Source organism: Pempheris klunzingeri, chromosome 11, assembly GCF_042242105.1.
Source record: "Pempheris klunzingeri isolate RE-2024b chromosome 11, fPemKlu1.hap1, whole genome shotgun sequence".
NCBI lineage: Eukaryota > Metazoa > Chordata > Actinopteri > Acropomatiformes > Pempheridae > Pempheris > Pempheris klunzingeri.
The window spans coordinates 10,618,726-10,762,185 of record NC_092022.1 but is presented as its reverse complement, the minus strand read 5'-3'; the positions used below and the strand labels follow the sequence as shown (position 1 = coordinate 10,762,185).

Here is a 143,460-nt window from a genome sequence, read left to right as displayed (position 1 = left end):
TAACAGGAAAGTGTTGTCCCTTTGGCCGAGACGGCCCTGCACCTCATCTTACAGGGCAGCTCTGTTGGCGAGGCCTGTCAGATGGTATGACCCTGCCGACATTGTCAGTGCCTCGAATGGCTGGCAGCTGGCAGCCTGTAGAGGAGGCACATGCAGGTTCTGGCAGAGTAAAGGGCATCAGCTTTCATTAGCATTCGAGAGCAGGATGTCGACTCTGCGTACGATTATGAATGCAGCGGGGATTCTGTGGAGCGTCCAATAGGATTTGGTTAAGCTATGTGCAGAGGTGGGAAGCTCATATAATTTATTTAAGTACAATTAGGAGCTAGTTGTACTTTGTGTTTTTTGCTCTATTTTGTACTTTCTACTCCACTACACGTATCTGTTAATTACAGGTGCGTGTTACTTTGCTGACTGAAGATATCCTGTGGAGTTCTTGACTAGTAAAGCTACAGAGAGATGCAAAGACACATATGCACATTCACCTAGGTGACATGATACACGTTTCTGCAAAGGCAGAGAAAACCACAAGCTAGCAAACACAAATGTAAACACGTGTTCAAAAAATGGGCTTTGCAAATGTTCTATTAGGAAGTAAATGTACACACCACTGAATGTAAACACTGTCGACAGAAAAACTCCAGCGGGTACCTGTTAAGTTTGTACAATCAAAACATACACTTGATAGATGTTTCAGTTATATAAATTCTTAAATGCATGTATCTGACACCCCTAAAACCAAATAATCATTGATTTTGTATACATGCAGACTCCTCTGTGGCAGCTCTGTTGAGGCCATTTGTCTGTCTTTCCCTCGTTGCTGTTGTAGTTGTGGAGCCAGAGTGTGAGAAGAGCTCGGCCACCACTTACTTCTGGTACCGCCAGACTCTCAACATCACCAGCAGCATCGACGACACCGGCGGCCTGAACTGGAGGATGACTTTATCCCTGCTGGTGGCCTGGATCCTGGTCTGCCTGGCTGTCATCAAGGGCATCCAGTCCTCTGGGAAGGTACGGTGTCTCCATGGCTTCACAGCAGGTACCGACCCTGCAAACTATGGAGATTATCACACTATAGACTCTGTATAAAGATGAACACAATAAAAAAGTATTGACTAGAGCTTTGATATTCTATTTTCAATCAATGACTCATCCATATCAGTGAGTGTTTTATTCACTTTGTTAATGCTTTTCAGTCAAAGGTAAGATGCTAAAGCCTGTCATCAGCATTAGTCTATTTTTGGATCTCATCTATATTATGGAAGAGAGACACATGCAACATTAATAAGGTAAAACCAAACCAAGCACAAAATGGTTCAGGATGCAGATGGAAAATGCTCAGTTCCAACAACTGCAACAACATCCTGTAATCTCAATCCAGGGAGTGAGTCATGTACCGCAGCACAACATGCAGCCCACATTTTCAATAGGAAAATGCACTGATCGCCATGGTCTGACATGGTTTTTTAAACACTAAACGCAGTAATCCAATTATGATAGTCAACACTGCAATGAATCCACTAAATGCTGTAGGAGGGATTTTTGACTCAAGAAGTCCTCTCCACATTTGGTAAGATTTCACAGATTCAGTGCCAAGCAAACACAAAGCAGTTTTGGAGTTGATTCATTGTGTGTGAATGTCTGCGGGTGTGTACGGTTGCAGTTCATCCTCCTCTATGTGTGAGGCCTCAGAAAAGCGTGTCCATGGCAACACTGTGTAATGTACGTTCTCTCTCTCTCTCTCTCTCTTTAAGGTGATGTACTTCAGCTCTCTCTTCCCTTATGTGGTGCTTTTCTGCTTCCTGGTGCGAGGTTTGATGCTGAGGGGAGCAGTGGATGGTATCGCTCACATGTTCACCCCAAAGGTGAGAGGAAAACAAGGGTGATTTTGACCAAAAAAGCAGCAACTCTAAAAAAAAAAAAAAAAAAGGGTCGCCTCAGCGGGAATGGGCGAAATTATCCCAATACAAATAATACAATATTTAGTAGATCGCTGTGGTTTTCCGAAAAAGTAAACATGGAGGAGGGTTACATGTAGTCTAAAGCTTGCAGCTGTCTTGGTCCTGATCTTTCATTCACAGACTATTAGCTAGATAGATATTTAACATATGTGACACTTTGTGTATGCACACTGTTCAGCCATGAGTGGTTGATGGGTTTAGCTGCCTTACCACCAAGGCCATTCAGATCCACTCAAGCAAAAATGTCATTATGTCCTCAACATGTCATGTGTTGGGTTTAAGTCTCCCTCTAGTGGTGAATACGTATAATTACGTATAAAAATAGACACTGTACAGCACTATAATCTACTGGGAAAACTGCTATTAATTTGTTATCTGTGTTATATGATCATGGAATGTGAATTATTTTGTAGTCTCAAATATCAAAAGAGTGCTAAACAACAGAGAGAGACGGCTCCAACACTGAGATTCACCTTTGGCCTCAGATCATTGCAACAGAAGTACACATGGATTTCTCTGCATTATGAATTATTAAAAGTAAAAACGTAGCTTCAATTACAGATAAGACCATATATATTATATAATATATTGTTTGTAGAAGTTGCACTTTCTACTGAATATTCCTTTTTTCCATTCTCAGTTCCCACAGACTCAAATTTAGGTCCGTTATTACAAACATGTCTTAATTATTGTAAAACCAGTGAGTGTTTTTTTTAAATTATATTCCCAATTGCAATGTTTCCATAAATACCAAATGTGCTGAATTACAGGGGGGTAGCGCACAGTATAAGATACAGTACAAAACATGGTGTCATCACATATATATATAGAATATATATGAAATATTGTTATGAAGCACATCAATGTTCAAGCAGTTTTTAAGAGGACAAATGATAAATAAATATAACCTAATCTTTGACATTGTTTCCATTTCTTCTCTCTAGTTGGAAAAGATGTTGGAGCCGCAGGTGTGGAGAGAAGCAGCCACGCAGGTCTTCTTTGCTCTCGGTCTGGGCTTTGGAGGCGTCATCGCTTTTTCAAGCTACAACAAACGAGATAACAACTGCCACTTTGATGCAGCTCTGGTCTCAGTCATCAACTTTGTTACCTCCATCCTGGCCACTTTGGTGGTGTTTGCTGTCCTGGGGTTCAAGGCGAACGTCATGAATGAGAAATGCGTTGTCGAGTGAGTATTTCATAACAAACGCTCCCTTCCCACTCGCTCTGTTTTTACCATAGCCTTCACTCACTAACATATTTCTCTCCACATCTCCAATTTTTCGAGCACAGCAATGCAGAGAAGATCTTGGGCTTCTTAAACACAGGTGTGCTGAGCAGAGAGCTCATCCCTCCCCACATCAACTTCTCCCACCTGACCGCCCAGGATTACGCAGAGATGTATGGCGTCATTAAGACGGTGAAGGAGGACAGCTTCGGCCAGCTAGGCCTGGACGCCTGCGTGCTGGAGGATGAACTCAACAAGGTCAGAGGGGGAGAGGGCATGAGCTGAAATGAGACTGTTATCGTTTGGTATTTCTGAATTTATATAAATGTGTTTAGCTATCAAGAGGTAGTTTATGATCAAGTAATGTTACATGACAAGTTGTCTTAATAAACAAAAAATGAGCAGAGAAAATATCATAATGCTAAGAAGTGTTTCCTCTAGAGCTGCAATTAATCGATTTGATAGAAATCGTTTTTTCATTTTTCAAGCATAAATGGCAAAAAAGTTCAAGTTTGTGAAATTTTAGACTTGTTATGTATGATAATAAATTAAATGTGCTTCAGTATTGAAGTGTCAGAAAAAAACAAGCAACAATCACTTTGGACTCTGGGAAGCATTACAATATTTGACTATGTTTTGAGTATGGCAGAAACTACAAAACTTTGAACTACAAAGATCGATATTCTCCCTTTTCCAAACGCAGTGTTTGTCGTCATGTTTTAAATCATTCCCTGTAGCCCACCTATAGTATCCAGGGTCAGTCAGTCATCAATGGATGTTTTTCAAACTAATCTTAGACTTAGAAGTGATATTGCGAGATTTTGTCTTGTGGCCGTAATTTATGCCGCTTTTCCCCAGCTCCAACCTCGCCTCAAATAATCCCAGTTTTGGGTCTTCTCCATTCCCCAATCTTCATCTCCAATTTATGTTTGTTCTTAATCACATCATGAAATAAAAACAAAACTTTCCCATTTCTCTTCAGCCCTCAGTGTTGTTAATGTTTTTCAGAGATCTTCTCTCTACAGTATTAACCCACTCACCTTACATGGATGCACTTTCTTCTCTGTGGCCTCCAGTCGGTTCAGGGCACTGGCCTGGCCTTCATCGCCTTCACAGAGGCCATGACGCATTTCCCTGCCAGTCCCTTCTGGTCTGTCATGTTCTTCTTCATGCTGATCAACTTGGGTCTGGGAAGCATGATCGGCACCATGACCGGCATCACCACACCCATACTGGATGCTTTCAAGATACGCAAAGAGATCCTGTGTGGTGAGTATGCGTCTTAATTCTGGTTATCAAGTGAAAATCTCAAAATATTTGGTATTTGTGATTCTCACTGGATCTGTCTTATTGTCCCTCTCAGTGGCGTGCTGTGTCGTAGCCTTCTTCTTAGGCTTGCTGTTTGTGCAGCGTTCAGGGAACTACTTTGTCACCATGTTTGACGACTACTCCGCTGGTTTGCCTCTCACTGTGGTGGTGATCCTGGAGAACATCTCTGTAGCCTGGATCTATGGCACTAAGAGGTAATTCAACTGGATATGGAGACTGAAGCCATATTTGAAAATATATAATTTTCAGGCAATTTTCAGGTTTGGTGCCGGCAGACGTTTGCAGCCACTTGTCAATTTGTGCAATTTGTTTTAAAAATAGCCATGTACTTATCCTCTCCCTAGTTCCAAAGGGAAAGTTCACCAAAAACAGAAATAATTTCACCCACACAAGTGGCGTCAGTCAGTCCACCACTGTGGTCCAGACTGCGTTATCTCTACAGTGGATGGATTGCTATGACATTATGTAAAGACATTAATGGTTCCCAGAGGATGACTTGTGGTTTTAAGTGAAATGTCTCAAAAACTAGTAGACGAGTGAGCTGGAGTGAAATATCATTCAGACATTTTTGTTTCCCACAGGATGAATTGTGATAACGTTGGTGATCCAGTCACTTTGATCAGCAGTTGTGATTTTAATTTGTACTTTATACTTTATGACCAGCACAGTGCTTGTATTACATTTTATAGATGTAAAAATGACACTGTGAGTGATGATCCAAAATGATGATGATTCATAAAAGTCCAAAAATCTCAATATACTACTCACTGCTGAGTGTCTATTATGTAGGAAGTAGTGAGTGAGTGAACAAGGAAGTAATTTCAGACAAACAACACAGAAAACAGCAAACAATAGAGCTTGTGTCCCAGTTCCAAAACTCTGGTATTTTGCATGTTGGCCAACTAGGACACTTAAATAGAATTTCACTTCTTTCTTTCTTTCACTTCCTCGCAGGTTCATGCAGGACCTGGAGGACATGCTCGGTTTCAGGCCGTACTCCTTCTATTTCTACATGTGGAGGTACGTGTCGCCAGCTGTGCTGGTGGTGCTCATTGTCGCCACTGTCATTGAGATGGCCATCAGTCCTGCAGGATATAACGCCTGGGTGGAGGCTGAGGTCAGTGTTCGCTTTTTCTTATTAATGTGTGAAATACAGACAGCTGGAAAGAAAAGTGAAGGCAATGCCAGACTTGTATGTTTACACCATAAATTACACCCCCCACCTTACTGTCATTGTGTTCATCGCCTTCCTTCTGCACTCTTTCTTTGCCAGGGTGCAGAGAGTTTCCAAAGCTACCCTCCCTGGGCTTTAGCCATGGCCTACGCCCTCATTGTGGTGGCCATGCTGCCTTTACCCATCGTCTTCCTCGTCCGCCACTTCAACCTGATCTCAGATGGTTCCAACAAGCTGTCCGTCTCCTACCGTAAAGGCATGATGAAGGACATCTCCAACCTCGAAGAGCAGGATGAGCAGCGCTTCATCCTCAGCAAGAACCCCAGCGAGGCTCCTTCCCCGATGCCCGCCCACCGCGCTTACCTGGGCCCCGGCGGCACCCAGGAGATGACCAACACCAACTATGGCACCAGCACCAAGACGGGCTACCAGAACATCGGTTCGCCCGAGTCTGAGCTATGATCCACTGAGCTCATAGATCCTCCCATCCACTAAAGCCCTGGCCCTGCTTGGAAAGAGAGAAAGTAAGAAAGAGAGGAACAGAGGAAGTCAAACGGGGAGAGAAAATCCACTGCTGGTTGTTGCAGCGTTCATCACACCTTAACCCCCAGAGCTGAACCTCTCTATCCCCCCTTTTCTGCTCCATTGCTCCTTGCCTGTGATTCTTCCCTCATCCCATGTCGTAGGATCCGTGCTGCTAATTGCCTGTCAATCCCAGCTGTAGAGATGGGATCATGGGAATGTGAGTCCCATCAGATAGGACGACCTTTTCCACTTGTCAATGTAATACAGGGGCAGAGACAGAGGGGCAGAGACAGGATGAGGCTTAGAAAGGTCCACTGAGGGCTCAGACACAGGCTTTGTTTGGTAATAAGCTCTGGCCGAGGTTAAGGTGTGTGTAACGGCAAAATGCTTTACATTGTTCAGAACTGTAATCCCATGTGTTCCTCAGTTTGAAGAAGGTTATTTTTGAGACAGGCAGACGTTCCTAGATGTTGGAGATCGTTGTTTTATTGTGGTTAAGTTGTAGAGGATTGTTATTTATGGGGATAGGATGGAAGGAGACTTAGAAAAATAGACCATCTTGTCCTGATTTGGATCACCAACTGAATGAGAACATTTCATCATCTAGAAAACAAAAGGATTAAAAATGCATCCATAACAGTATGTAGTAAGTGATTCTGATAGTGTAAACAGTGTTACAAGCACATTACATCTTTAGGTTTATTGTGCCTATCATGCATCAGCAATAATAACCAATCAAAGTTGGGTCCTCATAAAACTGTGGATCTCCTTCTATCCCCATTTTCCCCACTAATGTAGAATACTGTACATACGTGTTGTGCAATCGTCTGAGATGTCCCCGTAAATTGTGTTTATACACCGCAGTAGTGCAAAACGAGGGGAAACATTTTGCCTCTTCATTTCTTCTCCGTGAACACCGAAGCACAGACGGCCGTTATCATTAGAACATCTCTGAGCCTTAACACAGAGTAGCACTTTTCTTTTAAACAACCTTCCTCCTTGACATACAAGGCTGTGGAGCCGTTGCCAACAGCACTGCACACGTCGTCTCTGCGCTGCTCCAGTCACAGCTGGCCTAGGCAATGCTTTCCAAAACAAAAAGCTTTTTAATCAGTCATTTCAATCAAGCGTTTCCATTTTAATCAATGCCTTAGAAGGTGGCAGAGCACGAGCAGAGATAAGCAGAGCAGGCTTGTGTTTTATGAGCTTCACGCTTGTCTGTCTGTGTGTTAGGGTGGCAAGCCGAGACGGAATCTGAGTTTTGTCTATGTGTACACGCATGTACAACTGTGCGTGCATCAGTGTGTTGTCTGCTGCTGAATGAGAGCTCCCGGTGACCCTGCCTCTTTAAAAATAGAGCTGCGTTACCCAGGGGAAGCCGTGGCAACGCACCATAGATACAGGTCCTCTTGTGATGTGGAGGAGAAAGAGGAGAGCAGACGCCTTGCTTTGTCTGCTCCACCTGCACGGCTGTTTGTTCAGCAATACAGAGATGAGACCTTTTACTGTCCTACGAGAATATATCGCTAATGTGGTGCAATGAGAAAGAGGTTCACTGCCATGTAGGTTTATCACACTTCATCCCTGAGAGGATGACGTTTGGGTTTTATTGTTGTACATTCCTCAAATTGTGACCACTATGGACATCATTTCATAAGCACTGCAATCTACACTTTAGTGTCTTTTTGTGAACTGAGGTGTGAAAATGAAACCCTTCTTTTTTACTTTTAATGTATAATCTTATATTACGATGTATGTTTAGGGGTATAATGTGGAAAATGTACTGTAATATAATTGTCTGGAATAAGTGGTACTACACAGATTGCACCACTGGGTGTCTCTGCTGGTCAATGGAGGAGCCAATAACAGGCTCTCTCCATCCCATGGCCCCTCCCTGAGACAACACCAATACTTGAGACTGAACAGATGTAGTGTGAAGCACAGTCAGTCACATTGTTTGGTGCCTGAACAGCATCTCCGTCGTCTGTTTGCCTTATGCTTTCGTCATTTTGTTTTCTCGGTTATGTGGTGCGTTTGTGCAGAGTTTGGACCAATGTCTTGTCTCATTCACTTAAGCACTTTAATTAAGTAGAGATCCTGGAGTTGTTTGTTCAGCACAAATATGATAAATGGTTTGTAGAGTAACATTTGCATTAATCACAAGATCATGATTAATGAAACACTAATCGCAAGAATGCTGTCACAGAATATGTATTGGTTAGCAATATTTATATTATATATAGAGAGATAGAGGTCTGAATGTCCGTGGAAGGCATCTGGTTCCTTGTGTGTTACTGCACTAAATCTTTATGCCTTTACACTCTAAATTTGGGCATTTGAACAAGCTATAATGTGACATCTTAGGACATTAAAAGCATGTTGATGTGTTGAGATTTGCCCTGTTATGTCAGTGTTGATCGATGCTTCCTTGCCATTGGCTGGGACTGTGAGGTCCTCCCTGTTCTGCTGTCAAGTGTGGTCATGTGGCCTCTAACATGGCTCTGCTCAGGTTTCAAGATACAGTACCTACTACTTAGTAGTGCCTACAGTACTGTGATATACTGTGTCGTATATAATGAACTGATGACTGATATCATTCGCTACTGATCTACAACAATACTCCATCATATCATCTATTTTGCCTTGTCTTTCATTGATTTGAATGTTCTTTAGCATCCCATTGTCAACTATTTTGTAATAATGCTAATAATAAGAAGGTTAAAGTAAAGAAGGTCTGCATTACAGGGAGCGATAGGTAGTAAAAGAGTGCTATGAATATGTGAATCACTGAATCACAGGGAAAGTGGTTTCTCTCCATCTTTAATGTGTTAAGATGTTACAAATGCTTTTAATGTCTTAAATGCTCAAATTTAGCACTCCAAAACGTGCAGAACTACTTGGACAACATGTATAAGAAAACATATATTTTCAGCTGATTGGCCTCTGACACAAATGGCACATAACCTCAGGTGAAGGCACTCACCTGTACTCACCTGCTGCTTTGGCTTGGAGTTAAAGCACATTTAGAGAAGCACAGGAAAGCGAGCACAAACAAGTTTAATGTCTTAGTGAGCAATGAATTTCACCGTTCAAAGAGTTAAAAGCACTTGGTCTGATTCCTGCATCCTCCAAGGGGTCACTGAAAAATGCACTGCCATCTTCACAAGAAGCTAACCCACACCTGCACTGTAGCTACAGACTGATCTGCACAATTAATACATGAGAAATGTCAAAGGTGACAAGCCTGCGCTAACGTTAATGTGGAGCATCCTGCACACAGAGAGCACAATCTAAATGAAATCAGCTTCAATACATGATGCACAGTTTGGCCAAGGAGCACTCACGTCTCCACTCCAGACACAGCAGGTGTTGCCTCTCCAACATTTAAAAACACTTTGTCTTTTCATTCATAAGTCACTGGCAGTTAGGAGCGATATTTGATATTGATGGTTGAAAACAAAGACTCCAACTCCAGGGTCTCTTTGTCTTGTCCATGTGTCGGCTGTGTTGTGTTATGTACTGCAAAGCAACTTCTAGAGAGTAATTCAGCTAAATTACTGAGATTAACTCAACAAAAGTAGAGTAATAGTGTATTTATTTAACTGTGCAGATAGTCTCCATGTGACCAAACCCATAGTTATATTTATAGTATGTAAGACAATGTATTTAATCTGTACATATTGATGTACATTCTGATAAATTCACACTGAGTATCTATAGTAAGAGTGACAGAGTGTATACTTGAGCTGTAAATAATAATTGTATATTTTGAGATATTTTTTGATTTTTGTACTGTAGGTAATGTTACTTTGGTGTCTGTTGGTTTCTGGTGTTAGTGTGTGGTTGTTCTCCATCAAAACAGCTGAGCGACTGACTGCGTGTGAGTGTGTGTGAGTGTGTGTGTGTGTGTGTATGGATGTGTGTGTAAAGTAAAAGTATATGTAGGTTTTTGGTGTTTAAATGTGTGTTTTCTTTCTCCTCTCTCAGTGTTGTGTGCTGCTGATCTAATCCAGTAGATTAAATCCCGTTGTTACCGTGAACTGGGACCACTAATGTAAACGATCTCTTCTCTGTGTTTCTCACTGGAACTGCAAGTGACTTCCAGCACAAAACTGGCAACACAATCAAAAGCAAATGTTTGACTATAACTATGAACTTAAGTTTGTTTTTGGTTGAAGAGAGCGATGAACTGTATAAACACAGTGGAGCGAACTGGAAATTAAAGTAACCACTTTTATTAAACTGACCATGGAGTGTAGCTCATTTATTCTGATTTAATTGAAAGTTTAAATGCAAAATTGTGTTTTTTCAGGACAAAGTTTGTTTAAACTGATATGACTCTACTAATACATTAAGTTTGTGATCAATAGATTTCAGTCACAGGAACTTTACACTTAAACTGCATTTTTGCATGTGTGAAGGACAAAGAACGAGCGGGATCCTAACATTGTGATGCTGTTTGATGTGGCAACGGGACGAGGCAGAGACAGGAGGTAATTTAATCTTTCTGAACACATAATCTTCATAGATGGGATATTGAATTTTGACTAAATTATAATGTGGATTAATATTACATTCAGTTCTGAGGCTGGACTGAAATGCAGACGGAGGAGAGTTGTAAACATGGTCTTATTGTGAGAGAGAGAGTGGGTATGGCTGACGAGGAGGATTCTAGCAGTGGGAGAAAGGTTGAGGCTGGAGATCTGGGAGTCCTGACAGCGAGCAGAGGGAACAGAAGACAATGACCCAGGGAGAGGTGTGTGTGGCTGGTGGAGACGGGAGACCTGGAGCACAGGAGAGTAAAGTAAGTATCTCTGGATGATAACAAAGAAACACAAGGAAACGAGGCTTTGGCCGTAGCATCTATACCACTGAAGGACAACTGACATACTTGCGATGAGTGGTGTGCCGGACTGGGGTTAAATACTGTGTGAGTAGGTTGATTGGATGAGTGTCAAGTGTGCAGCTTAATGGTTTGCAGGTGAGTGATCTTCTGGAGGGGAACTGGCAGCTCCACCCATAAACACACACACACACACACACACACACACTGAGGCACAACTAGACAAAACAATAATAAATATAACAAATGCTATTTGATATAATCATATAATTTGTTGTAGTGCGTCCAACATTTGTAATTGTCCCAAAATGTGTTGTAGAGGGACAAAATCCCTTAATTTGTGACAGTGGGAAAGAGGAAGAATGATGTCTGTGACACATTTTTTGAAGCATTTGTGTGTAAAGTGTTGTTGCTTGTGATAAACAGTGAGGGGAGAATTGCATTTTTACTTACAAGAAATGAACAATACCACAATTTAAAACACTATTACAAGTTCCGCATTCATTTGTACTCGTATTACAGTGTAAAAGGATTAGCAGTAAAACACGTATCAATTCTTATTTTGTCAGAATGTTATGAAATTAAAAATGTCATGGTTTTAGATCAAGTAAAAATCCTCCTCTACATTATGAGTAAATTCTTCTTTAGAAAATGCTGAAACTCTGTCATCAAGCTACAGCCTAACAGAGCTCATTTAGATTAAATTACAAGATGACAGGACTGACAACAGTGACTTTATCATCTCGTGCTGAATGTAAAAACCAGATCTGCACAGGAATTAGTAACAGTACAGTTACAGTTAGTACAGTCATGAGATGATGTAGTTCTTATTTGTTTATTGGCCCACTCTGTAGCGATGCTCGGTTGCTCTATTGGCATTCAGTGACTAAAGAAGAAATTTTGTTGAGTGCACTTTCAGCCCCCGAGGCTCCTCTTGACTCTGGAGTACTTCACTCATGCGGCTTCTCTTTAACATCTTCCCACAACTAGATCGACTTCATTGCTCATTTCATGTCTCGCTGAGACAGACAGTTGGTCGGAAATGGACGCAGCAATTTGGTCTGGTAGCCCACATTGGTTTGCACCATGTGCAGTTTAGCCTACCAAACCACCAAGAGCTAGACTGCAGCGTGTGCAGAGCTGTGCAGCACAAATCCAGGCTCAGCCAGGTCTAATATCACACCACTGACATAAATTAGGCCGTCTGCCAGAGAGAAGCCTGCACATGTTCATAAACATACAACGCAGACTTACTATGGACTTAGACAGTCCATAATAAGTCTGCGGCACAGAGGCACATCATCTGCCTTTTGAGCTGCGAGGTCCATCACCTGCTGGCTCTTTACAGCTGCTCACATGTGGCTGCAGTCAGATGGTACAGATTTACATTACAGTCACACAAGAGACACATTTGCAGAGCATCAGTGGTCACCGTGGTGTGAAAATATCCTTGTTGCTGTTTCATAACATGCAGCTCCTGTTGTTCTCATGTACCTGAGCTTGAAAAAGCTCGAGAGGAGTATTCTAGTCCGATTGTAGCTTCACTTCTGCTGAGTTGTGGACTTAATAAAACTGTTGCTCCACTCCCACGGGCCATCTTGGAGGCTACAGAGTGATGTCACATTAATTGATATTGGACTGCATGTGCTCAGAGTTCCAATAAAATAGGGACTGATGCTGCTCCTGCTGTGTTGGTCTTGGCCACACAGATTGTGTGCGTAAATGTCAAGCTATTTCTCTCCCAAGCTGCGTCACACTTCCTCTCGGCTGTCCGGTGCACTTTGAAGAACATCTCACTATTCTGTATCCTGTAAACAAATCATTTCCCACCACAGTGTAAGACATGGGATACACAAATGTGGGTGAGGTGACCTGATAATACACACACAGAGTGTATATGCACACGCATTAATGGGAATCCCACCTGCAGGTCCCCTTACAGATGTTTATCTTAAAACAGCACACGCAGCCAAGAGACCGCTTCCCATTTTCCCACTGCCCCGCCACCTGATCCAAGAAAAGACTGTGTCGGTGGACATTTTTCACACTCTGAGCGGCATTTTCCTGGCAGCTTGGGAATGCATGGGCAGAGATCCATCAGTCATATTCTCACATGGCTCTTTCAGCTGCTGTCAGCTCCCACAGCAGAGGCCAGATGGTCCTCTGTGAGGCCTGCACAGACGACTGACCTGATAGCCACGACAGCTCATTACTGTTTGACCAGCTAGTCTCACTGCAAACGCTGAGCTTTTGCAGTATTTTCAGCGAAGGGGGCCACATGTTGCTCATTAGAGAGAAAGGCTGTGATTTCATGCTTGGGAGATGGATGTTTTTTTTTATCACTTTCTTTTAATCTGACCCATTTTAAAGACCTTAACACGGATCTCAGCTAAACATGCTATCACGTTTTGTAGGCATTCAGGTCCCCCTCAGGATGAATTGTAATAACTTTGGTGAGTTTTCCTCTGGTGCCTTCATCTCAAAAAATTTATTTGTCCATTACAGCAGTTTATGACCAAATACCTGCAAAACTGATGATATTCCCATCAGCCTCAGGTGCACTTGAGGCTGAAACAATAGGTGTATTACTCCATTAGGTGACTGAGAAAGTTGGCGACTATTTAAAAAAAATAAAAAGTGCAACTGTGGAGTGTTTACTGTTGTACAGCAGGGTTTAACATACTGAGCCAAAAATAAATTCCTCTGGCCTATGTTGTGTTGCTGATAAACAATCGATCCATCTGTCTATCAAACATTCTCTGGTTCAGGCATCTCATATGTAAAGACTTGCTGATTTTTTTCGTAGAATTTTGAACTGAATTTATTTTGATTTTAGACTCTTTTTTGGACAAATCCAGGCATTTGAAAATGTCGCCTTGGGCTCACAGATCTTGTGAGCATCAATTTTCTATAAATCAAACAATCGATTAATCAAAAAATCATAAACAAATATTATGAATAAACAAATGATAGTTGAAACCCTTGTGCCAATTAGAAAATGTCAACATGCATGCAGCCTTTTTGATCACAGGCCAGGAGGCCTTTATTTTCTGGCTAAACTAATATTGTAAAAGTTATAAACATTATGCATGCTTCGCATCAGCATGTTAGCAGTGGTATCCTTAGCATGTGCGCCCAGCCTACTGACGGAGCTTTTAGCTCAAAGCAGGCTGTGCCAAAGTACAGCCTCACAGAGCTGCGAGCATGGCTGTAGAGTTTGTTTAGTAATATGATATCCTGTTACTGAGGAGAAGTCACATTTTACCACTCTTAATGTTTTGTGACCCTGTCTCTGAGTTGTTTTCAGCTGCTTGGTTTTCATTCTCCCACCTGGAAAATGATTTGTTCACATTGAATCTTTGTCTGTCTATTTAAACTTGTAAATAATGCAATTCCTTTATATTTACCACAGCAGAGGCACAGTGAGTTTTGGGTCAAGGACACACTGAACATTCAGAAATTTCTATCACCAGGAATGAAACTGTTTATTACTATGGAACACAGACAGGGATGTTGTGTACACTCCTGCAGCGTCAGAAAACCCATGTCAGAAACAGGACTGATACAAGTTAGAGAACAAGTTACTGCCACTGATATTTATAAAGCTATTTTCCAATATTATCATCACTGAGTGGGTGAAGTGTTGAGGGATATAGATAGCAGTCATAATCAGCTGGGAGACTATTTGGACACAGAGAAACAGGTAGAGCAGGTCAGGAGAGGCAGCTGTTTCCGCTCCATTTGTTTTTTCCTGTTGGATGAGCAACAAGTTGTGTGCGAGGCTTCATGCACTCCTGTGAGAGCTGGAGAGGTCAATTATCTGACGCAGAGTGAAAGGAAGCAGGAAGCAATGAGGCAATTTTAAGAAACACCCAAATTTATATTGGAGCATTTGTTTTTCTTTAGATATGATCAGACGCACGTAAGGATAAGAACACACGGCAATGTTAAATATAAAGAATAATCCTTCACTGCAGACCATCAGCAATTATCTCCACATTGAAGCCCTTCTGGACCACAATGCACCTTGTCTTCCTGGATCCCAATTAGACGGTCGAAGTGACTGCAGCCCCAGACACCCACTGACAACCAGCTACCTTTAATAACTTGCAGCATTGCCATGAACTGTGAAGAGGAGAACCTTTCATGTTTCACTTGTGCTGCATTAAAGAGCCAGAAATATCTCTGGACGGACAATGAAGACAAAGGACTGTGTTTTCAGCAAGCACAGAGAAAAAAATAAAAGCAGCTGGATTCCAAAACCTTGTTATGCTACAGTATGTGAACACAGGACATTAAAACTAAACACACAACAAAACACTACTACAGAGAAAATGCAGAGGTTCTTTTTACACAGATATGAAGTATATGAATTCACAGAAAAGCTATGTGTATCTGTAAGGTTGAAGGGTCACAGGTAAACAGGAAAACATTTAAATTGTACCAGGAAGAGAGAGGGCGGAGTGCAGAGGTCACAGGATCCATCAGAGGTGATACAGTATAAACAAACAAGCCCAGAGACAAACACGGTCACAAACACATCTGACAATATCAATCATTCCTCGATGTTATGGAAGCCTGTCTGCTAAACATGTGCTGTAAAAATGAGGCAATAAGACAGTTTAACTGTGTTAAATACAGAAACACTACAAACCATCATGCGATAGGATCAAACCAGCCGCAATGGCAAATCAGATCCGTGTGTATGGTGTGTAACTGTGTGTATGGTGCAGTGTGAATGATGACATGACTGAGGAGAGTTTGGTGAAACAGCTGAACTGTTGCAGATTTATTCAATGTGCCAAAAAATGTTTTAGGTGAAATATTTTTTAAAAACATGGTCCCAAATAAAGGTTAATGTTTCTCTCCCGGATGTAATGGTCATTGTTGACAGATGCACGTACATTTATATGTGCAGACTATGTAAGATTTGTCATGTAAGTTGTTGTTGTTAGCTGTTTTTCTGAAGGTTAATCAGGACTATGGTGGATTTTTGGCTCAATATAGAGCCATTTTAGAGGGTTCTTTATAAGACTGGCAGTGGTAGATGAGCAATATTCCTCAGGAGCTTGAGACCTCCACTACAATCTAAAATAATGTTTCAGCATTGTTTGGCTGCACGGCACAAATTTGTGGCATGTAACTGAAAACTAACTTCTTTTACAGCAAAACATTAAATTTATTATCTTACTATCATTGAGCTGTTGCTAGTGAAATCACAAAAAATCCACATGAAGGTTTGTAAAAAATAAAAATAAAAAAAGATCCACCAAAAACAAAATACTACTCATCAAAAGCAAAGGCCAGACACATGAACAGATGGAAATATTGACAAGGCTTCCTGGGATGAGCGTAGGGAGAGATCCGGCAGCATGATCTCTGGGAATATTTGGAATCAGTTCATTCTTTCAGATTTTTCTCCAGCAGCGCTTGGCAGGAATCTTGTAAGTCAATATCGTGATATTGATTTCATTTAATCAGGCATCTTAACTAAAAATACACACTGTGATCTTTAGGTCTAATTTTTCTGGGGAGAAGCAGTTTGAAGATGTGAGAAATTCTATTTTACTAAAAGAAATGTGTACACTGATATACAGTCGTGTATATTGGTATGTTAAAATAAACCATTCATACAGAATATATCATTTCCATTTCTGAGCTGGAGGACTATTGTCCCACAATGGGACAGGGGGTGAGGTGTGGGTTATTGTGGTTTCCCTTTTGTGAGTCTTCAGATGGTTGATGAGTCTGATTTGTTACATTGATCACTGCATTGATTGCAGCTGCTCCTATAGAGAGCCTCATTGGTTGCTATGGTTGCTACACTAAATCTGTCGCCTGTCTGCCTCGCAGCAGCTTCTGCTCACACCAGCCAGATTGGTGTGAATGATGGTGATAACTAATGTTTAATATTAGTCTTTTCAATAAAAGTTTGTTTTTCTTTAGAGGGTTAAACTTATCTGTGGTGGCATCTAGCCATACAGATGGTTTTGATTTTATTTGATCACATTTCGAGATATATCTCTCAAAGAATTACTTTCTAAATAAATTGTCTGTGGCTTATTCACTTACATTGTTTTAAATCATACTTAAATATCTCAAAGTCTGTAAAAGCAAAAGTTGTTACTAAATTGTGACAGTGAACCAGTTAAACATTATACATGCTTAAGACCAGCATTGTTAGCATTGACGTTGTGAGACATGACAACATCTTGATGATGACATTTAGCTCAAAGCACTGACTAGCATGGGGCTGTAGACTCTTAGTCTTGTTTGTAATTTTCAAGAGCAGACTTGTAAGTCAGACTCAAGCCCAAGTCTACAGCTTTTGTTTTCACTTTTTACAAATCTTCCTGGAGTCTCTTCAAATCCTGAGTGAAATCAGATAATCCACCCACACGCAATCAAAGACGTTTACTTGACGAGGCTGCAATTTTGTCAGCAGAAAGCAATATCAAATATTTAACTTCACATTGTATACTGAGGAGCTGAAGGTAGCACAATAAGTCCTTGATGAATAACGCTGGCGCCTTAATGATTCCCCACCTATCTGGGGAAGGCCTCATCACTAATGTATCAGCCATTTAGCGTGCGCTGGACCGGTCAAAAGGGATGATTGCACCCATTCAGCCATTGTGACGGAGTGCAGCTCTGAAATGCCCTGTCTGTAATGACAGCTGAAGAGCAGTGGGCACTGATTAGACCTCTGTTGGAAAAGAGCGCATGTTCTCATTCTCTAACTCCTCATTGATTTCAGAATGATGTAATTTCTTCATTCTGCTTAAGTAATGATGTACTGTAAGACCGAAAGTTTGCAGTCCTGTGTTACAGTAAAGAGAAGATCAAGTCGGTCATGTTTTAACAGAGATGATGCTTCTGACGGAAGACATAGAAGAGATGAACACTTTGCACTTCTATTATCCATTTTTAATTCTTCCGTTTTAGAGTGTCAGGAAATGACTGTATGGGAATGTGTCTAAATGGGCCGAGTATTTCAGAGACTTGAGCGAAGAGGCAAATGCACATACTAATGGCTGTGTTATTTCCAGCCTGTCTTCAGGCATAATGGCTAAGCTCTTACTGTACACAAGACATCCATCCCATCTGAGAGGTATCTCATGCCCCAGTAGCAAGAGTTTACTAAATGGTAGGCTATTAAAGAGCTTTAAGAGAGGCTGTCCAGAAAGCACTCGGTTCAAGTTTAATGAACTTTCCTGTTGTTTAGTTGAGATTCAAAACAAAGCTATGCAGGCTGTGACGGACCGAGCAGGCAGACAAGAGGGGTCACAGGTGGATTTTTTTTTTTTCTAAAAAAGGATTTTTATTTAGTTTTATTTTATTTTAGCAAAGCTCTGGACCAGTGAAGGAGGTCAACTGAATAGAGCTTAACTCAGGCTATTCTAACTCAACATAAACGGAATCAAACTGAACAGACTAAACTGACCTCAAAGTGAACACATATGGTGGCTGATCAGACCAATCTGAAACAACAACAAGAGGTGACAAAGAAGACAAATGACACCAACTGATAAATGCAACAAAACATATAGATATTGGATCAATCAACCAAAACATAAGCACCAACAAACTACTGTATCCTAAAGAAATAAACAAAATCTCCCCCTGTGGTGCTGCAGGTGCCTGATACGGTTTGATTCCTATATTCAACAGCTGTCCTACTGGGGCCTCATCTTCAAGATGTCCCTCCAGTAGCAGGATCACCATCTGCTCCGGTAACTCAAGAAACGACTATGGTACATTTAACTAAGACAAACTAAAGGGACAGCAGGCCGTTAACTAAATGTGAGCAGTACAAATAGAAAGTAAAAATAAAGTTACTGAACAAACTGAGTAAGATGTGTGAAATAGATGTGTCATCATTTAGCTGTATGTGGATGTACAATAAGAATCTTATTTTGATAAGATAAAAGTTAAATAAACCAAATGCGGAGAAAGCAACCTGTTAAGTGAAACCTAAGGCGGAAAGAGGATTACTGACATTTAAATCGGCTGTGTGGCCGCAGGTTTGGCCATCACACAGCAGCAGAGGAAATGTCACCCAAAACTGATCAGTCAGTTATGCTGCTTGTCACTCTGATTGATGACATTGTTTTTAGCTTCAGGATACATAATCAGATACATCAGAAAAACACCCCATGATTGTCAAACTGTTTACATGCACAATCCACCTGGGAGACATCTGAGTATGAGGGGCTGACTTCTCAGAAGAGCATAAAAAAGCAACACTTTTTATTTTTTGTCACCAGCTGGCACAAATCCAATCAGCCAGGTCACTTGGTGAGGGTTTGATTGTTGAGACTTCCAGAGCAGGAACACGACCAAAGTGTTCAACAATCAGGAAACATGAGAGGCAAAAGGTGGAGTAGGCCTATGCATGGGTCCGATTTTATAGAGATACCAGACTATATTATTCTTATTTTACGTGAAGATCTTCATATCATGCAAAATGAAATGTGTACAACATATATTTGTATTTGTGTGTATTTCACAGAATAACACAGTTCACTTACCAGCACCTTTAACCCTTTATCAGGCAAGGGACCACATTTGGTAACTTAAGTGGGAGCTCAAAATGCCCGCCCCTTGCCTCACCATGAGGCAGTAGAACTACGAGATTTCTCCAAGCCAATCAGCGACAATCAGGCTACATGACAGACCGGCAAGAAACCATATATGGTAACTTCATTGACCTTGATTTTCACCATAAAATTAAAAAAAGTCTTGTAATGACCACCAGTAATGGTCTAGGGTTGAAATTTTGAATTTCTAAGTATTTCAATGAGTGCCCTATAAAGGGTTAAAGCTCACTAATTAGAATGTTATATTTCATTTATTTGGTTTTATGTTGGATTATCTGCAGGACTGTTTCCTGACAGGACACAGTCACTCCCTGGAGTCTCTGCTGGTCGTGCACATCATATGCTTGGTGTTCAAGTGGTTACATCCTGACAACGCCATTGCAATTCTGCCACACTATCAGCATCCAGATGCCACTAAGGCTAACAAATTAGCTGGTATCGTAACATAAATGCAGGAAATGTGAGGCCAATAGGAATATCAACATTTTCCTCAGTCAAGTAAAACTCTATACGACTAAAACTGCAATATATTAACTTTGCATCCACCAAATAATTACATCAGCGGCCGCCGCCATTTCTGACATAATCAACAACACGAAACAACTTGTGAACTCTGAGCTTTCAAAAAATTTCCACCTCTGAAGTCATTTATACCACAAGAGGGGGGTGAGAGTGGTATCGATCCCTCCCAAAGTGTCAAACTATTCTTTTTTTTTCATTAGGAAAGGATCCATATAAAAGCTGTTTGGAAACACAGCTGTATGAACTAAATTCTTCATCACAAATTCAGACATCACTTTCTCACATTTCCCTCCCTCCTTTGAGGCCAAATGAGCTTATAATGAAGTCTGGTCTTTCCATTGGCTTGTGAGCTGCTCCTCGATCTCCCATTAAGATGTTGATGCACAACATCTGAGTCCTCTGGACAGCTGATGGAAACATACAAAACAGTTATTAGTTACACTCAGTCCTAACTCATTCACACTCAGTCCTAAAAAGAAAACCAGCACATAAAATCATTTTCTGGGCTTCCTGCACATGTTTTATTATTTCTGTGCTATGTGGAAGCATATTCATCAGTGATAAAGCATCACTGATCAAATCTTTCTTTATTTTAGTCACAAGCTGTTTGTGCCTGACTCAGCTGTTCCCCATGTGTCCTGTTGACTGTCCCTAGCCTCGTCTTGGCGCTGCATTCAGTAAACTTCATCAGTACTCTTCGTCGGCAGCAGCCAGTCATTATTATATTATATCCATGTTAAGCTTAAGATACGTTTACTGTTAACCAGCCAGGATTAGAGCACTACAGTTCAAATAAAATGCAATGTAGTGTCTGATGACGGTGCTCCTGTGTGTCCAGCTGGTTTGTTGTTGGTAGCGAAAGTGTGTGAGGAAGACAATGGTGGCGTTGGCAGGAGAGGGGGGACTGGTGTGATGTATAGTCCACCAGGGTCAATGCTGATGGAGCCCCCACACTCCTCCTCCTCCTCCTCCTCCTCCTCCTCCTCCCACACACACACACACACAGACACACTGGGCCACAGGGAGTGCTGTCCATTAGTGGCCCACAAGAGACCGGCCTGCTGAACACATAATGCTTCTGTGGTGGAAGGGAACTCCCTTTAGGACAGTTGACTGAGAAATAATCCTTCTGCTCTTCACAGATCATTACGTCTCCATCCACGCTCGCAGGGTTGAATTGGTTTCACTTATTATTTTGGGTTCTGTTTTGTTATTATCAGTGGGATTTTCACTTTAGGGCAGTTATGATCATGAAGCACTTGGGCAGAACAGGAGTGAAAAATGATATTATTTGGTGCCCTGATGACATTATATCTACAAACGGACTTTTTGGTTGTAGTTTAAAGGATAATTCTGGTTTATTACAGCTTCTGGTTTACATGGCAAGTCTAAGTTGAATGACTTTAACTATGATGGATTTTCATAATAGAAGACTTTTAATTCTACCATTTCACTTTGTTTTCTCTGTATAATAATCTTTCTTAACCCGTCAGACTTGAATTACCAGAACTCAGTTAACTCGGTGAGGATAACGTCGTTACTGTCACTAAGAATGATGGCCAAAACTATGTAAACAAGTTCTAATAAACCATAATTATTAATATCCTTCAAACCTTTAATTCTACATGAGGGCAGAAATGAAAAACACTGAACCATCCAGGTTCAGGGAGAGAAATGTTCTCCTCCTATTTAGGCTAGATAGCTAGCAAGACAGATAAAATATCTGAACAATCTTTTTTTCTCTCTCTATTTGATCTTGTTTAATGTCTATGGATTGTGTGAACATGCACATATTGAAAATCTGTGGTGCCTTACAGCTGGACTAGACAATTTTGTTTTATCCACAATCAGATATTCTGTGGGAATGGGAAGAGAGTGTTGCATTATGGGTTGTTTGTAGCCTGTTGCAAGTGTCTTTAAGTCCATCTATAGTGTGTCTTTTAGTCAGGCCTAAACATGTTTAGGAAGACCAGTTCAAACTGCAGGAGTTTCTGACAGCTACTGTAGCGTGTTCTGCTACCACAGAGAAAATAAATTCTTGACTAGTGAAAATGAGTTGAAAGCATCTCCTGGCATCCAGAAACACACCAGGAACTGAATCATCTGTCAATCAGCTGAGAGTTACCACTGTCACAGACGAGGAGCTCAAAAAGACTGTCTGAAAAATGTTAGAGAAAATAATCGAGACTACTTCCAAGAGCCTGAAAGGAGAACATGTGAGTATGTGATTGTGATTTAATGGAGGTGCAGAAATGTGGGATTTATGTTGTGCTGTAATGGAAGTATGTCATGTTTTACTTTTGCATCTTATTGTCAGGGGTGTCAAATATTTGGGCCAATACAAAGATTTCTTCTCTGTGCAGTTACTTCTGTGAGTCAAAAACATGAGAATCAACATCCGTAATTATGAGCTGTGACCTCAGCGGAGAAACAGGGGATCTTCTGCTCCCCGTAATGACGGCAGTGAAGAGCTCCTGTGGCTCCACATCCACTCAGGTTTTGAAGGTTAATAGAGGTACCAAAGGGAACAAAAAAACAGCCCCCCAAAGCTCCATCTGCATAGCAACCGCATTGTGCTTCTGTTTTCTCGCTCTTATTGTCTGTCCCTGAGAGGCCTGTGGACCTGGATGTCATCAGTACAGTAAAACAGGGTCAAAACTGGTTAAAGTTCAGACATGATTGATGTGGCATCATTGTGGCTTTACCATGGCAGGACAGTGATTATTAAATTCCACATGCTGCTTCAAAAGATGATTTTATATCTGTTTTATGGACTTAATTTGCTCCTCAAAAGCATTCAAACAATGATTACAACTTCCTTCAGTACTGAATTCCTTAATTCAATATTTGAATATATTTAATAAATATTTTCTGATGTGTTGCAAGAAGATTAATGGACAGTGCTTTATTCTAAAAGGAATAACTTGCACAAAGTGAGTTCAGAACATTGATCCAAATCTCACTCTGCACATAGATATCTACATATCTCTTATTCATAGTGGAAAGTCCACACTGCCTATTGTAGGCGACCCTCTAAATTACATCCCCATGATGCCATAAACAGGTGAAAGTTCATTATTCTGTCAGGCAAGATAAGAAGTCAAGATGGTCCCTTTTCCACAGCGTTGCACCCATGAATGAAATGGTGAACTGGCTCAGCCTCAGTCTCTCTCCATGGAAACTGTGTTCAATATTGTCATGACAACCTTCAACAGAGAAGGAAAAAAATAAAACAAGGAAAGAGGGGAAACAATGAAAGGGAGTAATCAAGGATGACAGGACAAGCCCTGACTGATTCATTCTCTCAACTTCCAGCTCAGACTCTTCCTCCTCTGCTCATTTTATTTCATGAATCACAGCCCCACAAATCTGTCAATCATCTCTCCTCCGGGCCCCCTGAGCGGGAGATGTTGCTTCACTAATGGAGTTATTCAGGTGTGGAAAACTATCAGCTACAAGCACGATTGCAGCTTTGTGTTGATAGAGTCATCAAAATATGGCATTCAACCAAATCAAAAGATCCAGCTGGGCAATTATCACTTCCGAGCACAGGGATGTACGCACGTTTAAAGAGGACAGTTGAGGTGGTATTTCCCTCTGGGGTTAGTGATCTCTCATTTGTGTTGTATGTTATCTATAGTATAGCTGCTGCAGGGATGAGGTGGCCTCAGTTGTTAATATCAGGGGATTGTGATGATACCTGTGATGTATGACCATGACATTCAAATAGCAATAAAGAAAAAAAATGACAAACATTGAGCTGCAAAACACATATCATTCATTCATCAATCACCATCCAACATCCTCTGTATGAAAACGCAATTGCAACATCTTTCTTGTTTAATATTCTAAATATAGAAATGGCATCCTGAACCATAAAACATCCAACAAACAGGTTAGTTTGGTGTTTATTTCTCTAATGACAGAATGAAATAGTGAAACATTGATGTAGACCTGATGCAAACAAATCTAAAATCTTAAGATTTAATTAATTCAGCCAAAATGCTCCAAGCTGTACAATGTCATTCAAAATTTCAGTATATTACAGGGTCAGTTCATCAGCATATTTTACTCACGCTTACCTCTGGTGGTGTGTCTTGCCATGTAGATATTTTTTGTTTTAAGATATCCATCTCATTGATTTCTATCTCTACTACAACACAATAGAGGTGGATGGAATTTTGTTTGTGGTTTTCAAATGACTTTTTCATTTCATTCCTTTATTTACAAGAATCATAACACACATTAATCAACATATCTGAATATCTAACGAATAAAGTCATATGTTAAGATGTACAAATATAATAATGTTTTTAAATGTTGAATATCAGAGTGAGCATCTTAAGTTCATTTCATCTCTATTGTGTTGGAGTGGAAAGCAGACATATAAGAGACTGTTATTTCAAAACCTGGAGAAATAAATTGGAAACTGTCTGTTTGATTAGATAACTTCACTTGTATGTGAGAAAATTAGTTTTCTGTCCCTTTAAATCCCCAGATTTAATGCATCTTGCTTATGAAAATGCTCTCAAGCTGAATCTCACACAAATGTTCAATTTATCACAATATGTGCGTGGTTTCAGTCCGATCCAGGCCCTGAGAAGTCGCAGGTGTGATGCATGCACACAGCGTTTCATACATTCCTCAAGTTAATATCAGCACAGCCAAATGCTGCGTTTGAGAGACAGAACAAGAGTGTCTTCCTGTCTGTCTCGTTGCCCTGCCTCTATCTGACCAATCAGTGCAGATTTAGCTTTGGTGAAAGACTGTCTGCTTTTGTATGAACACGTGGCGTCTGCTTTCATATTCATGCAGCCCTGATGGTTCAGACTCACCCATGACATCTTGCCCCCCCCCCTCGTCATCACCACAGTGCAATGCACAATACATCCCTGAACATCAAAACGTTCCTCGTGGATGATGATCTTGCTGAGCTGAGGTGAGTGTGTGTCTGTGTGTGGATATATGTGCGTACTTGTACTTGCTACACAGTGAGGACCAGCGCATGTTTTTTTTACCAGCAAAGTGAGGACATCTTTGGGGCGTGAGGACATTTTCGATGGTCCTCACAAAGAGCTGTTTGAGGGTTAAGACTTTGTGTTAATGTTAAGGATAGAATTAGGTTTAAGTTTGGGGTTAGTATTAGGCGTTTCACTGCGATGAGTAAGCTATGGGTAAGGGGCAGGAAATGCATGATGTGGGTCCTCACAAAGACATAAGTATAAGTGTGTGTGTTTTTGTTGAGAGAGAGCAAGAGAGAGAGAGAGAGAGAGGGAGAGTGGTGTTTATTTGCATGTGAAAGACAGGGGGAGGGGGAAATGGAGGCAGCCGAGCAGTAATTAGTGTTGCCTGTCATCTCAAATCTCCATGGAGATGTGTTCTGTATGCCATCTACACCTTCGGTACATAATCATGGAGGCACAGGAGAGCAGGAGGCACGGCTGTGACTGTCGTTACACCACTTTGAGAAAGCACAAGATCAACCACCAGACTACACATGTGTCACCTCTATAAATAGCTGTACAGTAGATGACACAGCAGCAGCACTAACCAGCCTCAAGCTGTGCAGGTAATAGAAAAAAATGCAGATTCCTTAATGCAAGCTGTGGATCAAAATCATAAAAAAAACAAAACATAAAAACATAAATGACAAGATTTTATCTTCAACACCGGGGGGGATGGATTTTATTTCTGTTTCCGCATAGAAACACATGCCTACATGTTACAACATCTCACGCACGCACGCGCACACACACACGCACACACACACCATCTGACAGTTGGACTGGGTTAAAATCCATCGCAATCAGCTATACAATCCATGAGGAGATATGAAACTGATGTGCTGTGTGCTTCTCCATCACATTAGAGTATATACAACAGGCAAAACAGGAAATTAGTCTAAAAAGGTGAATTATCAAAGTAATAACATTTCATTATTGATTAACAGCTACTTCATGAATTATAAGCATGTCATATACAGAGAAGAGTTTAAGAAATGATCCACAATATTGTACTGTGCTACATACGTACAGCTGTGCTTATACATAATTACAGACCTCCGAGTCGGCATGGAAATGGAGCTGAAGTCTAATGAAGACGAAATGAACTTTCCCTTTGTTTATTAAACATAAGGCCACTATGGTAGACCATAAGGAATATATTATAAGTCACGAGTGACAGAAACCACACTTCTCCTGTCTCTCTCTCTGTGGAAACATGTAACAGGGTTTCTACAGATCTGACATAACCAGCAGTGTTATCTAAAATCTAATTACATTACGGCACACATTTAAGCTCCATTACTCAACATGAGGCACAAGTGGAATTCATGGCAGTGAACTGTGTGTATTTTTACTAACCATGATACTGAAAATCTACTATGTAATCTAATAGTATACATTTGGTCCTCACTCAACCAGTAGTAATGCATCCATTGTGTACAGCAAATGTAATAGACAATACTGCTCCACTGAGGTTTCTCTCTTTTGTTAAACTCTCTTATTGTACAAGGATTTACAAACAATGTGTTGTTGCCTGAGCAGCATTCATGCCATGCTGTGTCTCGACAGAATTTCTGCATGTAGTCCCTGTGGTTGGTGTTAAAAAGCAGTGGCACGACAGAAGGCAGAGACCGGGTGACCGACAGAGAACTCTGGGTCTGTTTTGATGAGGGTCGAACAATGATTTCAAGTTTTCATCTAATCCTAGTTCACAGTAACAGCTTTTCTGTATAAACCACTATTCACAAGCATTTGGGTGTTCTTACTCAACAGTTAACAACATTTATGGATAGACAAGACATTAATCCAATAACAATGAAGTTTCACTTTTTCTTTTACTTCCAAAAAGGGCTCAAACTGACTGTTTCTGTACATACTACTCCAAACTAAATCTCATTAGCAAAGATGTTGCTAGATAGTTAAAACAGACTCTTTAGGCTTTAAGCCCCTGAAAACATTTCAGATCTTAAGTCTTTCTCTGTAACATTAAATACTAATAACAAAATAAGCAACAGTCAAAGCTGATCAATAACTAATAAGGTTGTAATCATCTATCGAGAGTTCACAACTCATCACAAAAAATCATCGGGTATGTGTAGGTGTAGTTTGATCAGATCTGATTGACAGTGATAGCAACATCGCACAAACTGTCATCAGACTCTGGTTCAAATGTTGCTGAATCCTGATTGATGCACAAAAAAAACATGACATCATCTTCCTCCAGCAAAGACCAAAAAAAAGGAAGAAAGAAAGAGAAATCTACAACGCGAAATAATCAGAATCTGTTCCAACATTGGCATAAAATTATGTGTTCAACAAGAAGCTAACTGAGAAAATACCTTCAAAAGGCTTTTAAGACAAGTCATGACATGCCCACTAAATAATAAGTATATTAATGGTTGCCAGTTTTGAAGTACATCATACAATGTTAGATCATGCAACACATGCAAAATGCTTTATAACATGTAAATGAGTGCAAATATGGCATATCTGCTAAGCATCTGATATTGTACCACATGGTATTGGATGTATGAAAGCAACAAAAAAAAAATCTTGTCTTGAATAGTTCATTCAGGAAAAGAAAGCAGAGACCAGAGCTGACACACTGCGCAGCATGTGCTCTGAGTTCATGCTCTTTCTCCTTTTCGTAGCCAATCAGCATCAGGTCAGAGTGGTGACCTCCGGCTGAGCGTAGTTTCCAGTGGCAGCTAGGATGTCTTTACAGCTCTCTGTTAGGAAACACAAAGGACAGAGATACAGTAAAATACAGTGACTTCAGTCATGTGGGATTTTCTTTGAATTCCTGAATCATTGGGTCTCTCTCTTAATGGAAGGGTTTAGTTTAGACCTGCTCTTTATGGAAAGCGTCTTGAGATAACACTTATGACACTTATCTTATGAATTGGCGCCATATAACGATTGATTGATTGATTGATTGATTGATTGATTGACTAACATGAGCATGAAAGACCTGGAATGTAATAGTCTTTAACATAATAGTTTTTAACATAGACTAATGAAATATCTCTGCTGAGTAAAAGCTGTTCAGGCTGTGAACCAAACACAGTTTCCTCATTAGTCAGTCTTCTGTTTTTTTCTTTTCTTTTTAAAATAATCAAGTATTGATTTTTTTTTAATCCTTAAAACATCATAAAATAGTGAGAAATGCCCAAAAGGAGACATCTTCAAGCTTTTTTGTTTGAGCGATAACAAATCAAGCATATTCAACCTTCAATCATATGGAACAAAATCCTGAAATCTGAGAACCAGCAAATGTTTGACATTTTGATAAATGACTAAAATGATTCATTGCTTATCAAAATAGTTATTTATAATTTTCTGTTTGAGAAATAGTTGATTAATTGACTAATATTTTGGCTCTGAACTTCCGAAGCCAGCAGAGACTTTTGCTTTGACCACCCATGCTGTTAATGGAAACCTATTAGTGGCAATCATCCAGAGGAGTCACTTGGGAATATGGAGAGTCATCCAAGCTCAGAAGCCTTTTTCTCTGCTTGTCTCTACATCCGCCTGCTGCTTCCTCTTAGCAGCACTCGAACGGTTTGCCACACCATTACGCACTCATCGTAAGGAAACGAGCTGCCGGTTGTCACATCGCTGAGACAATGCGCTTTCAACCAAGTTAGTATTTGCCATTATACGTATACATTGTGACAGCGAGCACCAACGCTGTCAGAGACTCCCTGTGACGACTGCAATCACTTCAAATCTACCAGCATTTTGATTCCCACTGCAGGGCAGGCGACCATTTCCTGTCACTGATGATAACCATCTGAGCATCTTCAGACCTGCTGCACCCATCTGTTCTTTTCTCTGTTTTCTGCCGTACTGCTCCAGTGAAATATTATCCATACCTTAGCAGCCCTGGAATTAACCTAACATCATCCCCTGTTGGCACAACTCTGAAGAGCAGAGCCACCGTGCAACAATCTATTTCTATCTCACCAACTCAAAATGGCTGCAATAACCCATCACAAAGACAACCTTTTGCATGGTGGACAAAAACAAGAAGTTTTTTGATATTGACCTCTAACACAACAGTTTTTAACAATGTTAGAAAACAGTGAGAGTCCACTTGAACCCTTTTTGCAGGTAACGTGCACTAAAATGTGTTGTGTACGTGTGATATTCCCGTGTAATAGACTGAGATGTCATTATCCACATACTCACCAGACACAGAGCTCAGGATTGAATTAACCCCTCCTCTCTCTCTCTCAAAGATTAGTTTTGAGGTGTTCTGGCTTGGCTCAGCTTTCCGTTGTTTTCGTCTCTGCTATCAGAATAAGGCTCGCTTGGCAGTTTCATGAGCTGGCCAGATAATTTAGCATATTATTAAAAGAATCAGTGTGAAAGCAGGCTGAGGACGATTTGTGTTTGTCTGTGTTCACGTCTTTCCCTCTGCGACTGTGAGGCTGCACGTTTCATATTAACAGATATTATTAGCATCACTTTGTATTCACATCCCCTCTTCTAATTTATCTGACAGATATAACAGATATATATATATAGACAGTTTTTTTTTCATCTGACAATATGACATTAACTTACACCAATTTACATCACTCAACACATCCAGGGATTGACGAGGCTTTCAGGAAACATATTCAAATACAATTTCCTTGTAATGGATTGTCAAAAAAGGGGGTGTATATACTCTCATAGGAGCCAAGCTGCAGTAAGTGCCCCATTTACGTGTTGTTTTTTCCTTGACAGTGATGTGCTAATGAGCTTTGGTAGAAGGATGCATTTCGGTAAAGGGCAATTTTGCAGGAAAACACCTTCAGTGTCATTGGACTGTTTTCGGACGAGAGTCAGGATGTTGACTGGCTGGGATGTGTGCTCAGGATGTCAGGAATTAATACATGGCTGCCAAATATAGAGCCTCTTCTCACAAGGGGCTTTTGGGTACTTTGGGAAGCTCAGATGTGAGATCCAGCGGCCATTCAAGCAGAGAGAGATGGCAGGCTGACAGCGGATGTCAATTGAGAGTATTAGAGGAGCATCGCCTTCTTCTTTGTGCCCATGTTACCTGTTTCAGACAGCTCTTACAAAAGTCAAAATTACAGAATATTGGTGGTACATCTTAAAAATGTGTAGTTTAAGTTAGTCAGCCACAGGTGTATTAAAGCAATACAAGATAACTGATCGAATCCAACCGACATTAGAAACATTGGACATAATAAGGTTGTTTGGAGCCTTGTGTTTCTACTAACCCTAACGTAGCAGCACTCCACGAGGACGATTATTCACGAAACGCTCCCTCACTGCACTCACACAGACAGACAGATGATGCAATTAGTACTACAAAGTTCTTCCATTGATTTCCTTTTGATTGTTCCAGTGAATAATGACTAAAAACTGCATTTACTCAGTTGAGGTTGTAAGAGAAATGATAGAAGTTCAAGAAGTTTCATTTAGGTAGGTATATAAGTTTTAAACTTTTAATGAGCAAACTCAAACCTTGTCAAGTCTATAGATACAAGCCCACCAGGCTGCCGTACACTGTATTCTTTTAGGCCATGCAAGCAGCATGACTATAAGGATGGCAATGTTGATCACTTTGGTTCAGAATGAAATATTTCAACAACTACTGGATGGATTGCCCTGTTTTTTTTACATTTTTATTACATTTATCAAATACTAGCATGCTAACATGCTAAACTAAGATGGTGAACATGGTAAACATGATACCTGCTAAACATCAGCATGTTAACATTGTGAGTGTGATAGCATGCTGATGTCAGAGCACTCCCCTACCTAAATACAGCCTCACAGAGCTGCTAGCTTTGGCACACAAACTGGAAACAGAGAGAAGCAGCTAGCCTGGCTCTGGCCAGAAGTGACAAAATCCAACCAGCACCAGCAGCACCAGCAGTACAATATGCAACGATACGATGATATATTATATATTCAAGTATGTAAGGATTTGAATGCAACCTACCACTATGGATGTTGGGGTCTCCAGAGGTTAAAAGGAAGCATGTGGCCTCTTTCTTAGTCTTGTCTCGCCCTCGGGAGCATCGCAGGGACCACTTTTCACTGGGAGATAGCGGCTGGGTCAGGCTGCAGCCTTCCTCCTCTGAAAGGGCCACATTTGCATCTCCGTTCTGTTTGGAGTCTGACAGGAAGACAAAAACACACGGCAGCGTAAATGCCAAAGCTTTTACTGACAATCCCCTGAGGGCCCAGACAAAGGCAGAGGTATATTGCATAAAATCTGTAATTTTCTGTGATGAAATTCAATTTCACTGAGATTTTATAAGGAGTAATTTGATCGGTGTGTGTCACTGTCTTTATGACTAAGCATGGTTCCTCTATCAGGCAAACTCTGAAAAGCCTCAGAAACTTTAAGACGAGAAATACAGTGGCTACAGGCTCAAGGCCTCATATTTATCATCAGTCATCATCATTCTCTCTCTATCAAAAACCTAATGAATTAATGCAATAAAATGTAACATTAGCCTAAAGGGGCGGTTCACCCAAATTACAAAGGAAGTATTTTCTAACTTACCTCTAGTGGTACTGAGCCATGCAGAAGGTATTTCTACCTAAATACAATGGAGGTGAATGGAATTTTGTTTGTGCTGCTCAACACTGAAATAAAAAATAAAAAATTCAAATATCTCTTTCTAGCAACAATGTCCCCTTTACTCTGAAGAATCAGAGTATCTCCAATTAAAGTTGTTCACAGTGAGGTCTGAGGATTATTCAGAGCAGCTGTTTCTGGAAGGAGACATTAATGTTCAAGTAAATTTTTCAGTGACCATCCTCTTTGTATTGGATTGATAATTTAGTTAAAACTGCATGGCTAGATACCACAAAAGGTAAGTGAGAAAATCTGTATTTTGGGTGAACTGACCCTTTAATACTGCATTGGGGCCTGACCTGAGCGGTTCCTACTGACACTCTCCTCAGCGGCCAGTGGACACGTGTCGCTCTGAGTGCTGTCTCTGTGTGAGTTTGTTTCCGACTTCCCAAACGAGGCTGAGTCAGTCGGAGCGTCTGGGTTCGGGTTGTGCTTCTTCTTCTTTTTCGGTAGCTTCTGTTTGGCCATAGCCAGCGAGTAGTACATCCCAAAGTTATTGACGATGACAGGGACCGGCATGGCGATGGTCAACACCCCGGCCAGCGCGCACAGTGCCCCCACCATCATGCCCAGCCACGTCTGTGGGTACATGTCTCCGTAGCCCAGTGTTGTCATGGTGACCACCGCCCACCAGAAGCTGATGGGGATGTTCTTGAAGTGTGTGTGGTTGGAGCCTGTGGGGTCATCGGGGTTGGCTCCGACGCGCTCGGCGTAGTATATCATGGTGGCGAAGATGAGTACACCCAGTGCCAAGAAGATGATGAGGAGGAGAAATTCATTGACACTGGCCCTCAGAGTGTGGCCCAACACGCGCAGGCCGACAAAGTGACGTGTCAGCTTGAAGATCCGTAGGATCCGAACAAACCGCACCACACGGAGGAAGCCCAGCACGTTGCTGGCAGGTTTGGATGACAGACTACTCAGGCCCATCTCCAGGTAGAATGGCAGAATAGCCACAAAGTCAATAATATTGAGCGTGTTCTTGATGAAGACCACCTTGTCTGGACAGCAGATGATACGCACCAGGAATTCAAATGTGAACCAGATCACACAGATGCCCTCCACCAGGGTGAGGATGGGTTTGGTCACCATCTCCTTCCGCTCCACGTCGCGTGTGACATTACCCTCAACAACCTGGTCCGTCCAGTTCTGCAGTTCATTGAAGGACTCATGAGTCTCCAGGCAGAAGGTGGTGATGGACACCAGGATGAAAAAGAGAGAGGCAAGCGCCACTCCCTGGATGAGACAGAGGGAACAATTAATCAACACACTTTCACGATAATTAGCAATCAATACTGTGTTTATTTTATCAAGTATTTTTTGTGCAAAAGCATTTCATTAAAACCTTTCGCTGCATGATGTGTCTCCGAAAAACTATTTCTCAGTCTAAACCATATGTAATGATATCAGAAGACTTCCTTTATCTACAAGCTTTACAGTATCACCAATAAGAAGACATGGATGTGCCAATCAAGTCTCTAAAGCAGCATGTTTTGGGGGATAATTTTCTGGCGGAGGCAGTGAGTGTCAGGTGATTGACAGTAAGCAAAGACTAAAACAAAGAACACACTGATGATGACAACCTTTAAAGCATGAAGCAATGCAATAAGACATACATTTTGACAATATCACAATAAGGATGTAAGTTTGTGGTGCTTCATTGCCTGTGGAGTTAGTTTTCAATGAGAAAATTAGCCCTGATATTGACTCCTACACAGACTATATGGTCTAATAGTAAAGGGCTTACCCAGAGCACTGTGACAAACCTTTACCCACCTACCTGTAAAAAATAACAGTATTTTTCTGTAAAAAGGAGCAAAAAGTGGCAACAGAAAATCTGAATTAAAAAGGTCACAATGAACATAAAGAAATGCATCAAATGTTGCTTTAAACCAATATTGACAAGTGTGTTTGATAATCAAGCTCATGAAATGGTTATTATTTGATGTTTTGTACGAATCATGAAGCCCATGTGGAGCCCAAAAAAAATCATCAAACATAATCTACTTTTTTCTAGCTTCAGTGCCACTGTGCCTCCTCAAGGCGTCCTTTTATCTGCCAGGAAATTATTCGTTTCTGTGATTGCTCCCTGCCGCTCTAGCTTGAAAATTAGAGAAAAAGTATCTTTTTTTCTGCAGGAGAGCCACAGACCAATTTCAGACCATTTACTCCCGTGAGCACAGACACTGAACCGTGCTGAGAGAAAACGTGATTCCATTACCACGGGCCCTGCAACTTACAGACAGCAGGGGGCGCTCACATGGTGCCAACACTGAGGGAACTGAGTGACTAAAGCAAACATGAGGTTAATGTGTTTCAAATACATCATGAAGAAAACAGTTTCATGATTTTTCTCAGCCAAAAGACGCGTTTGGTTATGGTTTGGTTATGACAGATGTCATCTCCAACCACAGGGGGAGGAGAGGGACGTGAAAAGATGAGCAGTGCCGGCTGCACACAACAGCAAGAGACTCTGGACAATGAGCTCAGACTTACAGTCACCTGTGCTCTTGTCAGGTTTATCGGGGATGTTTCAGTGAGTGCTCTATATAAAAACAAAACAATATTAAACAAATTATCTTTTTTTAAAAACACAAATGCAAACAAATTGGAGAGTGAGTCAAACAATTTTTACAATTCATGGGAGGTAAATTGAACAATGTGGCTGCGTTGCATTCACCCGACCCAGAACAATGGCCTGTCTGTGTGCAGACTCATACTCGATCTGTCTTTATTGTTTACTAAAGCCTGAACAAATTGTAATACCACTCCAACCTTTCCAATCTTCCAGCTGGATAAATATGTACCTGTGTTTTGCAGGCACTTAGCCATTTTCTCCCTCTGGGATTCTCACATATAATTTGGCTTTACAGCGATTGTAATTAGAGAAACAAATAAAGCATGTAATGTCCAATTGGGACATTACTTTGTTGTGGAACAAACAAAATAAATAAGAACCAGTGAGTTTTATGTAGTTTAGAAAGAGTAGCAGCCCATGTTCAACACAGAAAAAATACTAACCACATGTAAATATGCAGTATAATGCACGTCTGTTCATATCTCTGTTGTGCACCCAGACAATGTGTTGCTTTCTACCATAACAACCTTCTTCAGCTTTGTTCCTGCAGAGCTCTGAGGTGCTCAGCCTTTGTTTACTGAGGTGCTCAGAGCTCAGATCCCCCGAGATGACGAGGACTGAGCCGCAGGACCAGAGCCCAGGAGGAGCTCAGAGTTCCCCCTGTTGCATGGACACGGGTTCCCTGAACATCCCCACAGCCAACTGTGTACAGTGTGTGTGTTACAGGGCTGAGTCACAGGCTATATCACAACAAGTCCAAATGAAAACAGAAATGTTAAGTCTACCAGTTTACAACCAGAAAATAATCCATCTTTTCTCCTCTATTAGTCTCCTTCAGTCAGTATGTAATGTAACAATGTAAAAATACAAGTAATTACAAGTAAAAGTCCTGCATTTTAAGTAAAAGTACATGTAAGCAGCATTATAATGTTATGGCTGGTCAAAGCAGACTTCATTTTAACTACTTTGTATATAGTTGGGTAGTGTAAGCTGTAACACTATATTAGATCATATACGTTGGTCACGTTTTTGTATGTAAAACTGTAGCTGTCAAATAAATGAAGTGGTATGAAAAGTAATTGTTTTCCAGCTGAGTTGTGGTGGAGAACAAGTGAAAAGCAGCAGAAAATGATAACACTTATATTAAGTGTATTTCAAAATTTAACAAATGGGTTGAATAGGCTTTGTGAAGTAACACTTTCTGAAGTAACCTTACTGCATCTTCAAATCCTGCATCACTGAAAAAGACTGCAGTTTTGTTTCTCACTTTCATCCAAAAATGCAAAGTATTTCAGCAGCACTGAATTTGTTTTAACAGCCTTTGTTTACCAAAAATGTATTAAGTACTAATTTACATGCACTCACAGTTTCTCTAACACACAAACAGAGATACAAAATATGTTTTTATTGTGTCCCATCATCTATTATTTCCTACTGGAAAGCTATTCAGACAAAAGAGCCAGATATACAGCCACTGGCAGATAATTAGGGTGTTCTCTACCAAGCAAGAGGTTCAGCCTCTGTTGAAGCACTTCAGCAAGACCATTTCCAATGTCAATTAATAAAAGATGACCCCAGCTTTTCATACATCCTGTCTGGTTTTCTAGATCCCACTCGGGGTTTCTCACTTGCACAATAGACCTGAATAATAAACTGAATAGTGGAGCCCAGTGTAAACACCAGAAGAGGAGCCGTTAAAAAAAAAAAAAAAAAAAAACAGTAACAGCAAATGCCCTATATGCACAGCAGGCCTTGTGCCTGCTGGCTGTCTAGACAGACAGGTGCCACCTCTGAGACAGTGGTGTAAGAAGTCACTTCTTCTCACCTACAAGGAACAAGCTACACTGAGCTAACAAATAGCATGTTGAAGCAATGGTCTTCTAAGAAAAAAAAAGTGATTAGGCACTTAAAAAAAGCAAGCAGTACCATATCTTCACCGAAAAAGCCTAATTAATTTAGAAAAAGACTGAAATAGCGACACATTTAAGTAAAGTAACCTGCCTGGGACACCTCCAGTACAGAATAGCTTGTCATCAAATTAATGCAATAGCACACTTTGTACTGATCACAGTAAATGACACATCTGGGATTTAAAGAAGGTGGTGCCTTTTAACAGCGTTCAGTTTATTCTAATGCCAAACGGTTTATCCCAGAACTAAACAGAGATGGGCATCTGCAGCCAGGGGCACCTCTGCAGGGAGGGTGCTGGACGTCCTGACACACACAAGGTGTGTGTGTGTGTGTGTGTGTGTGTGTGTGTGTGTGTGTGTGTGTGTGTGTGTGTGTGTGTGGATGGGGGGGGGGGGGGGGTAGACTGCCACTTCTCTTGCTGAAATTATTTTGGGGTTTGTAGTGTGTAAGTCTGTCTCTGTCTGTTCGTACCTTTATTATTTGTGCATGTCCATGTCTGCAAGTCTGCAAGTTGTTGTCCTGTTCAATAAATCTTGCAGCATTTAAATTTGTCTGTATAGTTTATTTGAGGCCTGACACAAAGGGAGACCACGACATCATGTTTACAGCTCAGCTGAGGAAACTATTAAACACAGTCACGGTGTTGGAGTGATCATAATGTCTTTTTGCCACCAGAGTGTTTCCATGCTGCTCTGCTGATGTTATGAGCAAGTATCATGATGAGGCCAGATGAATGTTGACACAATGCTGACACAACTACAACATTATTCATACAATGTATGTAGTATTTTTATCTATATATCTTATCTACTTATTTCTGTCCAGTAACCTCCTATCTCCAAATGTCCAACCTCCTATCGTCATTGCTATGCATAATGAGTACTTTTAAATATTTATACTTTCAGCGAAACCTGAAGTCACTGATGCCTTTTGGCTATTTGGGGTAAATGGAAATATGAAGCTCACACAATATTGATAACTTATAGTGAAGTTGTTGCCGTCAGCTGTCTATATACACACACATCTGTGTGACACTCTGTGTCAATATGAATGACAACCAGTTGACAGACTGAAAAATATTGATTATAGTTGCTTTAAGGAAAAGATCTGACTTCTTTCACTAGTTCTTTTTCAATAAAAAGATCCAATGATTCTGACCACTGAAATAATGAATGATATGAATGATGCTACAGGTGATATAAAACTCTCAAAGTACTGCACCTACAGGAGCAGAGTATGATGAACCCCTGGAGGATAAGTAATGGCAAACACTGGTGCCAAAAAGACATCAATCCAAGGTCATCAGGTGTCAGACAGAGCAGAGGTCCCTGGAGGGCACAGCCGCCTCGTCCCAGCTGGGAAAAACAGAGTAGGACAGAGCGAGAAAGGATGCACGACAGGCAGCAGGCTGTGCATCAGTGTGCAGCAGCTGGGGAGTCCCATCACAGCCATCACCTCCAGCTGTTCAGCATCACGCTCTGTTACTAACACAGTACCCAAGAAGCACTACAACGAGCCTTCTGAGCAGTCAGTCATGTTTTCTTGGAACTCATGTCACACTAATTCATGTCTGAGAGTCGGTACACCTGAGGACAGAGGAGAATTGATGTATGCCGCTCAGCCTGTTAACTGTGCTTCTCCTGGGTTATCTGCGGAGGTCATTCATTGTCACAGACCGACCAGAAACACTGAGTAGAAAACGTGGTAGGGTGGTCTAAATCAAGACAAACATTATCCTCGATCAATGAATGGCGGGAGGGACAAAACAAAAACAAAAACAAAACCAAAAATTACCTTGTATAAAAGATGAGACATTCCTGCACAGAGCAGAACATCTTATTAATGAGATTAGAGAGAGGGGGAAACTCCAGGCCAGTAAAGGAAGTTGATGATGAAAATCCTTAAGAGCAGGATGGGTACTGCTACATTACAAGGAAAACATCAGGCCACCCACCTACGACAGCAGAGACCGGGGTTAGGATCTCTTCCTATGTACGACCATCTGGTACGATGTGAGCATACTTGAGATGACAATTGAGCATCTTTTATCCTGATGAAGAAGATGAAGGTGTACTGTTGATGTAACTTCTGGGGGAAAAAAAACAATGTCCAAAAGAGATCGACGGAAGAGGTTCATCTGTGTGTATCATGGCCGGCAGACAGCTACTTGAAAAAAGCTACATGTGTTTTGAAATTCCAACATGTAGAAAGTTTTCTCTAAAAACAAAGCGCAGGCTGGAGAGATGAGCCAGAAATCTCAGCGTGCAGAAAAATAATCATTGGATATTCAGTGCTGATCATCAATCAAAGCAGTTTAAATCTCTTCAAATAGTCGGCCAGTAAATATACTGTGTAAAATGTGCAAATGTATTAAGTTACAAGAGGGAAACAAAGAGCTTTTGCTTTCCCTCTGCATTGTAAATATACTTTCTACAATGCTGCTGAGGACTGAAGCTGATAAAATTACAATTTAATCTGCTTCGCCAATCTTCTCCTCTGATGAATAAGCTATTATAGTTTAATTCAGTTGAATGCTCTATATTCAATTATTTATCTAATTGAGGAAAAAATGTAAACTTTTACAAAGAGAAAATCACATGGATGATTGCAAGTTAAGATGCAGCTCAAATACCAACAATCCACATCACTGATAATTGCTCTTTGGTTTATGTGGAAGTAAGATGATAGTCAGTAATGTGCATTTATTGATTTTTCTTTTCTTTCTGACAAACACAAAGTCTGCAACTCTGTGCACACTTTGTGATGCATTCACTGATCTCGCAATAACACAGCCGATCTATTTTCAGCTCAGAACCAAGCAGAATAAACAAGCAACATAATCACACAGGATTACACCCCTCTTTCACTGAGAATTCACTGTTATAAGTAAGTCTCCTTAATGAGGATGTGCCACTTTGATGATGTGTGAAAAATCAAATCCTGTGTTCCATTCACAGAGCAGCACAGAAAAGTGTCAGCACTGTGAACGCAGGCCCAGAGGAATACAAGGCTCTGCTCGAAACACTCATCTATTATTTATCAGCTGGGTGTCACACTGAGACAAACGAGCAAAGAAACTTATTGAAAGATATTGACTGATATTTCCTTTTTTAAAATCAGTGTCAATTGTTTTCTCCTTTCAGAAATAAGGTTTTGATGAAGATGTGGTGACACTATTCCTGTAAAGTTTCTGAAGTGAATACACAGATGCGGTTCCCTGAAGAGAAAGATGACATGTCAATATTTAGTTCTTATTAGGGTTAGACTTTCCACCAAGTATCAATATTTACAAATGTATAAATATAAGTAAGATAATGGCTCATATAACATTCATTAAATCTGTATATCTACATTTAATCTATAAATAATAACTAAACAAGGAGAGAAATTATGCCAATGTTTCTAATCCAGTCTAATTGTAAGTGTTAATCAATACAAAATGTATTTGTAATTAAAAGAAAAACAGCATTTTATATTGCCCAATAGATTGGTTATTGGAAATTCAGACTCCAGATAAAAAGGGATCAGACCTCAACAATCCCACATCAGTTAATCCCTTGGTCTCACAACAAAGACAAATTGATTTCTTTCTCTACGTGGGATAAAATACGGTGCTCTTTTCTGTGGGAAAGACAGTTTTAATTGCTCACCACTGATAACTAGGTGCAGAACATTACCACAGCGGTGATTAATTACAGGCAGCAGGGCTGTGGAAGTAATGAAATATTACATTAGGGAAGGCTGAAAAAAGTCATCAGGTCTGAGCATAATGATAAAGTCAAGTCTAATTGTCACATGTAAGATTATAGAGTCAGTGTCATGGAGCTGACCAAACTAAAATAGCATGCTGTCACGTATTCATTTCAATTAAATGCATGTTTATTTCTATTGTGTTAGTATTAAAACAAGTATCTTCATTGTTTGGGCTCTGCACTCCAGTAATTTGAAACAATCACAATGTAAATTTCCCCCTATGGGGGATCAATAAAAGAAGTCTAAGTGTGAGGTTCAGCTTTGAAGGTATTTGAGCGTTCATGTCCATATTCGGTGAACAGCGTAGAATTGTAGCCCTTTTAATACTTTGTACCCCAAAGAAGTGATTCTAAATATACAGACAATGCTAACAGGAATGTTTTTGACCTCAGTGCATCTGAACACTTCACTTTGTGAATACCAGACTGAAAAGCAACAGGCAAGATATGAAAAAGGCTGCAGTACAAGCCAGGCAAAGCATCTACAGGGAAGACAATAGTCTGGAGGTGTCTCTGAGACAATAAACTTCTGCCAGTTGTTGACTATAAATTTACATAATCATGATGACTTAATGATAAGGTTATATTAAGTTGTCTGATTATTTTCTTTCTCCTAAGACTGAAGGACTTTGCAGAGTCTATAGCCATGCTAGTGATTGCTATGAGCTAAAAGCAAACATGAGCCAGCTAACATGCTAATGTTTAGCAGGTATAACCCTTACTTGTCATTGCCATCCTCTTATTTTAGCATGTTAGCGTGCTAACACAAAGCACAGTTTGGGTTGATGGGGACGTCAATCGTTCTGCAGATATTTGTTTATGAAAAATGTAAAGTTCGATCTCATGGTGGTGCTAGATGAAAAGTTAAGGGGGTCGGCAAAGTTATTCAGGCAGAGGGGAAAATGAATATTTGTACCAGATTTAATGGCAGTACGTCGAATAGTTGAGATATTTCAATCAAAACAAATGTAAGCCTTCTGGTGCTGCTAGAGGAAAAGTCAGGGGATCATCAACGTCTGTAGGATTCATTCTCTGGGCCAAATGTGTGTCTGTACTTGGTTTCATTGCAAACCATCACATAGTTGTTGAGATATTTGGGTCTCAAGCACACTAGTCGACCAGCTGACCGATAGAGTGACAAGCAACGAGCCACGTAACAAGGCTGAGGCTGTTACTCCTGGTGGCAAAGCTGTATATGATTGTGTCGTGTCTTTGTGAGTGGTGCCATTATCAGTGTGCAGGCTTCATGTGCTGACTTTCACAGAGCTGCAAGTCCAGTTTCGGCTGATAGAGGGGAGGATGTGGCTGAAATGATGGACAGATTAACTTCCCTCCGGCTTTCAGGAATCACATTACCTGAGATGAGCTCAGAAGCTCTTTGAAATAAAAAGGCCATAAAGGTAACGTGAGTCCCTCAAAATGCACTCTGCATCCTTTCAGAATGCACAGAGCAAACATACGTACGTGAATCAGCTGGAGAGGAAATGGACGAAGAACATTATGACCAGGTCAATATGGGCCCGCCCTCACTCATTCTTATTACATGCTTTCCATCCACACTGCTGTTTTTCACAGAACTTCACAAATCCTGATTGATACATTTACAAATATTCAGTGGTGAGAGACACGACAAGCAGGGCAGGTCATCTTCAGATGGCGCCAACGCTGTGGCAGCTGTGACTCAGAGATATCAGCCGTTCTACAGCAACAGCCTGCAAAGGCCACCTGGACAAGAAGCTAAAATAAACACTACTTGTAGTGTGACTGGCATGCAGTAAGAACACCACTGCGGCACTGTGAGAGTCTCTGAACAGACCATTAAACTCCACAAACAGGCAGAATTAGAGTGAGCATCAGCCTCTCTCTTGCTGGACTAAATCTATTTTTCTTTTTGACCAATGAAAGCTCCTGGCGCTTAGCCCGACAACACGTGCTTACAGTGACACTCGATACTTGCTTCACTAAGCACTCTGCTGCTTTTGTTGCTAAGCCATTAGACATAGCATACTCTTGAATGCTTGCAGCTGGCCGATATCCCCTGTGGAAGTAATGAGAGCAAAGTGATTTTAATTTACAACACAGCAACATTTATTGATCAGCCAGTGAGAAGTGTATTTTGTTCATCATGATAAAATGAGAAACGTAACTTTTTGGGGGAATATTCAAGTTAAAATAATATGTCAAAAATGGAACCTGTGACATGATAAATATGATAATTAGAATAAAATATCTACAGACGAGCAGAAATCAAGATAAAACACAGCAGTGGTGTTTCACTCAACACTGCAGATAGATTCTTAATGTTATTATAAATGAAAGATTTCTTCATTTGTCTCGTCTATATGTGTGTTTAGACGCCCGTGGTCTATTAAATATATGGTATGATTTACTCTACATGGATGTACGCTTGTGCAGCCTGTCAAACACTCGCGCTCTGAGGACGTTTGAGTGCAAACTTTGAACAGGACGTGTGGGAGCACTTCAGCAGCCATGAAACAGCATTTTCTCTATTTTGGCACAATTTCATGCTAAATATTTAAGTGAAAACTGGAAAAACTGCTCTTCACGCTACCGAAAACATTTAGTTTTCTAGAGATAGCACAGACCTCGAAACACATTATAAAAAAATTTAATTAAAATTACTTTAGTACAAAGATAAATATAAATGATCTGTTTGGAGTCCTGGAGGTTCTTTATAACAGATCAAATACTATCTTTAAAGCTGGGGTGCCAGACTTTTACATAGAAATTACAGTCCTTTATAGTCAAGCCATTAACTAACGAGCTCACACAATGCTGCTTAAGCTCATCACAGCCAGGGAAAACTCTCTGTATTTCACAGTATACCAGAGTTTCAGATCTGGTGTCTGTGCCGACATTCCCTTACTGGTTCACCAATAGTGATGCATTTTTCATCAAACAGTAACGACTGGTTTGTCACAGCTGAGGGGAGACAGGAGTGACTGGACGTACGGCAGAAAAACCTTAGAGGCGTCCAAGAAAATTTTCAGATGCTCCAGATAAAAAAGAAACTCTGCATTCTGAAAGAGGGGATATATCATAAGATCATGTCAGTGTTTGTATAATTACTCTCACTACCAGAGCTCCACACTACAGTTTTAACACTGTTTGATGAGTTGCTTATATATGTAACTTTGAACTGATTATGCGTTTCAGAAGTCACCAACAAAGACATGATTAAATGTATTTTCATATGCTCTTCACCTGTTATTAGGGTAGACAGGACTTATTAATGCAGAACTACACCTCTACCCACATACTACACATCTATTTGGATTTCTGATGTTCCCACATTTTACTTTCATAACAGGTTTAACAGGTAAACCTCTCTGGGGTTTACCTGAACCCAAACATAAGTGACTGTGTAGGATATAATACTGTAGATTTCTGCCTGTGGATGAGTTTTTGTGAAGAATATACATTTTTTTTAAAAGTATAAGAATAAATTGGTTAATTTCAGCATTATTATTTAATAATTTTTATGCAAACAGCAGTGGGATTTGGAAGTAACGCCAATGTTAACGAGACACCTGAACCCATCTGATTCCAAACTACAGTTGCAAGAAAAAGTATGTGAACCCTTTGGGATTACTTGGATTTCTGCATAAATTCTTCATAAAATATGTTCTGATCTTCATCTAAGTCACATCACTAGACAAACACAGTCTGCTTAAACTAATTCCGCACAAAAAATGATAAGTTTTCATGTTTTTATTGAACACAACATGTAAACATTCACAGTACACATTGGAAAAAGTATGTGAACCTTTGGATTTAATAACTGGTTGACCCTCCTTTGGCAGCAATAACCTCAACCAAACGTTTCCTGTAGTTGCAGATCAGACCTGCACAACGGTCAGGAGGAATTTTGGACCATTCCTCTGTACAAAACTGTTTCAGTTGAGCAATATTCTTGGGATGTCTGGTGTGAATCGGTCTCTTGAGGTCATTCCACAGCATCTCAATCGGGTTGAGGTCAGGACTCTGACTGGGCCACTCCAGAAGGCGTATTTTCTTCTGTTGAAGCCATTCTGTTGTTGATTTACTTCTATGCTTTGGGTCGTTGTCCTGTTGCATCACCCATCCTCTGTTGAGCTCTGTTGAGCAGTTGGCAGACAGATGGTCTTAAGTTTTCCTGCAAAATGTCTTGATAAACTTGGGAATTCATTTGGAACATCCAGGTGCTCTTTTGCAAACTTCAAACATGCAGCAATGTTTTTTTTGGACACCAATGGCTTCCTCCGTGGTGTCCTCCCATGAACTCCATTCTTGTTTAATGTTTTACTTATTGTAGATTTGTCAACAATAATGTTAGCATGTGCCAGAGATTTCTGTAAGTCTTTAACTGACACCCTAGGATTCTTCTTCACCTCGTTGAGCATTCTGCGCTGTGCTCTCACAGTCATCTTTACAGGACGACCACACCTAGGGAGAGTAGCAACAGTGCTGAACTTTCTCCATTTGTAGACAGTCTGTCTTACCGTGGACACGTGGACATCAAGGCTTTTAGAGATACTTTTGTAACCCTTTCCAGCTTCATGCAAGTCAACAATTCTTGATCGTAGATCTTCTGAGAGCTCTTTTGTGCGAGGCACGGTTCACATCAGGCAATGCCTCTTGAGAACAGCAAACTCAAAACTGGTGTGTGTTTTTTATAGGGCAGGGCAGCTTTAACCAACACACCCAATCTCATCACATTGATTGGACTCCAGGTTGGCTGACTCCTGGCTCCAATTAGCTCTTGGAGAGGTCATAAGCCTACGGGTTCACATACTTTTTCCACCCTGCACTGTGAATGTTTACATGTTGTGTTCAATACAAACATGAAAACTTATCATTTTTTGTGCGGTATTAGTTTAAGCAGACTGTGTTTGTCTAGTGATGTGACTTAGATGAAGATCAGAACATATTTTATGAAGAATTTATGCAGAAATCCAAGTAATCCCAAAGGGTTCACATACTTTTTCTTGCAACTGTATCTCCACTATTCTGTGAAGGATTTCCACCAGATTTTGGAACCTGTCTGCAGGGATTTTCCTCCCATTCAGCCACAACAGCACTAATAAAGTCCAACACGGATGCTGAGCCACTACGCCTGGCTCACAGTCGGTGTTCCATGTCATCCCAAAGGCACTGGATGGGACTGAGATCAGAGCTCTGTCAAGGCATGTTGGGAAAACATTCTCTTTATGAACCCGGCTTTGTGCACATGGACACCGTCATGAAACAGGAAAGGGACCTCTCTGAACCACAACACTGGACTTGTCTGAAGCACCATTGTATGCTGTAGACTTCCCTTGCCAAATCAAAAAGTGAACAAACATGTCTGCATATTTTTGCCATATAACGCACACGTCTTAATCTAGAGATCTCAGAACTTAAAGTTCTGACACAATGGAAACAGTAATGATTGCACGGTGATTAATGTGGGAAACGGTGAGAAACTGTTAGTACAACATGCAGCTGCTCGTCCTCTATCTGGAAAAAGAAAGCGTGTGAACGTAACACCAGTACTGACCTCTCTTCACTGGCTTCCTGTCTGTTTCAGGATTGATTTTACTATTTTATTGCTTGTTTTTAAGGTTTTTTAAGCATTATCATACTCCAGTTAGAGCACTGAGGTCAACCAACCAGGTGTTTCGAGATCCAGGCACAAAAATACATATTGTAATCTCTGGAACAGCTTGCATTTTCATGTAAGAACTCCTGAGACCCTTGAAACTCCAGTTGCTGCTAAAGGCCCACCTGTTCTCGTTGGATTTCAGCTCAAGTTGAGCTTGACACCTTGACTTCACTTTGACTGCATAATCTTATGCAGTCAAGATCTTAGGAAGTATAAATCTTCTCTTATTTTCATTTATTTACCTTATTTACCTTTCTTTGTCTTTATCTTCAGTTTTAACCATGTTCAGCACTTTGGTCAACTGTGGTTGTTTTAAATGTTCGATAGAAATAAACTTTGACTCGACTTGTTTAAAGTCACTTTACCTGCATCAGTAACAAACTCATCAGTACGATTTCCCTTTGGACTGTTTAAAACATGAGCAGGTCAAAGTGATACTAAAGATGTTCGTGCTAGAAGTTAGATCTCTGGTATCAAGAAATAACTTGTTTTAACAGTTCAGCAATCAAAGTCCCGCTTTTAAAACGTTTAAAAGATGAAAAGCGAAGTTAATATGCACAGTCAATGATGAATACGTTTGGTGGATCAGAAAACTTCCCAACCTCCAGACGTCATAGCCTGAATCAGAGGACCAAACCTAACCAGGTATCTGAGGATCAGCCCCCAGAAAACTGTTAATGTCAGAGAATGTTTTCCTGCATCCTGATGAATTTATAGAGTAATTTTGATGCTGGAATGTGTAGTTGGGAGGACAAGAAGGAAGGGAGCATTACTATAACTTCTCATAAGTCAAGCTAGCCAGATAGAGCAAGTGTGAGACAGGAAGTTAAGATGTTTGTGTTTTGTTTGTTTTTTCTAGTAGATTTTAAGTTCATTCTGAACAGGGGGAAATTTGGGAGATAAACTTGCATTTGCATTTAGATTGCTTCATCAAACAATGTACTCATACTGTAAATACAGTTTTTATGTACAATCACATGTAGTGACATTTCCTAGACTGTTTGCTTTTACTCCACTGCATTTCAAAGGGAGATGCTAACAGCAATGCATCTGACTTCTGCAGTCAGGCCTACTTGCTTATCAGCATATCGTGCTTTTAGAAATAATGAAATAAACTCATCCAGCTTATTACACGTAATATTGCTGCGAGTTTTAAAAAAAACTTCAGAAAGCTTTCTGTGAGCTCTGGCTTTGTTTCTGCTTTGATTCAATTTTACAGTTAATGCCATAAAGTGTTGCAGGTACATATAAACTCAGTACACCCGCAGATTAGAGTCACGGTAACTTTACTTACTTTCAATAGCGCAGGATGAGACTATTTGTCTCATTTGTTGATCCTCTGATTATTTTTAAATTACAACGTTTTATAAACCTCAAAGACGCTCTTATTTTGAAAGTCTCCTCCGGACGTAGTATTTTGACAGTAGTTGACTTGGTGCCGGTGTTTAGGTTGGTCTCACTCTCTCCTGCCGACGTTATCGATTATAAATTTGTTTTTCACTGCGTGAGAAGACAGGCGCGTGGCGTGAGCGCGTGCTTAAAGTGTCAGTGGCGCGAGGGTGACTGTGAATGCGTGCGCTCTGGCAGCCCTGACGGTCACACCTGTTGAATAGGACAACATGAGCGCCTTTTCCCCCCCTTTATGGTCTGCCCGGTGCTGCGCCCAGAGGAGAAAACATCTGCTGAACTCACCCTGGCTGCTCTGGACGAGTACGGGTCGTCAAATAAGGCCCACATCTTCGGCTGCCAAACTTCACAGCAGCCCCTCGACCTGTCCGGACAGTCCTCGATGCCGAACCGTCTCGGTATCTCTCTGTCGTCGTCGGTGTCCTCTGGGTCCGGCGGCTCAAATATATCCAGGGCCTCCTCCGCGTCCCGGTGCTGCCGGTAGGTCATCCAGCAGCACGGCTCCACGTCGGTCTCATCAATGCCCCAAAACGCCAGCTCCTCCTCGAAGAGGGGCCCGCAGACGTCGGCCGGGCAGTGCAGCTTACCGGTCCGGTAGTAGTTCAGCACGTAGGCGAAGATGCCCGGGTGTCTGTCGAAGAAGAACTCGGTGGCGCTCGGTGGAGGCGCAGCGTCCGAGTCGGAGCTGACCTGCGGGTCCGGGTCTGCCAGCCACGCCAGGCGGGTCCCCGGCAGGGTCCTCAGGGTGCTCTTGTAGGTTTCATGTCGAGTGCCGCCCACGTTGATGATAATTTTGTCCGAGTCTTCCCCTCTGGCCATCTCCTCCTTCAGACATGATTTGGACGGAGGTTTGTTGCCGGACTTGCGCCCTCGGTAAGAGGAAACACACACCGAGCTTATCATTGAGAAGCAGGGACCTTCTGGCTGTCGCCCCTCTGTTACAAGCTGGTGTCCACACGCACAAAAAAAAAAAAGAAAATCAGAAAATTAACGCAAAGAGCGCCCTCATTTCAGACCCCAGTCCTTATGATTGCCGGTGTGGCTCATTAATCCAGAAAATAACAGCCTACAGGTCCAGACAGCGACAAAGTGAGACGCTCAATAAAAACCACCTGTTACAAAACTCCGTCTGGTTTTGCAACAAAAAGCAGCTGGTTTGGTCGAATAGATTAGACAAGTCACTAAAATTGACGCTTCCAGGTGTTGCTCTTATTTCCCGCACATGACAACAACACTTACACCAATAAAAAAATGTAGGTTAATTACGCACGGTAAAAAAAAAAAAAACACAAACAAAGGACCAACAAGATGAAGCTCTTAACCTGAAGTAATGTGTCACTCCTCACTCCGTCTTGACAAATCTTATCTAAATCCCGCAACGTCAAAACAGACAACTATTCCTTACAACTTTTCTCCTCTGCGCACAAGACGCGGACGCCCTGAGAAATGATCCTGACGCGCCTTCAATCACGCACTGAAATTTTCCTCCGGGTCCTTTTCCTGCTGGAAACGCGCCAGATGTGGGGCTGTGGTTTTGTTTTTTTCCCCCCAGCTTGGGGATCTGTTGCTTCACCACAAGTAGCCTATCTTCCCTTAGCGACACAGCCCGGTTGGACGGTGCGTTCAACAACAGGCTGCACAGTTTAACTCTTTGGCTGCTGGCGGAGGTTGGCGCATTATTGAACCACTCCCTCTGACCAAACCGAGAGGATGGGCTGATAGAGTGTGTGTGTGTGAGAGTGTGTGAGAGAGAGAGAGCAATAGCTCAACATGTTCTATCAACCCTCAGTTAACTCTATTTGTAAATCACACAGGAGACCAACAGCATAAAATACCAACCATACTGAGCACTAAATGTGAACTGTGGTGTATTGCTTTGTATCTTCTGCGGTTGCTCTGAGTGTCGTTTAGGTTTTTATGTCAGACTCCTGCATGTGAAAATGTAAAAGACACGCTGTACTTTAACACATACATACAGTTACAGAGACAAACCTCTAAATGAGCCCATTCATCACTCTTCATATGAGGATTAATGTCAGCCAGGACTCTCAGCAGGACCCCCTGTAGTTCAACTGATCCAGATGTAGTTTTACTCTCATTTCCGGGTGTAGTCTGAGATTATTGTTGTTGTTGTTATTAAGGAAGTACTAAGTGTGATCCAACAGGTAGCTTTGAGGCCCCCAGTATGTTAAAAACTCATCCATGTTGCTGAAATAACCTAAGAGTGCCACCTAGTGGGTCCTTTAGTGAACAACATGTGAGGTCAGCCTGCTCAGTGGGAAACCATCCTGTTCAGGTGATTAAAATCAGTACAAGTAGTAACATTACAGTGTGAAATAATCTGTATTAAGTATTCAAAATATGATTTACAAGATTAACTGTACTGATTTTATACCTCAAAGTTTGTTTACATTGTCTTAGGGAGTACTGCTGCATATGTGAAAAGGTTTTAGGCCTAAACCTGGAAGCCTTGTGTGTTTTGGTTGGAACTGAGGACTCCAAGTTTGTAAAAAAAATAAAATGTGTGTGTGTGTGTGTGTGTGTGTGTGTGTGTGTGTGTGTGTGTGTGTGTGTGTGTGTGTGTGTGTGTGTGTGTGTGTGTGTGTGTGTGTGTGTGTGGAGTTAGTGAGCTCACCAGACATCTGCAGCCTGCTCCTCATCCGTGCTTTGAGGTTAGCAGCTCGAGGCTACATTAGCTTCTTTGAGCATAATACACCTGACGATCTTTGACCCACCTGTGAGTGGTCGGGTTGCATTGTGGGTAATGTAGGCACCAGGTTTTGATGAGGAAAAAGGATGTGTCAAATTAATAATACGATATCTCTGGATCTACTTCAATCAATTTGGATATTTTATTCTTAATTAGTTCATCAAGAATATATATATTTTTTTACAAAAAACATTATTATTATTATTAGTATTTGTATTATTATTAGTAGTAGTAGTAGCAGCAGCAGCAGCAGCAGCAGTAGTAGTAGTAGTAGTAGTAGCATACAACTGAAATACTTAAAGTACATTCTGAAGTAGGATGTGTTATATTGAACATTGTGTTTTCTTTTGAAAATAAAGCACAGCTACATTTGTCATGTGCAAACACCTGAGAAAAATTATGTCAAAGACTATTTAACAATGGAAACATACACTAAACTTGTGGTGTAAAGTTTTCCTAAAGCAGGTGATTTTTCTAAGGAAGTCTGCACAAAATATTATGTATTTTTAAAAACAGCTTGCTACCTTTATTTGTATATTGTGTCTTAAAAACGTTTCCAAATTATATATTATATTTTAAACAAAAAAGGAAGATCACAGTCAAAGGAGTTCATTAGATTCATGAAACACAAGGGTACAAATGTAAGCACCAAATAAGAATGTTTACTAAAAACTTTTAATGATTCCTTTAATTAATTGTCTTCACTGTGTATGTGAAAGAAGTCTGCAGAGTGGGTTTGATAAGTACCAGGTCTCCTTGTGAGAAGTGAAGATAGATAAAATGATTGATCTAATTAGTAGAACCTAAAAAAATAGAAAAAAACAGAATCTGATGTTTTCTGTTTAAATAGAGAAAAGAGCAGCCCATATTTTAAGTTACAAACACTTCTGCTCAGATAAACTGTTTTAGATTGTAGTAAATCTTACAGGAAGTCAACATAAGCTATGAAATATGTCATCGACCTATGTTTTCTGAACAAGTGACATAAGTGAAACACTGAGCATTTACTAAAAATCATCTGCAAACTGGGCATTAAAAGAACAACGTTTTATTTATTAAAGCATTTTTATTATGACAAGTCAAGAAAAACATTAAAATTGCATCATTTTAGGGACAAAACAACAGCGATTCAACCAGCTGTGTAGCACAAAATCCTGTACATAAGTAGTCTCTCTTAAAACGTTTTACAAATAATTAACAACTGCGCACATTAATCTGTGGTGGTTACTAGACTAGTCACTGATGAACTGAACAGTTACCATATTTAAACAGTAATAATAATGTGAGATATGTGTCTGAGTTGGCACATTTTGTGATCTCATCGCAGTTCAACCCTCCTTCCTCAGCATACTGTAGCCTACAGTTATTGTGCCGTAACTTTACTGTGGTTAATGAGGTTTGCTTTGAGTATCATGCTTAAGACAATGTTGTTTTCATCATTTTTATTTAAGTGCTTGTTATTCTCAAGATATTAAGACCTAAAAAATACCATCTTAGTTTTCTAACCCCTATAGTGAGAAAATGCTTACTGTACTGCATAATAAAAGACTGCTGAATGAGACCTCACTGGAGTCCTGTTCCATTTTCAGAAAGAAGAAGACAAAAAAAGGTAAATAATTAAACAGTAGCCTAGTGATAGGCCTATGCCAGACATACTTTACCCATCTAAAAGTAGAACCACTGGTTATGTTCTGATTGGAATTAATTTCCTCCTCAGTTTTTGGTTTTACTACTTTTAACCTCCTGAAAATGATGGTGGATCATCTTTCATTAACATTACTGTCTTTTGAAGGTTCTTGTGCCTTTTGTAAGAGGTGAGAGAGGCTTCAAAGAGTCTCTATTTTATTCAGATACAAGGTTCAGTCTCTCACCCCATTTATTTCACCAATATAATTTAGTTATGAAACTAATTACTAGGAAATAAAAAAAGGAAATAAAAACAAACGTTTAATTCTAGGCCTTTCAAGGGAGCTCCCCATATTGTGGCCCTGGATGGTCAGTCCCTCTTCCCCCCTCCTACGACACCCCTGGACACAGCCAAAGTACTTTTGTAAATGAAGTGCTGACTCCGTGGTTTTAGTCCACTTCCTCAATAGTGGGCCCCTTTGAGTTGCCTCCTGCCTGGCTACCACAGCTCCCTGATGGAGCTGCTCCCTGGTACAGCTTGGTCACAATCGGCTTGCACACTTTCTCCAGTTCATTCTGCTGATGCTCATACTCGTCTTTCTCTGCCAGCTGGTTGTTCTCCAGCCAGGAGATAACCTGATTGCACTTGTCAATGATCATCTTTTTATCTTCCTCACTAATCTTTCCTTTCATGTTCTCATCCTCGACACTGCTCTTCATGTGGTAGGTGTACGACTCCAGTGAGTTCTTTGCAGCAATTTTCTCCCTCTGCACATCGTCCTCAGCCTTGTACTTTTCAGATTCTTGCACCATCCGCTCTATCTCCTCTTTGCTCAGACGGCCCTTGTCGTTGGTGATGGTGATTTTGTTTTCTTTGCCAGTGCTTTTGTCGACGGCTGACACATTCAGAATGCCATTGGCATCAATATCAAAGGTCACTTCCACCTGCGGTACACCCCGGGGAGCAGGGGGGATACCTGTGAGCTCAAATTTACCCAGGAGGTTGTTGTCCTTGGTCATGGCTCTCTCGCCCTCGTACACCTGAATCAGCACACCTGGCTGGTTATCCGAATACGTGGAGAAGATCTGGGTCTGCTTGCTGGGGATGGTGGTGTTTCGTTTGATGAGAGGAGTCATAACTCCGCCTGCAGTCTCAATGCCCAGGGACAAAGGAGCCACGTCCAGCAGCAGCAGGTCTTGCACGTTCTCTGAAGTGTCACCCATGAGGATAGCAGCCTGGACTGCTGCACCGTAGGCCACAGCCTCGTCAGGGTTGATGCTCTTGTTCAGTTCTCTACCATTAAAAAAGTCCTGCAAGAGCTTCTGGATTTTGGGAATTCTTGTGGAGCCACCGACCAGGACGATTTCATGGATCTTGGACTTATCCAACTTGGCATCTTGCAGAGCCTTCTCAACTGGCTCCAGCGTTCCCCTGAAGAGCTCCGAGTTGAGCTCCTCAAAGCGTGCCCTTGTGATGGAGGTGTAGAAGTCGACGCCCTCAAACAGAGAGTCGATCTCAATGCTAGCCTGGGTGCTGGAGGACAGGGTCCTCTTCGCTCTCTCACAAGCTGTTCGCAGTCTCCTCACTGCTCTCTTATTTTGGCTGATGTCCTTCTTGTGTTTTCTTTTAAACTCCTCTACAAAGTGGTTGACCATGCGGTTGTCAAAGTCCTCCCCGCCAAGGTGTGTGTCTCCAGCGGTGGCTTTTACCTCAAAGATGCCGTCCTCGATGGTCAGGATGGACACGTCAAAGGTGCCTCCACCGAGATCAAAGATGAGCACGTTGCGCTCTCCTCTTTTACCTTTATCCAGGCCGTAGGCGATGGCAGCTGCTGTGGGCTCGTTGATGATCCTCAGAACATTCAGTCCAGAGATCACCCCGGCATCTTTGGTTGCTTGCCTCTGAGAGTCGTTGAAATAAGCTGGAACTGTGATGACTGCATTTGTTACCCTCTGCCCCAGGAAGGCCTCAGCGACCTCCTTCATTTTAACTAGGACCATGGAGGAGATTTCCTCTGGGTAGAAGGCCTTGGTCTCCCCTTTATACTCCACCTGGACTTTGGGCTTTCCGTTATCACTGAACACTTTGAAAGGCCAGAGTTTCATGTCGGACTGGACAACTTGGTCGTTGAACTTTCTCCCGATGAGTCGTTTGGCGTCAAAAATTGTGTTGGTGGGGTTCATGGCAACCTGGTTCTTGGCAGCATCTCCAATGAGCCTCTCTGTGTCGGTAAAGGCCACATAGCTCGGAGTGGTCCTGTTCCCCTGGTCGTTAGCAATGATTTCCACTTTTCCATGCTGGAAAACTCCAACACAAGAATAGGTGGTGCCCAGATCAATGCCAATAGATATTCCCTTAGCCGAAGACATCCTGCTTAGTGCTCTAGAGTTCCTAGAAAAATGAGGAAACATCATGTTTTCATTTTCTAATGAAATGTACATGCATGAAAGTATTGATCACTGCAACAGAATGCAGAGATTTTTGATGTCAGTAATACTGATAAAATGTTTGTAACATCACTAGTTTGCCCGTTTAATTATCAGAAACAGACATATGCTAGATTTGCAGTTGAAATTAAGGAGACGACTGAAAATCCTGCTTCATGGCACAGTTTAACCCAATATAATATATATTAATAATAATATAATATAACAAATTAACTGAGTGTTACTCTGATTCCTTTGATTTACATATTCCCTAAATTCTATTTTGAAAACATCCCACACAACTAGTAATACACATCAGTAGATACTCAAATTCAACTGTTTCTCTAATGTACTGTGAAATGAACTTCATACCACCATTAATAAAGACATAATACAAAGCAGAATTAATGCATTAGAACTGATTTTAATGTAATCTTTTAGGGAACAAGAGGATTAAAATAATGCCTAAGGATACACCAATACCGTCACAGATTCATCATGATGAAGTTTGCACTGTTTCCATTCAAATGAATCCTTTACTACTTACTTTCAGTGATAATCTCTCTGTTGTTCAAAGATGTTGAAGAATCGCAGCAGTCTCCTTGAGTAGTTTCCTTCCTGTCAGCTTTTGTCACTGTGTGGCTCTTTTTAAACGAATGCCCGGACTCACTCTGACCCATTGCTTATATAGTAAAAAGCAGGTTTCCAGAACTCTCCCAGCACCCCCTGCTCCCCACCCCTACTCTGAGCTCAGTGACTCAACTGTTAATATTAGCAGCTAATGCAGCTGGCCTGGTGCGCGAGAGGCGCTGAATATTCCAGAGTGGGACAGCAGTTTGATGCTCGGCCAGCAGGGCTGACGGCGAGGGAACACAATGTAGTGACTGTAGCAGTCAACTAACCTTAACCCCACATTGAGAGAGGTATGTGGAAGTGTTTGCAGCCATGAATGCAACCTTTTATCCCCAGAATAATGTACATTATAAGGCATTTACACTGAAGAGGCCTCTCTCTCTTGGTATAAACACATAATATTACTTTTCTCTGTTAAAAGAACTTGCTTTATTGCTGATTTAATGCATTCTTTTACATACATAGTATACACTTACGCATTTTGATCACATGAAATATTACTTTGGGTGATCTTATTAGATCAAATTAAGACAGCGACAATCATATGGCAAACAAAAGTCTAATATTTTTTTCTCAACATGTAGCTCATACATTAGAATTACAATTAATACCAGAAGCGGTGGAAGGAAGACATTAAATGTACCACTAATAGATGTGGTTTTAACAGAAGAGGAAAGCTCATTTAATTAAGGTCAGTGCTGATATTTATGTGTTGAAAATGATTTAAAAGGCACATTCATACTATGGCCTTCAAGGTATTATCCAGTCAAAACACTTTTTAGATAACCATGCTACTCTTCAATCCGACAGATCTCAGCTGGAGTCAGAGTGAGCAAATGGAAACTTGGTATTAAATGAGGGAAGTTATAATAGTTTGATTATTTTCTTACTGGCTCCTTCTCCTCAGCCTCTCTTCAGTACTTCCTTTTTTGGAATGCATACAGCTTGTTTTCTTTAACAGGACATAACATCTTAATCTGTTGTGAGCACATTAAACATTCTTTTGGTTTGCATTTGTTCAGGAGATGCCCTGGGTGTTTTAGGATCATTTCAGTTTGAGTGTCGGATGCTAACACCAAGAGTCAAGAATTTAAAATGCATAATCATAAATCATCATAAATTATCAATATAAACAATATGGGTCATATTGTTTTCATAACCAGTGCTGGATGTTACCTTTTAGGGCATGTATACAGATACCATTCAATGAGATTATTTAACACATATAAAACAAACATTTCTAAAATAATGTACACTGTAATACAGAGTTTGTTTGGCTCAGCCCAAACCCTGGCTCATGGAATGTACTAATAAAATCTTCATGTCATTAATAGACAAAACACAAATGGTATCTGTTCCATTCTTACAGCCATCATTTGGCACCATGTAAATAAGGTAAACAAACAAATCAACAGCTTTGTGATCTAGTAACATAAGCATTAGCAACTAAATAAGTACATACACATGAAAGCATGCAAGCAGGCCTTTTCTCTTAAACACATGACAAGACATGTAAAATGTTAGTTGGTTATACATCGCATGTTTCCTACAAGTCTTACTCTTAGTTTTCATGTTTAACACCATGTCTTAAGTGCTATTAATAAGTTACATTCAGCATAAGTAAAATAATTCCTCCATTTTGTAGCAATTTAGAAAATAAAATAGATATCTCTGTTGTATCCCAGGGCAACTGTGTGTTGAGGATCACACCATCGAACACGCTTATTTAATACCTGTGAACGAAACACAGTGTCATTGTACACATGTGAAGTCACCCAGACAAACATATCATGGTAAAAGTAGAGGAAATTCTTGACAATCAAAGATTATAGAGGGGGGGGGTGAAACCCACCTGTAATAATTAGGTTTGAAGGGGCCGTTCTTGTTGAGGCCCATGTACTTGGCCTGCTCGTCAGAGAGCTCTGTCAGGTGGGCGTCAAAGTTTGGCAGGTGCAAACTGGCCACATACTCATCTGGAGGTAGGAGGAAAGAAGAGACTGGAATTTCTAGTGTTGAGATGCTTACTCTAATTTTCCTACTGGTGTCAGTTTGAGGTCATAACACAAGGTGGCAACAATGAGCAACACAAAAAAGTAGGCATTAGAAACCAGCATGCTCTTTCTATTATTCTAAATCCACGATCAAAGCATAGTAAATTTGTAAAATGATCTTTCATACCCATCTTCTTGGGCAGGAGATACACGTCCTGTTTGTAACGCCCCTCTGGAGCGTTGAACAGCTCAATCAGGGCCAGGGCCTGCACACAACCCAGACCACACAACGGCTGTAAGACTCACAAGCACTTAAACTAAACTAAATTAAAGTACATGGTGCTACAGCAGCAGGACGGTGTAGTGAGAGGGAGTGCCGCACTCACCTGAGTCGTAGCAGTGATGGACAACACAAACGTAGGCACTGTGGAGCAGCTCAGATTCAACAGGCGACCCTGAGAAATAACAGAGGCCAGGTGTGAACAGCACTGTAGAAGGTGATTCTAAACAGACATTAAGGCAACCTGACTGACTGATACAGTTATACTGTGACTCAATAAGTAGCTGCTGTATGAACTCCGGAGCACGCAGTAGTTGTTGGCTGACTTACAGTGAGACGCCTGCAGGGTGTTTTATACTTGAATGTTACCCTAGATTTAGTTGACCCAGGGGACTCAATGACCAGGATTTTACCCTACATGCTGCATGACCTACAGTTATCATGACACTGTGCATATTAAATTCTAACAGCACAATAAAAATGCTTCTTAGCACGCAGTAAAATAAGAGTTTATAGGTTTATAGGTTATAGGTTATAGAGTTTTCTGGGGGTTTAAATAAGACTAATCTTAGGATTTTTAGGAACACAGTTAAGATTATAGAGGGGCATTACCTCTGCAAGCAGAACAACCCTCTTCCCATCGGGCCAGATGATGTGGTCAACCTGAGAGCGCACCCTCTCCCAGGTCAGCTCAGGGCTGCGCAGACTTGCCTGAGGACATAAAACAGGCCAGTCTTATAACTGTATGACAAACAGAAATAGGTAGAAAAATGAAGGAGAGAGGATTGCAACATAGTACAGGGTAATTGATTTGTTAACATGGGAAGAAATCATCCAGTCTCATCTCATATATGTAAAGTAATTGAGACGGCATGTTTGTCAGATGGATAGGGACACTTAGACAAGTTGTTTCTAAATTGGGCATTAGAAAGGGTAAAAACAGGAGTTAGATATAAAGCTGTTTTTGTAGAGCCTAGTGGGTTATATTTAGTCTCAATGAAGTTGAGAAATGTGCGTGAGGGTTGGATGTGTTCACACCAACCACAGACTGACTTATTAAGAGATTTTAGGAAACCATATTTTGAAAAAACTATTTGAAGGATACACTTTTTAATGATGATGATAATGTTGTTGTGTATTCTTTGGTATTGGTTGTTGTCTGTAGATCACATGACTAATCAATGCTATATATATATATATGAGGAAAGAGAAACAGCACCAAATGTCACCTTGATGAAGCCAAAAAACGTTTGGTGGGTTGAACAAAAGATCGTGCACTGGAGAAAAGTTGTGCAACGCATTTTAATTTTGTTGGACTTTCATTGAAGCTCACGCTGGGTCTTCACCTCAGCGTGTGTGTGTTCTCAAAGGTAGAAATTCAAGCAGAGAGACACAGACGCACATGTTTGCAACACACTCAAATAATCACATGGACACATTACCACATCAATCTCAGTATTGGAATGGCCCATATTGCAGACGATGCAGCCATTCTTCATTCGGTCCAGTTGTTCTCTGGTAACGACATTCTTATTGCCTACAAAATAAAAAAATTAGGAACAAAGGTAAGTTGAGAGACAGTAAAAGTGAGAGGAAGTCATGATTGCAGGAGGTAGCAACCAAATAGAAACACCTGTCTCTGTTATGAGGATGAATTTATAACTATGTGTAAATTGGGACTGTGAATACTGTCATCTGATTAGTACATGGGCCCAAAGGGCATTTTAGCATTCAGATGAGAAGAGACACAAACTGGGATATTTAAACACTGTGATTATCAAAGCAGAAGTAATGGATGTCACTGCATGGGGCGCAGTACCAGTGCAAGTTATCACCACGTCCATCTGCCGGATGACCTCACTCAGCTTGACCACTCGGAAGCCGTCCATGCTGCGTGGAGGACATTTTCATCAGTTCAAGCAGCACAGACGCAGTGAAAACAACTTAAAACTGGCGGTGATAATAAGTAGTCTTTTTGAATCACAGCTAATCTGATGCATAACACAGAGACAAAAGCACAGCGAGGGGAGTACATGTACTGATGGTAATGACCGGTAATGGTTAGTGACTCACCATGCCTGCAGGGCACAGATGGGGTCTATCTCTGTAATGCAAACAATGGCTCCAAGGGCCTTTAGAGCAGTGCAGCAGCCTTTCCCCACCTACACATCACAGGACAGTGCAATAGTTGTAAACAGACAAACACACAATACATGTTAACAGGTCTGCTGTACATGTGAAAATTGAGTTATTCCATCAAAGGCAATTTTTTATTTATTTTTTTTAAAAGGATGATTCACCTCTCCATAACCACACACGACAACTTGTTTGCCTCCAAACATTATATCTGTAGTCCTCTTCAAGCTGGCAGAAACAAGCAAAGTGACACACACTTTTATCCATCTACACCACTCGAATACAGAAACTCTTCACACTATGAAAAAAGCTGCAGTAGCGTGTTTGAAAACAATGGCTAGTGTTCTGGATGATTAATTCTCCTCACCCATCCAGGATAGATTCACGGCAGCAGTAAAGGTTGTCGAATTTCTGCTTGGTAACTGAGTCATTCACATTCATGGCAGGGACGCACAGCTTTCCAGCCTTAGACAACTGGTACAATCTGAGAGGGCACATGGGGAAACATGTTCAGGCAGATGCACATACACACACACACACACACAACACATATATTTCCACGCACATATCCACACGCAAAGTGAGCTGCAGTCCTGTGTGACCTTATACTTTCCAGAGCGTCTGGCTAATTGATACCATTGAGAGTTGTGTGTGCACAGCTGCTGTGACCCACGGTCGACCTCAAACAGGCTTCCGGTCAAATCAGGCCAGTGACCTTTTCAATCTACAGTGTCAGTGTGTGTTGATACCACTATGACTTGAAAACTGCTTTTGATGTTGTTTGTGCAGTACACATCATTCATCAGGAAGCTTGGTTTGCCTCCAGCTCATCTCTATCTAGAGGGCAAAATAATGTAAACTCCTCACGGAAGAGGATTTTGGAGGCAGATTAATCTCAGCTAAAAAACAGTTGTGCTGCAGTGGGTCTTATTAGGTTGAATATCTTAGCTTCTTAGCTATAAAAATAAAAAGTCTGTTAATGAGAATTCGAAAGAGGTCAAATCATCAGCGTCCAAAGTGGAATGCATTAGTTCAAAAAGCTTTCAAATTATTTTATCTAGCAAGATGAGAACAGTTTGAAAACATTTGCTTGACACAAACTGCAGTGATAGAAGAGGGACAGAAGTCACATGGTCAAACTACCTACATGTACATATAATGTTAGAGGTTAAAAAGTACCAGATAAAGGTCGTTATTCTAAAAGAACTCAGGGTGATGCAGGATGATTCACCGCCTTGCTTCACCCCTTCAGGATGATTGAAATCCTGCATCATCCTGTCAGTTCTTCTGCAATGATTGCTGCCGCTCACTGTACATTATCCTGCTCATTACACGGCTAAAGAAATCAACAATTTGACATATTGATTTACATTTTTTTTAAATTGTGTCCAAACTGTGTCCATAGCAACGGTCTGCTATACAAAAACTACAGACCACAGAATGCCATAACTGACCAATCAGAATCGAGTATTCAACAAAGCCACGTAATAAAAACGATATGGAACCTAATATCTTGCTCTGAATCTTACATCCTTATTTAGTGTCTACATCGTTTTGTCTTTGGGTCACTGTAGGTTATTTGAGGACAACAGGAACGATTTTACTACCCCACAGCACAAAATGACAATAAAAGAACTATGTCTGTATGTCTGTCCATTCCGTTTCTTATTTCTCTCCTGTGTCACTAACTAGTCAATAACTCATAAAACCACCACAGTCCATACAGTCCATTATGGGTGGTGATAAAAGAGAAATGCTTTTGGTCCTACTTCATTTAAAACCTCCAGACTCATCTCACCTGTGCACTCCAGTGACACTCTCCTCCACGATGCCCCGGACCTTCTTGAAGACGCTGGGATACTTCTTGTACACCCAGTGGGTTAAGTCTCCGCCATCGTCCAAGATCTAAGAAAAATCACAGCAGAGTTAACAGCATGAAAGACAACCTCAACAATGTATGACAGCACAGCAGAGCCCAGGGACAGAGGAGACGGGAGAGCACAGACTAAAATCTGTGTTAGATTTATCATGGGATTGTCAGGTTGATACCATATTGGCCTGCCAGCCCTCCGTGTTGACACAGCGATCGATGCACCACCAGAAGTCATCCTCTGACTCACCCTTCCAAGCAAACACAGGTACCCCTGCAGGAAACACAGCACACAAACAGCTAATGGCAAAGACAGAGAGCAGATGAGAAGAGGACTGACCAGCTGCATGAGCAACAGGTCCATTAGAGACGTATTACACAGTTAAAGCACATGCACAGATTGGTTCCTTGACACGTTGCATTAGGGTTCGTGCAACTTTAACACAAGAAAGATAACAAAATCAAAAATATATACAACAGTTTTATAACAATTACAGTTCATTTACAGAAATATGATTATCTTATTTTAGCTAACAGAGCCTCAGTGGATAGCCATCATGTTATTGACACTGAATTGTCAGAAATACACGTTTTTATATCTAATGTTAATCCACAAATCAAGATAAAATGTAATAATACTTGATAATGGCGATGTGTTCCATGTCGCAAGCCATTCATGAGCTGCATGTGAAAAACCACTTGTAACGCAGGATCTTACCTGTTTCAGCAAGAGCAGCAGCCACCTCATTCTGAGTGGAGTAGATGTTACAGGCAGTCCAGCGACACTGAGCTCCGAGGGCCACCAGAGTCTCGATCAGGACCTAAGAGAGAATGATGGAATATACAGATACATGACCAGGTATTAGATGTGAATTAGACACAACAGTCATGGTGATGTGAGGAGAACAGGATGAGAGGACATACTGCGGTCTGAGCAGTGATGTGGGTACAGCCTACTATCTTTGCCCCAGCCAGTGGCTTCTCCCCCTGGGCTCTTTTCCTCAAGGAGATCAGGGCAGACATGTCTGTGGAGGGATAGATTGAGCAAAAGTTAAAACAAGCTGAAAGGACATAAAGGTCAAGTTTTGTCTTGGGGGACAGAGGAATGGCGGACCATTTTCAATACATAAATAAGCCCTTTCTACATGGTGGATGTGCAGTAAATGGCTGTAAAATGGAGGCTGATTAAACAACAATGTCAGTAACAGCTGTTGCCGCCCAGGCTGTAAGCCTTAACAACACTTGTCAAGCACTCATGCCTACTTATTACTCACATGGACTATGTAAACAGACAGAGAGACAGAACAGAGAGGAGGTGACTTGTATACAAAAAAACCCAAAAAGGCTGAGTTGGGAGAAGAAGCATGAACAGAAGACAATGAATAAAACTGGGGGAACGAACTCCGATCATGTTTCCACTGATAATATAATACATAATACTGACACTGCCCAAGCTCTGGGTCATAAACTATTTTGAAATCAGGAGGAGAGGACCTTTATTTAATAGTGTCTGCACAGCAGAACAGATGCCATGTGATAGGTATTTAGGAACAAAGTCACAACAGGTAGCACAAAGATCTGTTTGTATCTCTCTTTGTCTGACCGTATGACAATGAAATCCCAAAAAAACCTTTTCCGCGTTCTTGACTGAACGGTCCAAAAGGATGTATTGCTATGTTACTTACTTTTTTATATTCCGAAATGCAAAAGAAAAAGAAACAACTATCCTCAGATACACCCAGATATACCTTGCTCTGCAATTTCAATTTCACGGCGGCCAAATTCGGCCTGCTTGATGTTCTTCACGCAGAAGTCGCTGCTGCCGTGGGTGTTGACCTGGGCTTTGTCCCTGGGGGAGGTCTCATCATCAGAGCTGTCGGTGTAGGACGCAGCTGGGAAACGAAGAACACAAAAGGTCACTATTGTGGAAAAGCATACAGTCGAGCCAATTATGAAATATATACTTCAGATCCATTGTGTGTAGGGTGGAGCTTGTGTGTGTTTCCTGTGTGTCTCTGTGTGTGTGTGTGTGTGTGTGTGTGTATACTGTACATACAAAAAGGTGTTCATTGCAAACAAGAGTGTAATCGTGTGTTCAGTCAGGCAGCTAATGGCTTTCTGAGGCCGTGACACTGATATCTATTTTTAAAAATCTGATATCAATATCAAATGACAGTATCTTTTTTTACATAAACAGATAATATAAACAAAAATCTTGATTCAGATACCTGCAATCATTTTTATGAATTGTGACCAAGATACACACTAAACAGGATATCTTACAGTTGAAAAGTTAATTACTAGCCAACATACACACTGAAGCCAGTATATCTGCATAATATAATAATTATGGTGTGCACGTGCTTTTGTGAAAATGTGTGCTTATATAGCTGCATTCACAGACAGGTGTGCATACCTGATTGATAAAATTCATTTTTAAATTAACAAAACAAACTTTTACAATGAACATTTGTAAGCAAAGGTCTTCCAATGATCTTCAGCCTTGTTTTGAATCGTTAATAAATACTTATTATGTAGTCTGTAAAAATAACACCATGTTTTAACCTCTCATGTTGGAGTGAAACGTTCAGGTGTGCAGTACCTGAGCTGTAGCTGTCTGTGGAGGACTGCGAGATGGACCGAGACAGGGAGCGGCGGCCTGCCTTGGTGGGGTACTTGCTGAATTCCTGTTTGTCCTCTGTGTTGGCAAACTGGATCTGGAGAGAGCCAGAACAAAATGGTGCACAGTGTAAATACAAAAGGGAAACAATATTCAGACATTAGTTTTTTTCCCATCTGAATATGCTGATTAAGTGTCAATAATGAGATCATGAAATCAGCAATACAGAGTGCCGTCATCACCAGTACAGTGATGACAATCTCTTTGAGTTTAGATCTGGACTCATTTTGCTGTCTCAGCCACTAAAACTGTCCTTTCAAAAGGTAAATCACCTGAGTCTATCACAGTAAATCACAGGTGGATCAGGAAGAAGGGAGCTGCTGCCTATTTTTAGATGCTCCCTCCTGCTTTGTGATTTATGCTTTGTTCAAATTCACAGGCTTCAGTTGTTGCTGCGGTTCATCGTGTCAACCCAACCCTTCAAAGGGCCCAAGATCAAAGACCTGGAAACACATAAAGTGGACCAGCACGCAGCTAGCTTGGCGAGTCTCTACGCTCGCCTTTTACAGAAGATTAGGGTCTCAACTGTCCAGTATTTGGGGTTATTGTTCCAAACCACAGAAGCTGATATATTTTAAAATCATATCACTCTGCTACCACATGAAAGCCACTGCCTGGTGTGAATTTAGGGCTTGGCAGGCTGCTATTAGACTTAGGATCTAACAAATCCACTACGTGTCATTTTAAAACCCTGAAACTGTTACAGTCTGGCTGCACCAGCAGAAGTCAACAGTCTGCTGTCAACATTAGAAACAGTAAAGAGACCTAATCCTGAGGTCCTTCAGAAAACTGGGTCACTTAGGACAGCAAGGAGTTACTACAGTCTAGCAGAAAGACTTAACCACACAGATACTGACATTAATTCCACATGTTAAAAAGTCAGAAACAATCCCAACGTGTATGTAGAAACACTTTATTTTCATATACGTAGAAGTCCAGGTGGACTGTAAGATGTCACTTATATATTGCTTACACCTGGCACTGTAAATAAACAGAACTGTGGGAAAGAGATTGTTTCTCAACGGGATCACGCGTAGACAAATTACTCAGCATTTTACTTAAATAGCAAGTCTCCAGGTGGTTTTCAGGTCTGAAGCTCATGATGTTCTTTAGTTTTAGTCTTTATTGCTTTGATGTTCACTGATTTGTTCCCATGTAAGACTCAATATCACACCTGGAAAGCACTGATGTGTGTTGTCTGAAAAGCTCCTACTTTGATATTATGCCTCTCGTATGAAGAGGGTGGACTTTCAATATGCACATTCACACACATTTCTCTTGAGTTATTTCTTCCCGTGTTCTCGTCTTTGTGGCTTCATTCTTTGCTTTTCGTGACTGTTGAGTGAAAATGTTGTGGAGCAACACAGTATTAATGTTTTTATAAATGTAATTTATATGTTCGTTTATGGGTTGAGGACGTCCAAAGCCTTCTTGCTTAGACTTTCTAACTACCGATCACTGTACTTCTAAGTAATGCTATATGTCTTTCTTTCTCTGAGCTATCCTTACATTTCTGAATGGCTTTGTTCTCGTCCCTCCCCTCAGTGATAAATCCTTTCAAATATCTTAATTCATTACGACGATGCCGTACGATTTCCTCTTTATTTTAGATGTCCATAGAACGTGTTTGGACCAAAAACTAACTGCAGGCCAGCAGAGTTGACACAACACACAGATGATAAATCCGGGAACACTTGAATGTCAGACTAACAACAGTGAGTCGGGTAACATTTGACTGTGATGTTCACTGCACATACGGACATCAGCCTACAACCATGTCTTAAAGGTAAAGCTGAGTGTTAATGAAGAGGAGTGACACAACAGTGTAAGCTCCCAGCTGGGTGAAGCTGGCGTGCATAACTCAGTTACCTGGTAGTCAACAGATATACGTAAGCGGAAGCCGAGGCTGACTGAATGGGGCCCGTGTGGCCAGCAGCAACATCATTTATGGTCGCTAGGGAAAATAACTTAACACATTGTGCTAATTCTACGTTTTTTTTTTAGGCTAAATGGGTACGTTTTCACCTAAAATTTGAAAAAATGTCCCAGCTCCATTCATTTAAAATGAAAGTAACTGTGGCAGAAATGGCTGAAACAGAAGTAACTTTATCCACTAAGTGTTTATCTCAAAATCCCTCCTTCCATGGACCGTGACACCTGGGCTTCAACAGTCTACTGTGTCAGTTTAACGAAACTCAAGAAGCTTGTGAGACAGTGTGAGCCGAGGAGATCTCTGCATGTCTCTGTTTTCACAATTGAGAGTGTGCTTTATCTCATACACTTGCAAAATAGCTCTTTTATGTTTGCTTTGCATCAGTTTTTGCACTCTTGAGGATTCAGCAGAGATGTTACACAGTCTCCTGCACGGTTCACTCCCAGCTCAATAGACATCAAAATCAGAGACTCTTGTGGTTAGAGTATTAAGGAAAACAAGAGGTTAATCTGATTAATGATGAATTACCCTGTGTTACTCAAGACAGCATTCTGTTTCTGCTACTCTTACACAGTAAACTATCCCAGAGGTGAACCCTGTGAATAACCTTGGCTTTTTGAGGAGACGATTGTAATTGTTCCTGTGTTTCAGCTGAACATTTTTGCTGCAAGTCAAAGAAAAAACACTCACTGTTGTCAACATTGTTGTGCAAGAAATAGAGTCATTCTACAGACTGCAAAAAGAAGGCAGAAAAGTTATGACATGCCGTAAGTAACTTCAGCACATATGTAAGTGGGATATGCAGTATCTTTAGGAATAAGTGTGCTGGACGTGTTCCCGGTGATGCATTAGTAGCGACTCACCCTTTCTCTCCCGTGCCCATGCTTGTGTGCCATGGCTGCCGGTCACTGCCTGGTTTCTCCAGTTTTCCAGCCTACTTCCCTGTGCCTGTGTGTCCTCTGTGTGATGGTACTAGGTGTCCCTGATGCTATTATCCAGGAACACTCCCAGGCAGAGCCGAGGGGAGGTTCCCACCTATTATCGTGATTTCTAATGGCCAACCTGGAGAGAGAGAGCGAGAAAGAGAGAGAGAGGCCTAGAGAGAAAAGGGAGGTTGATTGCAACTGAGCCCCTCTCTCTCTCTCTCTCTCTCTCTCTCTCTCTCACTCTCTGGTTCTGCCCTTGACAACCAGCTGCTAAAGTCAGCAAGCTGTATTTTATGCTTCATTTTGTGAGTGCTGAGAGAACATAAGTAGGAAAAGATTTGAATGTGTACATATGCACAAACAAGAAAAGTGCACAGAAAAAAAAAAAAAAAATCACACGCACACCCAGATAAATAACACATTTGCTGCAGCTTTCACTTTCAAGCTGCGCTCCTGATTTGGACTTCTAAATAAAAGGGGATTGACAGGAGGAATTAAACCCTGTTTCCATTAGCCTTCTGCCGCATCAATAAGCGGCCCATCCAGTCCCATCCTACGGCTAAAAATACCCTTTCTCTCTTAGACAGTCGGCCAGGTCACAGACTTAAGCTGTGGTGTGACTGTCGACCGGCAGCGTAAAGAGTTCAGTGGAGGCATGGCATTAGGTGACATTAACTACTTAGCCAGTCACCACTCGTGCTCTACAGCGCCATCTAACCGAGAAGACACACGGTCTAATCTACATGAATCCTTGCATCCCGACAACTCACAGCACAGTTAAAGACAAGAGGCCGGAAGGATTTTATTTGAGTACAAACGGTGTATGAACTGTAAAGCAATGCTCAGGTCAAAGAAGTGACGTTCCTCAGACAGGGGTTGTTCTAAAATGACTCCTTTGGTCTGCAAAGGCGCCTGTTTAGATCAACGCTTGCATGACGGATTACACAGTGTTGTGTAAAAAAACATACAGCGCTAATCCTTCCTCCAGAACTATGTGACCTTTAGCAGAAACTATACCTTCTACTTATCAGCATAGACCTCAGTCTTCAGTGACTATGAATATCAGGGTAACCCACCGCCATATTTCATAAACAAACACGAGGACACAACCCAACCATCTACACTATCAATATAATTCCTGACACTGTAAAATAAGTGGGACAATACTAAGAAAGACGGAGTGCTGATGACAAATGCTGTAGTTAAACTAGAGAGATCTTTTTTTAAATACCAAAAGCAAGACAGAGAACAGTTGGTAAATGATGAAACTACTCAGTATGGATGTGTTATATTTCTCAGCTTATGGCGACTTTTCCCTCAGTGTTAACACTGGTCACAGTGTGGTACAAACACAGTACTTTACTTGTGTGGACTGTAGCAGACTGAGCGTCAATAAAAACTTGAAAGAAACTGTTGTTAATGTTATTTTTTTTTTTTTAAATATAGCTAGATGGACTTAAAGCCCCACGGCGTTATATTTATCATGTGATCATAACATGTGTCACATTATTCTGATGTCCTACGTTCGTGTCTGTTGGAAGATGTCCTGGTGAAAACTGGTGCAGTCTATTTGAAGCTTTGAGTCCGATCCCATCACTGGGAGTCACCAAGGTCACACATCTTCTAATCCTTCACACACTGTAGTTTGTAGTCTGCATTGGACCCTCAAGAAATGCTGCCATAATGTTTGCAGACAAATAAGATTAGATAGTGAAAATAAGGTATGAACGCTTTTGAGAATCTATGTAAAACAGCCCAGAGGGATCGAACAGAAATGATGATGCAGGAACAAATTCACAGTGAGTGAGTCCCATTCCCAGGGGGCGTATTGTGTAACTGCTGGATGGATTCAGTGAGAGGAGGCAGAGTAGTGGTGTTCTTTGACTCACCCACCCACACGCTCTCTCACACTCTCACACACACACACACACACACACACACATTTTGTTTTTGATATGCAGCATTGATCGTTTTTGCTCATGGCACCTTTCAGCAGATTATATGACAATGCATCAGCCTCAGTTCAGCAGACATCCAACTCTCATTTTTTATGTTGTGGTCTTGGATTTGAATTAGTTTCTTTTTTTTCCCATTTGCATTTTAATGTGTTTTTACTCATTCTTTTTTTTTTTCCAGACGAGCAGGTGGTTCAGTTTGACACGGGGCTCTCACATTTATTCATAACACACTGCTTTGTTTTCATAAGTGGAGCGCACATTCCTACCATCCAATATGTTTTCAACCAGGCTCCCTGAGGCGGCTCACAGTCCACACATTATTGCCTCGTCCGACAGGAGGTCTGAGCTGATATTCTGAAATCTAGGAGCCCCGTTGCTGGGAAAATAGATATCTTTATTATTCTGAAAGAAAAAAATGTTTCAACTTTGGTGCAATTAAGTGAAAAAGTCGACAACACTGATGTAATTGAGAATCAAAAATATTGATTAGTAATATTGAGTGATACACCTCACATTACACTGCAACATATTAGCCAACTAGCAAAAGCCCATTTTTTCATTTTTTGTCTGCACTATCAAAGGCTGTTTGTATACAGATGAATATTGTGCACACAAAACAACATATGGAATGTAGGGATGTCTAACTGAAGCTAATTTTAAGTAATTTATATCACTCTTAGCCAACTATTCAGGTAACTGTCTGGTCTGAGTATAATTAGTTGTCTTCCTCTGCTACTGCAGTTTTCCTGTGCTGGATACAAGTCATTGTGTCCTCTGAGATTCATCCACTAGCCACATTTTACTATTCAATACTCGTAGCTGATTTAAATGCAAATTCAGGCTATATTAACCATTGTAACTCACATCCCCAAAATCCCAAGTTGTGTAATGAGACAAAGGAATCACGACATCAAACACAACAGTATTAATAGTGTGCGGCAACTATTCCTGCATGTGAGACTTAAAAGTCCAATCCAGCAGGCGCTGCCACAATAGCAGTCGTGTCAGTCGGAAGCACTGCGTAAATTACTTACTGTGTCATGTAGAAGACAACATGTAATAGTTTTGTCGAGACTGAGGCAACAACACATTTTGTACAGCCTCAGAGGAAATAGAATTATTATACTCAAAAAACACACGTGCAATACAATAGAATTATTTCAAAATAAAGATACCAGGACATTTGCTGACATACATGCCTGTGAACTTCACTATCTGGCTCCAATAATCATGACACCATCAGTCGAACGCAGACAAGGTGCACAGTGGTGACAAGTTAAAGGTCACCTTGAGGGATAGAAACGTGTTTCACAACCAAGCTGGAAAACTAAACCACACCATGCTATCAAAAGTCCCACAGACTTTCGTCATCACCGCTGTGACATAATCTTCTTCATCATGGGGGGTCACACAACTGGCATAATCACTTTAAGCACCACCAAACCTGAGCTCCCTGAGCAAAGGAGACAGAAAAAAGTACGTTTTCTTTTCAGTATCTGAGCTGCTTCGTTCTGGGAAAAAGAAGCCTTCAGTCCCCTGACTGTCCCATGTTTATCCACTTCCTGCTGCCAGCTGTTACACACTGTGCTGGGTCTGTAATGATATGAGCAGCCTCCTCAAGGGAGTCTTTCATTCTGATGATTGTTCTGTGTCGTTGTGTCACAGCCAAGAAACTCCAGCAAAGGCCTTTTTTTTCACAGGTGCACCTTGTGCTGCTGATACATTTTATCATGCTGTTCTTATTACTAGCAGTGATGATACCTACACACACATACAGATTCAAGACTGCTGTCACAAACACAACAATGGGTTCACTACGTGTAGACATGATTCACTTTCCCAAATTAAATTTCCTCAACCTCACACCTTTGAAGAATCCAAAACTGTGTGACTGCAATTTATGGCGGATTGAAATTCTTACACCTCATTAAGCACCTTGTACTCGGACCCCCTGTCTGAGCTCAGGTATGTTAGGCCATGCATTTGTTCACTTTGCAGAGGCCTTGAATCGCAGGTTTAAGAGCTCAGCTTGGCTTTAAGTTGTTTCCTGCCTACAGGATGTTGACATGATGCAGACATTGTGATTTAAATACAAAGGAAGGCTCCGTGTAGGTCGATTCTAACAATAATCCCTGTCTTTTTAACGAAAGCTTTAAATGAAAGCCCCATTTAAATTATATGTTCTCACCTCAGTAATAGCACAGTAAAAGCTATTATTAGACAAATGCGGGGTGGTGAAGCAAAGATGCTTTATAACACATTTTTATTCACATCTGACTATTGTATGTGTTTTTCCACTTTGCAGCTTGATCCCTCAGTGGGATGGCTGTGACACTGAGTAACTGCGATACTGCAGCATCGCATCCAACAATGCATCACAGCCTCATTAACCTCTCTGCCGTCAACTTTGGGCTGAAAACACAGATGGAGCCCTGTGAATTCATTACATAGTCAGACACTCAGCCCACTGCCTTGGCCTTGCAGCACAGTGGTACTTCACTGCAGTACAATGCGTACCAGCGCGTATTTCCCCGGCTCACAGGTGCCTGTCTGCAGCCCAGAGGCACCGACTGATGGCGAGCATCGCGTTTCTTACCTTCTTGACGGATTTCAGAGTGGGGACTGCGGTGAAGGCTGCGGAGGGCATTTCCCCGACATTCATATTCACATCGCTGCTGTTTTTGCTCACAGTCATGGCTGAGTATTTCTCAGCAACGTTTTCCGTCTCTTTGACATATTTGGTGGCTTGTTTCACCTCCGCCTTGCTGTCCACAACCGAGTCGGTCATCGCATCCAGGTGATACCGGTGCTGTCAGTGGAGAAAAAGAAAGCCGGCTGAGTTCACACTAATCTGTCGCCTCTCTCCGTCAAGCTTCGTGCCTTTAAAATGAGCGAGTCGACGCGGAAGCACCGACGCTAGCGGTGAAGCGGTGAAGTAGCCGGATTCAGGGGAGATTTAGCCTGTTTTCCGTTCTCACAGAGCGGCTCGGGCACTTGCCTCGGTCCTCCGGATCTGCTGTCAGCCACAGACGGCAACATCTCCGGGGGGGAGGGGGCGGTGTGCTGAGGCTGTCACCTGAGCAAGTGGGCAGCGTGTGGGCGGTGATCATCCAGGAGTAGCGGCTGAGGCTCGGTACTCGGTATCCAAAAGTGTCGTTACATCAGGTTTTACCGTTACTGACTGTCAATCAGCGGGGGAGGCAGGGTGTCCGTGGGGCCCCGAGTTTAGCCTCTCAGGAGGCTGAGGTCTCGTCCCGCCTCCTTCGCTCTGATTGGCTGACAGCGATACTGAGGCTGTAATCCACGGCTTCTGATTGGCAGAGCCTCCCAGGGACAATGCTTAACCTGAGAGGTCTAACTGAGGGCAAGAAACACACCAATTAATCCCATATAAGAAAGAAACGTTAAATTATGTTAGATTATTCCACAACATTCTTGACAGGTAAATAGTTCCTAGATAAGATTTTACATGCAAAATATATGATCAGTTTCTAAAATAAGATGCATTGTTATTGATTAAACTATTCAAAATGATATAAAATCTCAAACTCTTGGGATATCTTGAATGATGAAAATAGGACTGGGAGTGAAGAAGTGATCACAAGTAGCCTTCAGTCACTTAATAAAATTTAATTGACAAAGGTTTCATGAATTCAATGTCCAACCTTTTTTCATTATAAAAACAAAACAAAACATTGCAGTACTGCATCTCACTGGTAAAAAAAAAAAAATCTATTATCTACAATGGAAAAAAAGAAACACTTATGTGGACTCACCAATGAAGACACTACATCAATAGTGTGTGTATTATGATGAAACACAGTCTTTTTCCTACAGTCTAACCACAAAATTGTATAAAATGGATCCACAGAACTGAGCAAATTAGTAAGTACATCCAATACACACTGGGGAAGCAAAGAATTTCTGTACAATATCTTCACATTTATATGACATTTTGTTTTTTTTTGCTCAGTGGAGGCAGGTTGGACATATGATGCTGAGTCCGTCTCCCACAGTACATGGGCTGAAAAAAATTAGATGTCAAAATACAGGTCATCACATAAAAGATAAAGGACACAAATGTAGCATCAACGCCTAATGTGTGTCTCTGAAGAAAAGGGAAAAAAATCTGTACCATTTACAAAAAATATTTAAAGCAACAATTATCTACTGGTTACAAACTGTCATCGTTTTAACAAACCAGGGTCTGACAGAGTATGGCTTCACAGCTGTCATTTCATCTGTGTGACAAGCCCTGGTTACCCATAACTTCGTGTATCATTATTGTCCAAACAAATAGTTTTAAAAATAAAAGGCTGGTCCTAAGTGCTTGACCAGATAAGTTGAATGTGGAAGCAACCTCTGTTTCTGAGAAGACCACCTGAAAAGTCCACAGGCTGAGTGGCCACACGGCCAGCTCCCTGGAAGACCAGTGTAGGAGTGGAGAGAAACCCAGTGGCAGTGCTGTGGTTTGGTGTACGATGGTGGGAGGGAGTAAAAGTGAGAGGAGAAGGTGCGGCAGATGGGTTAGCTGGGATGAAGAGTCTCAGGCAGGGTAGAGTTCAGACAGGGGTAACGTTGCTGGCGACAGTGCTACGAGACTCGGATCATCTGAGCCACCGTCTCGTCTGCTGCCGCCTGGGCTGCATCCTGCTGCTGCGCCAGAGGAGGACACAGGATCACCAAATAAATTATGAGGAGTTTCATCCCAAAATGAGGTATCTCCTATTCAGACAAAGTGACGTCTATATCTGCACAAATAACAAATTAAACAAATCTTTAAAAGGAAGTCAGACAGCTTAAGTGTTTGGTTGACAACTTGACACAGTATATATTCTATTATCACTGACTGACAATATTGGTGATGTTTTTCACAGCTTCTCACCTGTGCCAGGGCCAAAGCCATTTCCTCCTTGTCCTTAGGTGAAAAGAAACGTCCTCCATCTCCTCGCTTGCGCTGCATAGCGTGACGGTGGCGAGACTCGTGTAGGTATTTCTGCAAGAGTGAAAGTGGGTGATGTATTGTATCATGTCAGGTTTAAAATTGTGAATACTTTCTGCCACCTACACCAGTAGGGGTCTATCTATCTATCTATCTAGGTACTTGTCCAAGTTCTCTGAGATTTTATGCCTAGATACCACTAGAGGTACGTGAAATTGGATTCTTTAAAAACATAAACTCACCACAGCCACTTCATTAGGTACACCTGTTCAACTGCTCGTTAATGCAAATATCTAATCAGCCAATCACATAGCAGCAACTCAATGCATTTAGGCATGTAGACATGGTCAAGATGACCTGCTGAAGTTCAAACCAAGCATCAGAATGGGTAAGAAAAGTGATTTAAGTGACTTTGAACGTGGCATGGTTGTTGGTGCCAGATGGGCTGGTCTGAGTATTTCAAAAACTGCTGATCTACTGGGATTTTCCCACACAACCATCTCTAGGGTTTACAGAGAATGGTAAAAATATCCAGTGAGCGGCAGTTCTCTGGGCGAAAATGCCTTGTTGATGCCAGAGGTCAGAGGAGAATGGCCGGACTGGTTCGAGCTGATAGGAAAGCAACAATAACTCAAATAACAACTCGTTACAACCAAGGTATGCAGAAGAGCATCTCTGAACGCACAATGCGTCGAACCTTGAAGCAGATGGGCTACAGCAGCGGCAGACCACACCAGGTGCCACTCCTGTCAGCTAAGAACAGGAAACCGAGGCTACAATTCGCACAGGCTCATAATAATACTAATATTACCCTTAAATTAAATGACTTAACACTCCAGCCTCTCATCAAAACCCCCATATGAGATCTTAAACAGCAAATTCCACAAAACAAGATAAAACCAAGACGAAAGGCTAGACAGTAGAAATAAACGAGTAGCTGGTGAAGACAGGAGCAACACTTTACCCTCCTTTCCTTGGGGATCTTGCCCTCAGCCTCCAGCTTGGCCCGGGCCTGCCTTCGCTTCAGGATGCGATGGTACTGTTTGGCATTGACATACAGAGGTTCCTCCTCGAGCATCTCAGCCCCCGGCAGGGGGATACGCTGCATTGTGGGAACTCCACCGCCACCAGGCACCATCTGATAGAGGGAGAGACACAAATAGCGACACAGTGTTTAGAACTGCGTGCATGGAAAGTCCACATGTATATCAGAAAACTGACACAGAAAAGCAGTAATTGTGCAAATAGTTAAATCAACATCACATCAAACACTAGGCTGTTAATCAAAACTAATATACTGTACTATATCACAATATAGCTTTCACACTTCAAGTTCTTCATATCATTACTATGATTCCACAAGAGGAAAACACTACACTACATCTCATCATTATTATTACGAAGAACAGAGACTAGTAGTTATGATTAGCACAAAAACTATAAGCTGGAATAACAGCAAGATTTGGTGGTTTTAAAAGCTCTGTGTCCCCCACACACACTTTACACCCTCGCGTGAGTCTAGATTAAGAAAAAGAGATAATAAAATGCTGGGTACCTCTGCACAGGGTCTTACCATGACCATTCCACCTGCATTGACCATGTTACCAGAGACAGGCAGGGTGACGGTCACAGTGCCTTGGCCGCTGTTAGTTGTGTTGGTGTTGGCACCCCCTGCCTGCACAATCTGGGCGCCTGCCAAGCTGGCAGCTGGAATTGTGATCATTCCTGCAAACAGATTATCATCCAAGTTCTTATTCAAAAAGACAACTCAACAGTGCTCCTGTTTATAAAATACACAAAGCAGAAGCAAAGCACAGTAGGGAGGAGAACATCTAATTTACCTTGCTGCAGGACAGTACCATCTGCATTGACCGGCTGGTAGACAATGGTCTGTCCATCAGCCGTCTGTGCCACCTGTTGGCCCTGCACACTGATTTGCTGCCCCTGTGGGACCACAAGTAAGGATAGAGGACACTCAGCAATCATACTAATTATAGTTTGATTAAATGGACGTGTCATCAACCTGTTCTGGATTTAGCACCTGGTTCTGTCCAGCGGTGATGGCTGTCTGAGGCTGCTGGATAATGATCTGCTGGGGCTGACCCTGCTGGCCCTGGAGCTGGAGAGTCTGACCACCCTGCAGCTGGATCTGACCTGGCTGCACCAGCTGGATCTACACATGGACACAATGCCACCCAGAGATAGGCCTTAGTTCACCTTTCGATTAATTGGAAAATTCAGCATGCAACAGCACAGTGTTCATTTACATTTAACTGCAGTGGCCTCCAACATCTCTACAAATAAACTGTAAGAAAAAGACTCATTTTCTGGAACTTTAAAATAAACGACCTCGAAAAAAAATTACATCTGCCCTGCAAAAAATGTATCATTACATAGAAACAGAACAACATGTACAGGAACCGGTAATCAAATGAAAGCCCAGCCCTAATGTGTTTCTCTTTCTAAAATACTACAGCCATCCTTCACATAAAACACCATGTCCAGGTACAGGGTAAGGAGAATTTAAACAGATCTTAAATCTAGTAACTAAGCTTTAAGCCTTACCTGCTGAAGTCCCTGGGCTCCAGATACAGGGACTTGCATTATGGTTTGACCCTGACCCCCTGACATGGCCTGCACCATTATGGGTTGCCCTGATGATGTGATGAGCTGCCCACCGCTCACCTGGACCATCAGAGGCTGTCCCTGGACCTACAGAGAGATGCACAAAGTGTTGCAGCAGCAATGCCAATGTTTGATACCTCAATATGACCTACGTGGGGCTCACAGGACTGCAAGCAGATGATGTCACATCAGGAACATCCTGGATACCACATCATGGATGAAAGTATTGGATGATTTGCTATGGTTCTTTCTGTTTCGCAACACACAAACATGAAATCATCTGGTTCCATGATGGATCCAAACTGTAAACTATGAACAGTATATTCTCAACTATATTTGTCATGAAGTTAGTCCACGATTGCAAAATACAAACCTCTGTATTCAGTGGTTTTGCATTTACTGGAATACTGCTGCTGAAGCAAGAAGTTACATGAAGTTCATTTCAACTTGATTTGCTTAATAGCACATGATTAGAAAAGATGCTGCCACGTCCGACTTGCATCCACAAATGAGTGAGTGACGACAATGAACAACTGAAAACCTGTGGCAGCAGTTGTGCCATATGGGGGGAAAAAATGCCAGAGGGAAGGAATCCAGAGCCATTTTGCAACAAGATGAAAAAAAAAAAGTATATATAGCATACAGCTAGATGATGATATACGACAGCCAGCAGAGACTATAGATCCATGCCGTTCAATACTGGTTCTTCTGCTAACTGCAAAACACAACCATATGACTCATATCTCGAGTGGCTTTCCTCCTCTTCACTATGAACATCTGACTTGCAAAACTTGCTTTTAGAAGCAAAAGGCAAACACAATTCAGAGGAACAGTAGTCGTTTGACAGCCATGAGAGCACAGGCAGAACCCGGGGTCGACACATGACACACTGTACTGAGGAGCATGCAGTTCAGGCAGCTGTAGGACATGCTGGGGTGGCAGGATGAACCAAACAGCACAGAGATGGGTCATGAAAAACAGCCATGGTTGTAGCATGCAAACCCGTTGGCTGTAACACTGTCATGACACTGACACAGGGCGGCGGTGACACCACTACCTGGAGTGTCTGCACCTGCTGGCCTGAGGCCGTCACCACTGGCGCCTCAGTTTGCAGCTGCACAGCCGTCACTGTGCCCTGTGTCTGCAGGCAAGGCAGGATAATACAGTCTCAGACAAGTAATTATCAAGAAAATAGATTGGATCTGTAATCCGCTGTAATGCTTTGATCCTGGGTCCTTGTTACCTGTGATGTGAAGGGGGTTTATTGGTGACTGTATGGCAAACTTTTCTTTTTCTATCAAAACCAAATCTAGGTAAATTCTGAGCTCACCTGCTGTTGGATCTGTCCATTGGAGGTCTGCACAACTATCTGCTCCCCTGTAGTAGTGGTGGCAGTGGTGTACTGCTCCATAGCTTGTTATTGAGACAAAAGAAAGACACACACAGTATTAGCTAACGTCTGATGTATATCCTTTGGCCATGTATTCCAGATGAGGCCCGCAACCTTATTGATCATCTATTAAAAGAAAAACACACACAATGTTGTTCGTTTTTCCAGCTGTTATCTAACGTTGCTGTTGCCTGTCTTTCTTTTTTTTTTTTTAATAATTTAAGTAAGGACACTTTAGCGGCCTTTATCATTTGGACACATCACGCTAACTAGTGTCATAATATGTCGAATATCATGCCTGAAATGAGGAGATGATGTTCGCGCCAAGCACTGGGTGATATTGGTCAGCCGCTGGTTTGCTGTGTGTTTTCTTTACAGGATGTTTTCGCGAGAGCTAACAAGGTTAGCTTAACTTAGCTAGCAAAAAAGCGTGGTAAATGCTAGAAAGGTTGGAACAGAGGCTAGTTAACAACAAGGTGGTTTGCAAACGCGGGCCTTTATGTGGTTTGTTGTTTTTTATACCCGCTGATATTTAGCTTGGCGACATTTACTGATGTGTGGACGTCGGTATTATCCACCAGCCCCTTTGTCTGAGGGTCGATATCTTAGCTAACTAACACAGCTAACGTTAGCTAAGGCTGGTCGACCACCGGGGATCATGTTTCCTCGTAGGAGCCGACATTGAGGACTAGAAGTTATTTGTAGCCTAACCAGGCAAAGACGCAGCGGTCGAAATGTAACTGCCATTTGATTTTTTTGCATTTAGCAGGGTTAGTAATTTGGTTGGTCCATAGCAAACCAATCCGTGCTGACAACTACCAATGCCTTCAATCGGGTCTGCCTTACCGTATCTCCGCTGTCCGGTTTCCCTCTGATTGGCTCTGGTACAGCTTGCTAAAGCCCAATCAACAAAGTGAGCGGACAAAATGGCGCAAATGAAACAACGGCGCCTGGGAGGAGGTGCGCAGCTGCGTAACACATGACTCCGGTGGACGGAGGAGGCTGCAGTGCTCCTGGCGCCCGGCAGGTGCCGCCATTTTGTTTTCTTTTTAAAATATGTTCTGCTTCCTTTAACGGACCCTTACGGATTTATTATTTGATGCGCTGATCGATTTGGTGCATTATTTGGGATTGAAATGACACAAATGGCAGGTGAATCACGCGGTGGATGATAAAAATTGCGCTTCGTGTTACAGATTAAGCTCTTTGTTCAGTTAAATCCACGTTACTCACTGCTCCGCCATTCCGGTAGGTGGCAGCACCGCACCGTCCTCATGTTGTGAGAGACATGTTTGCGGAAGTGTATCCACGAGTTTCAAGGTTTCTGAGGCATGTCTGTGTAGGAAACTAGTGTAAGTGAAGGTGGCTTCTGTGTTGTAGACTAGCGGACTGTCTGACCACTAGGACGTGTGTTCATGTCTGCCATTTTGTGTCTGACTGTGTGTGTGTAAACCTCCGCTATTAAAAGGGAGCACTCACAGTCAGGGAGCATGGCCCGACCTCTCCAGCTCCTCTCCAGGCTTGGAGCTCTGTCTGTGAGTCCATCAGCTCCTCTCAAGAGCTGTCGATTTGCAAGCAGAGGTGCCAGCAAGGCGTGGATGGGACAGAGCCACGGGCACAGAGACAGAGCCTCAAACAGAGCGCCAGGATACAGCAGTGAGATGTTTGAGGAAGAGCCTGGACTGGAGGATGTGGAGGACAAGCTGCAGGCCTTGGTTGAGTGAGTGTCAGCCAGAGTAATCACACATTATTCTAGAGTAAAGAATAGATGAATGTGCATGTGTGCTGTTTTTCCTGCTTCTCAGTGAGGGGAGAAAAAGGCAGAGGACTGTGAAATATCACATATTGAGAAGGCAGATGACTCCATCAGGAGCTCCACAGAGGAAACTGACCTGGGATGCTATTGAGCAGATCCGGTGAGGAGCTTTGTTACCTCACCCAAGAAATTACCTCTGTCTTCAAGATAATTGCATGAATTAGGCTCAAAATGAAATGTCACTCAATTTTCAGATATCTGAAGCAAGAGCAGCCAGATGAGTGGACAGTGGAGCGTCTGGCTGAGGGCTTCTCTGTCACCCCTGATGCCATCCTGAGGGTCCTCAGGAGCAAATTTGTCCCCGCTCCTGAAAGAAAAGCCAAACAGGATGCTAAAGTGATGTCTGGAATCAGTCAGCAGGTGTTGCCTTCAGGTGCAAGAACCGAGCAGGACAGGCTAAAGCTGCCTGGAAACGGCACAGCAGCTGTACTCCCGCCGGGAGTCAGAGAAGGCGCAGTGGCACCTGTGGCTGAGCAGGCTTTGATGCTGAGAGGTGAAGGCTCAGGATCCCTGGCAAAGAGTCCTGCCCCTGTTACTGTTGGGCCTAATCAGCTCAGAGCTGGCACCCCAGTGACAGGATCAACAGACGAGGACAGCACCACCAATATAAATCCTACAGAGGTGGACAACGAGGATGAGGAGAGCTGGGATGGACAGGTGTTGACAGATGAAGAACTTGAAGCGTTCATTGAAATGGAAAAGCCTTCCCCTGTGGTGCAAGTTGGGAAAGACTTCTTTGATGTGGAGGGCAAGTTTTTGTATAGAATCTGAGGACTTTGTGTTTTGAACTGTTTGCTAACCATGTATGATGTTTAGATTGCCTTTACATCAATAATAATGTTCTCAGTGACTTTCTGAAAAGATTATTTCTCTACAGGCTAATTAAAACTATTCTGCATTCATTTATTTTGACGTTTGTTCCTCCATGTATTTATTTATTGATCTGTGTTCAAAAATGAATATAGAAATAGGTAAAAACAGGAATAAAACTGAAGATCAATGCATTTTTTGTGACATTGGGCCAAAGGACACAAATTAAACTCTTGTGAAGGTGTCATTGACTGTGACAGAAGCCTTTATGTAAACTACATCAGTCGAGGTATTTTGCAATTGTGGTTTCACCTTAGCTCAGGGCGCCCTCATGGAGGCTCATATTTTAACGTTGTTAGCAGGATGCCCACAGGCCAAGGAGTTTCTGGAAAGTCTTGGAAGAAAGAATAGTCAATTCCAGACAAGAAAATTCAGAGAATTAAAAAAAAAAAAAAAGATAATTTGTTGATTAATTTGTTGAGTCTGAGGTCCCGAATATAGTAAGTAAGTATGCTTGAAATGATTGTTTTTTTTAACTTGTTACATTTATAGGTCATGGAAAAAATCAGGGAATTTTGCTTTTGACTTCAATAAGAATCAGTCGAGCAAAATAGAGGAACATATGAATTTATTGGCAAACCCGAAGAAAATTGCCTCAAATATACAGAAGAGGGAAACAGAGCAGATACAAAGATGTAACCTTGTATATTTACAGAACCATCACAATGACTTATTAATTTATACAGCAGTTTTAAACTGTAAGAAAAATGTGTAATGCAATAAACTGTCATTAAATAAGAGCTGAAATAAGACTGAAGTGTCTCCCAGTGTACAGCCGCTACATGACAAATGTGTATCCAGTCTGGGTTTTTATTTGAGCCAACTCTACTGTCCAAGTAGTTCAGTTTCATGCCAAGACTTGGAAGAGAGACTAACCAGGACACTGTAGGCTGTTTTCTTTATAAAGCTGTGTGGATTTAAATATTATTGAAAGTTAACATGCAGTTCAATGGGAGCTTGTATGAAACAGACAATTCCTTTACTGCTCATCTTAGGCAACAAGTGCAACGTAGGGTTGTCACTGACATACTGGATGAAGCTGGTTCCACATCAGTTGATATAAATAATTATCAGTAAATAGATGCTGGCCACACATGTGGAGGGCCTCACATCATATCTTCACACCAGGCACTTGTATAACCACATCCAACTGCACTCTGAACCTGCTAGTCACAAATAAATAAAACCTGTATGAAAGCAACGTATTTAACACAAGACAGACAATCAATTGTGCAACAAATGATGAAAGGGAGCAAAAAAAAAAAACCCTGTAAGACTTGACAAGATCAACAAGACAGATCTGTTGAGAGGCATGGCCAATCCAGTTTAGCTTCAACATTACAGTAGTATCAGGATGATTAAAAAGAGAAACCAAAAAAAAAAAAACAGCAGTTCAGTGTAAAAGACACCAATGAGAATTTTTCAATAACCCTGTTATTTTAAAAGAATGCTCTGCCTCAGATGCAAATACCAAAAAAGGGAAAAAAAAAAAAAGTCTCACACAGTGTTCCAGCTTATACAACCATGTCTATCAACGTTTCTAATAGGCTACAGTGTTATTATGCTATACAACATTTACATATTTGAATTGTTTTTTTCGCATCACTCCTGTGCTTCTATCGCCAAATTATATCGACATATTCATCTGAATCTGATGTAAAAAATATCTGTAGATATTTGCTATCAAACTATAATTATGTCATTTCTGAACATCTTTGAACCACAGTTTGTCATTTGTTACATAAGTTCAAAAGTTTAGTAGAAAAACTGCTCAAATGATTATAAACACCAGCTGTATATGACTACAGTGATTATTACAGTCTTATCACGTTAATCATTAGGTCACATTTAGGAAAAATGTTGAACTACAAACTCTAAGCATACAAAGGACCTTGTGCTTTAGGCAGTTAGAACCGCAGACATTAATTTTTGAACAAATCCTGTCTTGAAACAGACACACTTTATCACCCTATACATTGACGCATAATTTGTTCCACACAGTGACATCTCCATTCGTCAAATAGAGCAACTGGATATATTTGAGATATTGTGCCAATAGGATTATTTAACGTGCATGAAAAAGATACTGGATCCAAACATGTTATTGCTATCAAATCTAAAGCAAATGGAAAATTTCCACTTGCGTCTTATTACTTCACCCCTGGATCTCAATGTCATGGAGTACCAAAGGTATGCAGGCTTGTTTTCCAAATACAGATTATAACAGGGGACTTAACAAATCAGTGACCAGAGAGGAGGAAGCTAAAAGCTAAAGCTGACATACTCTTGGCCATCCTGAGCACACCTTTCGACCAACAAATACTTCATTAAAAGTAGGGATTAAGACTCAGAAACCTTTTTAAACACCTACCAAATTGATACCACATCAAAAATGGCAAAGAGAAACAGGTTTATGTACAAGTGCATGGAGAAAAAAAAAAAAAAAAAGGACACAGATCTTCAACAGCAGTGAGACGTATTTCCCGGAGCACTCCCAGGCGATGGGAGAGGCAGGACCCGTAATGCAGTGGTGGTGGATTTATACAACTAGCTTTGCTTCAAAACCCATTTCTCTGGCTGTGTCAGCAGTTCAAATTACTGCATCAGTTCTTCGGTCCCGAAAATAAATAACTTGGAGATTCAAACTCAATTAATAGAATCAATAACTGAAGCACAACACTACAAGACCTCCTTCATAGTTCTCAGCTGTGACATTAGTCACAGGCAGCCTCCGTACATTCATTATACTTCATAGATGACAGCAGATTGACAGACTCTTTGTCTGGTAGCTGAGGCCAAAGTTCATACTAGAAGGTGAAAGTAAGAAGTAGCTGTAGACAGAAGAGTGACAGGAACAGCGGCCGGCCACAGGGTGGGCTGGAAACCTGTTGCTCAGTTGCATGACAGGTTGTGCCTGCTATTCAAGCAGGTCCTGTGTAAAGACAAGAAAATAAGATGCCAATGAAGCCAGAACCAACACAGGAGAGCAAACAACAAGTCATTATGGTTATGTTTACACAAGCCTGATACGATTCCTCAAATGACCTGTTTGTAGGTGAATTCAAGTCAATGTCGTAACTTTGTAGCAATAATGTAAAATCATGCTCTGATAGGAAAAAAAAAAAAAAAAGCTACAACGCCTGACTTTAAATGCTTAATGGACCAATTAATGTTATATATAAACTGTGTCGCACTTTAAGAAAATGAATGTAAAAAACAGCAGGTAGCCAAACATCTGGAGTGTAAAGCTGCAAAGCCTGTGCGTCCCCTCCCAGGGGTCATAATTCCAACTGATTATCCAGGACAATGTATTGGCTAATATTAGCTTATCGTAGATACTTTGGGGCCAATCAGAAGCCTCCCTGGTTTGGCTTTTTGGCTGCAATTCTTCAATGAAGACCACTTCTGGCCAGACTTCTCTGGGTCCCACTTGTTCTGCTAGTTCTGAGCTGATGGCACTGCTGGACAGTGCTTTCTAAGGGAAATAAGCATAATGTGTCTCTCATCAAGTTTCCTTAGCCGACCACAGCGTCTACGGTCCTTAACGTTGCCCGTTTCTTTTTGCTTCTTCAAAAGAGCTTGAACAGCACATCTTGAAACCTCAGTCTGCTCTGAAATCTTTCCCCAAGAGAGACCTTGCTGATGCAGTACAACTACCGTGTCTTGTTGCTAAAACAGTTCGGCTGTTCCTCACCCAGTTTTAAGCCTCCTACACAGCTGTTTCTGTTTCAGTTAATGACTGTTTCAACCTACATATAAAAATTGATGATCATTAGCACCCGTTTGGTATAATTGACTAATCATAAACCTGACTATGATCCTACAACATCCCTGACTTTGTGCGAGTGTACTTAGAAGAATTGATGCTGTTCTGAAGGCAAAGGATGGTCACATCAAATATTGATTTGACATAGATTTGTCTTCTGTTCGCTCACTTTGCATATTGTAAATCGATAAAAATTAAACAATTTGATATTTTTGAGAGCTTTCTTTTGCACATTACTGAACATGCATATGTTACTGGTTCCACAAAAATGGCCCTGTCAGTGAAGAAAAACCTGGTACCAATATTTCTATCTTAGCCCGTGTGAGAGGGAAGAAAAGGTGTCCACTTTACCTCATCTGAGTCGTCATGAAACTCGATCTTGCCATTTTGAGTGTGGTTTGTCTCCAACGGCTCGTCCATCCCGTCAACAGCATTGTCCTCAACATGCTGCTGCAGCACAGAGTACCTGTGAACCAAGAACCTGTAGGGCACAATCAAAATACTGTCAGGTCACTTAAAATCATCTGGAAAAGCACTGTCAACACAAAAAACACTAAAAGGATTGTAAAAGACAATTGCTAATTCAATTTCAAGAGACTTTGCTTATGAACTGGACTGCACGTGTGGAAAGATACACTAACCTGCCACCACAGACATATTTCTTGACAAAGACGACCCCTGCTGCGACGCTAAGCAGCATGATGATGATGACGGCTATCACAATGGGTACAGACTTGGAGGAGCGCCTGTCTATCTGTAAAGAATAACAGCAGAGAAAAAAAGTTGGGAAAAAACATAAAACATGAATATATCTATATTCATATCATTTTCCAGAAGTGTTATTAGGCGGAGGTACTGACCAGAAGTTCTGGGCCCAACAGGTCGCTCACACACCTCTTACTGAGGTCGACCTCTTTACGCTCGGGCATCTTTCCTCCCTCACATTTATCTCCAGGTATTTTCCTATAGCTGAGGACCAAAGAGATTTTCACTCAATCAACAGTTAGTGATAGTTAGATGGAAGTTTGCACATGGTGTTGACTGATAAGCAGATTCAGAATAGACAAAACAGATAAATAATGTATTATGGGGTCTAGTTGGCTTTTAATAGCAAATATCCAAATACAAATGTTACATCTTTTAAAAAGGTCCTTAAATACTGTGTACTTGTTTTGGTTCTGACAAATGCTAAGATCACTGACTCTCTTAAATGTAACAGAGTTAAAAACAGTTAATAGTCATTACACTGAGTATTAGTTTATTCATTATCACAATAATCTGCATATACATTAATCTGCATTAATACAACAGCCAGCTCTACTTACTGCACATAATGGTTTAACTGGATTTTGATATCTTTCTTTGTAACTAATTATTTACTTTCTATTGGGTCAGGGTGTGTGCAGTGAGGCAGACATGATCAAGTATTTTCTCTCCCTCACTGAAAACATGAGCTCACTCTCACCCTCATCTGCTTCCTCTGACTAACAGTTATTTCCTGATTCTCACTGACGGCTAACCTCTGTCACTCTCTCTGCCATTAAATGGGGTTAAAGCAAGTCACAAGGCATCAGTGATCAAAAGAGTGGGTCAACACATTCACTGCCACCGCCTACATCTTGTCAAAAAGAGATTACCTGTTAATGGGATCCGGTTACTTTCATACATTTGTTGATGTTAAATAATACGCCAGTTTTAAACCAGCAATAGTGGCACATGGAGCTCTGTTAGACTTTGAGGCTGAAGCTGGAGCCTTACCCACTAGTTAGCAGTTGCTCCTCTTTGCCGTGGAGACAGAACTCCAGCACTTTGCCTTTCAGGTCCGGCTGCTCCACACACACTGAGCTTTTCTCTTCACGATAGTATCCAAAGTCACTGCAAAGAGTCGGAAGATGCCAGAATGGTGAGCAAAGTTAAAAGAAATAATCTACTCTTGCCTCAGTAATTGACTAATTGTTTGGTTCAACAAGGTTTGAGTTTGTTCATACACAGTAGAAAAGAAGTGGACGTAGCTTCCAGGTCTGAAAAGTGAAGCCAATGGACAAGTGCCTTAAACATGCATTCTTTCTAATGACCAGCAGGGGGTGACTCTGGTGGTTGCAAAAATGAAGTCTGAATGAAAGGAAGTCTATATGAGCCTACACCTCACTAGGTTTATTAACTCAGTAAACAGCATGATGTTCATTTAGTAGACTGTGGTTCTATTTGGAGTAAAGTAGGCAATAAAGCAGGGTATGCTTTGTGGCGGGACTACCTTGTGACTAACAAATCAGAAGCAGTCTTTGCGGAACAAACGTTACTTCTGGTTCCAAAAAGCCAAGAAGGCGACACCCGTAAAGTGAAACTCGAGGCTTCAAAACAGCAGTCCAGAAACCAATGGGTGACGTCATGGTGGCCACGTCCACTTCTTATATACCGTCTATGAGTTTGTTTGAAGCCACAACTAATTTCCACTTCAGGATACCTTCTCACTGCTATCTGATACCAGTTTGGCATGTTTAATGTGGGGTCTTAATGTAGTTTAGTTAGTTAGCTAGTTTCAAAGTACTCCATTACTGAGTAAACATTTAGTTTGAGCAACAGAGTCAGATTTTCAAGTTAGATGTGGTAATTTTACTTTCAAGGCAGTAAAGTAAAGCAGTAAAGCGGTTAAGGATGTTAATATCTTTTATACTGCAATATAACAAAAATACTATATTATCAATTTGTACAGCAGTATATTTTATACTGTATAGAACGATAATGTCGGATGGATTTGGGACACAATAAATGTCTTACCACAGGAAGTCATCCAGGGTGCACGGACATGGGGTTGGCTGTGTGTTGACCTGGTAATCTCGTCCGTTCCAGCAAACAGAGTCCTTCCTGAGACGCAGGAACTTCTCTTTGTAGCCCAGCATGCAACCATCATTGGGGTCGCTGATGTCATCAGAGTGGGCCAACCACTGCACATAGTCCTGGTCGTTGCCTACAAACATCAATATTTTGGATTCTGTTTACACATAATCTCAAACAAATCACAAAATATTGGAAAATTATTTTTTGATTTATGTGACTGTGATAAAATCAATGTGTTGTATCAAACAGATTAGCATGTCTCTCACAGTCTCTGGTGAGAAGATCCCTGAAGTCAATCGTGATGGAGATCCAGTACTGGCTGAGCAGAGAGTCTCTGTAGCCCCAGATACTGACATTCATGGAGCGAGCTCCCGGCTCTGATGCCAGCCCAGTAAAGAAGATGGGGTCTTTAGTGAAGGTGTACACACCCCAGCACTGTCCTTCATCAGTAGAAAATCTGTCAGGACATCAGAGAATGTACCAATATTAGCATAACTCTGGGAAAAGTAAAGAGATGGCATATGACAGCTGCATAGCATTTAATATTAGCACTGCTGTGATGGAAAAGAAGCATTGCTTTTATTCAAGGCTGCTTTTAATCAATATTTTATCAAACATTTTGTATTAATGAAAAGAATGACAAGAGGCTTTGGGTCTATTTTCATGGTCTAGTTTCTTTTCTCTGTCAAAAAAAGTAACATAGCAACATATACAATACAAAGGCTTATACCAGACTCACTAGGAATCCCAGACACATGTTTTGTTGGTGGAAAATCTCCAAACATTCCTATTGATCCCCATTTCCGACTTTCATCGGACATTTTCATATGTCACAGTAGAGAAACCACAGTTGTAAATAAAACATTTAAAAAACATTTGTCCATTTAGCTACTTCACTTTCAGGGTCCTGGTATTTTGCATGCTGGCACACTTGAATAGAAAGAAGCCATTATTATTAGTAATGCCTGTCCTTTTCCTATTGTGCCAAATCAAAATACCCAGCATCAGAAAACCCAAACTCCTCGCTTCCCTGTAACTGTAACTCACTTGATCTTGTCGATAGGTTGAGTGGGGCTGTGCTCCACAGCAACCAGCAGCCCTCCAGAGTCCAGAATAGCGTAGTGATGGGGCCCCTCAAGGGCCTTGAGCCAGGTGTACCCCCCATCATCAGACACATACACATCAGGCTTCATCACTGAGATGGCATCACCAACACTCCCTGATTAGAAACACAGAAATGGTCAGATGGCACATTTGCAAGATGTGCACATGGCAAAAAAATGTAGTTTATCCAATTATATAACTAAAAAGTAATACGTAATAGTGGTATGAAAGCTGTGAACTGAAAATTACCATGAGCTAAGATGAGACCCACAGCGTTTGGTTCAGTCAGAGGCAGCATAGGAACGTTCAGCCTCATAGCAGTACTGTAGGCAGCGTGGATATGGAGACTGCACTATAGACACAAATACAAGCAGCATGTGGTATCTTACTGTTTATAGTAACAACACTGTGAAGGTCGAAAAAAATAACATGAAAAATAAATACTGTCAGGATTCATTACAATCTAAGCTTATAACCTACAACCTACAAAAGTACACATTTTCATCACGACAAATTAACTTTCTATCTTTGTTTTTTCTACAGAAAAACACTTTAATCCCTTTACCTTGTCTGGGTCTTTGGCAGTAGCATCACACTTGGTGTTGGCAGGTTTCTGCAGGGGAACCCATTCCCCTCCCTGATCAAAGGACACCACAGACTGCACTGAGTTATCTGGAACAACAAGACAAGATGTACAGGTCAGCTTAAGCAATTTACTGATACTCCTACCCAAAAACAATGTGGTAACACTGAAATCCAGTTACTCCCAAATTACAATTGTCAGACCGATTCTGCCCGGCCAATGATCATATAACCACAAAGTGGTCATGTGCAAGAGGGGAGGTATGAAAAAGAGTAGATCAAAATGATGTTTTCAACAGAAAATATAGTGAGCAGCAGACTTGGAAGATTTAGCTGGCGATGTGAAATATTTCTGGTGAAGTGTCAGCCAGTTGCTGCAGACAGACACCACATCTAACGCTGAACAGCTAATTAAATATTTACCTTACGTTCTCCCTCTGGTATGTAATGTAGACGTCATTCTTGTGCGTGTGTTTTCTGAGGGGAATTTGAGAACATGTGCGTGTTGTTACTCCTTTATCTAAACACAGGCACATGAGTAAAGCTACCTTCTGCCAGGACGCTGGTGATGAAAACTCCTCGCAGGGAGGTGGCGTTAGTGAAGTCTGTATCGCCCCCCGTAGTGGTATAAAGGTGGCGCTCCAATGACTTGGAGTACACAGTACCCCGGTCATCTGATACATAAATGGTACCAAATCCTGTATCTGTGGAAGTAGGAGAAAAAAAACACAAATTGGATCACGTGGTGTAGAGAAAAACATCTGCAAAAGGGTTGTAAGTACATGTAATTTGCATTATGTTCTCCAAACAGGTAAAAATAAGTAAGAAAAGCAAACAGGTGAGGTTTCTGTGTGAACTGACCTCCTGGTTCGTCAACATGCATGAAGACCATATCATCATTTGCTGCCAGGATGGAGTAGAACTGCTCGTGACCAACAGGGGGCAGCTGGGCCATGTTCCAGGTCTCACCCTGGTCCACTGACACGTGAATCATCCTCAGAGTGCCCTGCAGAGCGAGGTGAGAAAGAAAGGGAACGAAAACGAGGGAGCACGTCAGAAAAAAGGAGGAAATAATAAGGAGAGGAAGGGGTTTGGAGAGTGATTATATTATATATATATATATAATATTATATATATTATATAAATGTATAAAACATGGCAAAAGGAAAAGAAACAAAGAAGCACAAAATATCAATCATGAGAGTTTCGTATTTTGAATATCATGATATCCACATCAGCTGGCCATGAAGCACACATTTAACAAACTATTCATACATGCAGATTCTGACCATTTCAATAAATATGGTCAGCTGTTCTTTTCTATGATCATTTCTTATCAGTTTTGACATTAAAGAGAATTTAGCGTCGCACTCCTATAACATTGTCACACTCATGATGGACAACAAAAAGTATCAATACCAAAGCAGCAGAATGAGAAACGAACTTAACTTTACTTTAAACTCATGGTAATGTTCCTGTTAAAAATATCATACTTTCCCAAACGTATTGATGGGTGATGCTTACCCAATGACTTGTTTTAAACCACAGAGATAGCAAGAACCTCTATTTCAAACACATCAATACTACAACAAATATTTTCTGAATATTTGATTTGAAAACGATCCCGAAACGATCTACATGTACAATGTGGCATATCTGACCTCACAACAGCATACTGTATTTCGAATTGCGTAACCTGAAACTTTGTCTAACAAACACAAAGGTCTAAACAATCAATACTGTGCCCCTGGATACCGGATTGTGTTTCTGTATCTGCTGGTGATTTGGACCATCTGTATACTGACCTTGCCTGTCATCACAGAGGCAAAGAGGAAGCGTCCACCCAGGCCAAAGGAGTAGATCTTACTGGCGACAGTCTTGATGGTTTTACCAAAGTCTGTCGTCCTCCTCAGTTCCAGCATTCCCCGATCACCTGACAAAAGAACATCAGACAATTCAGAAATTAAAGCGCAACAAAATAATATCAGTGGTTAATGAGAATGTATATAGCTGCTGTCAAGCTTGTGTCCACATTATATGGTCTGCTAATATTCCAGATGTTTGGACGAGGTACTTCACCGTCTACGTGAATGTCCAACACTTCTAGAAGATTGTTATAAATGGTTTGTCAGAAATGTTTGATACCAAGGTCTCTTAAAATTTCAATGTCAGTATGCTAGGAATATACACTACTCACAAAAAGTTAGGGATATTCGGCTTTCAGGTGAAATTTCAGGATGAACCTAAAATGCATTCTAACCTTTCCAGGTGAACTTAATGTGACCTTCTCTAAACTTTTGAATGCACATGTCCAACTGTTCAGTGTTTCAGTACTTTTTGCACAAGTTGCTGTTCTCTAACAAGAAGCTTAACAGCAACATTCACAACAGGTTTGATCCATGAATCCACCAATACATTTCCTGGTTCAGTTAGAATTGGTATTTAAACAGTCCTCCTCATCCTGCTGTTCACATTCTGACATCATGAGACCAAGACGACACCTAACAATTGATCAGCAGCACCTCAACACTGGAGGCTTCAAACAGGAAGTCCTCAGACGGAAGTTTTCACTGAGCTTAGAGGGTCACAGAGTGTCATCAGGAGGTTGTAACAGTGATACAGAGACTGGAAGAGTCACAGAAAGGAGAGGAGTGGACGTCCTTTGGCCACATCCCAATTTATTGAGACACTGAAAATTTTTTGTTATGGTATACCTACCACTGTTGTTAGCTTTTCTTTCAATAAATTATTTAAAATGAAGGAATTACCATTGCATGCTTCTACTTATATGCCCTACTTTGATGATATAATATCACTGTAGCATTAACTTTTTACATTTTCCATATATTTCACCTGAAAGTCAAATATCCCTAACTTTTTGTGAGTAGTGTATATGGAGGAATTTAATACAAACAACAAAACAGACTAAATTCCTGGACTTTTTCATCTGGCCTGTATCATATTATCTTGGTAACATTTGTCACTTCAATCATTTTATTAATAATCCAGTCCAAATCTACTTAATCAATGGAAAACAGAGGTCTCAATAACATGTTGATGCTTTTCTTTTAGACTGTTTTGAGAAAGTTTAGAAGACATCATATTCATTGTACTGCTCCTCAGTAATTTACATGTGCATACATATGATTTGCACATGCTAATGTTTCATTTCAGGATTTTTCTTAAAGAAGGGATCACTTACTGCAGGATCCATTGAGGCTGGCTGTAAAGAAGATGGTATTTTTCCTTCCCCTAAAATCAAAGTGGAAAGTACCAAGAAGTTAAGATAAGCAGACAAACACACTTGAGTCCACAGAGTCAAGGATATGTAAGCAAAATAGATGCAGACTGCTTAGTCGATAAGGCTGTGACAGTTCTCGGTGTGCTCTCATCTAGAGGAAGAAATCAGGTCTCATAAAGAATTATTTATGCAGACTGCATCAGTTCCCATAATAGGTTTTGCTTCATTGTGAAAGTAAGAATCACATGACATGGCTATTCAAATACAGTCATAATCAAACCATGCCCTTCCTAAATATGTACTTTCTTTTGAGTGTTGTTTTTTTTAACTTCACAAAGCTCCTGTCCCAGTTGAAAATGACCTGTTTTCCTGTAACATGTTCAGATCAGCATCTTTGGGATAGTAATGAAAGGTTATGTTTCAGGAAGCTTGTTTTGTACTCTTAGGGACAGCGACCTTGAAAACACAGCCTTAAAAGTGAAACGAAAGACATATTTAGATCTGCTAAGGTGACTAAGTGATACATACCAGGAAGTACCTCTAAAAACAAAACAACAAAACAACAACAAAAGTACTGCCAGGGCTCGGCCACAACTGAGCTAGTTGAACAGTCACTGACTGCCATGCAGTTTTACTGACTGTTTTGCAAAGGTGTGGCGACAGGGAGGAAAACTATGACCATGCTCGTATCAGATTACAACAAACACTACATCTATCAGCAAGGGAGAGTAAGTTAACAAAATGTTGAAGAAGTCAAAAAATGGTGAAACATTCTTCGTTTTGTTCATCAATTAAGCTCAGTAACAAGAGGCCTTCAATAACCTGGAATAATTAGCTTGTTGGAGGAACTAAAACTAAAGAAAAGGACAACTGACCAACAGATAGGCTATCCATATCACTTCTTGAAATCTTTCTTACATACCAGGCCAATAACAATGGAGTTTCTCCACTCCTCCTTGGTCTCACTGAATAGACATATTTCACTTGGGAGTCTTGAGTAACACCATGTTTGTTCACTGAGCACCTGCCAAAGATGCTAATATGATCAGTTTCTCTCTCCTCTTACCATTTCACCAGACACACTGTGTCGTGGAGCTTTTTCCAGTTGCTTCCAAAATCATCAGACACCCACAGTTCATTCTGAGAACAGAAAAAAGGACTCAGTGAATGTTGAACTCATAGTTCAACTGCAATAACACCACTGTTAACATAGGTCACACTATCTTGGTATGCTGGAGCTGCCTATAAACACCATAGCCATGTTAATGAATGTACTCTGTGCAAACACATACAAAATGATTTAGCAACAGGTGTCACAGAAAGCGATGATGACCTTTGCTTTTACAACATGCCATGAAAAGGGTCATTAACCCTTTTATGCCAATTCAAAATATCTATTAATCTACAATATCCACATTCAGAAGTGGAGCTATCAAGCTTATAAATACTAGCAAACTAACATCCAAACTAATAGCTTTCTAAACTAAATATAGCTCTTTCACATTCACTGCCTACTTTGTTGCTGAGGACCAGCAGCACATTGGAATTTTCAGGGTTGTATGTGATCTGCATCAGAGGGATGAAGGGCAGGTCCTGGTGGGTGAAACTCTTTCCAAAGTCATCAGAGACAAAGATCCGTGACCCTTGACCTCCAGACACTTCTCCAGTCAGGATCACCTGCAAGGCAGCACTCAAAATTCAGACTGCTGAAACCATAGGGGATGATAAGATGTTACAGGTTCTTTAAAGCTGACTCAGGGCGTCTCGTTGACGACATGGCTTACCTTCCCAGAGTTCTCTGGGCCGATAGCAATGCCAAATTCTGATCTGATGAAGGTGTCGTTGATGAGGTTGGTCACATCCTGGAATGACTTCCCATAGTTCTCACTGGCAGACAAAAGTTTGCAGATAAATTGAATGAAAATAGAATACAAACTATATATTCTATCTACCAGGTGAGATCATAGGACTCACCTTCGGTAGAGTTTGGACTGTCCGAGCCTTATCATGAAGAAGGGCACCTGAAAAGTCGTCAAAGCCAGGATGACCTGCCAAAAAAGCAGGTTCAGCTTGAGGAAAGTGGAGCATGGATCATTTATTAATGTGCATGAGACTCTGATGTGAGGGAGCTCGTTATGTAACCTACGAGGCTCTTTGCAGGCAGGCTATCCTGTCACTTTCGTACAGTTCACTGAATAATCCAACCAAGTTTGTCCTACTCATGTCACAGAGGGACAACACTGTATGAGAGACATTTTAGGTGCAAATGGAGAAGAGTGTAACACTCACCCCTGTGCCATCTCCAACCCAGGCCAGCGACACTGACCCACTCAGGTCATTGAAGGTATACTGAAGAAAATAGCAAAAACATGTTGATTTATGTGAAATGCATTAAAAATAAACATTAAAATCACAACACCAGTGATGAGCATGACTAAATGAATTATATTAAATAATGAGGGGAACAGTCTGAAAGGGAAGAACTGACCAGACCACTATAACCTGCAGTCAAACACTATTTGTGACTATTTTTTTGACTGACACCATGTTTCCCCTCACCACATGTTGAAGAATAGATGACAAAGTGTAAAAAGTGAAGCGCCACTTCACCAGACAAGCATTTTAGAAAGTACGAGGCTCCAAGCCAACTGCTCTCAGCACAGACCTCTGAATAAAACAACTGAATGCCACATTAAAACCAAAGTTAAGGATCTTCCTTTCATTCTAGAAACAACTTCCTGCAAATCAAGTCAATTTAGCAGTGTGGCTCTAACAAAAGTGTTCTGCTTTCAATGTCAGAGAGAGTACAGCTGCTTGTTAGAAAGGTCTTGATTCAATGGCCCATTATCTTTCAACTATGTGAACATTCACAAACTGTTTAGGGTAGGTCTCTTTCAGCAGCTCATGCTGTAAGCAGCTCCAGCACCAGTGGGATCTGCAGCAGGAACCTCGAGGGGAATGACGAGGCTGAGCCTCTAGGAATGCTGTCGACTTTAGATCACAGGGAAGCAAAGTTGATCACATAGCAAAGAGGAGCTAGGCAAATGAGCAGCACAGGGCCCTGCTGAGGTCAGCCTCCTGTTTATTTTGCAGGGTGCTGCATATTTGCGTAGATACTTTATAAGCTGCATGCATTTGGGTGCTTTCTCTTCCTGTATTAAAACTGTGAAATCTATCACACAGCTGCTGAGACCAAATATAGCCTACTTTCCTATCCAGGTTTTAAGTGAAAGCAAAAGCAGAGTAGCCTACTGTAGCTTCTCTGTAACCAAACAGGCTCCCTGTCTGCTAACTGCTTTCACTACCACACAAAACCAGCGATTAATTACAAAATAACCACCACACAGCCAGTCACATGGACTCCCCAGGGCCAATTTCCCTGTCAACCTTCAGACAGATTCATTCTCAGTGAGGCAGAGAAAAGTGGGATCCTAAAACATAGAATACGGCTGCAACCTGGAGGAGAATAAGATATAGGTCACAGCCATTAGTGAAGCTGGAGAGGTAAACCAGTCTGGTAGTGCCTCAGTGGAGTCTGCGTAGGTCTTAAAGCATGAGGAAAATAGGCGTTGTTGCCATTTCACTCCACTGTACTTCACTGCACCAAATGTAACAGACAAAAAAAAAAAAAAAAAAATCAGGTCAGTCCAAAATAAAGGCAAGAAAGAACCTTTAATGGCTATGAGTTTGTCCAGGGGTGTAGACAGAAGACTCTGCAATTTATTTTGGTGATGATATATGATATATAATCCATTAATTGCATGTTTTTGTTTTACAAGATGACAAATAAACCTTCAGTGCAATATCCACCATCTAATCGTGCTTCCTGGCTAAGAGCTGAATGGAAAACAGCCCATCAGACGCTGGGTTAGGTTCCTGTCTACACTGGATAGCTGATTAGGCCTATTCGTGCACCTGGTTAGCACCTGCGCATCGTCTTCTCTCGGCTCGTTTAATTGTCAGACGTGAGAGGAGTAACAGGACCTCAGTTTGGTAACTTACACGGTGGGTGTTGTCTGCTAACTTGGTGTCAAGTCCTTGCAGAGCTTTGCAGGAGTCGCCCTGCTCGGCGCTTCTCCGGTTTATCTTGTGGTTGGCTGATGCAGACAGCCATGCAGGCAGGGACCTCTTTACGATTTTCGCAGCTTTCTCTCCAATGTTTGAATGCTTCACAAAAACCGACTGTCCGGAGGGTTTGGATCCCTGCTGAAAATCCAGACCGGCTGTCAAAGGGGAGACTGATAGCAGCAGGATACAGGGCAGCAAAAGTCCCATCCTCGTTGCTGGTGTCACTAAACAAAAGAAAATAAGACGACAACAAAAAACCAACCCAAAAACGAGTCTTTGTTTATGCTGGTCTTGCCTAGAAATTGAAGGTCGCTACAGCTCTGCCGCCGATGACATCAACAAAACAGTAGTCCTGACAGCGACTATTTCGGGCTTAGAAAACACGGAGCGCCCTAAAAGCTCCGATTATTTCCCCACGCAGCAGCGAAATAATTATAACAGCAGGAAAAAAACAGCAAAATTTCCAAATTTAGCGGAGGATTTAACGCCAATTATTCGCGTTGGAACTCCTTAGCCAACATGATACACTGGAAATTGTGTCTGCTGGTCGTAATGCTCTCTGCAGGAAGGAGGCGCGTGTGATTGGCTGGTCCTCCGCTCTGGTCCACCTATCCGCTATTCTGATTGGCCGGTTGAGAAAGAGGCGGGGCCAAACGGACGAGCAGCATAATTAGATGTCAAAGCCAGCGAAGATAGGTTGAGCAATACTATCATGTAACTCCATCCAGCCAGAACTTGATTCAGAGATGGAAAAACTGCATTTTTAGGCTGTATTTTTAGGGCTGGGGGACTTAAAATAAACACAGGTGATGTTTAAGGTTAACAGTAATATTACACACACAATAATGACAGTGGAATCGCACGTTTATGTTCCTTTATAATTAAGTGGTTTATCAGGATCTGTCATTCAAAATGTAATAGACCTGATAGGTTGATTAAAATAAAATAAAACGTAGATAGAAAGAAATACTTTATTGATCCCTGGGGGGAAATTCTGGTGTTACAATAGTGAAGAAGTAAAAGTGACCACCACCATGAATACAAACAAATAAATAAGCAAAATGAAAATGTACAAAATGTTGCAGGTAAAAAAATAAATACAAAGTGTAATATACACTATAAACAGTACAAAATGTACAAAATATGAGCTGAATTCAGATTATATGTTTCCACTAGTCTTTGATGACTATGATATTATCTCTGATTCATAACTGTGAGTTCACATAAAATTATATTCATATATATATATATATATATATATGTGTGTGTGTCATGTATTAAATGTCATAGTTTACGTCAGGGATTAAACATCTGGATCTTGTGTGATGTTGGGTGGCTCAAACAAGAGATTAACTCTTACTGAATCTGAGTAATCTGTCCACTGGTGGTACAGTGTTGCCATAAATGAATTGAAATCCCGTGCACACAGAGAATATCTCAAATGCTCAATTTATGCAAATATACATTAACACTGGAGAGAAAAACAAAACAATTTTTCTATTGGCAAATATTTTTAAAGAAATCCCTTATTACGTAGACCGGAGTTCATTAAATACATTAATATCCGAGGGGACTGTTGCCATCATAGTCAAGAAAAATGGGGCCAAGTAGGAAAACTATCATGATTTTAACTTCTGTAAATTAGAGCGGATGTGTCTGTGTAATCTGCTGCATACCTAAATCATATTTATTCATTTTGTTGGTTGCAATGAGTCATACTGTGGCCTTGATTAAATTAGTGCATGTGATGGGACAGCGGGTCATAGCAAACCCATGACTACTGGTCATGTGTTGCAGGGAAAAAAATCCCTGTACCCATATCTGCCACGGACCTGATTAAACTTCAAACTACAAACCACAAACCACAAACTGTAATATCAAGATATGACAATATGCAGCTGTAGGTTTTGCTTGTAGTGTCCAGAGTCATCTCCTGTGTACACTTTCAGTTGAGCAGAATCGGACATTTTTGCCTTATCATAGTGTACCAGAGCAATAACTGAAACTCTGCTGGTAGAGCACGGGAGGAACAGATCAGATAGTTATGCAGAGAATTTGGTTATTCTCATGTTTAGTCTTTAGTGTTGCACAACCTGTCTGACAAGTTTGCAAGCCTGCAAACAAAAAAAGGCGTCGTCTCATTACAGGCGAAAATAAAAGGCTGTTGAACAAGTTTCAATGGATTCAACAACCCTGAAATCTTCAACTTAAATCCACAACTTAGCCACACTCAAATGTGCCTCGTAGCGCTGAGGATATCCTTGGTGTGTATTGAGTCTTGCTTGTGTATTTCTTAAATCCCAGAAAGCAAAACAATCTGATCTGTAGAGCAGCATTCCTCCACAAAGAGACTGTACAATGGCGTTGCAGCCCCTCCCCCATGGCAGCCCAGTCAACTATTAAAAGGTGGAGAACAAAGCCACTCTTATTCCTTCTAGATGTACTCTGTTAGGATGAGAACTGGGCCTTTCTATAAGAACCCAGATCTTACTATGCACGGTGTGTTTACAGAAGGTAGGCAAATTGAGGGGTCAAGGAGCCAAGTGTGTCTAAATTTCCCTTCTTACTAAGCCCAAGAAGGAGCATTTCCTTTCACCCAAACTGAAGGAATTACATGGACAACCCGTGTGTGAATGAGTTCAGCCTCCACTGATGGGACTCATGAGAAACACATGGCTTGCTTTGTATAAATAGGGTTAGTTGAATAACAATCATGTGGAAATGGTGACCTCTAGTGAAAAGTCATAACCATTACTGAGCATTCACTCTCAAAGCATATTTGGACATTTTAAACTCTGCATACTCTAATGCAAGCTGGATATTACATATTTAGAGAGTACCATTCAGGATAGATCCCTTATTCACATTTCCTGCCCTCTGTGTGTCGTGTTTGTACCCTGTCGCCTCTATGTTCCACATCAATACAGTGCACCCAGAAGATAGTTTACTTATACACCCAGAGACCCAAAAACCAACTGGTACTGCTGAATGTGTTTATGAAGTTTTGTTATGAAGTGTAGATCAGACAAGTAACAGCTCCCTTTGTCTTCTCAAAATTAAAACATTGTCATACCATATGAACCTAAAGTGCTCATCTAAACTAAAAAGTTCTCATGCAACCTGTGATTAGTGGTTACTGAGGTTATCCTTGACCCAGAAATGTATCCAGTTACATCGCGGTCAGTTATACTGCTAATGAAAAGAGAAATGCACTGATGGAGCGCTGAAGATCGTGCCATTACATAAATGCATTGGTTGTCATTCTTGCATGAAGGCAAGGGGATGAAATTTGCTGTTGACCATGCTCCTTACATTTGGCTTTCATTCACCCCTAAAACACAAAGAGAGAATAAAAAAACCTGTCTGTGTATGTTGGTATATAATTTAATCCGCTTGAATACACCTTGCAATCATCAAGACTCATAAATTGCATTTCATTCATTCAGGAATATTTAGCACCTATTTGGTCGATATTTTGAAAAACGGCTGCCATGGCTCTGAGGAGCCAAACCTGCTGCACCACCCATAGACTACATCTTTTTATGACATATAAACCTACATCTGTGCCAAATAAGTTTAATCGCAAAACGGACAGTGTAAAAAAATATTTCAACCTAGCTGCCCCACTATCAGTTGATATTGTGTCTCAATGTCACAAATTCTTTTCAGAAATTGTCTATTATGAATTAGAAGCTGTCTATGCACAGGTCAGATTATTACGACTGTATTTACAGGGCTGTGGTATACGCATGGCAGTGCAAAGAGCACTGGACAGATAGTAAGTTACTCTATGAGCATGTTAGTGTGAATATGCAATAAAGTGCAAATGATGTGATAGTAAAAGTGACCTGAAACATGATCAAAGCAGCCTGAGCCTGCATTTGTTAAGTACTGTATATGTAGCTAGTGTTAAACAAGTTCCACTTCGACTATCTATATCTATTCCTTTGATTATCAATTTATCTATTCATTTAGTCATTCTGCATAACTTGTATTTTTACAAGCACTTTTGATACTTAAGTATTAATAATAGGCTACGAATCTGTACTTCAGTCCAATTTGAATGAAGGACTTTTATTTTGTTGTACATTGTATAGTATTATAGAACAATAACCTGAACCTTCTTCCTCCATCGCTACATCCTTAAGCTTATTATCAAACTATCAAATGAGATGATCATGCATCAAATGCACCAAAGTCCACCTAAACACACACCCAAATACGGAAGCAGTGAAATAATGAAGTTACACTTCAGGACCACATTTCTCCACTGCGCGCCAGCAGAGCCCCTGTCGACGCCCTCACGTCAGTGATCACGTGCTCTCTACTACCGTCCGCTGTAGTTGGAGAAAAGTTTGACGAGAAGAGCCCCGAAAAAGACGCAAGGGAGCGAACACATCATCATCATCATCATCATTATTATCATCATCGTCGACACGGACAAACCATGGCTTCCATCGCCCAGGTAATGGATCCGACAGGAGGATGAAGACTTTATGACCCATAAAGTTTGTTTTTTAACCAAACACACCTCTTTGTGCGTGTGCGTGTGTGTGTGGGAGGACTTCGCACTAAAACTGCTCCTTTCACTCACTGCATCTCTATTTCTCATCAGAAAGTGTTGACTTCGGGATTCACTCTTGATTTGGGACCTCTAAAGGAGCCTTTGGCATTCATCCGGTTGCTAGAATGGGTAAGTTTGTTCATAACTTTTTTTCCCTCCGTCTCTCTCTTTCCTCTTCCCCTACCAAATGGCCTATGGCGGAGTATCCTCTGCATGAGCTATCCATCCCTAACTGCAAAATGCTTTCCAAATGGATTATGCTGTCTGTCTTGTGACCCACTACACGCCTGAGGGAGCTATGCGGTTCTTCCTTTGAGCTGTAACACCGTTTCAAATATGGTATGCATTTACTCTGGTCTAGTGTGGTGGTTCAGTCTAACTATATCGGATCTACACATCAACATGTCAGCCCATAGAAAAAGCAAGATAACCCAGATGAACTGATACTGAGCCCAGAGCTGATTATGTATCTTATAATGCAGAAAAAATACTGTATTAGACACGTAGCTGTTATAGTTGTCACAATATTTGTTGCTAAATAATCCAATATGACAGCTTTTGCTTTCAAGTAGATATTATGTGTTTCCACCTCCAGATAAAACATTGTATTCACAGTATATGTATGAGTATATTAGCTACATCTGTATTCTTTTAAATTTGAGGGTATGTTTGTGCTGTGAACTGCACACCATTCACAGTGATGGCATCCTGTGAGTAACACAAGGATTTCCTGTCAAATGTGTGTTGCATGATTTAAAGGGAAGTTGATGTGTGTGTGTGTGTGTGTGTGTGTGACCGTTTGATCAGCGTTCTGCATATGCTAACGTGTCTCCTACTATCTTGTGTTTATGGCAAAAGGTGTTCTCCATATTTGCCTTCGCTACGACCGGCGGTTACAGTGGCACAACCAGCGTCAACGTCCAGTGCCAGGGGAGTGCCAATCAAGAAATACATATTGGTTTCAACTACCCATTCAGGTGTGTGTGTGACTCCTTCACAGTGAGCATCCAGCTCACTGTAGAGTGTGCGTTTACTTTTAGGATTGCCATAGATAAAATATTCTGTCTGTGTTCACACAGGTTGTTGCAAGATCCCTATAACATTCCTGACTGCAAAATCAATCAGACGACCACCACTGCTTACCACCTGATGGGAGACCACTCCTCCTCAGCACAGTTTTACGTCTGTATTGGAGTGTTTGCCTTTCTCTACTGCACTGCCACGCTCGTCCTCTACCTGGGCTTCCAGCATGTGTACAGAGAATCTAGTCGTGGCCCCATTGTGGTATGTTTATATGGATTCTCCATATTTTTCAGCTGTTCTGGTGAAATGCTTGTGCTTAGCCAGGTCCTCCTCTCCATCTGTAAATAGCTTAGCAATGGAGCGGGATTAAATTGCATGCTGTGGACTTGAAGATGTTGTATTTGGACCGGGAAAAGTGTTGTATGTGTCTTCTTTGAGCTGTGCAAATTCAGTAGTGATCCGAATGTAGTTTTATCGGTGCAGGCAGTGTTTGTATTTCACACTTTTTGTGTGTACAATTTTTCATCTGGCATCAGCTGCTGGAATTCAAGGAGTCTACTTCATTCAGGAATCCAAGTAGGGGTCAGAGAAAGTGCATCTAACAGAGTTGTGTAAATGAAACAACGGGAAGGGTGTGGCTCAAAAGCAACTAAGGAACATGCACTTGGCAATCTCCGCCCAGCAAAGCTCCTTGAGGTCTGTTTAAGAGTTTAATACTGATAACTGTTCTTCTCTAAGGACCTGCTGGTGACTGCTGCCTTTACCTTCTTGTGGTTGGCATCATCTTCTGCTTGGGCTAAAGGCCTGTCCGATGTGAAGTGGGCGACCAGTCCTTCAACCATTTTAACTGTTCTTAATGTTTGCAAGGATGCCAACAACAAGTGCACACCAGGTGCTGTGCCTCACATGGGCCGACTAAATGCCTCTGTGGTAAGTTGTATGCAAAGTACTCTTTTCCAGACATGACTAAACTTGTGCGTACAACCATTGCCTGGGGTACTTGACTAATATCTTATTATTCTTTGGCAGATTTTTGGTTTTCTCAACCTCATCCTTTGGGGTGGCAACTGCTGGTTCATTTACAAAGAAACGCCTTTCCACAAGTCAGCCAACCAGCCTGCAGAGGTGGAGGGGGGAGTTGAGCGTTCATAACTGCGCAGCTTCCTCATTTCAAAACTGTCTAACATGTAATGTTATTGAATGAGTCGTTTTGGTACTAATTGTTCAGAGAAATAATACTGTAGATTACAAGGTGTATGTTTCCAAAACGGACTCATCCTTTTTTGCTACGTATTAATATTATATTTAGGGCCGTATTATCTCAAATACATTTTGGAAACTAAAACTTCAGTTGTTTACAGTGAAATCAGTACAGGAAATTTGTTTCAGCCAAAAATGCAATTCTCACAGACGTTTGCATGTTTTAACATATTTATACATCCCAAACTAAGTGTCCCTTATCTGGAATGGTACTAGAGAGGTGGACTCATTAGTGAAAAATCATAACGAAGCATCACTTTGTCAACCTGTTAAGTGCCAACAGTATTTCTGTACCTTACATCATTTCTGCCATCAGCATTTTCTTTAAAAAAACAAAAACAAACCTCAGGGCTAATAAGTGTACAAATTACAAAATACCTAATAAATATAAAATACTTGAAGTGCATTTATTGTTAACATGAGTCTAGACTTGTGGACAATGTCAAATTTCAGTCCAATCTTAAACATAAAATAGGCATCAAAAAGCGTAGTAACAATGATGACTCTTCTACTTTTTAGGTTAATGTCTGTGGTGATGGTAAATGTAGCCCATCAAAACAATAAATACCACACATGCTATATGGTGTGAGAAAGCTGAGTTATCCTGCTTGCAGAGCCATCCTGCCAGTGCCTACATTCACCATGATGCTAGTAGTGGAGCTAGTAGCTAGTAGAACAGATTTTGCAGCAGCAGACTTTTCGGGGTTAATATAGCTCACTCTGAGGTATTTATTTATTCAATAGACTACATTATACATGATTATACATGTTATACAAGTTTCCCTTTGGAAAAAATTATTCAGTTGCCGATGGGAGATTCTTTGTAATGAAAGAAAGCAATTTTATTTAATCTTCTTTGTGTTATGTTGCGCCTCATTTTCTCACTATCTATGGCTAAATTCAGGTTGAATGTAGTTGAATGTAGTCTGGAGCATGTTCGCTATTTATGAATTTTACTTTTAAAACTATTACAATTATTTGGTAGAATATGTGATCTTTTCCCTGCAAGGACATGATGTTTTTCTCTTTGTCCTGCCTGTTTGTAATGTTTAAATTAAGAAATTTATAAGAAAGCACCCTAGAAAGTAGTATTTCAAAGCCAATACTACCAGCTTGTACCATTAATACAGTACACTCCGGTAGCATTGGCAATAGCACAATATAGTATATTCTACTATTAATTTGTATTTGTTTGTTGCTGTTCATTTTTTTCCATAAACAATTGACCAGTTACTAACTAACTTACATTTTTCTTGCTTTTGCCTGGCTTTTGTCTCCAGGGACAAGCTTTTTTTTTTTCTATTACAGCCACCATTATTATATAGCCTTTCTTGATTCACAGTTTCTAGGTTGATCCACTGCTGTGTTGATAAAAATGTCACATTGATGAGACTGGAGCTCTAATAACAGTCCAGGGAGGTACTGCATGGACATGAAGTGCTTGAAAAGCTGTGCATCATTAAAAGGAAGAACTGGATTGTCGTCACGTGTTTGATTTTTGCCTGGTTGTTTCACAGGTGGCAGCACACATACTATTCTTAACGTTACCGTCAGACAGGTGATCAAAATGACTCCTCTGGCACTCGGAACACAAGATTCACAAAGTGGGCTACATTAACTCACGTTGCACTTCCTGTTTGTCACTCTTTGAAGAGCTGATAATGTCTTAGCTTTAATTTGTAGCAACATGCAATACAGTTTGACATTCACTAGGGGTCAGAGATGCTGCTTCTACCATCATCATCATCATCATCATCAGCTGACATCAACAACATCCATCCACACACAGACACAAGCCTTTAAATAAACCTGACTCTCATCAGTCCAGTTAAATCTTCACAATGCTGTGGTATGTCAGTAAACCACTTACCCAAAACTAACAAAAAAAAACCATTAGACTTCGGTCAGGCTAAAATCTAGACTCACACAAGTTAGAAGCTATTGTTGAACTCACCTCACATAATCTAAATTTGTTTATTTTGCATATATGCCCAGTTTCTTAAATGTTGGCTTGTTTAAAATGACTGGTTGTAAATTCCTTTTTGAGAGCAGATTACTAGAACTGAAATACTTCAACGATTTGTTGATCAACAGAGAAGTAAGAGAAAGAATTTAAATAACTGATTGAAATTCAGCAATTTGTCAGTATCACTCATCAGTATTTTTAAGAAAATTTTATTTGATTAACCAGGAAAAAAAATCACAATGAAAATTACATACAGCAAGCAAGTCCCTGTGAGCAGAAAAATGCTTGTGTGTACAATCTCTATCCACATCCCATTAATAAATTTCATATATTAATCACAAATAGCATTAGTGGTTGTGATGCATTTATGTCCTAAAAATCCTGCTTAGAAGCTATGGTTGAATTTTCACCAGCTGCATGAACAATAAAAGATCTTACACCAATTTAAGGCCCCTGACATCGCAAGAATCACCAGTCTATTATAGTTTCTACATTTATTCTGGCAATGTTCTGATGGTAACATTTGTTGAGGATCTCCACAGTAAAATTTATATAATAAAATTTTTTACATTTTTACAATAGAATCGGGATTTTTATCTGGAGTTTGCCACCTTTGATGTCCCATTAAAACTGGTTGCATTATTAGTAGGTAACTTCATTATGGGTAATAGTTTTAACTGCAGGCTAGTAACCAGTAATGGAGTCCCCTGTCACTAGCATGTGTTGTTGTCGGTGGGAAAGCTCGCGGACCAGCAGGACTAGCGAGGGTTGAAAACCGGCTTGCAGTCAGGAGGATGACTGCAGCTGCTGCAGAAGAGACTATGTTAGTGCTAGCAGGCCTGGTAACAACCTTTGTAACATGGTCCATGATATCTAATGTAGTGGTAACACAAACGGTGCTTTAACTCAAGGATACAGTCTGTCCAAGCGAGACCTATCTGCAACTACACAGCCGTCAACACACACCATCCTAACACTGATTACTTAGGTTGGGCTGACTGCAGTGAGGAGACTGGATACAATGTTGGAGACAGGGTACCATTCATTCCTATGAAAGTTGCTCAGTGGAGCATGACATCAAAAAAGTTTGCCTTCCTGGGCTTAAAAGTACCCAGATCTTCTGCATTGTTGGGCTGATGGAGCACGTGCATCAGTGTCTCGGGTCTGCAGGGCTGACTAGCCCTCTGCTATAATGAATGGGAATAAAATGATTTAATCGTGCAGCTCTTCTCGTCTTTCCAAATGTTATCTGACCAAATGGATCAAATTCTGATGATGAAACGAGTCATTTCTTTGGAGGTTGTGACTCTCAAAAAAAGATGTTCCAGATGTTTCTTTCACAATGTAAGTCTATGGAAAAGAAGTCTTTCTGGAGGCGTTGTTGTAATTACACGTTTTGGCCACTATGTAAAATGAGCTTTAAAGTCTGGTGTACTTCCTGAGATATTGCTGGTAGCACTAGCTTAGCATCTCAGATCACTGCCTTCCCCAGGGTACCTCCTCCTCTAATGATGGGGATGCTCTTTTATATACTGCAGGGGGAGGAGTCATGCTAAGTGGGCTCCAGTATGTCACAGACACTATTTCAGCCACAGCCTTACCATATCAGTTACTCTGTAACTCACATGTTTTCTTTTCACATGTTTCAGCAGTCATTTTCTAACATGCACAACGTGTTCAGAAAAAAATCTCTGAATTTGCTTCACATGGACTTTAATGAAAGCCTGGTAACACTGATATTTTATATCATTATTATTATTATTATTATTATTATTATATTATTGTAAATGTGTGAAAGTGTGTGTCTGTAATGCAGCTTTATTTGTGCACACGCCTCAACACGGCCGCGCGCTTTGTGACGCGGCTGCGATGCGCGCGCACCGACTGTATCACCCCGTGAACGCGCCTAGAGCAGCAATGGCCGCTTTGGATCGGCGACATCCTAATCTCGACGACTTTGTGGGATTAAACTGGAGTTGTTGGGTAGATAGGGTGAATATTTTGCCATCTGACGGTGAGTGGCGCTCCCTGCCTCGGGCCTGGTTTCCATCATGTCACTGTGTCGGTTTCCTGTGATTTATTTGTTGTTGCTGACAAACAGGGCGACAAACAGGGCGACCCAAACAAAAGACCCGCTGGGTCCTAGTGCAGGGTGAGTTAGCTTGGGATGTTAACTGGCAACGAACAAAAACACATCTGAATAATCGTTGCATTTAGTGATAAAACACTAGCTGGTAAACAGGGCGCGAGCGGTTTACCTGTGGACAGGTAAATGCACCGTTAGCATTAGCCTGTCAGCTAATGTTACACCAAACACAACAACACCACTTAAGAAGGATTTGTCCAGTTTGCTAATGGAAACTCACTAGCCAGCGGTCACTGGCAGCAGATATATGATAAGAGAAGCTTCAATCTGCAGGTTTTATCTGGATAGTTTTTAATTTTATGCGTAAAATCCGGCGAAGCCCCCTCAAATCAGCAACATGGACTGATGTGAACGACCTGTGCCGGGTTTTATTTACCAGAGCTATCCAGATATCTCACTACACCTGCTTATTGGAGGAGCTACAGGGATGCCCTATGCTGACTGTTTTTGCCTTTCATGCAGCTGGGTTTAATGCTGAAGACAGCAGCAAGTATGGGAGGAACCGCTCAGAGACCATGACCCTCAGGAAAGAAGGTGACTCAAGAAACTCAACAACCCCACAGTGTATTCAGTGTGTCACCTCAGACTGGTGCATCGAGAAATGCATATAACTTTAACTACATTTTGCGTTCTCTTCTACAGATATGCACATATACGGCCACTGCCCAGCACACGATGAGATCTACCTGGTGGTGTGCAGCCACTGTGGGCAGGTGGTGAAGCCTCAAGCCTTTGAGAGGCACTGTGAGAGGCAGCATGGTCCTCTCACTAAGATGTGTGGCCAGTCATCTACTTCAGCTCCACCGCAGCAACCTCGCCTTGCCTGTTCTTCTTCAAATCTGTCCTCTTCTGGAGAGAGGCAGAAGGAAGCCAGCACCGCGTCCTCCTCAGCTTCGTTACCTGTCCAACAGCACAGGCCTACCAAGGCCCAGAGGGAGGCAATGAGGTACTGTTGCAGATTGTTTACTTCACAGCAACACAAGTTTATCTTGAAGAATGTGGTACTGTATTTATTGTTGCTTTGTTTGAAACGGTGACTAGAGCTGTAAGAAGGCAGATGTGGGTGGGACAGCATAATGTTTGGTAGTATCATGGAGGAAAAAGACCTAATGTGTTTAGGTTCAGAGTGGACACTAAATACAGTAACTCTCTTTGTTTGTTTACAAGTTCAGTATGTCAGTGACCCAACCGGCCAGGCACCAAGGAACCAAAATATACTATATATACAGTACTATACAATATATACTATATAATATACTATACAAATAAAATAATATAAGAACTACATCTAACATAAAAAGGGCTGTGCAATCTGTTGACTGTTAACCACTTAAAAACTAGTTTAGTTAGTTAGTTTAGTTTTGGACTTACACAAGCTGAATTTTGCTATTGTATCTAAATTGTAAGCCTTAACCTCATAAGTCGTATCTTAAGTTTGTTTCTCTAACTACCCCACACAGTTTTCCTTCAGTGGAAAAGTTCCTTCAGGAGAACCCTCCCCACCCATCCCACTCCTCCTCCACGCCTCACCCCAGGGTTTCTCCATGGCACTCAGGACCCCTGCCACCTGGCCACCGTTCCTCCTCCACGTCACCGTCAAAGAGACCCTCTGCTCAGAAGCCCACAGCTGGCCAGTCCAGTGAGCCTCCTTTGCGGGGCATGAGAACCTACAGCAGGATTTACAAAAACATTGACAGTAAGTCTGCTGTTGATACAACTTCTGTTGTTTCTTCCCCTGCTGCCTTTCTGCCACATGTCAAGGATCCTTAAACATTTACTGTATTATCCTGGTTATAATATGTTGTATACAGCAGTATTTACATTATAATATAACTAGAACATATGCAGAACTGAAAAATGACCATATGGTGGTCTGGAATCTCTCCGCCAGCATGAATCCATGTTGACTGTCTGTGTCCCGCTGTTGCTCACTGACTACTGTGTTTGCTTTTTTTCCCATAGAGAAAGAATGTGACCAGAACAAACACAGCAGCGTTCTGGATCCAGAAGTGGAGAAGTGCAGCCGGGAGCTTATATGCAATGTAAACTCACAGTGTTACCAGTACCTTTATTGTTGTTCATTATAAACACAGATATTAATCTTTGTCTTTGAGGTTACTTTCATTATTTGAATCATAAAGAAGAGTTTTATCATTTGTTTGAGATGGGATGTAATGGCTCTCTTTCTCCCCTGCGCTGCCCTTTCTGCATAGAATGGTTCCATTCACCAGCAGAAGAAAGCATTGGGAAGGACTAAGACCTTCGATCAGTTGGCAGTGGAGCAGAGAACAGCCTCAGCAGGTCGAGATATGGAGCAGCTTCTTGCCAAATCAAAAGACAAAGAGCAACATCTGGAAGCTTTTGAAGACAAAGCAACAACTCAGGGCAGTAAATACAACTTCAACAGCAACTGTCACATTCTCAGGTATGGAATAGGATTTTTTTTCCATATTAACAAAGTTAATTTGATTCACCAAGTTACCTCTTGAGTGAACATTACAAATTCTCGCCGCACATGAAGGGCTGAACAATGCTAAACAACATAGTTACATACTTACGGCGTCTTACACCTGTTCTCATTACGTTTTTACATTTTACATCATAATGACTTCACACAACAGATCAAAGTGGCGAACAAGACAAGCATACAAAATAAACAATGACCGTGTTGATTAGACAAAACATTTAATTGGAAAAGATCATGTTCTGAATAGTAATGTCGGAGATTATCATCCAGATGGTACCATCTTGATGTTAATCTGTTTCTATCTGAGTAATTTATTTCCACATAGGACCTCCTGTTTTGTGTTGGTCTATTTTGTAGCATAATGCATCATTGTCATTAGTTGTACTCTGTCGCCTTCAAAGCAGGTCCACGGACACATCAGGCAGCTTTCCAGGGGAGGAGGGCGAGAGCACTGTGGAGGTGGATGTTCAGCCTCCCTATCCCTTCAACCAGAGCCTGCTGTCAAGTGAGGAGAGTGAAGAAGATGAGCAGAAGGAAGCCACAGGCCTGCCTGTCACACGCTGGCATCCCAAACCTCTCGGGGTAAGTGCAGAAACACACAGAAGCACAGTAGCAGCCAGTAGATTGGGATTTGTACAATAGGCCACTTCAGACATGTTCAAAATAGTTTTGTAAGATTGTTTCAAGAGGAAATTAAACAGTTTTAATGTATGACTTTAGACAGTGAAAAACACAGGTCCAATTTAGTGTTATTTTATCAATAAAAACATAAAAGGGTGGGGGCGATTGGATTTCAGTATGATTTTTTTTTTTTAAGTAGTGTTGTCATTTCTAAAACTGTTTCCGTTCTGTAGCTATGCACTTTCGGATGCCGCACATTGGGTTGCAACATCTTCACCTTCGACCGGCGTTGGCACCACCTGCGGTTTGCCCTCAGTGCCATGCTGGAGCACCATGTCAACACACACTTATGGAAGTGAGTATCTCTACTCTTACACATGGCAGAAATACCTCATATTTGAGCATGGTGAGGTGGAGGAAAGAGTTTCTCAGTGAGTTGGGAGACTTTCCTCAATCTAGTTTCCTTCCCTCAGAAATTAAAAGATAATTACATATCAAGAGTTTTTAAGTATAGTGCATTTCCAATTAAATAGTTAAGAGTAATTCATTATCTGGTACGAAATGGTCAGACAATGATCTGATATAACTTGCATTGCCAAATTACTTGATTTTCATGACACTAACAGTTAAGTGTATCAATGGAGTCAGATTTCAGAACATAATCAGACAGTTGTGGCGACGCAATCACAATTATGTCATTTAACATTTGGGAGCCACTGGATAATCTCTCTCGTAACAAAATGAGCAGATCCACCAGAACCACATCAGGCTAAGTGAAAATATCTTGAATGTTTTGCTTTCCTTACATTTACATGAAATAATGGAATCCTAATCAGCTTCATGCCTTTAACTTACAGGAAAATGCCTCACGTATCATCAGGTCTCAGGTCACTTCATGTCACACCTTCAACTGTAGGATCACCCGTCAGGACTAAAGCCAGACCCTCCAAATCCACAGGCTCCCTTAGCCTTGACTATACCTCACTGGGACAACTGGAAACCAAAAGCAGTCAGCACAACGCTCACAGTACCAAACCGCCTTCTTCCACCACCTCTGCGAGCCTTGGGCCTGGCCGACAGCGCAATCCTGTTGGGCGAACCAGCAAGACTCGGCTGAGGGAGGTGGAGCTTATGCAAGGTGCAAGCGCAGCGCAGAAAGCTGCCAAGCTGTCACACAGCGGTGAGGACAAATCCTCCAAATACATCAGGGATCCCCCCCTCCATGAGAAGGGCCAGCCACACGTCCCCTCCTCTCAAGGACCAGTAAATGGTACCTTCTCACACGGAAAGAAGCCATGTCCTCCTCTCCTCCGTCCCCCCCACAGAGGGAGGGCCCTGGGGACTCAGCAGAAGGGGGTCGGCTATGACCACAGGGGTCTTGGCCAAAAGCGCAAAGGCAGCAACGAGTCGCCACCCGTTAGCTCCTCGCTATCCAGAACCTCCAAGAGTCGACGCTTGTCCTCCCCTTCCCGCTCCAGCCTCCTCACCTGGAAGGGGGAGAACATGGGGGACGTGCTTGCATGGGGCCTGGACGAACGATCAGACTCCTAAAGAGTGAGTAGACTGGCCGGCTAAGGCATGCATGAGGCAATAGGTTTCATACCATCAGTGTTTTGATTATGTGGATCTATTCCTTTTAGCCTATAAAGGCATGAATGGCACTGAACATGTTCTGTTTTTGTTTTAAACAATAATGAATGCATATATTGGTGACAGTTGTTTATCTCTCATCTTCACAGCCAATAAAGGGGCCAGCCTTAAAAAGACCACTCGGAGAATAGGCTGGCTGCAGCTGCTACCAGCGAAGTATGACTGTGTGAATGCGTTTTGTGTTTTGTGTTTGTGTGTGTGGGTTTCTGTCCACATTTGTTTATATCGTCACATTTTTATGAATGCATCAGGAATAAATATTTCTCTGCATATGTATGTATGTATTTTTTGCAAAATGTTTATTTTTCTACGTGTTAAAATGTCTCTGTTTATTACCTGTGTAAGAATATAAACATACCTCAGTCTACTCATTATTGCTGCTACAATGAAAAGTCATTTCATGTCAAAACAATAAAAAATTCTTGAATCTTATAACCACGTCTTCTGTATTATTGGAGCATTAGAGATAGTTCAAGTGGGATTTTGGTCACTTTACTTAATACTCATTTACTCAAATTACAAAAATTGTATTTAATTGTATTGTGTTTAAGGTTTTAAACTGTGTTAAGGTTTTTCTCCAATTTTCCAACTAGTGCTGCTTTGATCATTTTCTATTTTCTAACACCAGATGGAGCCATCTGGTATTTGTAAAATCAAATGGTTGGACTACTACATTGTCCAATCAGAAGACGACAGAAATTAGGTGAATTTATGATACAGTGAAGTACAATTGGCTAAATGTTTGTGGTCTTCTGATTAGATCATTTACAAATTATGCATACACATACTATACATGTAACTGTAGTGATGGAAGTCAGGTCATCTGAAACATCACAAGTAATTATGCAGTTTTTTTTGTTTTTTTCCCCTCATGTATAAGTGTGAGACCATCTGACACACCTGTCATCTTAAAGCTTATTTCAGCAATATGCAAACTCAACGTTTTTACAAGTATTAAAATATAGATGTTATGCCTATGTCTCTAGTTTTTATTCTTACATGAAAGGGAGTATCATATGGACATTTAACATTTACCCTCAGTTTGAATGTTTTACTCTTCACACAGTTGCATAAAACAGAGGCAAAAGATTGTTTAACCCTTGTATGGTGTTCGGGTCTGTGGGACCCGTTTTCATTTTATTAATATATACATAATAATATATAATAAGAATAATAAGAATATATTATTATAATAATATAATAATAATTATACAATTAATTATTTTTTCAAACTCAGACTCATTGGCCTTGGTTCATATTGATGAGTCTGAGTTTGAAAAAATGATTATTTTTCTTTTGATAAAGAACATGAAAACGGATGAAATCGGATCCCACAAACCCGAACAACATACAAGGGTTAAATGTGTCAACGCCTCTATTGATTGGTAATGCTGTGGTTTATAATGTGTCCAGAAAATGCCAACGTTTACATACAGCAGTACACTGATTTTACCATTAGATGGCGTTAAATCAACAATCTTCCTCCTGAGAAAAAAAACATCACGATGAACCTTTAGACATTTAAGTTATATAAGCACTCATTGTATATACAGGAAGCCTGTTATATTTTGGTCATGTGATGGGTAATAAAAATCAACATTGGTATTTTAAATCTGTTCAATATGATAAACAGTTATAGCAAGCAGGTTTATGCGAGACATCTTCCATATTTAGATCACACTTGATGAAATATCCAGTTACTAATCAAGGAGATACATAATATTATTCAGTTCCAAACATTAGCAATAATAATTTGGCAAAATGTTTCAGCTCAGCCATTAAAGATGTGGAAACAAGTCACTTCAGAATTATGTTCCTGTCAAAGATTTCTGGAAACAGCAAGAGACAGCAGTAAAAACCGAGGCAGCACAGAGTGTAAATCTTGATCTTTTATTAAGTCAAATGAAATATCAGTTTTCTTTATCTTTAATGCCTACTTGGTTGCACCTATCCTGCAGTCAGAGAAGCTCTTAAGCGTACCATGCAAAGCCATTCCACTTTCGCTGCGAGAGATCAGAGATTTGATGGCAGTAACCAACCAGCTCATGTTTGAAGTCGTGGTCAATAAACCCAGTGCATCTGATAATGTTAAAAGCTCCATTCTTGTTCACTAGTAGTAGCACACTATTAAAGCATCAAGCTTTTAGCCCCACCACCTGAAGGATCTTTTCCCATAATTGCTACCACATAGTCAGATGAATGGAGCTAGATGAATGTCGGGCTGTGAGAGACCGTCTCTCCCCCAATCTGTGGGAGTTGATCATTAAGGGAATAGTTAATGTGCCGATACTGTAAATAGCAAAGGGCCTGTAAACTCCACAAACCAAAGATTTAGTCAAATGTGAAAACATTTAAATGCAATTATAATGTTTTGACATTGTATTACATTAGAACTTAAAACTGAAACAGTCCTGAGAAGATTTATTTACCCTCCGTCTTCAAATCCATTCAAACCCAAGTGTTTCAGTAATTCAGTGGTGGGGGTAGAGAGACCTCTTGATTTTCCTACATCCATGGCTTTTATAAAAAATATTCATGGACTTCTCTTATAGATAGAAAAGTTGTTGCTTTTGATGGAGAGAGCGCCCACCTTCCTACAACTCCCCACACCGCCTGACCACTCTGATAAAGCGCTCTCCCTTCTCCTTGAATTCCTTATGGCTTTATGACCAAAGTCAAATACTGACTGAGAATAACTGCCGGCTACATACTCACTGCCCATTAGGATGGATCATGTTCAGTGATTTCAAAACTGGCACTCGTCCTTTGCAGTTTTTAAATACACGTTCCATATATCTATTTTGTTTAACCATAATCTTCAGCAGAGTCAAGTGTAAAATACATCCTATTTCAATAAAAAACTAAACCCCACCCCACTTAAAAAATAAACATATATGTCAAGACTTGAATGTTGAAATAACTAACAGTAACACAGCGGCAGACGAAGTGCAAAATGATCAACAACATCAGATTACACAAGAATACAGTCAGTACATTGGTAGAACATAGCAGTACACAACTAATCAATACTGAACACAGAAAAGTGAGTCTTAATACATATATATACTGTATATATAGATATATATAGGAAGGCCGGTTTGCTTTGGATAGAACAAAGCCATTCTTCTCCTCTTACTTTCTCTGTACAGAACTTTTAATTAGAGTGACAACCCAATAGCAGAGGCAGATTTAACTGGGTTACTGCGGTGAAAACACGTGCTATTCCTTGATGATCTGCTGCTTGAATGTGTGCCATTCAACAGCTGTAATATCTTACGTATGATTTTTAGTTTTAGCCGTTTCAGAATCTGTGACTGGTGTCCAGTTTCTCGGCTTCTCATTCTGCCTTGGGTGGCCTGGCCTTGAAATTCGAGGGGTTTTAACTGATCCCACAATGATAAAGCAGGGAACAGCACATATATTTCAGTTCTAGGGGAAAAAATTGTAGAGCCTGAATCCCTAAAAATGGGACAGCTTCTTCACCAACACCAACCGGTCTGCAGTAGTGCCAAATGTGGCTTTATTTAAGCGCGTCTTGTGGTATTTTTGCTGCTCTCTATTTCTCCACCAGGTATTCCTATGTGTGAGGAAAGGGATGATTCACACACCACCTCTCTGATAAGTGTGACTTCCTTTTTCACCCACACAGGAGATGCTGTGGTGCGCACTGCAACTGTGAATATAATTTCAATTTTGCGTAAAACCCTAATGCACCCAGACATGTGTGCATCTCAACGTTTGAGAACAACACTTACATTTCATTGCAAGGTGGATGTGATTTTCTTATACGTTATATATAGGGGGGCATTTGTTGAACTGGAAAAGCTTCAAACATTACATTCTAACATTAGACTTTCCAAAAACATGGCTTAGCAGAAGAGCAAGTGTTCAATGAAAGATCTAGGCATTTCCCTCATAAACAAATTACCGACTACTTAAAGGGTATCACATTCATTGCCTGGTTGAATGACTGCTTTTGAATCGAGGAGAGGGCAGCCTGGTAATGACAGAGGTACACAAACAAAGCAAACACATCTGGGCTGAATTGAGGCTGTCAGTGTACAGCGAGCCAGAGAGAATGGCTATGTGTTGCTGTGACTCATGATAACACACCTATCTGCTCAGAGAGACAAAGACATGGAAAGCAGAGGGAAGCTGCGTCCCATCAAAAGATGCAATTAGCATTTACGCTGGGCTAGCCTTGTCGTATTATGACACAAACACTGCTCAGTTTAATGAAATCACTCTTTCTTGTTAAGAATGAAATATGCACGGCATATCAGTTGTCTTGCATGGTAAGTCAAATTCACAATAGATTCAATTCTAATTATGAAAACCAAGGGATCTTCTGAAGGTAGACGAGGTTTCTTCTAAAATCATGTCTCCCCTGTCACGTAATGTACAGCCTCATCATCTCTATTCATGAGCTTAATCTTCTGGAGGACACTCTAGGTTTATATTATTATTTCATTTTTGTTTTACGGGCCAGACTCTAATCTTTACTTCCTAATACAACATATAGCTTTTTCTTCCTACCACAGGGCAAAACAGCTTCATTTCAAATCAGTGTGACACTGAATGACCAAGCAAAGTAAGCAAAGTTCAAATACTTAAATCTACAATTTATGAGATACACCATAGTTCATGTTTTTTTTTTTTTACTAATGTATTTTAAATATTTCAGGGTTTTGTGTAAGGTGCAAATTGTATGTAGAGGAAAAAATAAAATATTCTCAAGCTGGCAGCTTTTAGCATTGGCTTGGCATTTAACTTCCTACTAGTGAGGCAGAGAGGAATAAATGACTGTGACTTGGCCAAGAGGAACAGTCAAACTCTGCATAAGTGGTGCCTCACTGGACAATAAACAGAAGCCTGTTTGTCCTCGTAAGGACCCTGTGTGTGTGTATGAACTGAAACAATACATTGATAATCAATCAAGACAAATTATGCACCTAATGTGTATCTGCTGCATTATCTTTATGTGTGTAAGGCTTCAAAAGTTAAACTTTAGATATACATTAACTACGAGGAGACTATTGTGATGCATTTCTAAACAATAACCTGCCTCAAGCTGTTTTCATATATTCAACTATTTCATATCATAGCAAGAACAAATAGGTCTCTCCTATATCTCTACACATATGAAGCATGACTATGAATACGAGTAACGATCAAGCTGATGAACTATATCCGAGTGCAACTAACTATGACGTAGGATCAAAATGACCAGTGATGGCCTCTTAATATAAAGTTTGTGCTACTGCTTTCTCAATACAAACTACTAAACATCTGATGAATCCCCATTTCCTTCATCCCACTCACACAGATCAGTCTGGGACCTCATATAATGTGGGTTTATGGTGTGCCGTTTCTGTATAGATGACTCAAGGCTAATGACAGATGTATTCATAGCCTGGTGACGGCAGCCTGTCTATCTATGTCTGTCTTTATATTGACAGAGGAGGGGTAAATGTATCTATGTTCTCATGTTTACTTAAGATGCCATCTATACTAGTCCTTAAATATAATCATGAGCCAGCCATGGTTTCAATGTATATACTTTTTTTTATATCTAATTTCAACCTGTGCATTGTATTATATGTATTTCTCACACTTTAGCAGTTTAATGAATCACTTCCTGAGTGCTGATACCAACAATGTATCATCTACTGTTTACTCTCCTAAGACTTCAGTAGTTTCCATTGTTCATGTACGCTGCCATCCCTTCACAGTATGAATATTAAGTGCTACAAATTAAAATGCTGGAAAAGTCCGACTTATTGTCCTTGTCGACAACAAGACAGTTTTTTACTCCCTTTGAAATCCTTTTTTCCACTTGCCTGCAACTACAGATGAACATCCTTCCTCTGTTTCCTCCCACAAAGTCACAGTCACAGTTTACATGAACTAAATCATGGCTCACGTTGCTCCACATACATCCAGTCATGTGGCATCCATTGTCTTTGCCAGTCTCATCTCACACCACCATGGGTGTGTCTGAAAAGACGGAGCTGATGGACTCTGCTACTGACTTCTTCCGCTTCCCCTTCATGAGAGAACCTGCCTCTGCTTCCAGATCATCGTCATCCTCATCCCCATTGGGGTTCAGCTTGCCATTCTGGCCCTGCAAGTCCTTAGAGTCAATGAACGCCACGTGCCTGTTCAGCTCTGCCTTGAGCGCTGGGTCCTCGTGGGTAGGTGTCACACTGAGCATGGACGAGTGAATGCTGTCCTCGCCCCGAGCCTTACCCTTACCCGGGCAGCAGAAGCAGCGACATGGTGTCAGGTAAAGATACATGAGCACCAGCACCACACTGGCCAGACAGCCCACCAAGGTGGTGTACGCTGTGTTCAGGGTCTCCCCACCCCCATGCATGGTGAAGTTGTGAACCTTCAGCACCACATAGATTGTCTCATTGAAGGCCTCGCTCATTGCAAAGCAAGTGTAGATCCCAGAGTCATCAGGCCTCACTGGACTAATCTGCAGACTTCCATCTGGCAAAACTTTGGCTGTCTGGTTGCTTGCGGGTGTCACCACCACATTACCAGGCATCATCCAGGTCTTTAACATGTCTCTTTGTTTGGTGTCACAGCCCAGGATCAGCGTTTGCTCCAGAAAAGCCTCCTCATCTGCCTCTTTGAATGTGCTGCAGTTCATATTATCACCGCTGAGATCAAAAACACCCACTTGTGCTTTTTGCGGGCCAGGCAGAACACATGTGTAGTCATCTTTAAAGTCCACAGCAGAGTTGAGCTTTCGAATGTACCAGTGGGCTAGGAGTGTGTAGAGATCACAGTGACACAGCAGAGGGTTATTGTGGAAGTAGAGGCCATTTTTAATCCAGGCAGGCAGCGCCTGGAGCTCATCGATGGGTAACATCTTGATCTTGTTGGAGGACACATCCAGGAGGCTCAGTTTCTCCAGTCGAGACTTTTCCTTGACCAACTCTGCAGGGAAGCGGGAGATTTGGTTCTGGCTAAGGTACAACTTCTGAAGGTTGATCACGCCAACAAAGGCTGAGCGGTCAATCTGGGAAATTTGGTTATTGTACAGCAAGAGGACCTCCAGATTGACCAAAGGCTCAAAGATGAACTCATCCAGCTGCCGCAAGTTGTTAGAGGACAGGTCCAAGTAGCGCAGGTGCTTCACATATACAAACGCCTCTGAAGACAGGAAGTGGAGACCATTATGGCTGAGGAGGAGGTTATGGAGCTTCAGAAGCTTGACTGGGGTCCACTCGGACCGCAGCCGTGTAATCTCATTATAGCTGAGATCCAGCACAGCAGTATAGAGCGGCAGACCTGTCGGGACGCTGGTCAGATTCATCTTGGAGCAGCTCACTATGTTTGAGGCGCAGATGCATGTCTTATGGCAGTTTAGGGTTGATCCCTCTGCCCCTGGAAGCCAGAGGAGAGCCATGCAGAGGGTGAGGGAGAGGGCCCATCCCCAGCCCTTGCTCCAATGAGGTAATGTTTCCAACAGGCCGTCACCCGTTCTGATGGAAGGCTGCAACATGCTAGCAGTTGATCTAAATCCCAGAAAGATTTACTACGATCCCATTCTCAGAGAACAGCATGGGAGAGCAGCTGGAGTATTCCCAGACATTGCTGATTGATGGCTGAAAAAAAAGCAGAAAACAACAAAATGATAAACCGATATCATTACTAGACAGAAGTACACATTCTATTAGATAGATAGATAGATAGATAGATAGATAGATAGATAGATAGATAGATAGATGCAAAAACAAATCCTTGTTAGACAGGTGTATATAGACTAATGGCCTGGAGGGAAACTATTAAAGACCCAACAATACCACAATGAAAAGTTCTTCATTTAAAGACACAATTTGTGACACAAATGTAAACAGAAGAGCCACAACCTCCCCATCACCATCACCACAGTTCAAAACACATGAACTTACTGTCACTCCCACACAGACAAACACCAGCTAACTGATGCTGATGCTGCTGTTTCAGATGCTGTTAAATGTTCATTTACATGTGTAATGTCTCTAAGAACAGGTGTAAAACATGTGAAGATCCTCAATTATGATCCCTTGAGACAAATGTGAATGCTTATATTTCATCTAAAGGTACATTTTTTATTAATATACCTGCATTTTCATGAATAAATAAAAACTAACAAAGATAGGTGGTGTTTTCATTGAGAAGAACGGTCCCTTTCTAACTAGTATTTTAATGTTATATACACTTTAACATACATATAGTAATAGGAGTGTACAGGTACAGCCTCCAATGAATGCACAGTATGGATTGACTGCAATATCTCTCTCTCAAATGCCAGAATGGAAATATTCATGTTAGGCCTCAGTATCTGTATTGTGCATATTGCACGGTACTTGAGTAAATGCCCCCAGTTCCCACCTCTGCACCCATGTGAACATGCAGTATCATGGACAGTGGCCACTGTCTCTCAGGCTTCCTCACGCATACATTGTGTACAGTACAAACTTTCCCCTGCAGCTTTGCACAATGCGGTACTCACGCCCGGTACTCACGCTCACCCATGTGCATACACACCCCGGGAAGACATGCATTGATTTTCTTCCTCTTCCCACTACACCCCCCCCCCCTTCCCTTCCCTTCCCTTCCCTTCCCTCTCTCCCTCCCTCTTTATCTCTCTGAGACGCAGAAAATCTGAACATTGAACAATAAATACACACATAAAAGAAAACAGCCAAATAGAAAAGAGCAAAAGATGAAACCATGCAAATGTTTAGGTTATGTCATGTTCTGAAGTGTCCCTGTCCGTTTGTGGAAGAGCTGTGCAAACGTTGCATTGCACCAATCTGTTCGAAAACAAACGAGCACAACATGGAAACGTGAGCCGAAGGAGACGAAGAAGAAAACCGAGGGAGCCACCTACCTTCAACCGGGATGCAGCGATGTTGGCTCTCATTAAAACAGCTCCTCGCGCGCAGATAGTCCCCGTCTGAATGAGTCCGTGTGTCTGCTGTTGAGGACAACAACGGATGCAAGGAGGAGGGAGAGCTCTGGAGACAGAGCTGGTCCACGCTGCATCCAATACCCGGTGCAAAATTACGCAAAAACGATTACGTAAAGAGCAGACAACACACGTCCTTTTAACTACTGAGACATCCACAAGCGACTGTGTGTAATCAGGTTGTCTTTGCCTTTAACGGAACATATTGCTCTGTAAACACACGACCGTCGCACGTTCGTCCTTTGCAGATAATTAGCGATAATTATCGGGGCTCATCAGCAGATAATTAAGTCTGTTGCTGACAGCTTCCCTGTGGCTCCCCATGGGCCTACAGCTGTCAGTGCTGCTGCTGCAGTGGTGGACGTGTTTTTCGGCAGAGATGGTGCGCTCAAACCCAGAAGGCGCTGTTTACCGAAACCAAAGATGCGCCGCAGAGACTGAAAACCCACCAGGGGGCTGAGATGGATCAAATAGAGAGGTCGAACCAGCCAAGAAAATACAATATTACCAGTGGTAAAGGTTAAAGGTTTAAAATAGCTGTATGTCTGCAGGATAACAGGTGACTTGTATAGTAGTTTTACATCATCATTATTATTATGATCTATTATGATCAGTGAGCAGTAGCTATGCCTTTGATCCAATACAGCAACCTAATGGGGAGATTGCCACACGTTTTGCTGTGCACATTTATGTTCCCAGGACTGTTAACAGTCATCTTGGTGACCTTTTGATCTGTCCCCCAGCACCATCCTTACTGGAGGTCAAACTATTAAAAACAAAAGTGTCATAATCAATCAAATGTGATAGATAAGCGATCCCCCTCCTTGAATTTCTGTGAGGGTATAAAGTAATTTTGGCAGAACAAGATTTGACAAACAAGACAAGTGCCTCATTATTGCAGTGAACATCACTTACACATACACAAAAATACACTCATGGACATTCAGGTATATGTGAACCCTTCACTCATTTGTAACTTGGTTTAAACTAAACTAGACTAAACTTTTAAACTTTAAGGCCCCTTAAAACTTGAGAGACATAAACTACTCCTTAAACTACATCCTGTGGGTATTTAAGCCCGGTAACACGTACAAGCATTAATATTTCCATCCGTTCATTATTTTGTGGCTGAGTGCTTTGGGTGGGCATGCAGCCACCGACCCGTCCTGTTTTCCAACAATGATATCCTCACATAGCTCGTGCCATTCTTGCTCACTGTGCCGACTCTGTTTGTGTATTTGATTAGGTCTGTTTATGAGTGCCGACTGAGCGGGGAAAACCTTGTCATTTTTTACTCAACTGAATCCACCCACATGCTGCTTTTTGATTTTTTTTTTTCTTTTCTGGTTTTCCTCAATTCACAGATCTGCAGCAGCGAGTCTGGCTTTGGCAAAGCTGTGAGAGCCTGTGCTTTGCCAAAAAGCTGCTACACCAGCGTAGCCTCCTACTCAGAATGCCACCAGAAATCCTTTAATAAATGAAGATTATAGCAGCAGGGGACACAGGATAATTTTACTGTCATATGAATTATTACCTCATTATAAAATTAGATATGAATGGTTGCAATCCATGACATATATCAGGACCCGCTGATCAGGGCTGTGGCTAAATGGAAATAGGGTCATTTTGAATTGTGTCTCTGTCATTTTGCTGGTCTAATCCTCATTTCAAATTTATTTGACTAAGAGAAGGGTTATACATGGCAGAAAAAGGAGAGCCCATATTGTACCTTTTGTGTTTTACTGTGCTTTGAATGTAACCTGGATTTCACCCGTTTAGCAGACAATAAGTTTAAGCTTTCTTTGTCTTGGTGCATGGCTGGGTCCCACCTGTGTGAGGCAGACAAGAATGAAAGGGTAGATATAACTGCAGAAACTCTGTTGGAGTTGGAGTTGCCTTGAAAAGCTTTGCTTTGGCAGGTGAAACAAACAGATTTGAAGCTGACTGAACTGCATGCACACATCCCTCATGATTTGCTTTAAGGAAAACTGGTGCCAAATAAATTCTCCAAGCACAAAATAAATCCTTTGTAACAAGATAAATTTGTATCCAATCTAAAAACAAATCCTGATGAGACAGAAAACGTCCTCATATGTTGGACTGAGACTTGAGTTGAAGAATAAAATGGGACCAAAATGGAATAATGTGATATTAATTCTCACAAATGTATCCCATTAATTATGTAAATATACCTGCTTTTTTCTCACTAAGTCTCATGTAAAATGCCAGGAAATATAGATATGAACCAGTGTGACTGAACGTAGTGTAAAACCTCTGTCTGACCGGAGCATGGTAGCAATGTGACTCTTGTGAGATGGAGCTGAAAGTGATTAATGTTTTGTTCGACTTCACTTCCTGCTGAGATAGGGATAGTGTTGCCTGGCAACTGCCTGCGGCCTTTCGTTGACTGTTTTGGCTCTGAGGCCAATCTGAGGTGGCCTTGCCTTCTCTTGTTAATCTCCGTGTACCTGCTCAGATGGGGATTGTGGCACGGATCAATGTCTTGATCGCTGAAAAAAATAAATAAACAAAGAAATCAGTGCTTTTCTGTAAACACAGGAACTGACAGATGAGCATCAGTTACCAAATGCACTTTCCTATTCATTCATTCAAGTATTTAAAAATGTGACAGAACCTCTGTTTTTCTCTGCAGCACTGTTCATCAAGGCAGGCTGTAATCCCTGACTCCACTACTCCTTAATGATATTTAACTATTAATAATCGTTGCCTGAAATGACCCGATTATATTTCATAAAATTACAACAAGTTAGAACAGACTCAGCTCTGAAAGCTGTAAACCTCGCACCACGCCTGGGAGGATTCTTTTCTTTTCCAAAGCCTGATGTAAATGATGTTTACATACAGCATGCTCTTTCTGTGCTCCACCTGGCTTCTCTGCTGACACTGTAAACACACACTCTTGTCTCCGAGATGACATGGTTGACATGATGAGATGGTTTACACAACATACACAATTAGATCCAACTAGACTCCGTGCTGGCTGCACGGGTTAGACCTGTAGCCGGGTCCACAACAAGGCACAAAATAAGGTTCATTTTGGCCCATACATGTGATTAATCTAATTGCCTCATTGCATTTGTTAACATCTTTTTGAACCTACAATAACTGATTTCTTGCCCACTTGGGGGCAGCGGAAACCATCAACATATCCTTTTAAGTTGATATAGGAATTTGTTGGCAAACAGCTGCTTATTTACACACTCAGCAGATACAGATTAACATTGTCATTAATTCGGAGTCATGTTTCTGGCAGCCTGACGATCACTCTTCCCATTTAGCTCTGTTTTTGGTCTCCACCCACTCCTGAGGAAAATATCTGGTTCTTAAGCAACTAAATACTTCACTAAGTTCACCAGCTAACCATAACTGTGTACATAGTGTGTAGGTAGTTACCCACAGGTAGTGCAGTGTGGGCCAACCCAAAACAGTAAAGTTAAGGGCCAGATGTTAAACAATGAGCTGAATCTCGTTATTAATCTCCATAACAAGGAGCACACAAAAGAGGGTTTGTCCCCTCCACAGACATCTATTGAAAAGAAGTTAAGACTAAACTTCCTTCACCACCTTGTCATTTATTCTTTGACATTTTTTCTGTAAATCACAGCAGAGCTTATAATGATAAGCTTCACGCTTATTTCACCCTAAATCGCAAAGCAAATTGTTCACGTCCCATAGCAAATGAATAGAGGTGACCTTCACCTTGTGCTGTGTTCAGTGGGGCTTTATTATAAAGCTGAGGGGAGCTGCAGATTCAAGGAATAATTCTCTGTGGGTTCAACGTGGGGTCAGCAACTCCTTTAACAATGTCAGATGGTTTTCTTATTGTCATTTTGAACACAGTTACTGTAAAATATTGAAAAAAGCTGCTTTAAATAATTGAAATGTAAAATACCGAATAGTTTGTGAGCACAAACAATGATGAACCTCTAAACTGTTTTCTAAACATCTAAAACTGCCTCCAGATGAATTTATGGTTCATTTTCTCACTTAAAGGTGTTAATGGGCCGAAGTGTAATCTTTTTACATCTGGTGTTGATCATGCAGGTAAACACTAGGACATCTTGCACCAAAGACGTTGTTAATAATGTATTAGATCTAAATAAATCAGTCAGATCGTGAGTGTGTGTGACGCAGGTAACCGTAGCTAAGTGAGGTATTTAGCTCATCAGTGGTCAACTTGCCCTTGCAGTATCACTTACCTCTGGCTCAAAAAAAGTCCCGGGAGAGGAAAAAGAACCAAAGGAAAAAAATTGAACCGTAATCTTTGTTTAGCCTACGTCTGCACTGCTCTTGGTTTCCATGGCAACACCTTCAGTTTTGTGTTTGATCAGAAGTGCCGGGATGAAACAAGGTCACTCAACAATCATATCTCTGAGAAAAAGCCCACATGGATGGCACATGCTTCAATAAAAGCAAAGCTGTTTGTAATCTTGGCATATCTTATTCTCCCATTGCTTAGCAACAGGCTGCGCTTCAGCCATGTGCACTTTAAATGGCGGAGACCACTCCTCTAAATCATGGAGTGAGGGCTGCAGGTGTCAGCCTATACTGAGAACATTAACAATGGATGTAATCACGAAGCATGACATACATTGTTTTCACTTACTAATTAAACCTGCCACTAATGGAGTTACAAGCCTTGCTGTCATAACTGGACATAATAGCCTCTTTCAGGTGAAACTGTCAAGGAATCATCACAGATCTATTTAAAACTGTATCTGGGAAAAAAATAGATATGCAACCAAATGGACAATAAGGACAGATGAAACAGAGGCTATAATATTGGTTTGTTCATATTCTGAATAGAGAGAGAATGGGAGTGAGGACATGGCATTTCCCATTCTGTATTTCTAATACTTGTTAATCCGCTCTCTAGGGCAAAGATAAAGAAGTTGATGCATGCTGGCTGTTCCCAAAGGAAACAGATGATTCTCTTCTAATTAGCTGTGTGGGAAAACAACAATAATCCTCTGTCTTTGCAATAAGAGCCGTGCCCCTGCACTCGGCCAATAAGATGAGGTCCCCTGGATACGGCAGGAAAAGACTAGTCAGTGACTCACTGCCTTGCAAATGTTTGGCTTCCTGTGTCAAGGATTTAAATATGGCTTGTGATAAAGATGTATGTGCTGCTGGTTAAAAATGACAGCAGCAGCTTTAGCCCACAGTACATCGAGTATTCAGCACACAGCCCCCATGTGCTTCTGTGTTTTCTCCTCGTGTTCAGTTTTTGACTCAGCGTGTCTTATAACTCCCTGCTCTGGAGCCATTTTGGGAGAGAGATGCAGCCGACGAGGCAGCAGCAGTCGACACAGAGCCCATTACTTTGCAGAGAGGACTCACTACTGTCCCCCGCAAATGACTAAGACTGGGCACATCCCGGAGTCCCTCTTGTTATATCTGGTAAGAGCCCATCAACCCAGAGTGGACAGGTTAAAGCACTGACCTGCAGTGCTTATTTGCTGAGCACTTGGGTTTTTTTTTCTCTTCTCACTTTTTAGTTCTCAGTGCCTGTGTCTGTGGCCACTAGTGGTGCATCAGGCCTGGATGATGAGGTCTTCTCTACAGCTCTCCAGTCAAATGGCAGTGATTGTGCTCCAGGGGAGACAGAAAATTGCATCTGCATTTGGAGTGGAGTGCTGTAATGAGGCTAAGGAAAGCACGCATGGAAGTAACAGGGTGCAGTCCTGAATATGTTTTTATACCAGACGATGATGGCGCCGTGTTGAGACACACATTTTTCTTAATTTTAGAGACAAGAAGCAGAGTTATTATCATACCAAAACATAGCACAGTAGCACAGTTTGAATTACACTGCAAGAACAGAGTGACGGGATGCTTTTTTTCACTGTGCTTGAATTTATGGTGGATCATTTTCCCCAAAACCTCAATGAGCTAGATATGGAAACATTACATTATAATGAGGTGAGTGCCATATGATACAGGAAGGGAGTGGTGTAACTGAGACACTGTGAGTGGCTATACCTCTGGAGTCATAACCCAAAGGAGATTGAGGAGTCTGAAATCATAAATATGCTGCACCCTCCCTTCAAATTCTGACTGAATGTCCTCCAAACCATGAAGCAAGTGGCCGTTTCATGAGCAGGATGGAGGGTGGCTTCTGCGAGGCTTTGGTGGAGCAGGGGAGGGAAGGAGAGGAGACACTGAAAGGAGAGATCACTGATGGGAAGAGAAGGGAGGGTGGCAGAGCGTGAAAGAATTGGACGGAATGTCCTTTGGCTTTTCTAAGACAAGTGTCCCGTTGCATCATTGGATCATGGGTGTTTACTGTGTGCCTTTATTTATTCAGCTCTGGGCTGTGAATAATGGAGCACACACTGAGGAGGTTCTTTGTCAGGGGAGGTGAAGACACATCCAGCTGAGGGGAATCAATTCTCCAGTGGCTGAAGAAATACTGAGATCTTTGCAGTACAAAAAAGGCCACTATAAGAATCTTATATTTAGAAAGACGAGTACAAATCATGCGTTCATGTGGAGAAAAGAACAGAAGTATGAGAAGCAAATAAAAAGGTGACCCCCTAGGTGATCACAACTGTTTCTTATGCATAAAGAAAGCATTCTAATGTTTTAGTGCAGGTAGAGACATCTTGACTGTATATACTGTTTGTAATCAATCTATAGTAATGCATCATTTTTTATAACCTGGCCATAGGATTTGTATTTAAAATCTCAATCTTCAAAGTAATCCAGCTGTCAGATAATTGTAGTGGAGTATAAAGTAGAATATTTCCCTCTGAAATGTTATGGAATACAATTATAAAGTAGATCAAAATAGAAGTAAAGTACAGGCACCTCAAAATTGTGCTTGGGTACAGTAATCCAGCACTGCAAGTGTCTATTTTCGCTCATACATGGGTGTCTGTGTGCGTGTGTGTGCTTGTGTGTTTGCTAATGAAAGTGAGTGTACATCTCTTCGATTAATGAACACATCGATGCTCTCTGCTGCTTCTAAATTTAGCCTTCATTCTGAAAGCACTCAGGCACACCTTCTTGATCCGCACCATTAGCATCAGGCTGACTATCAGATACGGGGATGAGGTCATCTCCCCTGAGCATTGCTTCTTCTCTTTCCCACTGAACTCTGGCCTTCACAGTGCCAGCCAAAACAAAACCTGACTGCCCTGATTGCATAAGACTCACGCCTCACACACAAATGCCCTGCGCTGCACTGCACTGCATGGACTCCAATATGAGTAAGAGGATTTTATAAACAGGTTTTAGACTTTCCCCTATCTAATCAACTGTCATTCATAGCTCCATCCAGCCAGCATGTGGTTTGTTCAATCCCATGATGCACTAATGGGACGTCAGCCCAAAAAGCCAATTCAGCAGCATCTAGACAGACAGCCCCATGTTAAGCTGGATCTACCCTTTGCAGTAGTTATATAATAGCTGCTGATGCTGATGGCAGTGTATGATGTCAGTGTGATTGAGTCATTTACTTTGGTACTGGAGGATGTATCTATTATTCAGGTGCGGCTCCGCCTTCAGTTGCTCTCCCATGTGCCCATCTTTCCAGCCAGGAGCGGACGCTCACGCAGAGATACAGAGGAACAGCCTGTGGACGTGCATCAGAGGTGAAAGAGCTCAATGTGGCAGGGCAGCACTCCTCCAGTGGTGCACACACATCAGTTTTAAGAAGCAGCAACAGTACTTTTTACACACAGTAAAAACGTTCAAAGTTTAAATTAATGTTTACGATGCCAAATGCACCAGTAAAAATCCTGTTAAAGGCTTTTTTCACAGCAAAAGTACAGACGCTACTAATAACATTGTGGCTATATCCCAATATAAGTATCCCAATAATCCATGACGGAGTGACAGAGAATCAGCATGCACAGAATCAGTCATTTTACTATTTACACCTGTGTTTTTCATAATGTAACATGCCAACATATCTTCCAGTAAAAAGATACTGGAACAGTCCTAACAGTCCTTTTTAAGAGAGGCCTACAGTATAATATATATATAGTAGTAAGATCAAGAAAACAAAACTCAAAATTATCCTTTACCCTTATTCTAAAAATCCATTTTAATGACTTCACTATGTCTCCTATTGATTCTCAGCTGACCATTACAGCTACTGTACATTATTAAGAAACTAGACACTCACTCCAAAACTTACCTTTCTTTTCTTTTTCTGGCTATGGAAGAAAGATGAGTGAATACTGATCTTTATATGTCATTGTTTGTCCTAATTGTGAGAAGGTTGAAAGGCATTCTGTGTTTTAGATTTGGCCTGAACGGCAACCAGATATGTGAAATATAGTTGTCATAACATACAATTCTTGCATCCTCTGCAAACAGTGAGACAGTGGGTTGTGCACTGCTCTCTTGTTGTCGTTCTAGGGGACTACACAGCGGACTAATGTATTTTCATCCCAGTGCCCAGTGGTGGAAAATAACTATTTCAAGTACTGTTCCCATATACATCATCCATCAACTGAAAACATTTCAGAGGTAAATATTGCACTTTTACTCCACTGTATTTATTTGATAGCTGGATTTGTTTTATTTTCATACAAAATATATGATCACCACTACTACTTTTACTGAAAGCTGCATGAACAGAAGTTTTTGGATACTTGGGGACATCAGAAAAAAGCAAATCGCATTTCAAGTTGATTTGGCGAACTTGTTACAGAGAAACACCATCATTCACTTGGAGTCATGTTTCTGTCCCCATGATGGATGTAAAGCCAGTATTTACTCCCCTTTTAACTCTGTGTTGTTCTCCACCACCTTCTGAGGGAAATATCAAGCATGTGAAATGCTCCACTATGTGCAACAGCTAGTTGATAAGTTTGTCTGTTTGCTGTTTGGTTGGTTATTGATATAAAAATATCGATAGGGGCACCTTTAACTCTATTTTGAATGCGTGTAACAATATTTTTACACTAATTATATTTAAGAAAATATCTGACTACTTCAGTCACCTCTGCATGTGCCTTTTGTTCCACTCTTTTTTTTTTTACTTTTCCCAGTGATAAACTTGGGATTTCTTTAGCCTTCAGAGGTATCAGGTGACTAATTTGGAAACAGTTCTACTGCAGCCCCGGTACCATCAGATTTGGTGCCTGACATCCGTGTCATGATAACGACTATCCACAATCAAGAGAAAAAGCCCAGTGCTCTGAGGATCAAGAGAAGGAGATCGCTACTGTAAATTTAACAGATCTGTTTCGTGCTTGTGTCAGTCTGTAATAATCTTCTGCAGTGGGAACAGCCTTGTGGCGAGCTTTAAGGGATTTAAAAGGCTCTACTTCTCTTGCTGCTGCCTCTATTAATCACAGCCCTCTGCTCTCTCTAGTGTGTGGATGTTTTCTGGGAGACAGGGGTTTAATACAGGGTCATTATTACAATTCCATCCTGTTTCTGCTGTCGCTGTCACAGAGCTGAGTGCTTGCTGGCTGACAGATATAAATAAAACTCTTCTACTTAAGAAACCCACAGTATAAAAAGAATCCTGATTCTTAGAAAATGTAGTTCCCTTGGGCTCTTAACTGTCCTCTGTATTACCCTGCTAATGGATTTCCACTTGAGAGTTTATTTTAACATTTGATTCAGCCAGAAAGAGTAGTTGTATGTTCTCGCACTCAAAAGATTTGTTCTTTTGTCTAATCTGCTGTCCCCCTAATGAAGACACATATCTACACAAGAACAATATTAATTTTCCAATCCCCAAATACTGTATTATGACGTTATTATTTTGTAATTTGTGACCAGGCTTGAATCACATTTGAAATGCTTTGGCTCCTTAGCCAGCTTGGCTAAGGAGCTAAGGCTAAGCTAAGGCTAAGGGCTTTGTGTTGTTTTCCTAAAAATATTGAGTATAATACACATGGTGTCCCTGAATGATATAACTGGCTACTAAGAATCATATATATTTTGATGACAATACATTATTTAAAGAGTTGAAAAATTTTCGCATCAATGAATGATCACACATAACAACATATCGTCATACTGCGAATCACTACAGTCACTACATTTAACGGACAAGAGATAAGAAGAAAGAAAAGTGAACAAAGCCAGAAGGAAACAGATGTAGTTACACAGGTGATGCATTACTTGTCTTTTATTTGTATATGATTGTTGGCTTTTTTCCCCTCTTTTTAATCTGAATTAAAGATCCCATATTATACTAAATGTACTTTTTAAAGTCTTTAAAGTCCAATGTGCCCACAGACCAGCAACCAATGATTTAAGACCATCCTCTTTCTTTCTCCTTCTCCTTCTTTCAGTAAATGTTTCAACATTCTAGCAGAAAGCTAGATGAAAAGAGGCAGGGGGTTATCTTATCTTAGCACAAAAAAAGAAAAAAAAAACCCACCAAACAGTTGATTAACAGCTCATTTGTTTAATATGCACAAAAAGCTAGGACTAAAAACAGCCTGCTGGCTGTACTCACTACTTTGAAGGCTGCTTAGTTGATTTCCAATTTCTCTCCCGTCTGACTGCTGACAGCTGGCTTGCATTATAAAACACACAGCATCATCGTGCAGGAAGAAAAAGGGCTTTATTTACTGTCCTACCCTACCCGGGGTAAAACACATGGTTGACCACACACAAGTTCGTTGAAAGCATTTACTGTGTTGGTCCTATTTTAAATAGACTGCTTGTATCAGATCTAATCAATGGTTGGCATGCTGGAAGACTTTCACACAGCCGTAACCAATTTCTTTTAAATCCTGAGTAATGGATGAACTGTTTTCTATCACCATGACCAGCAGCATTATTATGGAAGCCGTTCCAAGTAGTCTGACTGACACTGCAAATGAGCAACACAAGTGCATCTGTATAATTTCATTTTTACATCTGACAGAGAAGTGAGTTTCTTGTAGCACCGTTCTGGTGTCATTCCACAAGAAGTGGACACATGTGTGCTTAACCATCCCAATCTCCTGGCCATTTTTAAACCCACTCGCTAATTCAATGGAGTCTTGGTCTTCTTAGGCGCTGCACTGAGGATGTAGTTTGAACCACACATCAGATAGCAGAAAACACCGCAGGAAAAGGACGTGTTCCAAATTGTGGACTGTTCATGCAGAACTGTGGTGACAAAGAAGCCCTTTGCTTGTTGTTTCCCAAGAAATTGAGAACAGTTGTTTTTCATTCTTCCAGCAGGCCTGCCATTGACCACATGTGACAGAACAAGCAGCCTGTTGAAAATAGGCGAAAAACAGTAAATGCTTTCAACAAAATTGAGAGGGACATAAATGAGCTTCAGGGTATGAGAAACTTTGAATCCTTTAGAAGCTTTGCCAGTTGCAAGGCAATATGCTCTTTATGTCTATGGCCTGAAAAAGAAGGAAAAAGCCCAACTCCATACCACTCCACATGAGCTTTGTTGAATTCATGCATCAACAACAGACAAGCCTGTCTCACATCTGCCTCCCACTGAAGCTGCTTTTGAACAGCATGTCCTACGAGTAAAGCAAAAACTGGTATGTGGTGCCACAGTCGCGTCCCCAAACCCCTTCAGGAAAGGTTGGATACTCAAAGATGGCGCAGTACTGCAGTCTGTCCTTGTTAGAAAGGGGTCTGCACCAAGAGATGTCACCCATCTCTACTGCAATGATAAGCACTGCAGTCACACCAGTGTAAGTGTCTGTGTGATTGCACTGCACAGATTATTGCTCCTGCACTTACATGGACTGTCCCAGTGCCTGTGTTTGATTCACCCCATGAAGAACATTGACAAGTATGAAAAATAAACTGGGATTCTTCCCAGATTTTTCTTATATATGAGAATTTATTGCCCACAGCTGGCCTTTTCTTGTGATGATGACAACATATTTTGGTAATATAATAATGAGAATTATTATTATTAAGTGAATAAAAAACGTGGGATCAGCTTTGTATTCCCTGTTACAAGGCAGGCTTTCTTGTGTACTTTTGGGGTTTTTGTGATAGTAATTGTGCTCAGAGGCAAACTTATTGCTTTTGATGAAACAATGTCACTAACTACCTAAAATGAATTATTAGCATAACTGGGGACTGATTACAGTATCATCAGATTGTTTGATATTTCTGCCTGCATTTCACCAAGGGACCATATTTTTCACATTCTGGTTACTTTGGAGTTTAGGGCCACCACCTGTCTGTGCAAATGTGATTTAAATGCAACCAGTAGGTAGAAAATGTCATGGGATTAACTTGTTACCATGTCTTTCACGGCAGGCGCTTTTTGTGGCGTGCAGTGAATCACTTTATTGATGGAGTAAAAAGAAAAAAATGACCATGCCTTGTTCTTCCCTGGGTCTCAAAATTTTGTACATTTCCCTTTTTCCACCTGCACTAAAATGCACTTGTTCTCCTTCTGACAGAGTCAGATGAGAAAATTGATACCACTTGTGTCTGTCTGTAAAATAGAGGGCTACAGACAGCAGGCGGCTAGCTCTTTCCCTGTTTCCAGTCTTTGTGTTAACTTAAGCGACTGCAGGTTGTAATCTTATATTTACAGCTATGAGATTGGTATTACCCTAGTCTTCTAATCTTTCTCTTGGCATGACAGAAAATAAGCACATTTCCCAAAGTGCCAAACAACTGCCTTTTTCCATGTGTTTGCAGGCGGCAGGTAAAAATATAAGCACAAGTAAAAATGTGTTTTATTTGGTTGAACCACTGTGTCTGAGTGTCCAACTACCTTGACGGCTGCTTGGCTGATTTCCAGTTTCTCACCCGTCTGAATGCTGACAGCTGGCTTGCATCATTAACCATGCAGCATCTGTCTGGATTTCACAACATCATAATAGACACTCCTCCTCCTCCTCCTCCTCCTCCTCCTGCATGCAGACTCAGCTCTCTCTGGCTCTAATGAGGTCAGAAGACATGAGCAGGATTGTGGTGGAGAGAAAAGAGGAAAATGAGGGCTGAGAGTGAGAAGGCTACCCTGTACACTACACTGGTGTCTGACTGCAGCCGTCACTTGCTGCTGATGGTCTTTATTCCAGTGTCTCATAGAAGCCCGTTTATAGAGGAAAGAGCCAGATGCTTTTTGTGTGCTGAACCCCTGAAGAAACCGCATTTGAAACGGCACTAAAGTCATGGCAAGTTGTTTTGTCAATGTTTCACTTTTTCATACCACTGACATTTGTAATGTTCTCATAAATATGTATGTCATGACTATTTCTGTCACCTAATGTTCATTTGGACACTTAGAGTGAGTAATGCTTTTTAATCAGCTGTCAAACCGGAGAGAATAGGTTGTACCGTGTGAGCCACTGTGACATTAACGCACAAAAACTTTTCTTTTCACTAATCACTCCATGGCCTCCACTGAATAAACTAACGTAATTCATCATCCTTGCATGAAATTACCATATAAAATTCAATTTGAACATGTCATTTAGCCGCATTAGTCACTGTTTTGTGTCAGAGTGAAATAGTGTAATTCCACTTGTTGTCAAGTCACTTTCCACACATGTACGCAAGAAAGGGTAGATTATGGAAACATTTTAAATGATATCCGTAATGATGATGATTATTATCATTTAAAAAATGTAAGATTTTAAAAATAAATTTTAGCCTAATTAACTTAATCTTTGGAACGTGATTCACAATTTGTGACCTTTAGCTGTTAATTTCAGCCATGCTAGCAGCATTGCTCTTCAGTCCACCAGTTTGGTTCAGACTGAAACATCTGAACAACCTCTGGATGGATTGACATGAAATGTTTCACAGATATTTATGGTCCCCAGAGGATGAATCCTGCTGACTTTACTGATTTCCTCTGGTGCCACCATGAGGTTTAAATTTGAGGTTTTACGTGAAATGTCTCAATAACTATGGGATGGATTGTCATTGAAATTTAGTGCAGATGTTCATGGTCGCCTCAGGATGGTTTGGAAAAACTTTGATGATCCCTTAACTTCTCATCATCTGATTCTTTCAATCATTCCTCACAAATGAATGAACTTTTTAAATAATCAATACTTCACTGCTGTGATGCCGATGCCCTGATCATGTCCTGCTGCTGCTGGTCCAATAAGCATTTCATAAATCCCACCTCCACCTCTGCATCCACCTGTAGGCTCTGAGCTGAGGGATGAGGCCAGAGTCCACATGCAAACATGACCTCTGCACATAGTCTGTGTTCACATAATAAATGTCATTATCTGCCTCTGCTCCTCCCTCCTGCCACATCCTCCTTTCTATGCAGCAATACGTTGTTGAACCGCTTTCCAAGCATTGCAGTTTAAACATCACAAGAGACTGAGATGGAATCATTTTTGGATTTTTGCCTCATCCTTTTGTGTCCAGCTTTAAATAATGAACACAAGTAAATATGTTCCTTGGACTAAATCAGATCTAAAGACTGTGTAGCCTTATCCTGTGTTCTTCTGTGTTAATGTTATTAATGGTTGGTGTCTTGTGTTTCACAGTTCATCTACAAACTTGGCTCTCGCTTACCAATTTGTTTTATTTTGTAGTCGTCTCATTTCCTTCCCTTACTGTTACTTTGCTTGCTGCCTTTGTGTGTTTTCCCGCCCTTGTGGATGTCTTCACCTGTTCCTTATTAGCCTCACCTGTCTTCTCTTCCCTCATTAGTCACTTGTCATAGTAGCCCAGATCCTTTGTCCCTTGTCAGTTTGTCTTTGCTGGTTTCTCTTTCTAAGTTTTTTGTTTCCAGTATCAGAAACCTGTATTAGCTTTTCAGCTGCTCTTGCCTTCCTGTGTTTTGCTTGTGGGGTATTTTCATATTAAAATCTCAGAGGATCAGCCTCTGTATGCATTTGGGTCCTTCTCTGTGAAATGATGACAAAAAAATTAATAAAATAAAATCAAGGGAAAAGAATGAACTCATTTGTTGCGCAACTACATATTTCCTCTGGGGAGAGATAAAGAGAGAGAAAATAATCCTCTTCTGAAAAACGAAAAGTTTGCGGATTACAACATCAAAGGGGATAAACCAAAAACTGAAAGGTAGGTTAAGTGAAGATACATCAGGGCTCAACTGCGCTGTCATTTGGGGCAGATGCTCACTGAGGGGAAATGCACTCCTGTCAAAAGACTGAGTGCTCATATTTCTGGTGATATTGATGTTACATCTAATTCTGCTGAGTTCAAGGTTCCTGGTGTGAGCGAGGAAAGGAAGGAGGGTGCAGAATGTAAATGCAAATGTGCTGTCCTTATCAGTGGGCAAAGAGTGATGTATGATGGGTGACCAGCAGAGGGGAGAGGATATGATGGCTTCGACCTTTGGTCCTGCTTGATGATACATCCATTAATCAACTGAAGTGATTGGTGAACTGATTGGTTTCTGTGAAAATTACACTGCGGCTGTGGGACATCCTTTGAGTTTGCTGTTTGTAGTGGTGTTGCTCACACAAGATGCTATTTATTATTATAAAGAGAGGGAGAAAGTCATGCACCATGTACTGGATTCAAAGGGATATCAATAGGATACTTGCTTATTCACTGTCCTGCTGTGAGTTTGAAGACTAATAGCTGGTTGAGGGAAAGAGACTATTAGCGTAGTGTAGAACAAAAACTGGAAACAGTTAGGCTTGCTGTGTTCAAAAGTAAAAAATCCCTCTTCCAGCACCTTTGAATGTCTCAATCTGGTTTGTTTAATGTGTGTAAGAAAGGTAAAATGTGGTTTCATGGGGGATTATATGATTAGGATTATTTGTTGGTTCACTTTGTCCTCCAAGAAACACATAAATCCCCCACCCCGGAAAATTACAACTTGATGTTTTGTACACTTTTTTTCTAGTCTTTATGCTACGTTGAGTTAACTGATTGCTGGCTGATTCATATTTACTGTATAGATAGGAGAGTGGTATCAATCTTCTCCTCAACCTCTCAGCAAGAAAGTCAAATCACCTCAAATGCTTTAATGGCACCACACAGTTCATGTTTCATGATTTTGTTTTAAAATGTACAAAAAAGTGTGGGAGATTTTTTGGAAAATAAATGTAGGTGGGTTTAAAAGGTTTTCATTTGATGGCTTAGCCCTTACAAGCAGATGAATCATTATTTCGTTCACCACATGGACATATAGGGGATGGACAAAATAACAGAAACACTTTATGTAATGCACTTGAACAAGCCAAAGAGAAGAATCCCACCTCTCTGATACACTTTTAACAAAAACAAAAGGAATGTTTGTGCCGTCTGTGATGTATTGGTCTGATTTATATTGTGCAGGTGTTCCTGTCATTGCGTCCCCCTGCTGTGTTTCTGGCCCACCAGGTCCTTTGTGTGGTTTGTGTGGTTCTGTGCTGTGTGTCCTAACAGATGAAGGTAATGTCTTACCACAGTGCAAAGCAGCAAATCCCCTGTAGACCATTTGTCACTCACCCAAGGACATCTTGCCTGCTACACCACCACCCAGATGCTTCAAATGCAACTGAATGTTCTTATTCAGGGACGTTGTCACTTCTCAAGAGTCAAATTCCCAAAAATGTTTAAAGGGGAAAGATTTACCATACTTGTAAGCTGATGTAAGAATGCAAATCAGTTTTTTTCACATAGTTATTTAGAGGCGTTTCACTGATGATCAGACACAAACAAACAAATTAGTCAAGTGACATGGGATTACTCACAGTCGGTAAGTGAATAAAAAACAGTCATGATGTTCTCACAATAAAAAGTGTGACACTGACAAGAGTCACTGAGCATCTGTGGGCATGAGGCAGTGCGTTGTATTTTTCCAGTCAGAAATTGACTAATAAAAACATCTTACTTAAATCACTGCAAATCTGAACATCCAGAGAAAGAAAAAATATGCTGGAACATATTATGGCAATAAATTAAAAAATGATATTTTAGAAGCAGCAGCAAGGATTCAGGTAACTTTAAGAGGCCATATTATCTTCAGTTTTTTAGTCTTATGGCTAATTTTTTGATGTACAGTGTTATTATGTGTCCCAAGACAGACAGAGAGAGAGAGAGAGAGAGAGAGAGAGAGAGAGAGAGAGAGAGAGAGAGAGAGAGAGTTTTAATTGTGTCTGTTTGGACTCCAATGCATGACTCTGGGAAATCAAACTGCACAAACCAGTTACTGTCACAAGTCAGCTCTAAAAAAGTAGATTTCATGGCAATGGAGTGAATCCAGGATCAATGTTTCCTGTAAAGTATATATTTCTTGAAATAAAATTTGTTATTGAAATGTAAATTTGTGATTGGGTGTTTAATGTATCTGATATGGTGTGGTGTTGTTTCCTCAGTGCTGCACGAAAAAGTTTTAAAACAAGGCAGGATAGAAAATGTTGTGATCTACATGCTCTAATAACTCTTGAGGAGTTAGTGGAGCATGTAGATCAACCTTTGGTGACACTCTTTCTCTCCATTTCTGTGGATATAAACAGACCATGAGAGACTCAACACACCCCAAGAAATCTATTTTGGATCACTGCTCTTTTCCCAGATCCTTGCAGCTACACTTATTCGAATGAACTTTAGCATAATGTTTGATTTGCAGTAAAGCTGAAATATGTGAGGATGCACAATGTCAATCTGAGGGTTTTATCATCTCAGATGGGTGTGTCCCCACACCCCCACCTGGAGAGGTGCATCATGGGGTGTTAGTCAGTTTGATGTGACCCTCCAGGTGGATGTTATCTTCTGGGGTACCATGGGAGGATAAAACTGGAGCAAAGCTCATCTAACTCTGATCTGTACTGGCTACCCACATGTTGTGTAAAAGTATTGACTACTAAGCATTACAGAGGATGATGTCCATCCATCTTTCCATTATCTGTACTGCTTATCCATCCATCCATCCATTATCTATACCGCTTATCCGTCAGGGTCGCAGGGGAGCTGGAGCCAATCCCAGCTGACTTCGGGCGAGAGGCGGGATACACCCTGGACTGAGTCAGTCGCAGGGCCAACACGTAGAGACATACAACCATTCACATTCACACATACACCTACAGGCAATTTGGAGTCACCAATTAACCTAACCTGCATGTCTTTGGATTGTGGGAGGAGGCCAGAGTGCCTGGAGAAAGCTCACGCAAGCATGAGGAGAACATGCAAACTCCACATACAAAGGCTGAAGGTTCAAACCACACACCTGCCACCAGCGGATTCGAACGTCAGACTTTCTCAGGGGATGATGTAAGAGTCTAAATAACAATGTATTAAAAATGTATAGTACAGCATATAGAGTATATATCTATATATATTCATTTTCCATTAATTTGCTTTTGAAATAATGTTCACACTGAAGTTCTGTTATGGTGTGAATAAGTTTGAGTGTGTCAGTCATGGGGCAACAAAGCTGTGAGTAAAACAATGCAACTCAGCATGAAACAGTATAAAAGGATTTTTGGAGATCGAGTTATCTCTGGGAGTTTGACGTCAGCCCAGACGTGATCTCCTCTTGCTAGGACAGTGAGTTTGTGTGTGTGCCTGCGTGTGTGTGCACTGTGCGCACTGCTTGACTGCATCATCCTCAAACTGCTGAACTGAAACGCACTGATAAAAAGTCAAAAATATCCAAATAATTATTTTTTCTCAGTCCCATATTGCATTTCTATCCTTTTCTTCATATACATCCTAAAAATTGAGTAAATTTGCCTTCATTATTGTTCTCATTTCTGGAGTTCCAGACCCTTTGCTTGTGGTTTGTGCATTTAAATGGGTACAAATGGTTTCAGGGTGAAACATGCATGTAATGATTTAATGGCCATGATGATGACACAGCTGTGCAGCCATATAAATAACTGCCATTAAAAGTCCTGCTCTGTGAGCATGAGTCAGTGGTGATTTGCTGAGTAAAGGGCTTTTTTCTGGTATTTCAGGTGCTGCAGCTACTTGTTAAATGTGAGAGCGCCCCCTGCTGATGAGATCTCAGACCACAATGGAAACAAATAGTTGTAACAAAGTATGAATCAGCCCACCTGTGTTAAGTTAAGTAGAGAAAAAGGAAAACTGAGAGTAATCACTGACCCAACATGGTTACAAAACAGATTGCGTGCAGACAATGTGTGCAGTGTGTGTATGTGTGTGTGTGTGAGATGCTGGTGGTGAGGGGTTGAAGGAGGATGGGGGTTGGGGGGGGGGAGTTGGCGAGCAGGGAGGCCAATTCAGGGTTGCCATGGAAACCATTGTATTTCCCTCCCCTGCAATTGGTGCTGCTGGTGTGAGCAAGTATCTGCTATTTCTGTCAGTATTCAACACCTCAGACATGAGCGCAGTCACAGGACACACACACGCACGCCACACACACACAAACCACAGGCACTACACGCACACACACACACACACAACTACATGAACTTGAATAGCAGAGCATTAACAAACACAAAGACTCCTCTATATTCCATTTCTGCCTTTAAAATGTCTTGGTAGTATCACTATCTTCATATCTTGGCTTATACATAAAAACAAAAAAATGAATTATCTATTTAGTTTTTGCAACAGTTTACTCTGAAGCACATTTCAGGGGAAAATGAATATCTGATACTGTCTTTCTCTTACAGATCATATGAGCGACCGCAGCGTCTCAGCAGCAGCAACAGCAGCAACAGCACACAGTCTGATCATCACACTGTCCCTGCTAGACAGTCCACTCAAAACAACAGTGTGCAAGTCAGAGCAGATTCATGTCAGGTAACCTCTGTTGATCTGAACAGCGACACAGTACTTGGATCAATAAATGAGCACGTGTCCAATTAACCGATTGATTTATCAATAAAAAGAAGCAATGACTCATGAACTAATCAGAGTTTGTGGAGCTGCACTTCCACTGATGAATGAATTCCTCAGCAAATACACTGCATAAAATAGAGATGTCACATACTGATGCGTGGGACAGTCCATTCATGCAAATCCTCAGGGAGGAATAAGCAATTTTCAGAGCATCAATTGAGACAAGAAAACCTAAAATTAAGGCCATACGCTGTGCACTGGAGAACAAAGGGGATACGCACAGTAGAATACAGTAACGTGAAAAAATGACTAGAGAGTTGACAGATACAACAGCCACCTTCATACATCAAAAGGTTACTTCTTGTGTCCAAAGCACAAAGTTATTAAATTGCCTCATTTGGCACCATCACTATGAGTATGATTCACACAAAAAAAAGCAGAGGACATGAGACAGAGGCAGCAGCAGTGGGCCAACCTGCATACAATGATTTCATCCCAAAATAAGATATTAAAGCTAAAAGGGTATCCCCTAAAAACAAAATTACTCTGTAATCTCATGGTGTTCATAAGGATCTATGGTAAATGACCTCATATCTCTCTGTTATTCAAGCAGTAGGACTGGGATCAATGCAGACATTACTTGACCTGAGATATTTTTGTCTGATGTGAATTACAACAAATGTAGGCATACTAGGCTGTAGGCTGTATTTTTGGTCTGTAGAAAATCTTCCATCTTGTATTATGAGGTTGTTGTGTTTTCCACTGTGTTGTTTTGTTGAAAGCAGTTATGTATTTTCTTGTCTTTTTTTGAAAATGTGTTTGAAACAAGCATGCCAGATTTAAAGATACCCCATAGCCACACCTCAAAAATCCATTAATTCACATTAATGGATTGAGGTGTTATGTATCTTTTAGTTGAAATTGATAACAAACAGCTCACATGCTTGATCGTTTCAGTCCTGTTGAAGATTTAAAGGCTTTATTATCTGGTGTTTTTCTGACTTTTGTGAAAAGCTCCATTTTATGTCCATTATCAATTCATATGCTTTAATCTAATATACTCGTTGCAGTCAAGGTAACATTCAGAAACAGTCCAACCAATAATCTGTGAAAAAGAATATAAAACACAAACATTTGCTACTATTGCCTGATCAAATTATTCCAAACTGAATACTAATATTTAGAATATATCCCCAGACATTGTAGAGATCAACATCTGAATTACACAATCCTTCACTGCTATATCTCACACTCCAATTGTAAACAAACTCATTCCTCAGGGCAGGCAATAGTAAGTGTGATATGTATGTTGTGTGAGCCTGGCTTTTGTAAATGTTAATCTCAGCTCATTAACATTAACCACTGGGATTCTTTTCCTCTCTGCGAATCAATAATCCGGCCTCGTGAGAGGGCTTTTGCCGGATTGTGCATCGAGGGAGATCTTGGTGAGTTATGCATAAGGAGACAGAAAATTACAGAAATGCTGAGGTGATTTTCTCCCCTAATTATTGGCTCCTTCTGTACCTGTTAGTGGGACCTGATGTGACTTGCGGTGTGATTAGTCGGAAAGGAGAAAACCAGATTCCCATCCCTCCATGAGGAGCCAGAGGCAGCAAGGCACTAAGACCCAGTGGAGAGCAGGGAGGCTGGGTGCTGCCTTCCCACCCGCCGCCTGCCTGTCTGCTCTGCACTGCTCTGCAGTTGCCCTGGGCGCGTGCCGGAGCCAGTACATGTGTGTATGAAAGTGTGTGAGGTGGAGGAGAGTGTATGTGCGCGCGTGTGTGTGTGTGTGTGTCCAGTCTTTGTGCATCACAGGCTGGAGTCAGGAGCCCTCTCCTCATTTTGTGTTGCTCCATCTCTCCCTTCTGCTCCTGCTCTGCCTCTCCCACCTGGATCGAAGACCTGGCTAGAGGAGAGCTGAGAGGAGGGGGGTGGAGGGGCTGGGGGTGTGGTGTTTGAAGGGATGGGGAGGGGGGCCATCAGCTTGTGGACGGGGAGAGTTGGGTGGGAGGTGATGACGAGATGAAAGGGGCCAGGTGAGGAGGAGACACAGGAGCGCCCCTCTCCTTTCTCCCCCCACTCTTCTCTCTCTCTCTCTCTCTCTCTCTCTCTCTGTGACGTGATGTGTGTGTGTGTGTGTTTGCTGCATGTGTGGGAGAGAGAGAGCGAAACAGGTCCGCTCTCCTTCAGTAGACTGTGAACCTGCACAGGAGGAGGCAGCCCTCTCCAGACTGAGGTATGTCACTGACTTATCACCACACGCATCTCCACACACACCTGCCCTGTTAACGGAGCTTGTGTGTGTGTTTTAGGTGTGGAGGTTAGGATGCTGGACAAGTGGGACAAGGGTAAAATCTGACTGAAGAGGATGATACTAGAGCCACTGTTTTCTTTCATCACATCACACATCACATTGTCTCTGTGTATCCACGTAAAAGGGACGACATTTCTGGAGAGAGACACCTCATTTCACGTATGTTCATTTAAAGTCTTGGTTGTCATTTGTATGTTGCTGCTGGAGAGTTGAAGTGTTTTGCAATGAGAGCGACACTTGAACAACAGGCTAGTTCTTTCCTCGCAGTAAACACTGTGTCATGTGCATATTTGGGTCATATGGTTTCTAGTGGGCAGCCACAGAGATTCTGCTGCAACATTTTATTCTGGCTTTTTATGAATTTGTTTGGAGCTTCTGAGGTAGAGTTTGATTGTAAATTGGTCATTGATTTGATTACATTACATAAGAGGCTGTGCTAGAGATGATCTACTAAGTTCCAGTTTCTCCCTTTTATTGTTTAGATAGTTCTGTTTGTGATGAGTTGATGAAATTGACAAATTTAAAACAGCTAACTGGCACATTTTTCCAGTTTGTATGCTTTTTAATGAGATTTTTTGTGTAATAAATAGGTCCTTTGTGTTAGAAGAATATTTTACTTCAGGGAATTGTGGTGATAATGTGTTTCCTTCTCAGCAAGAATTTCAATTTTGGTGGTCCTTAGAGCAGCAAAGTGATCTCCTACGCCAGAGAGCAATAAAACAATCAATGCTGATTAGACTAAGAATCTCCAGAGGGCTGCTCCACAGTTGTTGCTACATCATAGCTGTGATGTTATTTATTGGTTAATTTATTGGGCTGAAGGTGACTGTAACCCTTTGACCTATTGAAAAAAGGCCACCTACTTACACCTGCATCTGTCAGGTGATTGTCGTGCTTGATGTGTGTACGTGGGCAGGAAAAGAACAGGCGCCTCGCTGTGATGAAGCCTGTCACACTTGTGAAATGGAAAACTTGCACATGCAGGTATGCAGCATATGGAAATGTACCAAAGGCTTAGTGCTCGTTCCACGGCTTTTACAGTGTGTGGGGTTGTGTCCAGGTGAGGTTGTGACAGTAAACACAGCACAGGGACTACTTCAATGGCCACACAAACACTTGTACTCACTGCTGAAGGTGCTCTGCCACCATTTACATCATTTTGAGATCATAATTCAATGTAGATGCATAGGTTTCATTCAGAGGAGTTTTGTTAAGAATCCCTATCTGCACTGTCATTCACAGTCTTTTACTACAAATTAGAAAATCACTGGAAGCTTAACATTTTATGTTTTCCTGTCGTGTTTATAACAATATAAAGAGAGTTTATCGATCTTTTCCTCC

The 143,460-nt window shown here is 41.2% G+C and overlaps 10 protein-coding genes across 16 annotated transcripts in view; 4 read left to right on the top strand and 6 right to left on the bottom strand.

Moving 5' to 3' along the window:
- The window catches only part of slc6a17 (solute carrier family 6 member 17), a 12,630-nt gene extending 6,479 nt beyond the window's left edge, over positions 1-6,151 (top strand). The window contains exons 4-11 of the mRNA XM_070839243.1: positions 830-1,011; positions 1,755-1,865; positions 2,906-3,147; positions 3,252-3,444; positions 4,263-4,455; positions 4,550-4,709; positions 5,470-5,632; positions 5,789-6,151. Of these exons, the coding sequence (XP_070695344.1) occupies positions 830-1,011; positions 1,755-1,865; positions 2,906-3,147; positions 3,252-3,444; positions 4,263-4,455; positions 4,550-4,709; positions 5,470-5,632; positions 5,789-6,151 (1,607 nt within the window). The remainder of the gene's footprint in view (positions 1-829; positions 1,012-1,754; positions 1,866-2,905; positions 3,148-3,251; positions 3,445-4,262; positions 4,456-4,549; positions 4,710-5,469; positions 5,633-5,788) is intronic.
- A 21,271-nt stretch (positions 6,152-27,422) lies between these two features.
- Positions 27,423-48,286, bottom strand: kcnc4 (potassium voltage-gated channel, Shaw-related subfamily, member 4). Its single transcript, XM_070839280.1, has 4 exons — positions 47,367-48,286; positions 32,089-33,025; positions 31,145-31,321; positions 27,423-27,911 (listed from the first exon to the last, which is right to left on the bottom strand). Exons 1-4 carry the CDS (start codon positions 47,982-47,984, stop codon positions 27,844-27,846), a joined length of 1,800 nt encoding a protein of 599 aa, XP_070695381.1. The 5' UTR covers positions 47,985-48,286; the 3' UTR covers positions 27,423-27,843.
- Positions 48,287-51,867: 3,581 nt separating this feature from the next.
- On the bottom strand, positions 51,868-54,454 carry hspa1b (heat shock protein family A (Hsp70) member 1B). Its single transcript, XM_070839476.1, has 2 exons — positions 54,392-54,454; positions 51,868-53,809 (listed from the first exon to the last, which is right to left on the bottom strand). The coding sequence occupies exon 2, from the start codon at positions 53,785-53,787 to the stop codon at positions 51,868-51,870; it is 1,920 nt and encodes a 639-aa protein (XP_070695577.1). The 5' UTR covers positions 53,788-53,809; positions 54,392-54,454.
- Positions 54,455-54,910: 456 nt separating this feature from the next.
- Positions 54,911-71,110, bottom strand: ahcyl1 (adenosylhomocysteinase-like 1). 2 transcript variants are annotated; one of them, XM_070839030.1, is made up of 17 exons: positions 70,848-71,110; positions 63,357-63,471; positions 62,503-62,646; positions 61,679-61,779; positions 61,473-61,575; positions 60,934-61,028; positions 60,683-60,789; positions 59,252-59,368; positions 59,049-59,112; positions 58,822-58,910; positions 58,568-58,638; positions 58,191-58,285; positions 57,361-57,459; positions 56,855-56,923; positions 56,656-56,734; positions 56,330-56,450; positions 54,911-56,210 (listed from the first exon to the last, which is right to left on the bottom strand). In XM_070839030.1, the coding sequence occupies exons 1-17, from the start codon at positions 71,037-71,039 to the stop codon at positions 56,204-56,206; spliced, it is 1,668 nt and encodes a 555-aa protein (XP_070695131.1). In that variant the 5' UTR covers positions 71,040-71,110; the 3' UTR covers positions 54,911-56,203. The 2 variants fall into 2 exon arrangements, with proteins under 2 accessions (XP_070695131.1, XP_070695132.1); XM_070839031.1 differs by lacking the exon at positions 70,848-71,110 and adding an exon at positions 66,231-66,320.
- Positions 71,111-71,866: 756 nt separating this feature from the next.
- Positions 71,867-78,139, bottom strand: nfyal (nuclear transcription factor Y, alpha, like). Of its 5 annotated transcripts, none has more exons than XM_070840193.1 (10): positions 78,055-78,139; positions 77,149-77,231; positions 76,873-76,959; positions 75,759-75,905; positions 75,235-75,366; positions 75,035-75,137; positions 74,749-74,918; positions 74,158-74,331; positions 73,137-73,247; positions 71,867-72,907 (listed from the first exon to the last, which is right to left on the bottom strand). In XM_070840193.1, the coding sequence occupies exons 2-10, from the start codon at positions 77,227-77,229 to the stop codon at positions 72,845-72,847; spliced, it is 1,068 nt and encodes a 355-aa protein (XP_070696294.1). In that variant the 5' UTR covers positions 77,230-77,231; positions 78,055-78,139; the 3' UTR covers positions 71,867-72,844. The 5 variants fall into 5 exon arrangements, with proteins under 5 accessions (XP_070696294.1, XP_070696293.1, XP_070696295.1 ...); XM_070840192.1 differs by having other exon boundaries at positions 71,867-72,911; positions 73,138-73,247; XM_070840194.1 differs by having other exon boundaries at positions 71,867-72,911; positions 73,138-73,247; positions 76,876-76,959.
- A 379-nt stretch (positions 78,140-78,518) lies between these two features.
- Positions 78,519-80,602, top strand: ngrn (neugrin, neurite outgrowth associated). The gene is made up of 3 exons (XM_070839194.1): positions 78,519-78,928; positions 79,014-79,124; positions 79,219-80,602. The coding sequence occupies exons 1-3, from the start codon at positions 78,699-78,701 to the stop codon at positions 79,793-79,795; spliced, it is 918 nt and encodes a 305-aa protein (XP_070695295.1). The 5' UTR covers positions 78,519-78,698; the 3' UTR covers positions 79,796-80,602.
- A 1,348-nt stretch (positions 80,603-81,950) lies between these two features.
- sort1b (sortilin 1b) lies at positions 81,951-96,025 on the bottom strand. The gene is made up of 20 exons (XM_070839193.1): positions 95,428-96,025; positions 93,715-93,774; positions 93,400-93,473; positions 93,210-93,312; positions 92,941-93,102; positions 92,492-92,565; positions 91,387-91,436; positions 89,990-90,117; positions 89,046-89,190; positions 88,733-88,888; positions 88,168-88,274; positions 87,852-87,954; positions 87,546-87,717; positions 86,765-86,955; positions 86,439-86,628; positions 85,419-85,535; positions 84,521-84,629; positions 84,302-84,414; positions 84,012-84,141; positions 81,951-82,826 (listed from the first exon to the last, which is right to left on the bottom strand). The coding sequence occupies exons 1-20, from the start codon at positions 95,698-95,700 to the stop codon at positions 82,812-82,814; spliced, it is 2,472 nt and encodes an 823-aa protein (XP_070695294.1). The 5' UTR covers positions 95,701-96,025; the 3' UTR covers positions 81,951-82,811.
- Positions 96,026-99,841: 3,816 nt separating this feature from the next.
- On the top strand, positions 99,842-103,817 carry sypl2b (synaptophysin-like 2b). The gene is made up of 6 exons (XM_070840165.1): positions 99,842-99,958; positions 100,109-100,186; positions 100,916-101,034; positions 101,137-101,341; positions 101,819-102,010; positions 102,110-103,817. The coding sequence occupies exons 1-6, from the start codon at positions 99,941-99,943 to the stop codon at positions 102,230-102,232; spliced, it is 735 nt and encodes a 244-aa protein (XP_070696266.1). The 5' UTR covers positions 99,842-99,940; the 3' UTR covers positions 102,233-103,817.
- A 2,396-nt stretch (positions 103,818-106,213) lies between these two features.
- On the top strand, positions 106,214-111,584 carry atxn7l2b (ataxin 7-like 2b). Of its 2 annotated transcripts, none has more exons than XM_070840031.1 (10): positions 106,214-106,320; positions 106,915-106,986; positions 107,095-107,398; positions 107,913-108,148; positions 108,415-108,494; positions 108,666-108,877; positions 109,321-109,501; positions 109,774-109,895; positions 110,398-111,094; positions 111,280-111,584. In XM_070840031.1, exons 1-9 carry the CDS (start codon positions 106,224-106,226, stop codon positions 111,089-111,091), a joined length of 1,998 nt encoding a protein of 665 aa, XP_070696132.1. In that variant the 5' UTR covers positions 106,214-106,223; the 3' UTR covers positions 111,092-111,094; positions 111,280-111,584. The 2 variants fall into 2 exon arrangements, with proteins under 2 accessions (XP_070696132.1, XP_070696133.1); XM_070840032.1 differs by having other exon boundaries at positions 110,398-111,134; positions 111,322-111,584.
- A 4,584-nt stretch (positions 111,585-116,168) lies between these two features.
- On the bottom strand, positions 116,169-118,713 carry amigo1 (adhesion molecule with Ig-like domain 1). Its single transcript, XM_070839968.1, has one exon. It carries the CDS (start codon positions 118,704-118,706, stop codon positions 117,168-117,170), a length of 1,539 nt encoding a protein of 512 aa, XP_070696069.1. The 5' UTR covers positions 118,707-118,713; the 3' UTR covers positions 116,169-117,167.
- Positions 118,714-143,460: the final 24,747 nt, after the last annotated feature.

Coding starts and splice junctions, on each gene's coding strand:
- sort1b (XM_070839193.1), bottom strand. CDS start 95,700: ATGGGACTTTTGCTGCCCTGTATCCTGCTGCTATCAGTCTCCCCTTTG. Junction 92,566..92,940: donor TGCTGGTCCTCAGCAACAAA/GTAGGCAGTGAA, acceptor TTCTGTTCTCAG/AATGAACTGTGGGTGTCTGA. Junction 86,956..87,545: donor CAACCTATCGACAAGATCAA/GTGAGTTACAGT, acceptor ATGTCCTGACAG/ATTTTCTACTGATGAAGGAC.
- sypl2b (XM_070840165.1), top strand. Junction 101,342..101,818: donor CTAGTCGTGGCCCCATTGTG/GTATGTTTATAT, acceptor TTCTTCTCTAAG/GACCTGCTGGTGACTGCTGC. Junction 102,011..102,109: donor GCCGACTAAATGCCTCTGTG/GTAAGTTGTATG, acceptor ATTCTTTGGCAG/ATTTTTGGTTTTCTCAACCT.
- ngrn (XM_070839194.1), top strand. CDS start 78,699: ATGGCCCGACCTCTCCAGCTCCTCTCCAGGCTTGGAGCTCTGTCTGTG. Junction 78,929..79,013: donor AAGCTGCAGGCCTTGGTTGA/GTGAGTGTCAGC, acceptor CCTGCTTCTCAG/TGAGGGGAGAAAAAGGCAGA. Junction 79,125..79,218: donor GATGCTATTGAGCAGATCCG/GTGAGGAGCTTT, acceptor CTCAATTTTCAG/ATATCTGAAGCAAGAGCAGC.
- kcnc4 (XM_070839280.1), bottom strand. CDS start 47,984: ATGATAAGCTCGGTGTGTGTTTCCTCTTACCGAGGGCGCAAGTCCGGC. Junction 31,322..32,088: donor TGTCAGTAGGAACCGCTCAG/GTCAGGCCCCAA, acceptor TCTTCCTGTCAG/ACTCCAAACAGAACGGAGAT. Junction 27,912..31,144: donor AGACCCCAACATCCATAGTG/GTAGGTTGCATT, acceptor GTTTCCTAACAG/AGAGCTGTAAAGACATCCTA.
- hspa1b (XM_070839476.1), bottom strand. CDS start 53,787: ATGTCTTCGGCTAAGGGAATATCTATTGGCATTGATCTGGGCACCACC.
- atxn7l2b (XM_070840031.1), top strand. CDS start 106,224: ATGGCCGCTTTGGATCGGCGACATCCTAATCTCGACGACTTTGTGGGA. Junction 107,399..107,912: donor GCCCAGAGGGAGGCAATGAG/GTACTGTTGCAG, acceptor TACCCCACACAG/TTTTCCTTCAGTGGAAAAGT. Junction 109,896..110,397: donor GTCAACACACACTTATGGAA/GTGAGTATCTCT, acceptor TTTAACTTACAG/GAAAATGCCTCACGTATCAT.
- amigo1 (XM_070839968.1), bottom strand. CDS start 118,706: ATGTTGCAGCCTTCCATCAGAACGGGTGACGGCCTGTTGGAAACATTA.
- nfyal (XM_070840192.1), bottom strand. CDS start 77,229: ATGGAGCAGTACACCACTGCCACCACTACTACAGGGGAGCAGATAGTT. Junction 76,960..77,148: donor ATGGACAGATCCAACAGCAG/GTGAGCTCAGAA, acceptor CCTTGCCTGCAG/ACACAGGGCACAGTGACGGC. Junction 72,912..73,137: donor ATGGCTTTGGCCCTGGCACA/GGTGAGAAGCTG, acceptor TCCTCCTCTGGC/GCAGCAGCAGGATGCAGCCC.
- ahcyl1 (XM_070839030.1), bottom strand. CDS start 71,039: ATGACCGACTCGGTTGTGGACAGCAAGGCGGAGGTGAAACAAGCCACC. Junction 58,639..58,821: donor ATCTGTGCCCTGCAGGCATG/GTGAGTCACTAA, acceptor TCCTCCACGCAG/CATGGACGGCTTCCGAGTGG. Junction 56,451..56,655: donor TCTCCTGCCCAAGAAGATGG/GTATGAAAGATC, acceptor TCCTACCTCCAG/ATGAGTATGTGGCCAGTTTG.